General features: G+C 40.4%; 1 protein-coding gene and 1 long non-coding RNA gene across 5 annotated transcripts; one reads left to right on the plus strand and one right to left on the minus strand.

The window, feature by feature from the left end:
- Positions 1 to 10,328: 10,328 nt before the first annotated feature.
- On the minus strand, positions 10,329 to 40,374 carry GALNT15 (polypeptide N-acetylgalactosaminyltransferase 15). Of its 4 annotated transcripts, XM_086852541.1 has the most exons (12): positions 40,160 to 40,374; positions 38,676 to 39,221; positions 33,039 to 33,205; positions 32,113 to 32,317; positions 23,745 to 23,912; positions 23,008 to 23,125; positions 22,056 to 22,250; positions 17,246 to 17,377; positions 16,098 to 16,199; positions 15,158 to 15,298; positions 14,117 to 14,221; positions 10,329 to 13,178 (listed from the first exon to the last, which is right to left on the minus strand). In XM_086852541.1, the coding sequence occupies exons 1-12, from the start codon at positions 40,183 to 40,185 to the stop codon at positions 13,176 to 13,178; spliced, it is 1,908 nt and encodes a 635-aa protein (XP_086708667.1). In that variant the 5' UTR covers positions 40,186 to 40,374; the 3' UTR covers positions 10,329 to 13,175. The 4 variants fall into 4 exon arrangements, with proteins under 4 accessions (XP_086708667.1, XP_023774958.1, XP_023774957.1 ...); XM_023919190.2 differs by lacking the exon at positions 10,329 to 13,178 and having other exon boundaries at positions 13,602 to 14,221; positions 38,676 to 39,382; positions 40,160 to 40,368; XM_023919189.2 differs by lacking the exon at positions 10,329 to 13,178 and having other exon boundaries at positions 13,602 to 14,221; positions 40,160 to 40,306.
- A 4,676-nt stretch (positions 40,375 to 45,050) lies between these two features.
- Positions 45,051 to 104,408, plus strand: LOC111923447 (uncharacterized). Its single transcript, XR_015276942.1, has 5 exons — positions 45,051 to 45,154; positions 64,342 to 64,426; positions 80,945 to 81,056; positions 101,805 to 101,884; positions 102,566 to 104,408. It is a non-coding gene; the product is annotated as an uncharacterized LOC111923447 (long non-coding RNA).
- The last annotated feature ends 15,045 nt before the right edge of the window (positions 104,409 to 119,453 follow it).

The raw sequence follows: 119,453 nt of genomic DNA on the forward strand, positions 1-119,453 counted from the left end.
AGGGGTGGTCATATTTTATTTTTATGTCAAAACTGAGATCCTTATCTTGTTGTTTGAATGCTGAAGCTGTTGTTTTAGGGAAAGATCCAACTATCAAGACTAAGGGTAAAATCAACAGGAGCTGGCAATAAGTCACTTCTTTCGTGACCTATTCAGGCCCTTTCCTGCTCCATGGCAATTGGTTTTATTTTGGTCTCAGTTGTCCTTCTAGACAAGTCAGAGGACAACACATTGTGTTTTGTCGCATTCAGTACTTTAAATAAAAGATTTCCATTCACCGGAACACTAAATAGCTACACCACTTCTTAGAATGATCTTTGTGTATGTAGTCCTGTGGTGTTTACACAAAATACAAATTTCTGGTGTATTTTTAGTAACAATGACTATTTCACACAGCCTAGAAAAAAAATCACTATTTTCAAGGGAGGGCTTTTGCTTTTTTTTTTTCTCTTTTTTCAAGTATCTTGAAAAAGATACTGTTTAACAGTTTTTATTCATGTCTCTGATAGTAGGATTGTTGTTGATTCCATGAAAATTGTGTACCTTTGCAATGCAGTACCATCTTAAGGTATTTGGTTTTAGACAACAGCAAGACTACAGCATAAATTTATCATTTTTATCACTCTATAATGGATCGGAACTGATTTTGTAGCCTGTGATAGATTTTAAGATTAATGTTCCTTTAATCAAAAAAGAAAAGTAGATAAAATATGAACCCTTACTTATCCTACTTTTTCACTTACTAGGGTAGAATACATCTGACTTTTATATTATGAAGAGGCTTCTGTGGCCCCCAGTGCACTGCACAGGTGTTCCCATATTGATGGATTCTGGCATGAATCCCTTAGCTAGAACCAGACTTTGAATTTAGATATGTAAACAGTCCAAAGGCAAAGATCCAGATGAAACACCTGTCAGTCTCATAGTCTCTCTCTTGCAGAACAACTCAAGAGGGTAATTTCAGAGACAGTAAGGAAAGCTTTTGGCCTGGAGGCTGAGCTGGGCTGTGGCAGCAAAATATGTAAGTGCATCAGAGCAGGACTGACTGTCCCAGGGCAGACCAAGGAACTTCCTGTTCCATCCCCAGCATTGCCCAGCAGCTACTGAAGAGTCCATGAGCAGGACAAGCATTTGGGGATACTTCCCTACAACCCTCCCACACCATTTGAAAGTCGTGGACTTCTTGAGACTGATGCATTGTTGTTTAATGCCGTGAGCAATATATGCATTCCATGAATTTGTCTAATCACTTTTTGAATCCACATGACAACTTAAAATCCATTGCATCCCATGGAAAGGAATTGCCCAAGTTAAGTGTGCTCTATGAAGAGACATGTTTCTTTGTTTCTTTTGAACCCATTGCACTGGGGTTCATTTAAAGATACCTGTTGGATGGGAGCAGACAGTTTTCTGTTCTCAGCTCTCTAGCCTACTGAGGACTATTAAGATATTTTTTTTTTCTTATTTTTCTGCACCATTTTTGAAAGGGAAATAAGAACTGTGCACAATTCTAGACATGGGTGCATTATGTGTACACTTACATAGTGTACACATAATGCACCCATGTATATGTACATATACATTTGTTCTCTATTACCCAAAAATTCCTAACATGATGTTGTTTTTTGACACTTGGTGAGCACTGAGCTAACATTATCTTAGAACTTATGTTTAACTAAGGAAATAACTTTTTAGAATCTAAGCTTTAGAATAACCTTGTCTTTCTCCTCCTGTCTCTTGCTTATGGCCTAGGTGGTTTTTAGAAGATGAGGTGATCTAAGGTATTGTGGATTCAGGTAGTTTTTCTGCTAGTCCCTCCCACAACCTTCTAACAGCAGCCGATGCCCTTTGGTAGGACTGTCCAGACTGGTTTATCTCCACTCCTCCCATCATTTAGCTGGCTTTATTTGTTTATTTTTTTTAATGTGTTACTTCTCTTGCATGTTCATTTTTATTAGCCCTATTGCACTTCTTACATGACTTCATCTCTTCCTTCAAAGCTGGATCTATGTGCCTCTTGCATTTCCTTGTGTTTGCTACAGTGGCTTTCCTGAGGGGTATCTGGGTATTCTGGACTGTGAAGCCTTTTATTTGAGTTGATGCAGTTTTTCAGTGTGAGATTTCTTTTCGTTTTGAATACAATGTATTTACTTTCCTAAAAGAAGTGGGGATACTGCCCAAGATACACATATAAAATAATGTGCTTTTTGGAAGGGCAAAGAGTATTTTCTTTCATTCAAATCTACTATTTCTATTTCCTAGTATTGGCCCTAAGCAGGGAAGTCCTAAGCTGAATAAATCTTGAATGATAAATGTGATAGACTGAAGGATTCTTGCATTTCCTTGTGAAGAAGGGGTTAATTGTAACTCACAGTCTCTCTCCTCTTGCAGAACTACTCAAGATGAAGCTATTTCTTGGAAGAATACCCTTAGGAAGTTAGTGACCTAGAATGAGCTTGGCATAGAATTGCCTTTTAGCATTAACTGTGATATTTGCTGCTGCAATCTCCTAGACAAATGAGTTTTGACAGGCTTTTCAAACAGCCTGAGGTCAGAGCCTATGAGCTTTCCTTGGGCAAGTAAAAGCTGCAGAGTTGGGAGCTTAATACATTTCTTGAGACAAACATTAAAATTCCCGAACTTAGGGATGGTGCACAGTGGGGCAGTGACAGGCAACTGCAGTCCTCACAGGACTGTGAAAAGGACATGGCAAGCAGAGAAGCATGGTGCCTGCCAGTGATGGTTCACGAAGTTCAAGCTCTGCTTTGAACTGGAATGAAGATTGTATTTTTAATATCCCTTGACATAAGGCCCAGAAGAGAGCAGGTGATGGCACACCAAACTGGCACTCTGCCTTGGGCATCAAAATATGCTTCTGTGGCCCCAGCATCTCCATCACAAACTGCTTAGCTACCTAGAGGTGGGATTTTGCTGTGGATGCAAGGGTGAGCAGCAGAGAGGGCTGATGCCTAAGCTTTTGCTAGGTGGATTTCCACTATGCACACTGAACCAATGGTAGTGGGGCAGCCGGGGGGGATGCAATGATTCAGGACCCACTTCCTCCTACTTACAAGAGGAAGGATTTTCTTCCCACCCCAGCTGTTAGTGCCTGTCCAGGCACTAACCTCAGAATTTGTTTCTCAGTAAACCTCACAAGCATCCCAGTAGTTAGGACTGCTTGGTTGTCTCCTGTGCATACACAGGTAGGGGGTGATGTATAGAAGACGCACACTGGAAGAATTTAATCTGCCCCCTGAAAAACACTCTGATTCTTGCAGATCCTTAGATCAGTTTTTTTTCCCCCTCTTGTTATCTTTTTTTCAAGTTTGGGATTTTTGTGACTGAAGGAGAATTCAAATAAATCAGCAACCGGAGTAAATGCCAAACAACTACAGTTAAACTTTCCCAGTGTTTTAAACTAATGGATCCCCTTCTCAAGATATTGTGCCTAACAGGATTTGATTGCGCTTTCTCGGCCAGAGGATTTCTGTCAGTACCTCTGCCAAATGCACGGTCTCACAGAGGGAGGATTTGATAGAGATCCAGGTTAAGTCAGCCTCTTCATTCAGAGACAACGACTGCCAGCCCCACACAGGCTGCAGCGGGGCCACCCAAATGTCGAGTTTCCACTGAGGAAGGCCAAGTTCCCCATATTCTTTCTTATTTTTGCAACCGTAGCAGGGCTGTGTCCTTGGGTTCCTTCCATGCCAAATAAAGCGTCTGCACATTTTGTCTAGTTCACTTTTGTACGGCTGAGGCCTTTATAGCAGAGGCACCTGCAAAAATAGAAGTCTGAAGAAACAGATTCATTTCTTACAGGTTAACCAACCTGAGGAGTAAGAAATTATTGTGCTAGGTCTGTAAATACATTTGCAGCTTGCCTTGCAAGGGCAGCTTGTGAAAATTAAACTGGCTGGGAATATTCTGAGCCCTAGGCATAGCGCACCCTCTGAGACACAGCTAATATAAAATGCTCCGAGGTAGATCCTGCCATCCTGTACAGCCGTGTAAACTGGAGTAACACAGGCTGCTTCATGGATGTTACTTCAGATTCACTTCACCCAACAGAAGAGCAGAATTCAAATGAATTACCCATGAGGAGAGAATAAAGAACATGTGCAGTAAATAATACATTTCTGGGTTTTCTGCCCTTCATGACTCTCTCTCATAAATGTTGCAGCCTCAGTCTTACTGCTGCTTCACTGTGTCAGCCAAAAATCCAGACTGAGCAAGTGCATTTCAGTGTCATTCACATCTGAGGCTGTTAATGGCTCAGGGAGAGGCAGAAGCACAGACAAAACCCTGATTTCTAAGAGTGTGACATTGTCCTCACCAGAGCCATATTTGAAATGCCTCAAGACACATTCTGTGACTGCTCTTGGTCAGATACAGCTCCCGTTTTGTTTGTTTTTTATCTCTTGCAGAACTGAAAAATAGGTAGAAGAGAGGGGAAGCAATTTTATATTCGTAAAAATCAGTTTGGTCCCAGTGTGTTAAGTGAAGCATTTCAGCATTTATGAAATGATTAGTTTAATTCTGCAGAAGTCAATATAAAGTCTCACAGTATTTCTCACCCTGCACTATCTTGCCACCCAGGCTGGCACTTGACACCAACCTTGAGTAGTTTTGGTTCTTCAGAACTTAATTTTTCAGGTGATGTTACTCAGTGCATAATGAACCTTATTTTATCTTTTCTTTTTTACTTTACATTACAGTTGAATTATTTCTATTCATTTACTTAATTCAGCAGCTGTATAATCTCTATTACAATACCCTTCAGATGTAAGATACCTGGTTAGAATTAGCCTCTGTCACTATAAGGTGACCTTGCTTCTTGAGGTCAGCTGTGATGTGCACCACTGGGTGCACCTGAACACTCCCCTGCTGTGTTACACACGTTCTTGATGTTCCTGGGCAGTTGCCCAACACTGACTTGGGAGCAAAAGACCTTAGTGAGATTTGAGGAGCTAAATCCACACCTGGAGCTACATCCACACCTGAAATATCCTTTTCAGAAAGTCTGAAATGACTCCGTTTTTAGTCTACTTTCTTACTGAGCTGTCATATTTTAAAGTTCTCGAATGTGTTTTATCAAAATGAAATACTGTTTACTTTCTTTTCTCATTCTTTCCAGATCTTTACCGTGCAGATTCTTTCCAGCATTTTGCCCCAGATGTAGCATATTGTAATTCATTGCTCATGACTGCCAAGAAATGACAATTCCAAGACTGTCCATAGTAAATGAGATGAGCCTCTTAAACAGGGCAGGGACAAAACCTCAGTTACAGATTTGTACATTTTTCTGACATGTCCAGGCAGAAAAAGAGAAATCTTGGTCTCGGTGGAACAAATGACCACCTGCACATTCTCACTGTCTGAGAAATACCTCCACCATCTTGTCTCTTCTGCTGGTACTTGCTCTCCTGTGTTATCCATTAGGACTGTCTTTCTATTGCCAAAACCAAGAAAAAAGAAAGCATATGGCTGTCCTGTGTTCTTGATGGCTGTAGACTTTTTCCACATGTAGGGGGTTTACTAATTTTGCTATTTATTTTGCAGGTGTGTTTTAAACATTTTTAATAATAGAGTTGCACTGATGAGACAGTATAGGAGCGGGTATAAATTTGTCTTTCCCTTTTTGCAGCTTAATATGCTCTTTTGTTTAGAGATACAAATCCTAGATCCACAAAGGTGATGGGTTTTAACAGTACTGGCACAGCTGCAATGATCTGGCAAAGGGTTCAGACAAAACCCAACATTTTTTTGTTGTCAAGAGTGAAAATGGGAGTTATCTGGAGGGACAGGTTTTCATGGTGTGCAGTACATTTCCAATGTTTATCAGACTTCCTACTGAGAAGCAGAAAATTTGTGTTTTTACCTGTCATCCAGAGTCACCTTGAAACCCCATAATGAAATATCAGTAATTGAGGGTTTGCTAAAAAGATTACTGACATGCATGAAATAACAGTCACCGGTAGCTATGAATGTATTTTATGTCTTGGACATTTTCCTAGCCGACTTCAGTCTTCCATTGAGTTAGGCAGTAGGAGCCCTGTATTTGGACACTTGTGCACAGAAGAATAGTAGGATGTTTTTTGGGGTGCTGGAAGGGAGTGCTTTTTTTTAAAAATCAGCATACCATGATGTTCCTTGGTTAGCACAAAAGCATAATTTCCTTCACAAGGTATGTTTCAGTTTATTCTTTTTGCAATATGCTGTATATAAAGAGAAAGAAGGTGAGATAATTCTTTCTGGAGAAAATCCAGTATTTTAATTAAATGCCATTTTCACATTCAGTTCTTACTGGCTGGAGTTCATGACCATACTATTGCTTTCCAGATGATCTCTACAAAAGCCTTTTTTTTTTGCCACTAGAGGTCCTAAAAGCAATAAAGAATGGAGACAAAACATACCTATTAATTTGGGACTAGAAGATTTTCACAAGCTGGACCTGAGTGTGTGGTCCCTGAAGCCTTCATTGTGGAGGACAGCATGTATTTGTGTTAATGTTAATGAAGGAAAGGCATCAGAATTGGACCCAAAAGTTTAGAAGTCACATTTCTCTACCTTGGCATGCTGTCTTTAAATCCAGTGTGCTCAAAAATCACCAAGTTTCTGAAATTCATAAGGTCACTTTATGATCTGGAGTCTTTCAGGTAGTTATAGACATCTACATTGCTTTTTTTAGGTTTCTTGCCCTTTGAATCATGTTTTCGTGCTTTTCCCTCTAATACAGTAACTAATTCTAAGTAAAAACGAAGGATATTTGAAAATGGACATTTTTATGTAAGCTGTTTCTGCGAATAGCTGTGACTTTATTTAAATCAACACATCAACTGCAATGAATCTGACACTGCTACAGAGGCCTAGGACTGAGTTTTTTAAAAAAAATTACATCACAAACTTCAAAACCCTTTCTGCAATTAGTTGCTACTAAACACAGCAACATCTTCTGGTAAACAAAGTGGCCTAACTTTGAACTCCAATCAGAGATTGTCAATTGTTTATGTACTGGGTTCAGTTCTGCTGCTGAGGTTGACAGTCATTTCATGAGGCATCCTCATTCTCATTTTCATTGCTTCCACTTTAGGAAGCAAATATATTCAGTTCTACACATGAAAATGTAAAAAAGCCTTTCCCTGACAGGCATGTCATTAGGAACCAGTAGTTGCAACAGAAACCTGAGGCTTCTGTTATTGTAGTAGCCCAGTTGGGTTGTTCTGCAGTGCTCCAGTGCCATAGAAAGAAATTGATGGAGGTAGCTGGGAACTGAAATTAAATTCTCCTTTTCCCATCTGCCTCTTTATTCTTTCTCTCCATTAAAAATCAAATATTGATTTTCCTCATTTTGCTGAGTCTGCAGTCTTTGCTGGCATGTAATTGTTGTAGACATGTTCACAAGGGCTAGCAGCAAAAAAACAAACAATTTTTCATTGAAATTTTGCCAGCATATTGAAAGCAAGACAGCCCAGAGGAAAGGTTCTTTCTTACGATGGGTGACAAGGAAGCAGAGCCCAGCACCTTGCCATGGATAACCTGACTTGGGGACCTCTCTCATCTATTCCAGCTCTGTTCCAGAGAGCAAAGGAAATGGTGGGGGTCTTGTTCCACACTGAAACCAAATTCAGAAAGCTTGGAAACTCCTCAAAATGGAATCACCACTATCTGCCAAGTCTGAGCATCATGTTACATCTAATCTTGAATGAAACTGCCAAAATTGTATGTTTTATAGAAAAGACAGACATTGTGTAATTAGCAAATTATGGTCTCATTGTTCTTATTTTGCTTATCAAGTTCTTTTCCCGTGTCAAGACCTATTTTGTTTCACCCTTTCCTCTCATCACTGGTTTAAGAGTTGTTCTTGGCACTAGAGAATCTTAAGAGTTCTGTCACGGGCTGCACACAGAAGGTTGTTCCAACAGCAGGAGCTGGAGCCAAAACGCCAAACTCAAAGTTATTTCCTTAGCGTCAGCACCAGGCTCTGCTCCTGGGCTTGTGCGTGTGCGAATCTATGCAGACACCACAGACTGACCGCAGGTTGCTGCACTAGGAAATTAATGCTTCCTTTGCTTCTGCAAGTAAAGGAATCAACAGCAAACTGCCCTGAAGAAGTGGCTCTCACCATTGTCTGGGAGCTTGCTGTGGCAGCCAGGGATCCATCAGCAGGACTGCATGGGCTCAGGGAGCATCAGTGCTCAGCCAGACTAAGTAGTCTTCCTGGCTCTGTGGTTTTTTGACTGATTTGTAAGTGAAGACAGCTCTTGCCACCACAGATGGTAAGTTTTTGATGAGTATGACGCATACACAAACTAGGTAAGACAACAGAAAGCCAGGGGTTTATAAGACAACTTGTCCAATGTGAAATTTACTGCAAGACTTATTTTTTATTGACATGATAAATCCTACATGTCTGCCCACTTGAAATATTTTGATTATTAAACTCTGTTCACTGCTTGGCTCTTGATTTCTAAGCAGGCAAAGTGTGTGCTAACAGGAGGGAAAGCAAAAGAAGACGACACTAATACAATGACCTGTTGTCTCGGTGTGACATGTTTGCATCAAACATTTTGATTTGGCTATGGCTTTTGACCACTTTTGGTTTGTTCAGTAATCCCAAACTAGATGTATAAAGGGTGATTTACAGAAGCAGCCTCCCAAGGGCTTGTACTCAACATATCTGATGTTCTCCACCTTGAACTCCTGATACATCGAAGTACCAGTTGATTTTCTTTCAGACCTGCAGTTAATTTTTTTGTGTAATTATTACATTAAGCAATAAAAAAGAGATTGTAAAAAAACCAGTTTTCACCTAATAGCATAATAAAAAGTGAATAAAATGCTGTGAAGTAATCCTTTAAAACTCATTTATGCCTGTAACAATGTAAGTGACATTATTAGATTATTTGTTATCAGTCTGTAAGACTGAGGGACTAATAAATGCAGGAGCAATCTTTTGAGTAATTCCACAAAATAGATTAGATATTTAAAAATATATTTAGTATTTTTATAATATGCTAATTTTAGAAAAGTTAATTACTTTCACTTTTTTCTCAATTTATAACACAACATTACCATTGGTGTAAATAAATATCACGATAGTATTAGCAAAGGCCATAGACTCTAAGAAAGGTCATTGTGCAGCTACTTAGAAACTGAGTAGTGCATTCAGCCCTCAGACTGGTCTGTCTGTAACTTAGGTTCAAGCTTGCAAACAATCCTGGAACCTGTATCTGTATGTGTATATGTTGTGAAAATTCTGCTGCAGCTTTCCAGCCTAGTCAGCAGAAAGATACAGAAGATTTATTATTAATATTAGAGTTAACATCTTCAAAGTATTATAGAGACACTTCTGAAAATTTAAATTCTTACTCCTTTGGGACTAGATCATTCTTTAACAAAGCATCCTACACAGTGTGGTCTCTCAGTCTGGGAACAAAGAAGCTATCTTGGAAAAGTGTGCTGTTGGATTTAACTCATTTGAGGAAACTGCAGATGATAGCACGTTTGTTCTTGGCCTTCATCTCTGTGCCTAAAGCCAGACCCTGGGGGAATTGGAAGAGCTGGGCATTGAAGCTGGGCTCCTGGAAGGGATTTTAGCCTGGGTACCCTTTAGGATTATTTTCCTTCCACTTAACTCCAGTTTAAAATTTATACATGACATCTAAATTAATCAAGAACGCCTCTCTAATCAGTAGAGAAAGCAAGCTAGTGATTTACACATGTTGGTTAAATACTTGTCACTGGTTACATCTGGAAATGTTCTCTGCTCACCAGTAGGAGGAACTTAGACAACTACCTCAGTTGTGACTACTGTTCAGGTGGCCCCAGTTAACAGAGGTGAATCCTGTTCCATGTGTCTAAAGCATAATCATCCCCAAGAGTGATAGATAATTAAAAAAAAATAAAAAAATAATTAGCAGCAAGAAAGATAGCAAAACCACTATGGCTGCTATTCCAAGTCATGTAGCCAGACTGTTTTTCCAAAACATCCTTCCAAACCACCTGGTGAATAAGCAGCTGTGAGCTGCCTGAGGGGTGTGCTGGAATTCATGCTTCCCAGAGACTCTGCATTTGGAGTTCTTATTCTGACCATTCCAATGAAACCAGTGGAAATGATGGCAAAGGTCTGCAAAATCAAACCCCCTCTAAGATGCTGATAGGGGCAAGTCCTGTAATTTTCTGTAAGACTGTCTTATGATGTCTGATGGCTGAATGAGGGTATTGCCACTGGATGGTTTCTGATGGGTTTTTTGCAGACCAGCTGTGCTGCAGCATGAGAAAAATAAGGCATTAACAAATCATAACTCAATGAAGGAAATAAAAATATGTTTCTCTGTGCACCAATACACTTTATTCAGGGCAGACACGTGCAGTTTGCATAGCTTAAAAACATGAGCTTAAAAACATGTTACCTATTTGCAAAACACTCCTTTTTGTACTCTCTTCCAATATGTTTGCAGTTTGAATCAAACTGCTTGAGATAAAATGAGATACAAATTCAGAATCTAAAAGCTCTCACTCACATGTAACCTTCTAACTGTTATGGAAACCTAGGTTGTTACTGTTCCTGTCTAGGATGCCTGAACATAGCTCCATTCTTTCCTGGGGATATCAGAAATTGAAGCTATTGCATTTTAATCAGCAGACAGTATTACAGCTAAATGAACATCTTCAAGGCAGGACCTGGAAGCACTTACACATGGGCTGAGAGATACCCTCAACATTTCTGTGCTACAGGATTTAGCATGAAGGTTGATAAACCTTCCTTCCCTGTTTAGACTTCAAATTAACACATGGAGAGAAATGCTGCCGTTGTTTCTCTGTGCCAGTGGTGACACCTCACATATCAGGACAAACTCCAGCCTATGACCAACACCAACGGCATCAGCTGGGGCTCAGTTTAAAAGTACTTTGAATAATATTTCAAATCTTTATTTTCTTCCATTTACCATGAGCTGGGAGAGGAGTAAACTAGGCTTTTTAGTAAGCGCTGTCAACCAAAAGGTGACCTGTTCTTGAATCTGACATTTTAGCTCAGCTTCATGGGTGGGTTTGGCTCAAAGCACTCACTGTGCTTGGGTTGCGAAATTCAAAGAAACAGGTGGAGTTACACTATAAGATATTTATTTGTGTTATGCTGGAATTCCTTTGCTCTTGCCTGAAGCTCTGCTTTGGAGGCCTTCAAAGTTTAAACTGCTTCATTCTTACATGAAACATTTTGTCCTTATGTTTCTCTCCTGTCATGGGAATTAGTGGAATCTGAAATGTTGACCTTGTCTAAATAAAGAATTGAAAATAATTCCATGTTTTGTGGTGCTCAAAGTATCATTGTGTGCTAGTATTGCATGAAAGATGGGTAAAAATGAGAAAAACATACCAGCAAGCTTAGCTGGCACTCTTTTTTGCACCCAGTTCCATGAGGAGAAGAGTTTAGCTGATGGATGTAACCACAGGGGCAAAGTCTAAATGACCACAATGAGGAAACAGTATTGGTACAACCACCAATCTATTTAAAAGCCATATGGGAAGGAAAATAGGAAAACCAGGGATAGATGGTTTCCCTTCGGTTTTTTAATTTGTGTGTAGTAAGTTATGTTTATATTAGAGGGAAGCATGCTCCACAATCCGTGTCCCCTGGCTGCCTCGCTACAGAGACCTCCTAGACCACCTTGTAGCTCCCTTCTGGCCCATGCTCTGGAATTTAGTTCCCTTGGAAACCAAACACACAGTTACTCCATTACTAAGTGAAACAAGTGCATTAACAATTATTTTCTGAATGGTACTGTGCCATAGATTTTCATTTTATTTTTCAAAGAGTTATTAGGTAACATATTTTTCTATTGTACATGTATCTACAGAAAACCTTATTTTCTAGGTTTTTATCACTATATTAAGAAGTAGTATAAATGAAGATGTCCATGTCTCTGAAATTCCAAACATTTCCTCTCTAAACCAAAACTCTTTTCATTCTTCTTTGTGATAAATATCACCTGTGGTCAATTACTGTATTTTTATACACATTTTTTTAACATTTACCTAAATTCTGAAGGAATTATGGTCCCAGTGTAGTGTCCAAAATATAATAAATAATACATAATTTAAAATTCTGGCATACTCATAATTTAAAATAAAGGAATCACACGTCATTAAAACAGCATTTTACTCAGCTTTTATGCAATTCAAAAAATTCTCTTTTCTCACCCTAGATTTGGGCAGTGGTCAGAGATCACTTTGTGTTCTGGAAAAGGTTGCTAACATCATCTTAGCTGAAAATTAAAGCATATTCCAGAATGTCAAAGGAAATTTTAAGTGACACAGCAGAAATAGTAATAGATTCTGATGCTATCAAAGAAAGCATAAGTGGTAATCAAGATGATTGAAGTGATGCCTGAACACAGTGTGGAATCTGTAGCACTTAAAGTAGACAGAGGGTTAGAGACTGGAAAATGTTTTGGACAACACCACAGAGAATACTCTTCATGTCCTCTGTTGTAACCAATTTTATATGCTTGATACCAATTTTTATGATTTACTGAGAGCAGGTGACTGGAAGGCTCTGAGCAGAATAATCTGTTACTCCTTCCTTTTGAACAATGTGCTGTATATTTAAAAAAAACCCATAAATCTCTGTCTCTTGAAAAGAATTCAAAACCTAAGTGAGTTTCATTAATGGTGTCCCCCTCTTTAATGCATGCATAGGACTATGATTGATTTATACTATAAATCAGATGTGGTGTTGGTGTGGGAAGACTTCCAAATCTTTGTTCTTCTGTCTTAGCAGGCTCTTGGAAGATGTCAGCATTATTGACTTTATCTTCAAAAAGTAAAGTACCGTAATGAGATACTGAAGTGGAAGTTTGTTTGGCTAAGTTCATACTATGTGAGAGCATTCTTGTTACTGAACCTCATCTCTCATTGACTCCTTTGAAAGACAGCAAGTCAGCAGCAATGCAGGCTCTACAGAAGAAGCTTCTTCAGAAAATTTGGTCTTTTCAGGATAATTTTGGAGACCCAGGACAGCAAGAATCTGCAGAATCTTCTTGGCTAAAACTGACAGCTTGAAAGACTTAACTCAAGCTGCAAGCAAATGGAAGAAAACCAGTATTTTCTTCCTAGGTAGCCACAGTTGAAACTGGCTGTTTCTCTTCACTTGCTGTTTTCAGCCAGCACTTCTGTTACTGCAACAATAATAATAATAATAATACTAGTAATAATAATAAGAATAATAATAATAATAGTAAGCTCATCCCATGCCTTTACAAAAACAAATGGATGCTGCTGATTCTTTCTATTCCCAAATAAGCAGAGAAGTTGTTACCCTCCTTACTGCTACAAAAGTTTCCGGACAAGCTGTCCTTAAACATAATTAAAACAACAACAAAAATTTGTTAATATTTCAGTCTCATTCTCCCATCCAAATTAGACTGTGGACAAGGATTTAAGGAAGGGTGTGCCAAACGCCGAGGACTGTGAGTAGTCCAAGTCAATTAGAGCATTTAGTGCCTGATTAAGTGTTAATTTATGTTCTATGTAATCTCACAGAGAGTAGAAATTTGGCTCAGGCTAATTGGAAAACAAAATTTTTGCCATTACAAGTGGAAACATCTATTACTTTTATACATACAAAACCTACTTTGTTTTATATGAGTCAAGGGCACTGTAAAACAAGGCTAAACTCCTGTCCTGGTTTGGCTGGCTTCCTCTTACAGTTTCAAAAATCTCACATTTTTTCCTGTATCTTCAGAACTCACAGCATATACTGAAGACAAGCTGTCTGGCAGCCAATTTTCAATGTTTCCTTCAAAGGGCAAACTTAACTCTCTTCTGCAATAGCAGAGTTGAGAATTTATTGATTCTCACAATGTCTCTATTCCATGCTTCACAGAATAAATAGAAATTTTAGCTAGAGCTGGATTAACCAGGAGCCAGGCTTTTAAATAAGAGACATTCCTGACTTCACTGCATGCTACAGCAAACACAAACGTCTTTCTTGTCCTTGCAGGAAATGCATCTTAAATCCCAAGCAGAAGTAATGTTGAACTTCGGAGACTTGACCTCTGCAGAGACTTGTCAGTCACCTCTGACGTAGCCCATGGGAACGTTCAAATTGCCACACCTGATTTGCATTCTTGTTACATGCACCCAGAAACAAGTCCTTCTCATCTTCACTCTTTGGTGCCTCTATGCATTTGCCAGAAAGGACATGGACAATCATTCCATTCTGCAAGATGAGAGAAGAAGGGAAAGAAAGAACAAATTAAAAGTAAGGGATTCCTAGTAAAAGCTAGGCCATGATTCAGAAAATTTATATACAATATATCACCAGTAATAACTGGTTGTTAAAGGGGTTTTTTTAAGCAATTCTCCAAACACAGTGACTGGATTTAGCTTTGTGCCCAAAGCATGGTGAATATTCATAGTTCCTTTTGAAGCTAACATGAGTGGTAGGTGCAGAGTTCTTTCCCACCACTCTTTTTTCCTATGGCTACAGGTTCTGATCAGCACCAGCATCAGCACTATAGGCAACAACATTTCATAAGGACCAGTGCTTGCCTTAGGAATCAAACCAAATTATAGTAGGACTGTTCCAGAGGATTGATGCATCCCTACAACTACAGTAACTGCTATTTTCCCAGGCTGTCCCAGAGCATGACATTTTTCCGTCTTGTTGAGGAGTTCCTGCTCTGCTGTACAAAGTTCACTGAAAAACAGTGAATTCCTTTAACAGGAAGTTTGCTCTTCTCTTACAATGCAGGAGAAAATTTAATGTTTCCCATTAAAAGCTCCACAAAGGGCTCTCGTTTGGGAGGGGTCAGGATTTCCAAACCCTTCCTCAGTCTGAAAGAAATGAGAAAGGATTTGCCCTGCTCTTATTTTCACAACCACTGATTCTGATTCTATTCCTGTAAGGCCAGTAAGACAAACAGGTAAAACAAAGACATAGGATGTTAGGTAGGATTTCTGTAGTTTTTGTTTCTAAACCAACATAGACAGTGTTAGTGGGCAAGAAGCATCCTAATTTTTCTGTGTGAAAAAGGTACAGAAGTGAAATTTGCCCTTCAGGTACCTCATCCCTTCCTCACACACAAATCCTGAAATCACCCAGTGATCCCACAGTCACCATCAGCCTTTCTCCCATGGCAGAGCCACTACTGACCTCCTGGACATCCCAGTGCTGGTTGCTGTTGTCTGTCTCCTTTGTACAGTTTTGAGGGATAACTTTCCCGTGTCTGACGTCAAAGCAAAGCAGCGGAGCAGAACCAAGCCAGATTTCCTTCATGCTGTTATATTCAAAGTGCTGGGAAAGGGAGGATGTGTTTGAACAATGATGGATGAACACCCCAGTTCATTTTTAAATGCTAATTTTAAAGACAATTTCCTGTACATGTTTGTTAAGATGCAACCCAAACGTGAGTGACAGAGGTCCAACAGCCTTGACCCTTCAAAGCAGTCCCCCCTCCTAGCTAATCCTGGCATAACTATTTACCTAAGGAAAGGCTTTGTGAACTATGATTATATGTAACATAAACCCACCCTATCATAAAATTTTCCAGTTTAATAAATATTTGAACAGAAGGGTGTTTCTGACAGTGTCTTCACATGCTGCAGCTTGAAATGTGCCTGCAGCTCACCCTGAGCTAGACCAGTGCTAGCCAGGGAGTCTAAATGAATTTACCTCCTGCCTTAGACGGCTGTTTAGTGATTAATCTTAAGATTTAGTCACTAGTGGGGAAACACATCTCCCCCTGCCACCCGCCCCCCCCCCCCCCCCCAATATTCTGGAAATGTTATGTGTTTGTTACTCACCAGCTTTCTGGTCTCCAGACACTACCAAATATACTAAACAAATAAGCACTTAATAATGTCTTCTGGAGCAAAGAGTGGGTATCTGCCTCAATGACACATGGGACATTGGCATTTTTTGAGTGGCACTCAGCTGTGGAAGAGTGGGCATTGTTGCCTTTAGCACATGATAAGTTTGAACATGCCAGTGTTTCCACTAGTGTCAACCCAGCCACGTACATGTTGGAGTGTCTGTCTTCTGCATGGCTCCCAGATCTGACACAGTGCCTATATATACTCGAAGTATAAATTACCTGGGTTACACTGTCACTGCAAGGGGAGAGTTCAATAGAGCCTTCTGCAGTAGCTCTTCCAGGCCTGTAATCTGCACAGAAGCCAACACCGGTATTGTAAAGCTGTAAGTAAAGGTTTATACTGAAATAAATTGCAATTGGATACAAAATATCCTTCAGCTAACATTTTGTGATTGTATCCCTTTATAATATATGATTTTGTTCATAAATCAGGAACTATTTTTTTTCTTTCAGACTTGATCTTGCATATTGATCTTGCAAATCAATGTGATGTAAAAGGCAGAGTTTCTCCAAGGGTCATTGTTACCCAGTGAGTTTTGTTTAAATTAGAGAGATTCACTTCTGGGTTTAACTATTGTGATAATTAAAAGAAAGGTATCAAAATGTTTATACTAGTGGAAAATCACACTTCAACAGAACACTGTAGTCAGAAAAAACACAAGATATTCCAGAAGAAAAGAAATGTGACAGATCCACACTCAGTTCTTACACTTTTCTCAAGCTAACTTTGAAAATAAAGAGCACATAAAATAGTAAAAGGACACAGTAAAATCTGGCTAAAGATAGCTGAGTGTGAATTAATTAGTAGACCTTGTTGCCTTGTTGGGGGAAATTCCATTCCAGTAAGGCTGCTAGGAATAAATTAATATTTAATGAATTATAGTTATCAACTATTTGTTTAAAAAAAAAAACAAACCAGACATTAAGAATATTTTGTCCTGTACACAGTCAGCCAGGGAACTGCTATTGCTATCACTTCTGTCCTTTGGGAAGTGCAGGACTGAAGAAATGCTTTTTTTTTTCTCTTTGTGCACATGGGTCAGCACAGAGATATCTTTGCTGCTGTCACTTCTGCCATCTGCATGAGCAACACAGTTCTTTTCCTTTACTATTGGCACCTGAAGAACCTAAGGTTAGGATCCTCTGAGCTGTGACACTGAACTGAGTCAGACACTCTGGTTTCAGGTCCTGGCTGGTTTTCAACATTTATATGAGAATTTGGGCCAGCTCTTTGTCTCTTTTTCTTTCTCCTCCCACCCTGGTTGCACTGCCTGTTTGGACTGAGTGCTCAGGACATGGAAGTGACACTGGAGTCTTTGAACAATGCAAAAAAAAGAGATCATTCTTTATAGTGTGTTTTCTCTTACCTTGCCAGAGAACCTTGGTGTGTCTCCAGGTTGGGAGAGTTCAGGGTACACATTTGATATAAACCACTGGAAATCTTTACAGCCCAGTCTCTTCTGTAGCTGAAGGCGCTCACTGCAGTCTGGCTTCTCTGCCTTTATGGAGAAAGGGAGAAAGGGCAACAAGGTTCCTGGTGTATTTGTGTTAGAGATGCTAAGAGTGGAAATGAATTATTTCTACCACCTTTTCTATCCTGAATGTTACAGATACTGATATGTATCTCTTATGACATATGCAAAGAGGGAGATTCAGCTATAGCCTTCCTCAAACTTTGTACCAAAACAGCCACAGTCTGGCATTGTGACAGAAGTGTTTCAGAAGTAGCATTGTGAAAATGCTACTCTATAAAAGTTATTATTATACTGCAAGATAAGTCAGTCTTTGTCATATTTTTGTTTTAAAAAGTCCAGGATCAAGTTTGATAGTTGTTGCACTGAAATTCAGTGGGATTGTATTAGATTGCCATTTAATATAGAATTTTTCCTGCTGATAAAATCTCAGTTTCTTTGCCTGTAATGGCCCAAATTACCCAGTTACTGTCAGTCCTTTATGATCAGTGGGAATAAGTGATGACAGAATTTAGCCCAAAATGTAGTCTACCACCTATTGTCTGTTATCTTACAGTTACTAAATCTGATGAACAAAGGTGTTTTGCAGCTATAAATGCATAAAACCTTAACTATGATTTCTCTGTTTTCTTGAATTAAAAATACACAATATCAGCTCTCAACTTTCCTGGTAGCAACTCTATTATGAAAGAAGACAAATGCTTTCAACTCTTGGTGCAGCTGCAGACATCTGTTCTGCAAAGGACTGACAGTCTAAATATTTGAGGGTATTTAGCACTAAATATGACTAATAGGGTTCTCAAAACCTCTAAGCACTTATGTGTCTAATTCTTCGGTTTCAAAACCACACAAAACGCTTTTCTAAGTCTCTCAGTGCCCAAATATTAAAAACATCTAATGACCCTTAAAAGTCTCTCTCCTCTTTCTTGCCAGCAGTAGATCTCCCATCTTCATGTTTCTACTTTTAAAAATGCAGTTTGGGATGGGATTCCAGGAAACTGGTCTGGATTTCTTTGTCACAAATTAGAATTAGTAATGTAAGCAGAGAATTGCCTGTAAATAACTATTTCCCAGACCAGCTATTTTTCTGTATCCGTAAGAAAAAAAGAAAAGGACTTTGCAGCATGGAAAACACTAACAAATGAAGGCCTTGGAGATAAAAGGTGAGATTCAGTCTCTAAAGGCAGGGATCAATCATTCCATACCTCACTGTTTGCCAGCCCTTGGAAACTCTACAGGCAAAGCTTAACAGTTGCAGTATGTTAAAGAGAACCTCATACTTTAGTGTCAGTCTTAGATTCCATAAGCATAACAACAAAGTTTAGGAGTTCTGCATCACACAAACCTGTCCTCTAGAGGTTTTCCTGGAAAAGGGAAAGAGAGAAGTAAAATGCTTCCCCTAAAAAGACATGTTTCTTATGAGACTCTGCTTTGGCTGAGGAAGGCAATGGAAGTAAATCTTATTTTCTAGTTACAGTCTGCATTTGTGCATTTGCTGCAAATGGTGTAAATAATGTCAAGAAAGTCATTGTCCCTGTAAACCAATCTGAAAGGAAACTGTGCTTGTAAATTAAATATGCAAAGCACACAAGAAAAGGAGCAGAAGAGCTGGTGGCTGAAGTAGTAGAAAGCTGGAAAGAGCCTAATTCATCTGTTTAATGCTCACACCACAAGCATTCTGTGCAAGATGTGATTCTGACCATAAACCAAAATGGGTTATAAAGCCATCTCAATGGGGGTCACTGGTTGTTTTCTGCAATGAGAAGTGGTGGTGGTGAAGGCTCACAGAGAATTCTGTAGTGGCCCATAGGTGGCTCTGCTCACCCTCTCAGCACAATAAATCCCCTCAGGGCCCTTTGCAGCTGAATGGCAATAATGTCCTTGCTTGCTTGTGCCTTTTGAATAACATCCCACTGCACTGACAGGCTGAAAACATCGGCTGTGAAAGAAAGGAACACACAAAAAGGGCCATTTATGTTATGGTACACTGCACACAGAGATCATAAAATTGATAATTTGAGGGAGCATCATACTCAGAAGTAGTAAAAGTATTTTGGCTAGAATAAACTCAGGCAAAAGCTCATGCTTACAGCTAGGAAGCTGTATCATTGGTCAGTGTAGGTTTTAATAGGGAAAATTGCTTCTGAGCTGACAAAAAAAGCCTTCAGGGAATTATTAAATGATTTAAAGACCTCACTGCCCATTTGAAAAGGTTTGGTCTAGTGGCTATAACCCTTTGGGAGTCAATTGACTGACAAAGCTCCTGGCCAGTGGAGTTCAAACCTGCAACACAGACAAGGAGGGCGGATCTTTTAGAAATATGTGAAAATAAGAGTAAAAAGGAAAACATAATAGTTCCAGGCTCTACAATTAGTAGGCTGACTGGAGAGGCAGATCCACTGGTGGAACATAAAGAGGTCAGACTACGTGACAAGAGAGAAGTCATGCCAATACAGTCCTGTTCCTTTCCCCACTATGGAAAGATGCAGCTCCTGCTGGATCTGGCTGTCTTGGGTGATGGCCAGCCCTGAATGACTGAGGCATGCAGGACATGTATGACTGGAGCCAGTGGTGCTCACCAGTGCAGATGAGCTCATTAAAGCATCAGGATAGGTGGCAGCCTGGGGCTGTAGCAACCAAGCCTTTGTTGAGTTTGTGATCTCAAGGAGTGTGAGCCTGGTGAGGAGCAAAGTCAGGACCCTGAACTGTGCAAGAACAAACTTCCAGCTGTTTAAGGAGATCCCCTGGGAAACTGTCCTTAAGCTGGAAACTCTTTAAAGACACTTTTCCTACAGTGCAAGAGCTCTCTATCCCGGTGTGTAGGAAATTGAGCAAGGCAGACTAGAAACTGGCATGGCTGAGCAAGGATCTGCTCCTCAAACAGAGGAGTAAGAGAGAAATGCACAGACAGTGAAAGTGATGACAGGTGACCTGAGGAAAGTTCAGGGATATGGTTTGAATGTGTAGGGGTGGGGTCAGGAAAGCCAAGGCAAAGCTGGAACAGCACTTGGCAAGAGACACAAAGAATGACAAGAAGGGATTCTATAAATACATAGGTCAGAAAAGAAAGGACAAGGATAGTGTAACCCCCCTCCCTGCTTATAACCAAGAAGAGTGAACTGGCGGTGACTGATATGGAGAAGGCTGAGTTGTGTTTCTCAGTCTTTGCTGGCAGTCAGGCTCAAGATCCTGATCTTCTGATTGAGTGGAGAAGGGGAATGAAGTCCCCTCCCCCTGTAAGGGAAGGGCAAGTTTAGGATCAGTTGATGAAACTGAATAGAAGTAAAGGCTTCAGGGAGAATTTAGAGCAGCTTCCCAGTACCTAAACGGGACTTACAAAAAGAAGCAGTAGTTTTAAACTGAAAGAAAGCAGGTCTAGATTATTTATTGGGAAGAAATTCTTTACACAGAGGGTGGTGAGGCATTGTAACTGGTTGCCCAGAGAAGCTGTAGATGCCTCATCCCTGGAAGCTCAAGGCCAGGCTGGATGGGGCCCTGAGCAACCTGATCTAGTGGATGGCATCCTCATGCATGGCAGAAGAGTTCGAATGAGATGATCTTTAAGGTCCTTTCCAACCCAAACCATTTTCTGATTCTATGATTCTATGAAACACAGGAGCAAATATGAATAGGAAACCGCATAGCACCTACCCATGCTCTGCCTAAATGCTTTCAGGGAATCTTTTTCTCCTTAAACACATGGCATCGTTAAATGAACAGGAAGATAAATTATACATTTTCATTCAAAACTGCTCACAAGTTTGTCCACTGCCTTGTAGAAAGAATATGAGTACAAGAAAAGGTATCAGAGCCAGAGAATTTCTGAGAACTGCAGCAACATTAACAACATTAACTACACCAACAGCATTCCCCACAGCTGCAAGACTCCCAATAAACAAACATCTACTTGTTTGTAATTCAAGGGATATACAGTTCCTTGACCACCCCTGATCTGCCATGGAGACTGTACTTAAAAACCGGGTGTGGCCATTCTGTAGTTACTGGATTTTGTGTAACCTGCAGTTGGTTCAAGTGAAGCTGTGTGCCAGGGCTACACACACCTGCCTGCAAGCCTGTCCTGGCTTACAGGCTGCTGGGAATCCAAATTCCTGGAGGAATGTCTAGTCAGATGTCTGTGCCATGCTTCTAAGAAAATGTAACTTGTAAATAGTGGTGTGTTGATATCTCACTTTCTCAGTTCAGTTACTTCTGGTTCATCAGTTCAGGGAAAAAAACACACCTTTTTTGTCACTACACCACTCAGATATGTTGCCTTCCAGGATATATATGGCAGGACTATAACTTGCCACTCACCTGTGAATAATACTGAATATCCTCAGGAATCATATGAGGAAGACCTTCAATAGCCAAGAATGAACCCTCTAGGACAGTCCTTTGAGCACACAGTGCTGCAGGCTTCCACTTAAGATACATCACAACCCTTCATGTACTATCAGTGAAAAAACAAACCACAGCTTGTTGGGGAGTCATTTGAAGAGGTTATACTCCACAAAGTTTGATAGCTTCAGCACAAGGCTGAACTTAGGCACAAGTTTCTCTCTCTCCTTCCTGATCTTTCACCAGAAGTTTTAATAAAAAGATTATCTCCTGCATCTGACTGCGTACAGACAGCCCCATTCCTATTCCTCTCCCTTCACCTATCTCAACACAAACCTCTGAAACAAACCTCTGCAGATGTCTTTACCTTGCTGATTAAGAAAGCTACTGTGTCATGCTTGTAGAAGTTCTCTTTAAATGATCCCAGCCAGGTCTCCGCTATTCGGATTTTGTTCCTCACAATGGCCTCTTCATAGGAGAAAGCACGGGGGAAGTGATTTCGATAGACGTGCCCAACTCGGGAGCATGGGATAATTTCTACAGAGCCACCACAGAGCCAAGTCTGAAACACAAGTGAAAGCACAAAAAGTGATTACCTTATTTAGATTACTTTTATCTGAAATGGAGAAGCTTCTTTACTCTAGACTCTGCTTCAGGAAATCCTGGAAACAGCAAGAGCATTATTATATGCTTCTTCATACATTGCTCCACACAGACACAGAGAAAATACTGGGCATTCAAACCTCTGATTGACCCAGTATGGCTATTTACCTGTTTTTGTTTTTCTGTTCACAAACAGTGCAGAGTAGTGGAGAGATCTGGATGCACAACTTCCCTTGTCTGGTACAATAAAAACATTATGCCCTTTGTGCCTGCAACTTTCATTGGTTTTCAATATCAGTTACTCTTTGTATTTAGCAAAAATCAATGCAAAGGATTTAATATAAACAATTTGCTATTAAAACTACAGGCTGGCAAAGAAATAAACCTACTCTCCCTTTGGTGCATATTAACATGCCAGAATAGTAGAGGCAGCTTTCAGAGGGTGCCAAAAGCAGTGACTCAGGCCTCAGGCAGATAGTGATAGCAAGCAAAACTTCCTTCTCCTGACATAATGCTCCTAACTCACAGCAGCTGCATGTTCTTGTATAGTCCTGACAGGCTGTGGAGCGTGGGGATAGATTTCTGCAGGGAAGGTTGTAGTCTCCATAACACAACATGTTCTGCACTGTTCTTACAAATATCTTCTTGCTTTATCACTCAGGTTCCTTAAAATTGCAATAGTTATCACAGCTTGATGTTTTAATTAAGGTCCTTACCCTAATAGATAGTTCAAGGTTTTCTGCTCCCCACATGGTCATGTCAGAATCATAAGCTCCAGTATTTTGGAAGTAATGTCGATCCATGGCCACCACTGCACCAGCAACTGCAGGACTCCTGTGTGGAAAACAGTTTCGAAGTGAACACCTTGAATTATGGATGAGAATTACACAGAGGGTGAAAAATTCCACCATTTCCATAGAGAGAGTATTACAAAATGATTCAATAATTCCGTATAAGCTTGAATGAACTAATTTGATTATCTAGCCAAAATAAAGAACAGCTGGAGTGTAATTCAAGGTTTTGCTTGAGGAAGGGAGCTCAGAGCTGAATTATCAAGTAAGACTCAGAACAGTGGGGAACATTACACATACATGTACATTCAAAACAAGAGACAAACAGATCATGATTAAGACATCTCTTTTAACTGTGTATGATCACTCTTTTGCTTTCCCTACAAACCTCCACACCTTGTCTGGTCAGGCTGTACTCTAGTTGTGTCAATGTGTGGAAAGTATTTGTCACGTTGGAAGTGTGACTGCAATCTAATTAGAATGATTACTAAAGACCAAAAACAAACAGCACGAACAGAAAAACTATCCCTTCAGAGTTATTAACTGAGCATGTGCAAGTAACCACACCTTTCTCTCGTTAGCTGGAAGATGACCCAAGATGACCCAAACTGTACAGTTTTGCTGCTGAGCTGAGCAAGGCACATTGTCTGATGGACTGTTACCTGATAGGGCTGATGGGAGACTGTCGTACCTTCTCTTCATGCTCTGGCACTGGCTCCCAATGAAAATCTAATTTCCAATTAAAAACACCTCGATGCAGGCCCACAGAGTGATAGTACTGAAAGGTCTTCCAGTCTATGACATCTATGACAGGGGAGACGACACTGTTTCTGAAAAAGACAATACCATTTATTTCCAAAACCAAAGCATAAATTAAATTCATTACTCTATTAGTAAACATTAGTTTTTCTCTTTGACACTGTCAAGCACAAGCACTCCTCTAAATGCTGAGTGCCCTTAGTTTCCCTGCTGACAGAAGCTCTGGTGCTCAGTGCTTGAGAATATTGAGCATGCAGTGAAGAGTCTAAAGATCAATAATTTACTGATACCCTGTACCTTGCATTATCATTTAATACTGTCTAGGATTCTGTTATAAGTTAACCATCAGAATTCTCATAAAGCTATTTCACACAGAGGCCCCAGCCTCTGATGCTACAGGCTCTGCATGGATGCAATTTTAATAGCAGAAGATGATTTTGGCCTCTCATACTTTACCATCCTTTGATTTTCCTGTAGATGTTGCACACACTTCATGAGTCTGCCGCATCAGGCCAATAAAGAGTGCACTTATCCTTAGTTTTTTCTGCTGGTTGTTTTGAAAAAATATTTCTTACTGAGTTCATAAGCCAGTGTCTCTTTGTATTTTATCACAGTTGCAAATGCACTGTCACGGCGTGGAATCTACTTTTAAGTGCAAGAACAGAGACATTGCACTGTAAGTGACAATCCTTGAATTGATTTCTAACTTCAGTTAGATTTGGATCAGTCTGAGAAGCGGTAGTAGACATTTCCCTATGGCAAAGAAGTCACAGTATTTCACAGTGTACTTGCACATCATCTTTGAATTAACTGGTAGTTCAGAATTTTCTTCAGTGTTCCTTGTTTTCAGGTCACTGATATATCACATTTGGAATTTTTCAGAGTATGAATGAAATGGTATTAGGGACTGCAGGGAAAAAGTGTTGAAGAATAACATTATCCATTTTTTCTCAGTTATGCTTAAAAACATAGTCTCTGGTCTCAGTGCAAAGGCTTGTCTATAGACAGAAGTTCCTCTGGAGAAAAATCAGTAATATTTAAGAGGGATTAAAGTATACTGAAAGACATTATTATTGTTCTAGAGTGGGAATATCTGTGTGGGAAATTATTCCCTAGGAAATAACTTCCTGTTAAAACAGAGGGAGGGAAAAATGAAATGGTCAATTTGAGGGCAAAATGTAGGTGTTTTTACCTCCTCTTTTAAGATATATATGTTGGTCAGAAATCACAAGGAGAGAAATTTGCTTGAAACATAATATTGTCAGTGAAGAAACGACATCTCAGAAGTCTCCAGTGCACTGAGACATTTGTATTTTTCTGTGGCAGAGGCCAGAACCAGCTAAGGAAGATGGTAGCTCTGGGTGATGTCAATGTAATCTTGACATATCTTGCCTTCACAATCACTAGAACAATGTTTTTTCAGTATCAGAGTGGGGGAAAACTCCCAACTTTGTTTTTTCACAGTTGACATTTCCTGTAGAGGATTTTAGAAGCCCACAGAGAAACAGACTACTGCTTGCCAGTTGATAAAACAAAGATGAACCATGCAGAAGATTGCTTTAAAATGACTCAGTTTTGTCTCCTAGTAAGAGCAGACTGTCCTATGATGAGCTTAAGCCAGGAAGATTCAAAAAAAAAAAAAGATTTTATTTCTCTGCTCACGTGTAAAACCATCCTTTATAATATGCAGTAATAGGGACTCTTAGAAACAAGCATCTAGTTTATAAATAAGTGAGAAAATTTTATGGTCATATGCAGCATTTGCAGGCATATTCATCAAGGCAGTGAGTTTCTGTCATCCTTCTGCAGGACTCAAGAAGAAATGGAAAGAAGTGATATTAAAAATAATAAAGCTGATATCCTTCCCTGATTCTCCTAATGATGTCTCTGTGATAGAGTTTTGCATCCATGACAGGAGAAACCATCCAGCTCTCAAGCCAGCAAAGCCCTTTCTACTGAAAGCTTTACGCACTAACAGCATGCAAAGCAAACTACCTGCTTCTAAAAGTTACTAAAGGTAGTGTCCCACTGGACTCACGCAAACAGGCATTTCTTTTCTTTGTTATGCTGGGGGAAATCCATCTGACAAGTTAAGTGGATTTAAAATGACTAAATGTCAAAAAATAAAAAGTCATAACAGTAATTTCTACAGCCTGCTGCATTCTCCAGTGTACGAGCATCTCTGACAGCTGCCTGGTTGGGAGCGTAATGAGGCTATAGCTCCCACCTCAGTTTGCTGCTGCTTGCTAAAACCCACACTATCTATTGCAACTGGGGTATCCATTCTCATTCAGACAGGACTGAGGAATTAATGACCCCAGGGTAGTTTATCTTACAATTTCAGATTCAAGAGGGAAATATCAGGAAGGTGTACTTGAGTGGAAGCCAGAAGCAATGTGGACTAAACCACTCAAAAGACCTTGACCACGCAGGCTAGACCACATGAACTGATCCTGGATAGTTCAGATAGAGACAATGCAAATACAGACACACTCAGATATATTCTGGATTGGATGATCCAGACATTTCAGACTACCCTACATTTTCATATCATTGTAACTATTTAAAATTTGTCTTTTTTTTTTATCTACCTTGAATTTGTTGCTACTATAAAGCTCTAAACTCCAATGGTGCTTCTCGTATCAGTGCAATTGCTCACAAGAGTAGGCACCACAATAGTAGTTCTAGTAACTGGGCATCGATTCTTCAAGATTCCAATACAAGAAATATACCAATAAGGACATAGTGGATTCTGATAGTTTGGAGACCAAGCAATTATCCAAACTATCTGCAAATTATGACATGGAAAATTACAGTGTTTAAGCTGAAAATAATTCACAGGAATAGGTCATGTTCTATCCAGGCTAAATTCAACCATAAACCAGAACAAAATAAAATCTGATCTCCTTTCCCACAGAATTATGTAATTCCCAGTAAAAAATGATAAGTGTGTTTTAGAGCTACTACTTGTGTAGTTTTTTCAGAATGCCAAGAGTAACAATTTTCAAGAATATGTTTTTAAGAATAATTCTAGACCTTCACCTAGTGTAAGTATAGTATAATCCCAATGTAGCTCTGCTGAAACCAACAGAAACACACCTTCTTAAAACTAAATATTTGGGGTGTCTTTCTGATCTGAAACAGGAATGTAATAGCTTTATCTTGTGTGAAAATTGGTCAACATTCAAATTTAATCCTAATCAAGCAGTGCTTTACCCATTTTCTGGTTGGTATGATTTAAAAAATGTAAAATAGCAGTTTTCTGCATATTCAATGAGGGTTTGATATTTGTGTAGTTCTAAATGCAAATTTGCAGTAGATGGTAATTGGAAGATGTTCTTAGCTATTCTTGTTTTTAACTGGGTAACTGGCAGACAGCAGCTTCACAGCACTTTGAAATGAAGTACAAACTACTGCTAATTTTACTCTGTGGAATCCAAGGAAAGGGGAAAACAGGAAATTCAACTACAACTAGCAGCAATGCTTTGAACTGTTTGACTAATCTGTGAATATTTCAAATGCTTGGAACTCACACAAATTACAAAATGTCACAATTCCATGAAAAAGAGCAACCCAAACAAGAACAATTTCCTGGTTTGGGATTTCTTTACCAAATACAATTGCAAATGAAATGTCTTCCCATGACCCTTTACAGTCAACATGGACTTTATGTTCTTTTCTAATTTTAAATATGGGGAGAGGTAGTTTTAATTAATGTATCTGTTTTGAAGTTTTGGATACACTTTTTTTGAAAGTTCTTTTGTATTGATTTATACTTTATTTTGCTGGGAAGGGAATGGATTTTAATCTGTTTAAATCCTCCTTTAAAGATGGGGGAAAAAAACCCCAAACCAACCCAAAACCAAATATGAAAATTATGTATATTCCTTAACCTATTTCAAGGTGCATCATAGCTTTCAAAAATTAGATAGCTAAGAAATCCAGCCTATCCTGGCTCTCTCTTTCTGCACACAACCAAAACTTCAGTGAGTAACTGAGGACCCAAGCTGGTTCCACAAAATGCTGCATTTCCACTGAGAGCCCCTTGCTGGCTAACTGAAGTCTTAGAAATACAGACCACTTGAAATTAGGAAGGGTTAATAAGAAAATAAAATGCAGTGATAAGGAATGGCAAAGCTAAGTTATAAAGGATTACCTAAATTCTGCCTTACAGACCAACTCCAGACTAACTTAGGGCATAGGAACAGTCTATTTGAATGGGTGGACTATTAATATGCTAAGCACTAAGCAAATCTCTGCAAAGCAGAGTGCTAAGGGAATGCTTTGGAAATGCTTTATTAAAAAATAATAATTTTTGAACATGCCTTTTTTGCTAAAATATTAAAATTTCTATGTATAGTAACAGAATCTGTAGAGGTAACCAACACCTTTTAACACTGGTCAGTCGTGGCACTGAGCCATGAATTATGCCTAAATCTATATTGCTCCTGTGTTTAGCAGTAATATTTGCCTTTGGCTTTAGACTCCTGTCTTTATTTTCTTCACCTCAACTTCTTTAAAATAGGTCACCTACTGATCCTGATCAACTGTGAAAGATTGTGAAGCTTATCTTCCCATATCCTACCATGTAAATGCAGAACATTTACTGAATTTGAAATGAGTGCTATTGACAAACGGGGGATATAAAAGGAAGGAGCAAACACAGAAATCCCAGGAAGCAGGCTGTTACATGTGAAGTGTATGGAAGGCTTTCAAAACAGGGAGAGCAGCATGGAATTGCATGCTCAGATGCTGGGGTTGTGTGGGTTCTGAATGGATAACATCATGTTTCCCTAAGCCTGTGAGAAGTTAGAAAACAGATGGCTCATGTATTTAGTAGCTCAAAAAGCTGGGATATAGGCCACTGAAAAGTGGAGAATCAGAATAAAAGAGATGAAGAAGCTGTTCATCTCTAGTGCAAAATATTTCCCTTCTCTCTTGTGTATTATCATAAAATCAGGACCACACAGAAGATTTCTGGACAGCAGAACTCCTTCTATTCCTGGATCTACAGGAAGCAGAGCCTTCCATTTGTTCCTGATGGGAGCACACAGATGATGAAACACCTTTCCACTGCTATGTTAATTTCTTATTCTGTTTATCAGCATTTTCATTAAAGTGACCTAGAATCACAGTGCTGAGGCACTTTGAATTTTAGAAACCAGATAAGCTTTTTAAAATAATATAACAGGCTTCTCTTTCCTAATCTAATATTTGAGCTGTGGCATAGGCAGTGCTCCAGCACAGAAACAGCCCTTGCAATGAGGAGCAGGGGAAAGGTCCTAAGGTTCAGCTACTCCTTTGCAAACCACCCTTCTGTCCATAGTTATGGTACCCAGGCCCCTTTTAGAGGTGGAATTCCTTGTCAAGGATATAATCACGGTTCGTATTGCTTTCATGAAGTATTTTAAGGTAATATGTTTTGGATTTTTTTTTTTCATCATCCTGCTTCAGTACTGTGTTCTTAGATCAAAGGAACAACATTTTTAAGGCTTCATGGAACAGTTCATTATATGCTCCCTCTGCCTTTCCCTGCCTTTGGATGGAATACAAAATAGCAGCTCTGCAGTTTCCTGGAAAAGGCAAACCCTTCCAAAGATGACTGTAATAATAGCTCAGCTGCATTGTTATGCACCATGCTACTCACCTGGAATTAGCCTGGAACACAAACAGTTGTCAAATTAAATGATCTGTGGGATATCTCATGTAGTTTTCTAATATTGTCCAGGTACCTACAGTATTCATCCCTGAATAATCAAAATGTCAAGGAATGCTTTAGAAATCACTGAACCATTCTCTAGGCAATATAGTAAGCTGATGCACAGCTTCCCACTCAATTTATTAGATATGGTTCACAGAACTAGTCCCAAACAAGGTGCTCATAAGCGTATATCCAATGATTTTAGAATGACTTAATACATTTTTCAGAAAAATAAATTAGATTGGATTAATGAATAAAGCCATCATGTAGGGAGATGAAATGTCATTACCTAGAACAGGTCAAATATCTGCCAAGTGTTTCTGTATAAATGTTTCTATACCCGTAAAACTGGGATAGTTTTTCTTATATTTATCCTACAGTCTGCTAAGTACTGGGAGTATTTCTCTTGTTGTATGTTCAACTCACAGTGAGATCTCAGTCTGGGCAAGGATCTCTCAGCATCACTCTAAGACAGATCACAATAATACTGACACTTTGATCAGGAGTCTATAAAATTAGGTTTAATCACAATTTTCAAAGTTGAAACCACTCTACACCTCCCTTAAGCTCCTGGAAATGTTCAAGCTTTGAAAGGCTGCATTGGTCTTTGCCAGCAAACAACTGACTCACTCCAGGTGGTTTTTTGACCATCCTGTCCCTCCACTAAAAGTGCCTGAGTTACAGTTTGAAAGGTACATTAAGAAGAGGAAAAATGGATATTTCAGCAGTCATTTTCAACTTCCTGTGCTTTCCTCACTTGATTAGTCTCAGGGAGTGCACATGATTCAATCTAACAGCTCCTCAAGTGCTAAATGAGGCCAAGTTGACTATACTGATGCTTTACTTTTCCATGCAAGCATTACAAGCAATTAATAGCAAGTCATGAATTAACTTCCTTATCAGGTCAGTATTATTGTCATCATTCTTCAGTTGGAGAAAGAGGGACAGTAAGGGAAGGTGACTGCCGAGTGCCTTAGACCTTATCTTCCCACCTCAGCGGAGGATGTCACAGGTTCTCCTCACTAGGAGTGAGAAAGCTTCCAGGATCAGACTCAGTGACTAATACAGCACACAAAAAGGGATGGCTTAAACCATACCATTATTCAATCAGGTTTCCACCTTTGTTTCATTAATCCAATTACATATTAGTTTATTTACTGTTAAATTCTGCTCTCCTGGAGTAATGAATGAACATATGGGCCCTATAAAGGAAAATAATTCTTTTCTCACCCTCTGGTGACAGTGCTACAGAATCTCTGAATAATAGCATACTTGGAGGCTTTGCATTCCCTCAGGAGGGATAATTTTTGACAGTGAGTTTTTGACATTGTGGGGTTGTGGGGTCCTAATTTCTCTCTTGCTGTTGTAATTCTCCACTATAGCTCTCCTCTGAGACTGTTCGTAACTTTTAATTTTAGCAATTTTAAAGTACAGTCATAAAGACTGGCCAACTGATACACACTGTAGTTTTGCCTGAACGTTAAAAATAGACTATAGTTCAAGGCAGAAGAATCATGAAATATATTCACAGTAAATAATCTAATTAGTCAGCAAACAAAAATTTGCTTTTACAAGGAGGACCTTTCTGAAAAGAATATTCCTGACATTCTAGCACAGCATTATTCTTGCTTTCAGTATTCTTAATGTTTTCATTCAAATGATGTAATAATTTCAAAAAGTGCACATTAATTCTCTTATAAGCAAACATAATAAGCCATAAAAGCAGCTTCTTCCAGTGCTTGGGAACAGTCTTTGAAGGTGTTTAGCATGACTATTTAACAGTCTAGTAAGAGTTTAAAGGTTTTTTTTTATTTTACCCCCTCTAGCAATTATTTTTTTCCCAAATGACAAGTTAATGTACAAATTTTTTCTTTCCAAAAAGTCCCTTTAAAAAAAGATTTACTGACATGTAAGCCTAGACACATTTGCAGTGGTTTTAATCTTTTCAAAGGACTGCATAGATGAGCTTAGCTGTACACAGTAGAGAGCAGGCCCAAGAATCACCCTAAACATGAAACACTCAGAAATGTGAATCACTACCTTACTCTGTTGCTTTGGTGTCAGTGAAAGCACTGGTGATTAGCTGGACCTGTCTAGGCTGCCCAGGCTATCTGGGCTTTTTCTGTGGAAGAGAAATGGTGGCCAAAAGGTGATGTTGGTACACAGCCAAACTGGCTCAGGAGGACAAAGCATTTTATTCTTGGCTTCATCAGTGAGATGGCTAAAAAGTAAAAATAATGGAGTCTTGCAGTAGCTTTCTCTGGTGGATGTGTGCCGATTTACAAACATGTTGAGACTGAAACCTTTTTAATTCAGACCACCAGGGAGACTTCTTAAAGCTCTAACTGGATACAAATTTTGAAATTTACACTGGGTGTAAAGTGAGGGTTATCAGCTCTGAGACCTATCCTGCTTCCCACATATCAAAGTGATGCATATGGTGATAAGGTAGAAAATAAAAGGGATGTGACCAGAAGCAAGAAGGGAGCCAAGGGAGGATTACAAAAACTACCCAACAATTTCCAAACACATCCCTTTCAGCAGAAATGTGCATATCCAGGGATATTTACCGGTTGCTGGAGAGCCTGGCCAGGAGGGGTTCCAGCCAGCCCTTCTGACACTCGCAGTGTGAATCCATGAAGATGAGCACATCCCCGGTAGCCCGTGCAGCTCCTAGCATCCGACCTCTGATGACTCCAAGCCTCTTGTTGCTCCGAATGAGCTTCACACCATCCAGCTTAGAGATGTATTCGCTCAGAGCTGACTTCAGGGGCCCTGTCAGAAACAGAACAGTCACTGAAATGTTTTTGTTTTGATTCAAGCTGTTACAGAAAAGAAACGGGAAGCAGGAGATGCTACTTCTTGCTGGTAAAATGTTTCAGAGGTATTTGTTTTAAATGGCCAAGTAGGCCACATTTCAAATATTTCTACAGCAACATAATGTCAAAGGGAAGTAGAGACTAATGGAACCTGAGATTCACAAGGTAGGAAGCTATTCCTGTGGGAGTCTTAACAGCCTCTTCTCCTGTTTTTAGCAAAAGGTGGATGCTCTCATCATCTCATAAAATACACAGATGAGAGTGAGATACTACAGGTCTTTGCTTTCCCAAGCCAAGCTACTTTAGTTTGGACTACTTTAGCAATGTGAACTTTTCCACTCTATGCTTCAGCCAAAATCCAGGTCTGGAAATTATGACAGCAGATATGGTCCAGTGGGAATCCTAAGATTTGCATACTGTGATCTTATTTTAAAGTGAGAAAGTTCAGAGTGTTGTAAATGATGTGGGGGAAAAAAGAAACATATGTCAAAGCTGAAAGTCTACGCTGAATTCTAAGGATGGATTGTGAAACCAGGTAGCCAGCTCTGGGCGCTGCTTAGCTCATTTCCTGCAAGTCCTCTTTGCCTTCTCCTCTCCTCACACACTTCTTGGAGGAGGATGGTTTCTTCCCTGAAGTTTTGGAAAAAGGAACTCACATACAGAGAAATGGGAGTTACCTTGTTGGCTGAGATCATCAACTAGGATGATATCCTTGAGGAAGGCCTTTGGGGCTGTATCCATAATGCTGTGCACAGTTCTCAGCAGAGTAGACCAGGCTTCATCGTGGAAACAGATGATGACACTAGCAGTGGGCAGACTGGAGTCATATTTTTGCTGAAGACACCTACATGGGTGAAAATGAGGAAGACACTGGAAACACTGGAACAAATGGCTAAATTTTTTCTCAGAGCAAAGTTGTAAGCAGCACCTAAAGCTTTAGGGGTAGAGAGCAGTTTAAGATCTCAGCTCACTTCTAAGAAAAGGAAGCACTAAGGTGTTCAGAACTGGAATATGAAGTTAAAATATGGGAATGGCACTATCAAAATTATAATACAAAAAGAGGAAAATGTTCCTGTGTCCTGGGATAGGTTTTTTTCCTGCTCTGTCTGCTTCAAAAAACAGAGCTCAAACAGAAACGGCCCAGAACACAAAGAAAAAGTGAGGATTATTAGAGCAGAGTGAGGGATAAAGCAAGTCAGCCAGCCTCCACCAATTTCCATGTTTTCTCACATAAAAGAGAAAAGAGCAAACAATTGCAGTACCATTAAGACTAACAAAATAACTCATCTGCACAACAGATGAGTATATCTGTGGATTACCTGACCAAAATCCTAGTGAGTGAAGCTAGCATCTCAGTCCTTTATGGCAATGACATGGATCCTTACATGGGCCATGATTACAAATGTATGCACATTTAAGAAAAAAATGTATTTTCACTATGAAGTGTATACAGGTTGCTTTTCCAGTGAAAATGAATCACTGCTGAATGAGGCTCCCAGCCAGGAGTCAGTGTGCAATCGAACCAGCAGAGCAGTCTGGAAGTGGGTGGAGTGGTGCAGTATGGACAATCAAGTTTTGGGGGTTTGTTCTGTCATTGTTTTTCATTGTCTTGGGCTCGGGGAACACTGGCTGCAGGGAGAGTCTGCCATCTTGTCTTTGTCTCAGGGGGTCACATGGTGCTGTGTAAGGCGACTGCCCACCATCTTGTCTTGGTCTCAGGAATAACTCCTTAACACTGCCAAGCCACAGGAATATCCCCCTGCCATCTTGTCTTTGCCTTGGGAATAACCACTGTCATTGCTGAGTCACAGGAACATCCCCCTGATATCTCGTCTTTGTCTCAGTGGCCATGCAGAGCTAAGTCAAGGTGGTGAATGCCTTTTGTGTGTAAAGCACCTCTTTTTGTACACTTTTGTTATTAATATTGCTGCTGACATTGTTTCTTATGCCATTTCTGTTTGCTTTCAATAAATCAACTCACGAGTCTCTCCTTTGTCCCTCCCTCACCAGAGGGGAACAGGGGGAAGTTTAATTCCCAGCCAGTGTTAAACCACTACAATAATTCAAACATTTAAAGATGACAAATGCTTCCCATTCCTCCTCAGATAAACTGCATATGAAAACCATCTGCTCTGGTGTGAGGATGCATATTTTCCAGAAAAATGGGCCTTCAAATGCTCATTGTAGATATGCAAAGACTGTGTCTATATACTGCTTTGCTGACATTAGGAAGGACATTTAAAAAATCTTTTCATTTCCCAAATAACAGTCATTCAGTGTCCTAACTCATTTAATCTCCAGCAGCAAGAATTTCTTCAAGGAATTACACAATTGGCTGAATGTAGCCCATTGTTATTTCAGCATTTTTGTATTGCCAAGCAAATAATTATACAAATTTTACAGAGGTTGTTAAACAATTGGCTACTCAGCAGAAACTCATGGAAGGGATATAATTCTAGTATTTCTTTTTATTAGCATTTTACTTAGTGCTTCCGTTCATGAACTGAGGCACTATGCTGCTAGACACTATCCAGACTCAAAGCTGCTAATCAATTAAGAGAACCCATAGTCTGAGTGATTTATTTATGAATACACATAAATGGTTACTATAGATGCACTTCTGGGAAAATATATTTCAAATGAGCACAATCTTAATAATTTATTATATTATTCAATAGTTCACATTATTTTTTTTTTTTGTGCAAAAAGGCACATTTTCTTGATGATTTTACACTGTAATTAATCTATATTGTCCTTGGTTTACTAATTTTGTGTAATCAACAATACTGTTACAATTTCATATATGGTGATTGTTTCCATTTTCAGCAGAATCAGGAAAAGAATACTCTCATGACTTGGGAGTGAATATTTTCAAGCAGTAGAATTGAGAAGTAATTAAGAAAAGTGAAGATCTGATGCAGTCCTTTTACTACCAGGCAGCTTCTAAACAGAAACATTCTATAGCTACTAGCACGTAGTTGCTAGTACTGTGGTTATAGGTTATTTTATATAGAAAATAAGGCTGTTGTGAAATCTTAATTGGAAAAGAATTGAAAATAACTGTACTTGAACACATAACCTTGATGGCAAGTGCTTAGTTGCCATGGAGATTGGCAAAGACTTGCAATATAGATATCTAATCTTCACAAAAATGCACAAGGGTACTGGTTTACAAGAATACCTTCCCTGTAATTTGGAGCAGTTTCATAGACTGTCTATCATAAATTGGCATTTCAAAAAGTCAGAGCTGTGACTGATATGAGACATAGTGATTTAATCTAATTTGTGAAAAACAAGGAATTGCCACATGCAGCAAGGAACTGAAAGCAATTCTGACAAGGCAAAGGCAGAGCTGGCAGGGACTCCCACTCACCTTCAGGAAAATGTTTCATTGAGATTCAGCTCCAAACAGCACTCCAGAGGAAGCTATACTTTTCTAATGAAACTTTAAACTTTTGTAGATACCTTGTGAGTTTCTTTTGCCATTTGACACTCAAACCCAAGGGAGGAAAATAGACCTTTCTTTTGGGCAGAACCCCCATCATAAAAGTCACAATGGTAGGTTTGATTCAGGTGTCCCAGGAGAGTGTCAGTCCCAGCTGGAGCAACTGATAACAGCAGAAAGCACTTTGAGGGAGGAAGGTACCTCAGAGGACGGGCCACTTCTTATATGAAGTATTTGCCATCCAATTTCAAGGGAAACATGACATGAGGGAGACTAAGTCCATGGAGGTAACTCACTGAAACATCTCTAACTGGTTGGCTTCCCTCTAATTAAATAATAATAGACATTGTGAAGAACGACATGATGCGAACTGAATAGAAACTCAGACAATCTGATTCTGGTTTGCTCTCTTTTTACACTGCTGTAAAACTGGACTGACACAATTGCAAGCCAGGCCCCCAGAGTAAACTACACCTAAAAATTATCATTGTGGTTTGTGTGTTGTGCCATAAAGGACAGGTCTGGCTTAGACATATCCTGCTGCAAGTTTATGATCTGGATTTAGATCAGCCTGAGATGCTGAGATCTGAGGTTTCAGTCTGGGCTCAGTAAGCTGTGGTGTTGAGAGTTCTTTAGGCTGTAACTAGTCAGGCAGTAAAATTCATCCAAGAGCTCTGAGACCATGGCTTAAATTTTACCAAGATCAGTATTAACTAAAGCTGTCTCTTGTTGGATGGCCCTTCAGCTGCCAAAATAAAACTGTTTTTTGGCTTTCCACCACAGGCAGTAAACCAGGGTAGTCATTCCTCCTTTGAACATTACATAGTTCAAAGAGTTAGCAGTGAGGCATGCCAAAAAATAACTGAAATAATATCAGCATGTCATTATTTAATGGATTTAACCAAATTAACACTGAACCTAGTCAGTAAATACAGGAAATACTGTTTCATTTCTCTTTCTTTGTGACTGTGCCTTAAATTAGAGCAGCCAGCTGTCTTTAAACATGTGAAAATGAACACACGTGTGGTGGTTTGAAAAAAAAATAAAAATTCTGTGTCTTATTTAAAATGTTTTCTGCTATATCTTTCCACCGTGTCCTGGGAGAAAATTACAATTATTTTTGTTACAGGAGACAAGACACCACTCACATCTCTTGCCCTCCCCCTGGGAAGGGAAGCATATCACAGAATCAATTAGGCTGGAAAAGACCTCTGAGATCATCAAGTCCAGTCTTTGATTGATCATCACCTTTTCAATGAGACCACAGCACTAGGTGCCATGTCCAGTCTTTCCTTAAACACCTCCAGGTACAGTGACTCCACACCTCCCTGGACATTTCATTCCAATGTTTAATTGCCCTTTCTTTGAAGAAATTCCTCCCAATGTCCAACCTGAACTTTCCATCCTTGATAGTAGATACACCTCAGATCCTTTTTAAGAAGTGTGATGAGTAGCCCCTCCTGGGCTGCTGGGGCAACTGACTCTCAAGTCTCCAGACTTCAAATGTAACACCTGGGGCTTCAAATACATTTTTTGCAGTGGCCTTACAGCCTGGCTGCTGACAGGTATGGTAGTGTTGGCAGAGCTTGTCCAACACACCAATATCCACCTTCCTTCCTCCCAGGAGTTTCCTTTCAATACTTACCACAGAATCACAGGATATTCTGATTTGGAAGGACCCACAAGGATCACTGAGTCCAACTCCCAGCCCAGCCCAGGACACCCTAAGGATCAAACCATTTGCTTGAGAGCATTGTCCAAACTCTCCTTGAACTGTCAGGTTTAGTGCTGTGACCGCTTCCCTGGGGAGCTGTTCCAGTTCCCAGCCACCCTCTGGGTGAAGAATCTTTTACTAATATTCAGCCTAAAGCTCCCTTGACAGAACTTCAGGCCATTCCCGGGTCCTGTCACTGGTCAGCAGAGAGATCAGTGCCTACCCTCCTCCCCTTGTGAGGAACCTGTAGACAGCAATGAGGTTTCCCCTCAGTCTCCTCCAGGCTGAACAAACCAAGTGACCTCAGCCGCTCTTCACACAGCTTCTCCTACAGACCCATTGCCAATCTCTGACAATCACAGACAATCTCGGTTGTCCTCCCCTGGACACTCTTTAACAGCTTTGTATCTTTCTTACATTGCGGTGCTCAAAACTGCACACGGTATTTGAAGTGAGGCCACACCACTGCAGAGTCGGCTCCACTTTTATGAGTGACCACCGGGTCACTTTTGCTCTGGAATCCCTGGAAGCCCTAACTCTTGACTCATTCATCACTTTGCAAGCCCAGTGACCCCGTAGCTCTGGCAGGTGGGCTGAGACGGGGCCTGGCCGAGGAGGGACGCCGCCTCTCCTGCTCGCCAGCCCGCCGCGGGTTTCCTTCCCCTCCGCAGCCCAGCAGCCGGACAGACGGCCGGACAGACGGCCGGACAGAGAAGGGCGGGGCCCGGGGCGGCACCTGCCGTGAGGCGGTTGCCGGTAGGGGGCGCTGCCGCCCGCTCGGCCTCAGGGCGCGGCGGCGCCGGGCGGGCCGGGGGCGCGGGGGTGGCGGGGCCGCGCTCACACCGCCCCCGTCGGCGCTGGCCCCGCGCCTCTGCTCGCTCACCCAGCGAACCCCGGCCGCCCCTCCCGCACCGTGCCCCCCTCCGCCTTTGCCGCCCGCCCGCTCCTGAGGGCTTGAACCACCTCCCGAAGGAGGCTGGGAGCGTCCCTGGTCTGAGGAACGGAGCGCCCGACCCGGAGCGGGGAGTTCGATAGGAAAGACGCGAGGTCTAGAGAAGGAGAGGTGCGGGGTTTGCAGGAGAGGTTCGGGGGGGGCGCGGCGGCGGGGAAGGAGGCAGGTTTTCCCCCAGAAGTGAAATAGGGTGTTTTACTTACAACGGGTGTCGTACCTCAGGCAGGTCCCGGCGCAGCGCGATCCGCTCGCTGAGCGCCTCGTTAAAGCCGTGGGTTTCCAGGCCGAGCGGCCGCTCCCCCGCAGCAGCCCCTTGCCCATCTTGCAGGGGAAGGGACAGCGGCTGGGACTCGGGGCCCCCCTCTGCCTTCCCCTCCGGCCGCCTGCCCTGCTGCTTCACCACGCGATAGCCCTTCCTGGCCTTGCTGTGGTTCCTTTTGCCGGTGGGCGACACGACGGCCATGATCAACTCATCCTCCCGCAGGGAGATGAAAGGCGACAGACCATCCAAAGGGTAATACTGCTGGCTCTCCTCCTGGGTTTCCAGCATCTCTTGGGTCTCCACAGAGTCCATCTGATACCCTTCCCGGGCGTTGAACTCCACAGGCTGGAAAGTCCCTTCCTTGCTCTGGTTGCTGGGTGGTGGATTCAGCGTTGTAACCATCAGTAGCAAAAAACCCAGCATCAGAAACAACAAGAGAAACTGCAGCTTACGTGATCCATATCTGCACTTCTTCCTCAAGAACATACTGTTGGTGACAAAATGATACAGATGGTCATGTTAAATATCACTTGGATCTTCCTCAGATTTCAGTCTTCGGGTTGCACAAAAGCCCTGGTTTTCACTGTCTGCCAAGAGGATTTTTTTGCTCCCTTCACATTTCATTGATGCCATTTCATGCTTTCCTCTCTATTTACAGAAAAAAAGAATTATAACATTCCTATTAATATTGTACTTACTGTAGTTAAATGTAGCATGGATCCAGTGAGATAAATTAGATCCGTTATTATACGGAGTCCCAGCTTAGTTAGGAAAGTGCATGCTTTGCTGATTAAAAGAGTAACTAAAGCTTTGATTTCTTTTTCCCCCTTTTAAAATTCTAAGACGAAAGAAATCCCGTTTCTCATAGTTTCTTTCCAGGGTAGATCCTGCTTCTTCAAAGTTTCCAATTGCTTCCTGGACTGAAGCACAGTATCTCTGAAAGCAGATCTGACAGCTCTCCCCCGTTCAGAGGCTTCAAGTTAACTGTGATCAACAGATGAGAAGTAGTCGGTCCCTGACTTTGTTTCACACATAACTACGGCACTCAGTCAGGAAGCACTTTGCCAGACATAATACAGAGCAATGTGTGCGTCTTTCTCTTGGTCCTAATGCCCTCACTGTGCTTGTCCTATCAAATCAGAACTTTGCAAAAGCTGTAAGAGGTGAAATGCAAGAAGCAAAACGTTGCATTAGAAATCAAGGCATGCCACAGATTGCTGTACATTGGAACAGCTATATTAAGCTGAGAATGCACAGAGCAAGAATCAAGAGTTTTATAAACTGAATAAAAGATGGAGAGCACATGTTTTATTTAAGGTTAGATTTATTCATATGATAATGTGTTAGCTGGAATATATTTCATATCCAATAAATATTTACAGCTATACGGATTTTAACAATGACATAAGGGTGCCAAATTATCACCTGGCAGGCTGAAGTTGTCTCCTCATCCATAAATTCGGTATTGCAGGGCAAACAGCACTTCAAGTTTTCCTTAGTCCAGTAATAATATGTATAAAGCCTGAGCTGGAACAACAACCACTGACACTGAGAGAAAATAGCAACTTCTGTGATTAAAAGGAGAGCTCAGTCTCTGAGGTCTGTTTGCTAATACTGCTGGCATGGGTGCTACTGGGCATGGACTGAGGCATTTTTTGCTGTGAGATGAGTGCTTGTCCAATGGGAGAAGGGGTGAGACAATCCACATGCTTCAGCATCACATGCCTCTTGGTCTGGCAGAGATCAGGGATGGATGCAACTCAGGTGTTGCCAACCCTTTTGATGCTGGGGGCGTGAGATGTGCTGTTTTTCGTATCTTGCAATATTTGATGAGCAGAAAGCTCCTGCTTCAGGAGGCATGCTTACTGGAGAACTTCCACACTCAGAGATTTTAAAAAAGCCCTACATTTATAGACATTATAGCTAAAAGAATAGCCTGAAGACAGGCATGCAGTATACTCTAAAGGAAACCAAGGATCTGGGTTTTTTTACCTTCTTTGCTATTACTTCCCTCTAAGATGTTCTATAAGTTCAGACTATGGTTCCTGGTAGACAGCTTCCAAAAAAATTCAAAATGAGAGTACACCTACTTTTCAGATTAAAATGCGCCACAACCTTCAAAAGCAAGGGTGGTATAGAGCACCATAAGATTGCTGAAGGCACATAGTGTCTCACTTCTGTGTGCACTCCCCTAAGCAGCTTATACAGAATGCCTTGAGGGAGTGTGACTGGTCTGCTGTGTCTTGGCACCTTCCCTACATCAGCTGTTCTTTAAAATATACAGAACTGCTTTAATCATATCTTGGGCAGAAGGAAGAATGAGCCAATATTTTGATACTTCACCATTGTGTGTATCTCCCTTTTTAAGCTTAAATTCACAAAAAAGTAACATCCCAATTCACCATCAGCCCTGAGAATATTACTTTTTATTCTGCTTTTCATAGGGAAAAAGAAGTATTGATGATTTCAATTCAATAGGAAAGCAGCACACATTTGCATTAAAAAAATCTGAGCTCGAAAGCACTCATTTAAATTACAATGTTTCAGCCATAGAAAGACAAAATTAAATGGAAATGAAGAGACCTGTCCAAGATGTTCTCCAAAAAGCTTTCACAGGGACTTGCAAAAGGTTCAGTTCCACAAAGTCCCATTATCAGGCATATGGAATAAAATAAAATTAAATTAAAAGAAGAAACTTAAGAGTGGGTGGAATAAATGGGAGAAAGCATTACTTTCTCTTCCCCCTTTTTAACTTTTCTGGGCTATGTGAGTAGTATGATTTAATTTAATTAATATTTTTTCCCTGGCTAGAATATTTTAACAAGATGCTATAACAAGTCTGATCAAGATAATTCTAGCCTGCAGTAGAAATTGCTGTATAGATTCTGTCCTGGTATATTCTGTATTGCTGAGCAAATCCACCTGGGTCACTTGTGCAGCTGAATTTCAGCTACAGATGAAAAGACACCCAATTAACAAATTTACAGCAATCTTAGACACTTTTGGGACAGAGCTGATAGGTAATATTATCACTGAAGCACATGCATATGTAATCCAGCTTTTTAATATATCCTGACCATTTTAACAAAGAAGAAATGAACAATTACAGAAGCTATTTGTTCAGTCTAGTCAATTAAATGTGCAAGTTTAAAACACTGGGTGGCACACTTCCAACAGCCTCTATTACCTCTTTTGCACAACAAGCCTTCCAAAACCATTTCCCATCAAACAGTCTGTTTTTCAATCTTGTCTCTTAAAACAGTGGGTTTCCACTGCCATCATACAAAAGAGATAGTGCCTTTTCAATGGCTGAGCCTCCCTTTCGTATCTGACAGGACATGTCTTGTTTCCTTCAATGCATTTGAAGGACAGCATCACTGTTATGATCTCCCCACATGGCAGTCAAGAATACAACATCCATTGTATTTTTCAATTCACTTCTCAGTAAAGTTCTTGGTTACTCAAAGATGTGCTACAAAGTAGGCCCTTCATTGGGACACAGGTTACTCCTCCTGACTAGCTGTTGAGGATTCCCTTTCCTAGGATGCTTTCCTGCGCATCCTTTGATGGAAGAGGAAGGAGCATTACATGGCCCAGGCTTTCCTGTCAGACACAGAGCCATTGCCTTCATCCTGAGGTCCAGTCTTTTAAGTGCTGCTTCATGCAAGTAGCCCACAAAGAGGCTGCCCACAAAAGGTATTATTGTCTTTGGACTGCTGTTCTACAGCAAGCCCTTGAGCTCCTCAATCCATGGGAAAGGAACGTTGTGCCCAATACACCAGCAATTGTAAAATCACAAAAAGGGCCAGTTTGCAGTGTCAGTATTGGCCAGTGCCAACTTTCCTGCTGGTCAACCCATGCAAGAGCTGATCCTACCAGGCCTGCTCAGGTAGGCCCAATGGTATGAATACCTTCAGCAAATGCAAAGTCAGTTATTGACTTCCTTAAGAAAATACTCACAATCCTTCAATATTGCTAATTTTGCTCATTAATTGCCAAGAGCTGGAACATGGAATCAAATCTAGGGCTTGTTAATTCAAAAGGTATCAGGAAACATGGTTGCCTTTTGCAGAGTCAACCTTTCAGTCATTTTCTGTAGCTGTTTGTACTTACCCTTTCCTCCCCACTTCATTTTGGCTCACATTTTTGTCCAAACCATTCTGCATCACATACTTGTTCAATATTACGTGACATGTTATGTTATCTGTACGTGAAGAAACACCACATACTTTCAGTGTGCAGAGCCCATGCTTGAGTGCCAGGAAAATAACAAAGCAAGAACAAACCCAAGGCTGGATGGAAGAAAGAGCGTGTGGACAGGTCGTTACTGACTCTTTAATAAACATCTTGGATTGATTTACACTCCTATGCCAAAAGCAGATGTGCCACTTGCATTTAAAGACTCAACACATACAGCACTCATGGTTTCATAGCTGCGTGTATTGTATGCCACGGCTCTTTGTGCTTGTAACAATGGCTTTATTTGCACAGATGTGAAGAAAGTGCATGAAAGGAGACTGTTTACACGGTGCACAAGATTTGTGGTGTTTTTGTTACCAAGTAACTTCCCCCTTCTTCCAAGAATATAATAAGAAATATGTATTTTTACATCAGAAGAAGGTATAATTTATTTGCAGGTATTGCAGATGGTTTGTGTGCATGGCATTGTAGCAAATATTGCTCATTCAATGATACTTTCTAAGAGCAAGTGAATAATAAATTAGAACAAGATTCTGTGGAACTTGCTTTTGAAAGCTATAAAAAGCTTGATAAAATCTGTTGATCACTAGCAGGGATTTTGGAACTTGCATCGTGATTTATAAGATGTTTGCCAACCTGTCAGTGAAGGAAATGCATCTGAAATTCCATTTTTACAAGATTTCTACTCGTAAATCATGTCCCATATAAAATGGAGCAAGGAAGCCATGGACTTTTGCACTGCTTTTCAAAAGCAGTTCTGTGTGCATGAAGGTCAGGCACACTGGATGGAAAGTAAAGGTAATATATATCACAGCAGGGACAGCTTCTGAGTTTACTGCACCACAGCCTATGGCTAACTCAGAAATGGTAGTTCTCAGGACGTTAAGGGCAATACTGTGTACTCCATGCCTAAGATCTAGCCTCTAACACAGCCCTAGACAGCTACCAGCTATTTGTGAGGGATGATGACTGTTTATCATCATTAACTCCCATAGGAAAGATACATCCGAAGTGCTGTGGGTAATACACAGGCTATCACTACCTCCTGCCTCTCAATCATCCACTATTAATATCCTCGGGCTGGAGAGGGTTCTGAACCACCCTAAGGTAATCTGAATCCAGTTTTGAACTGGTTGTGACTATTTTAGTGTCAACATTATTCATTAGAATATCATTCTGCATTGACCATAAAATCTAACCCACTGTTAGGGATAGGTGGCTCTAAATTGCAGGTGGAAATAGAAATAAGGTGGTTTACTCTTTCAGAGTGGCTGACCTGGCCTCCTTGGCTTTAAAAAATGAAACAAATGCCATAAAGGAAATTGATCCTTCATGTGGTATTAACACCAGTTGTGTTACAACAAAGATAAATTCAGCCCTATGGATGGAAGGTCATAAGAAGGAATTCTTCATGATGGGTACTCCCCTAGGGATCTCTGCCTGTCAAGTTTCATTTATGGTTGGAAATTTACTTCCATGGAACAAGCCATGAAACCATTTGCAATCAGAAATCTCAAAAAACCTGAATGATACTAAAGGTACCCACAGCAAAACCTTTTTTCCCCACCAAGGACTCTTTAGCTGGTGGGCAGCTTTAACTTCATGTCTGTTCCGTTTCTTTCTGGACATACAAGTGGTACATAAATAGCATGTGTCTCTCAGAGACTCTTAATACAGACAGCATTTAAAACTCCAATATTCATATGCAAAGCCTGTCCCCATAGTAAGTATTTTTAGTTAAAATGGTGTCTAGTAAAGAGAAAAATCTTTAAATGGTTCTGGCATCTCTTCACACATTTAAGCGCTTAGTCATATGCGGTTACGTACAGATTGTTCCTGTTTCAAGGCAGTGGTCATCCACATCACCTAAACTGGAAATTACCATTTTTTATTCCTCCTAAATAGTTACATATTTGTGTGTAGCTGGTATAATAAATGTGCTTCAGTTACCTGCTGAGTATTACATGTTGGATTTATCAGTGAATTTGGCACAGAGTATCATGAGGAGAAGACAACATTTAATGAGGGTGTGAAGAGTGAATGATTTCACTCTTGCTGGGGGCAGTTCAGAGCTGAGGAAAGCACGAGTTAAGTCACTGCAGGTGTGCAGCTTAATGACCTGTAGCTGGGTAGCAAGTGTGCATGAACTGAGAGCACAGAGGGCATGTTTGGGAATGCTATTACAGTGGAGGAGCTGAAGTAAATGGATGGATATGTGAGGTAAGGCTACAGTGTATATTATTTTTTTGTGCTTTCATTTTTAATATGAGGAAAACACAGAGCAAATGAAAGTAAGCTGTATTAATGTAACAGGTGTGTGAGTGGGACCTATGACTTCTCTTTATATTTCTCAAACAAGACTTATATTCTTTAGCTGTTTGGGAGAGGAAAGTGGAAAACAGTCACTTTTGTGAGCCTGTTTCCTTTATTAGTTCTTTTTGTTTCTAAAATACCAATTTTAAAAACACAGTACATTCACAAGAGTTAACACTAAAGTTACGATGCAGTTCAGCTGTGTGTATGTAAAAGTTTACGTTCAAGAATAAAGGCCTAGACTCCTACCCCCTGTTGAAGTTTAGCTCATGGTGGGATGGATATTCTGTAAAATATGGGACCATATGTATTGATGTAGATCTTGAAAATGGTTGTTAGGAATCCAAAACAAACCCTGTGCTTTTCTTTAAATTTGTTTAGAATCATCAGTATTCACATAGAGTAAATAAAGGTTAAATATAAAATAGTATTAAAAAGGAAGCTGAGCTTCATGCCTAAGATGTTCTAAATAAAGTAGTTTTAGCCCAGAGATGGGCATGTGCACTGTCACTGGTATCTGTGGGAGCTGTGTGTGGGCTATGCATTTAAAAGCAGGATTGAATTTAGGGCAAAAGATGGAAAGGAAATACCTGTGTATGTATGTGTATAGAACTTCAGTCTGCGTATATACTATGTGTGTGTGTGTGTGTGTACATATAATAATATAAATATATAAAATAAAATCAACCCCGTCTACTCTCATATATTTCCATGTGTTTTATCCTGCCATCCTGTCCTATGTACTCTGGTTGATTTGTGAGGGTTACTAAAGATAGGAGTAAACCAACTGCTGAAGATACTTCCTTTTTTGCCTTTCCCCCCCCCCTGCAGTAGATAAAACCTCCTATTTTCGTTCCTTTAGCAGTACAGAACTGAATATTAAGTATATGACTTTAATATGTTAATATACTTTTAAAACTTGCTACCTATATATGTTTCTGGTTAACAGTGACACTCTGGGAAGCTGCTCAGTAATGCCTGAAACTTAGCCGTGTTTCCATTTTGTGACCATCACTCTGGATCCGGGTTTGTTTTGGATCAGCTGTTTTCTTGGCCTTAAAATAGGATACCAAACTACCTTGATTAAGGAAACCTGCTAAGGGACATGAGGCCCCTTTGTTTACTGTCTCATGAAAATATCTTCACGTTGGCAAGCCATTAAAAGAATAACAGAGTGGAAGGAAGACGCAAGACAGCTGAGATATCTGGTAATTTACTGCATTCCCTGTGCAAGTCTGTGTTTCCAAAGGAACTGCTCTGGTAGAAAGGAAAGGAGTGTCCTTTCCAAACATAGACTTGGCAGGAGGTGAGGTACAGAGCTACAAAGAACACTCACTACAAGAAAAGTCTCCTCCTGCCTTACAGTTTTCAAGAGTTTTCTGTGTGATTTTTCTGAGCTTTCTTCTTGACAGAAACTTAGGCAAGAAACAGGGATTTTGGAAGCCAAGTTATAAGAACTAGGATTGTTATAGCAACAGGTTAAATCCTTGAAACTTCTGACTTCTTAGCAGCCTAGAAAATGGACAGATGTGATAGAAGATGGAGGCTGTGGTCACCTCTGACTGCCAAGTAAGAGGCAATAGGAGCAATCATGAACAGTTTTATTACTCTGACCACAAGCAAGACAGGTTGTTAATAGTAGTGAGTTAATATTTTAGAAGATATATCTGCAAAAATATCATCCAGGTTGCAAAGGTAATCAAGGCAGGAATTTGTGACTGTCAAGTGCCAGGAAAGCTGCTGTCATTCACCAGACTCTGGACATGCTTTGAGCTGCTCAAGAACATAAACTGTGATATGTTGCAGATTATTCCAGTTTATTTTTTTCTGTGTTTGTGACTGAAGTAAAGGTTTATTTTTCTTCTCTTACTTAATTGCTGCATATGGTACTAGAAAACTGATATGATTAGTGATAGATAACCGAGTGATTAGTGATAGCTAATCATTATAGTGATTTTTCCCTGACTCCTTACTTCTTCATGTTAAGTCTTGAACTGTGGTTTCATTTTGTTTTGGCTTAAAAAAAGCTATTATTGCTGTTATTTTTTTTCTGTTTAGGGAAAAGGCTCTCTAGGCATAGGTAGGGATACTTGGTTTGTGAAAGTGGTTAGCCAATGCAGTCTGAGAAGCCATCTGGGAAGTTAGGGCTCACAGAAATTGAAACAACTAACAGAGCTGTTAAATGAGGAGAAAAGGAGGCAGGCCTACTGTTAGTAATTTGAACAAAGTCTTTGTCCGAGGGTATTGAATGCTTCTCAGAAATCACACTCCTGGCATCTGTACAGTGAGAGACTGAAAATGTGAAGAAGACAATTTTGGTAGGGGAAAGTCCTATTTTTTAAGGGGATACCTGGGGATAGCATCCTTTTCTGAAGACCCCTGTGACTGTAGATTTATGTTATGATAGGTGAACTAGGAACTTGGGCTGTTCTTTTACTAGCACTAACATTTTTGTCATCAGCCTCCATGAATATGTCCATGTGAGTTTTGGGATACTGTTTTGGGATACAGTGATTCAGAGATTCTGCACCAAAAGGAAAATAGAGGGAAGAAATTTTTCAGTAGATGTTAATAAATGGTCCTGTGGATTTCTCAAGACTTTTCCTATGTAAGGAAAGGCAAGATGCAGGGAAAAAGATCATCACTACAATCATCATGGGAGACTTTTAATTGGGGTCAAAGATGGTGAAAATTTGCACTGACACATATGAAACCAAACCCACCAGTTCATGGCCTAGATAAGAGTCAAGACCAGTATCTGGCTGTGAACCTGGTCTGCTGGATCATTTCAATCTATTAAGACTATCACTTCTACCTTACAGTAAATCTGTATCCTCGCCCAGCTTTCTGGGTTATAGAAAGGCTGATCTATAGTCCTGAAGAAGTTGTACACCAAAAGCTGGGAAAGTGGCTTACATTTTAAGAGGAATTCTCCAAACCAGAAGGTAAAGTGAGTGTGTGTGTTCAAGGGGTGCTGTTAGACTTCTGGAAACCATCACTCAGCAGGTATATGAGCAAAAATAACACATCTTTATAGTGGTTTTAATAAAGTGCACTTTATAGCACCTTTCATCTTCAAAGAATGAAACAAATTTATTGTTAGTATAAATCCACAGGGACCAATGAAGATGAAGAAGGGAGTGCAGTTACCCCTTTACTAATCAGGGTCATGATTCCACAGGAGTATTATTTTGTACCATGTCAGTAACTATTACAAAATCTAGGAGGCTGCAGTACGAATTTAGCTGCAAAAGGCAGACTGAATCTTGTGACTGCAGACTTAATGGCCATCATTAAGTATAATATATATGCATAGCTGCAGTACACTTTTCCAAGACTCTGGAAAGATCAGCTGAGTAACTGACTACAGGAGTGTAAAATTTATACCTCATCTCACTAATGACTACTTTTATTCCTACTGCATGCAGTAGGAAATTCTGTAGATCATATTACACACAGAACTGTACCTCATTCTCTTTCTCACCCTCTTCCACAGCATCACTTTCAGTGCATTCATTGACAGTATGGAAGCTGTCAAAGTTCAAATTAAGGAAGTGAAACACTGGACATCATACAGGCATCCAAAAAGAAGCAATACATTTATGCCTGTTAGTAAAGCAGAGGATTTTGGAAATGAGAATACAAGCAATGTGACGTTTCAGCAGGGAATGGAGAACATCTCTTCCATGTTGCCGTAGTAATTTTATGGTGTGGAAAGGGCACAAGGCCAATATGTGAGGCTAGGTCTCTGTTTTCCCCTTGGCTCTACATACTGAGAGTGCAAGCTAATGCATTTTGCTTGGCTCCTGCAAAGAACTTCAAGGATCCCCTCTTTATCTAAGCAAGCTTTGGCAAAATCTGCCTGCATTTTACTTTTATAGTGGGAACTTTACACAGAATTCAGATTACTAATGGCTGGCAAATGAATATGCTGGAATGTCTCAGATATGACTAATCTCTGTTTCACCTCTTTTTATGTTTTATTAAGAGGGGAAAGGGAAAAAAATCTCTCAGAAACACTACCAAAGCAAAGAATAAACTTTACATTAGGTAGTGGCTTACAATACACAGCCCCAAAACCTAATAAGGTGGGTATGAAACTGTCTCATTGCTACCAGTATTTTAATAGTTTGTGGATGGGATTCTTTAAGCAAGACCTCCTTAAATTTGACTAGTATGAATTATTGGTGGAAGAGCTGTTGTCCATGTAAAAGTAGCTGGTTAGTGTGGGACTTCTTGCAAATACTTCACAAAGTTTTTTCTTAATTATAGAATCATGCAGGAAGGGCAGATTTCAGCCTTATCTTTCTGATTACCTTCTTAGAGTTTAATTTTAAAAATGAATGGATGGGCATTCCTAACATGGAAGAAATTATATACCTACATATAAGTAACCCCCTCTACATATTTCTTAAATACTTAAAATGCTTTGAGAATTTAACCTGTTCTGGTAATGTAATGCACCAAGTTTTTTATTGTATGGAAATTAGTCTCTGCAGTCATTTAGGCTCTTTGGTTTCTGTGAAATGATCGTCTGTTCTTGGTGTATAAACATTGCAAGGAGTGGTAGCCAGGAAACACATATTGGTATTAATGGTAACCGCAGAGTAAGCGACCAAGAATTCCTTTGGAAGCTGTACAGACTGCTCTGTTACTTGTTACTCTGTAAACAACACTGGAGCATATGCCTTGTGGTATGCTCTGTACATGGAGGAAGGTAGAGAATTAGCAAACTCCTTAAAAGTTTCTTCAGAAAGATCTAGTGAATGGTGACAGTGCCCTGGAAACCACACAAAAGTGGGATATGAGGAGATGGGGACTCTTCCCTACTCCTCCCATTTAGTCTTTGCTGGTGGATCACTTACTTGTGCATCTCCTACATTTCTGTCTGTTTAGATTTCTACCTTCTGCAGACAGGACCTGTGTTATGTCAGATGTTCACACAGCATCCCTGCAATGCCAATCTTACCTTAGCAGTGGTTGTGTAAAGGCTGGAATTACTGTGGACAGGAGATGCTTATGTTTAGGGGTAGGTGCTTCCTGCTTGGATCTGGATATCATACCTTGAGTCTCCAGTTGTAGCGTAGCATCAGATATCGTAACAGCCAGAATTAGGCCTTTTTGCAAGGCTGTACAAGAAAGTGACCTAACAGCCAGATGTAGATGGAACTGCCTGATGTGAACTTCCTGTAGCTGGGAATGACAAATTCCTCAAAAAGAAAAATTTACTTGTGGAATAGATTTGCAGCCAGAAGATGTTTTCTGCAAAGAGGCTCAAAATGGCTAGGATGTCTCAACATAGTAGGGATTTGTTTACTAATCCTCCACTGGTTCTTCCAATGTAGATCTTGAACCAGGACTTTCAGAGTGCTGTGGAAAGAGCTTGTGATACGCTGTTACAGCTCAGTGTGGCTGTAACATCTCCGAAATCTTACTTGTTCTTCTGCAATATGTAATTATTTCCTTGCTGTTCACTGTAATTTTTTAAGCCTTTACATGGATGAAAGTGATGTTCACAAGTTTAAATCTTTCAAACTTGCTGATGAACTTGTTCACCTCTTAAAACAGCAGTCTATACTGCTGCTTAAAACGTTTCCTTCTAACAGTACAGTACTAGATAATATATGATGAAATCACATAATATATACAGAGATTGTAATAAAAATTCCTAGGTCTATATTGTCACAAGCATTATTCCTGCAAATGATCAGAGGTCTGTGCAGTTTGTTCCTCTCCCTTGCAGATGGTAATCACTACCACAGGACTCTGTCATCTCCTCTATTTCCTGACACACTTTTTATATAAAGTGTGCTAAAATGGATTGTGCCTGGCTGTATTCTGTTTCCACTGAGCTTAAAGCAAATCCACAGATTCTCAGGCTACCTCAGCTGCTCTACTCCTGCGGCATGGTGTAGAGTGGTGAGGAGCCTGTGGTATGTGAGGATCTTGCCATTGCTTCCCAATACTCAATGTTTTGTTTTTGGAAAAAATGCCCGCAGTGGCTAAGAGGGCACCCTTGAAACCGGAAGGGTATTGATGCGTGTTAGTAAATAATGCTGGATACTTTGTATTTCTTGATGCAGGGGCTATCTGCAAGTCAGAAAGGCAGCTGTTCATAGACTGAGGAACTGCAGCCGAGGCTTGCAGAGATTTGCAGCCATGATAAATCTGTCTCCGTGATTTGTGCTCTTTGTTGAACCTGTGGCAGTGGAAATATGAGATGCATGTGCTATTGCTCAATCACTGCTTCATGCCAAGAAAGGACTGAGGCAGAAGAACGAGTTACAAACAAAGGAAAAAGCAGCAGTAAACTTATTTGGACCTGTTGCCTCAGTTGATGTGAGGGGTGTGTTTAGTGACCGGGTGCCAGGCTATGTGTCTGAAGCCTACAGCTGTGGTAAACAGAAAATATTGTTTGTTTTTGTGATGGCAACTCTTTAGGCTCACAGAGGGAGATTTGTGATTCTGTTTGGAATTGGGCAATGTATAAAGTAAGGGGCAAACTGGTTGAATTCTATTGAGAGCTGTTGCTCCCAATGCTCAATCACACATTATTCTTACTATCCGTGCAAGTGCTGGGTGGCAGTGTGGCAACCTAGGCAGCAGCTGGTGTGAAACATCAGCATGTATGTGACAGTGGCACTGGCTTATCAGTTGGACAGCTGAAGAAATGACATCTTGTCCCATGATGGGGCATGGCTGGTTGTAGTTGAAATCTGAAAGCTAAAGGGTCAAGTGTTGCCTGCACAGCTGAATATCCCCAGTCTTGTGTAGAGCCAGGTTTCCCTCTTCCTGGTTTGCAAAATATGGAAAGAGGGTGTTGAAACTGCTGGGATGGCCTCTCCTAGTGCTGTTGAAGGTGTGGCTTGGTGTGCTAGGCAGCAACAGTGTTTGGTCTGGTATTTTTTTTCCTCTGACCCAGTAGTGTCCAGGCTTGTTGTGTTCAAAGCAAGTGCATGCATGAGTGCTTGTAGCAGTGTGGACGGAGGGTGGTCTGCAAGGGGTGGCTTCTCTGAAACCTGGATGGAGCTGTGTTACTGTCAGATGAAGGCTAATTTACAGGTCAGAGGTGGTGAGATGGCAATTTGGAGGGTGCTTCCCTTCTGGTGCCAAAGGGTTTCTGCTGTGGGTATAATGGACACATTTTGGGCACTTGATATGTTTCCACATGTCTCCAGACAGATGTTTAGTACAGCAGTGCTGATGGAGGATCCTGGGCCAAGAGGTTCTTTTAATGTAGGTTTAACAACCTTTCATATATTTCTGCTCAAAAGATCATGTTGCAACAGTATCTAAGTTGTGTATGAGTAAGTTATTCTCTTCCAAGTTGTTAATGTATTAATTTCATGTGGTCAGTTTAGTCAAATGTATTTTGAAGTTTTCCTGCTTGGCAAAGACTCATCAAAGTGTGAGCTCCTGGATTTTCTAAGTCTGGAGAAAACAGCAAAGACTCAGACAAACACAACTAAACTGTACCCAATCTACAAAACTAATGAGACGTTCAGATTTATTCAGGCAATTACTCTTTGAAATAGTGCTTTACTACAAGCAGTGCAACTGCTTGTCACTGATTTTGAAAAGAGTAAAGGGTGGTGAGGAAAACACTTCTGAAGCTTTCATCTAGGGATGAGCAACTACCTACAGGAACAAATGTTTCATGGTATATATTCTGTTTGCACAGAGATGTACTGTAGTGCCTTTAAAGTTAATCTAATGGCTCATTAAATCAAAATAAAATTATAATGGTGAAGAAAAATACTTTCCTGCAACAGGAATTTCTTTTAGGGAACCTTCCCTTGTTGCAAACCAATACTATCTACCAACTTGTTCCCCATTTGTGTTGGTTAAGGATTCGGTCTGTATCTCACCTACTTTTATGTCTGGAAGTCTTTCCATAGTTTTCAGTGGATGTGAGATTGGGTTTCCAACTGGAAACGCCAAGGTTCCAGCCAAATCATTACATTACCTTGGGCTACTCTCTACTTATGCCAGGAAAAATATACTTTCATTTCTTGACTAAGCTCATCTCAGTGTTACACTGGGTGTGGTTTTTTGGTTTCTGTTTTGGCTTTTCCATTTCTTTTTATTTGTTGGGTTTTTGTTTGGTTTTGTGTTTGTTTTTTCTGGAATAGAAACCTCTATTGCCCTGATGCTTTTCCTAAGGTAGGAGACCACTGACATGTCTCCAAGTTGCTTTTTGACTGCTCTGTGAATGAATTTATCCTAGCAATACAAAGCAACTGATTTCTTATATTCTGTTGTAATTGCTGTTGTACAGAGTTTGTCAAAAATTAATACTGCAGAATGTCCCTGTGTGCTTTGCCATGTGGAAATGGATAATTGTCTCCCATCACTTACTGCTCAGTGAGACTCTCCCTCAAGGCAGAGCAGGGGCTCTGGTACAGCTTGAAAATGACTCCTGTCTGTCATTTGCTGGGGCTATACCCTGCATCTCAGTCCCAGATAATAAACACTGCCCAATGGGAGATCGGTTCCTGCCAGGTCATTTTCCTAAGACTGAAAATTTACTTACATGCTGCTTAAAACAAACATATAAATGATAGTAATGTAATATCCACATTGATGTGATGCTGAATTCCAGACATGTAGGAACAACCTAAGGGCCTGTTATGCTCAGGCTCTGGGGTATGTTCTGCTGTTTGTTGTGTCATCTTCTGGTCTCCCTAAGAACATTTGCCATCTTGCTGCTGGGTCAAGTAAGTCCATTTGTGCCCTGCCCTGCCATGCCAGAGTGGATAGCTGACATGGCCTGGCACCTTATTGCCCATCATGTAGAATGAATGGTCTTGTACCTAATTATCTCACACTTTTCCTGGAACAAGAAGTTTTTGACACATCAAGTTCAGTTGCAGTGGATTTTTTATGTTTTATATATATATATATATATATATATATATATCTTGTGAAAAAACAGATATTTGAGTCTTATGAGTCATATGCACAAAATCATTCCCAGGACACTCAGAGTCTTGGGGTTCCTAGTCAGATGCAGGGTTTCATCTTGCCTGTTTACAGCTCTCTAAATCCTCACCAACTCAAACATAAATTTGTAACAGTGCAGATACTCTTGCTTTCAGCATTCTAACAAACAAAGTTGCATTAGGCAACCAGCAATTCTCTGGTGTCTTTTAATTTAAGACTGTTAAATATGGATCACAGTCTCATTCTATAGCTTTCACAGTAGGTATTTTATTTTAACACTTTTTCTTCAAGTCCTTAATTTGGGCTAATGGTAATTGCTTGTTACATATCTACTTTTCTTGCAAATGATTTAGACCCACAATTGCTAAGTTGTAGCCTACTGTCAGACATAATCTCAGTATGACTCTGTATGACATTTCTAATGAAAATTATATTTAGGCTCACTGCTACAGTGTGGTCATTTTGTTAATGTTTTGCACAAAAGTGTAAGTCAAATACATAATTTTTTTCAATCCTAATGCAAAAAAACCTTTTGTCTTGTTGCCTTTGAATCAAAGATGAGCTTGCTCACCTGAGCAGCATTTTGTGTTTTTGGAAGAAGTCTTGCTAGATTCCCTCTGTGTCTCTTTAAGTCCAAAATTAGTCTGTTTCTCACGGTCTGGGCTCTGGCTGATTAACTCTGTAATAAGAGAGTGGATACCGTACATCGACTGGTTCTAACAGTACGATTTTTTACACTTATTTTGCTAGTGCCTCACCAAAGCTTAGGGACATCCATGCTATTTCTACTTTTTTTAGATGAAACAATCTGCCTCATTTGTCTCCTCATTTAAGAGAGATGCTTGCTCTTTGGACTGTATTTCTTTGCCTTGCTGCTTCTTCAAGCTTCAGGAGTGGAGCTGAGAAAAATAAAATCTGGCTCCTCTGCACCCTTACATGTCATGCCAGTGAGCTTCCTAGCTCATAGGTTAGAGGTTCAAGCCAGAGGGCCTGAAGATCTACTGCCAAGTATGTAGTGAGGGAGGTTTATAAAGATGACTGTAGTTCAGGTTGAAGTGTTTAAGTTCTGTTCTCTGTATGTTCAAGACAAATACTCTGTACAAAATTATCATTTGAGCACCCATCGTCTATCATCTCACAAGGCTGCAAGTCACAATCATGGGACCTCATTTGTTGTCTCTTGTTATCCTGTGGAAGATGCCATCCTTGCAATCCATTCAAGGCATCATCTCAGCAGCTGCACTCTCTTCTCATATAGCTATAGGTGGTGGCTTTCTCTAGCAAAAAGTGCTGTGCTTAAGCAAACCATCATCTCTAACCACTATTTCTATTGTCAGTTCCTTAAAGACATTCATAAAGAAAATCTTTCACTCAGGAGTCAAAGACCCAAATTTAGGAGCATAAATCTTAAGATGCAGGGTTCATGTCAGTATTTTTATGTAGGGCTGCCATTTAACAGGTTTTGCATATTGACTTTTAGTCTCAGTTGGGGTCTTTTGTTTGTTTTTAATCTTGGCAAAAATCTTCCTTATATTTTGTTGCCTTGGGGAATATGACAGAGATGCTTATTTTAGATGCACATCTTAACTGGATGGTTCTGACCTGTGGGAGGCAATCAGTGGAAATAACCCTGCAATGAATCTTTAGATTGTAGTAAAAATCATCATAGGAAAATGTTACTCCCATCTGGAGGTTTCCCTATTATGTCATAGGAGTGACAGACTGGAAGAGGGAAGGCTGTTGAAAGGCTGGGATATAACCTGCTTGACTCTATTTATGTAAGACATCATAGTTAGCTGCATCTAATCTTTGTTGCTTCTATTCTAAATGGCACAGTGCTTTATTCCATTCTGAAAGTCTGCTTTTGCTCAAATGTAGTGTGCCAACATCTTATTCCAAGGGCAATTTTGTAGAAATTGGGAGTGCTGTGTATCAGCCTGATTGAATATATTCTTTTTTTTTTTTTAATCATCCAAAAATTCAAAATGCCTCAATAACACTGAGCTCATGGGATCTGTTTCTATCATTTTATGTGCCATTGCTGTAACAGAGGCCGCTCCTTCAAAGCCAGTATGGCTTTAAATTATGACTTTTCTCCATTTTAATGTAGCCACTATGCCATTTTTCAGAACTGACTCCTCTGTGGATACAGCCATATCTGGTTTTCATACTTAATTTTACTAACCATTTCTTCCTAAATTAAGTGATGCTTGGAGGCATTCAACTGTGTAATGATCTTGTCTACTGAGCTGTATAAATTGCAGATGTTTAAGTTGTGTAAACCCACTAAAGTTTGCACAGCTATTGGAAGGCGCAACATGAGATGCCAGGGTCAGTACAGCTGCAGTATAACTGTTGTGATACTTCAGCAGAACAACAAGCTGTCGTAAGTTAGGTTTATTTTACCATTTCAAAGTGTTTATGGACACTGTAATCTAAAAAAGGAAAGGCTTAGAGTTAATGGTTGATATGGATATAACAAAAAGAAGTAGAACTTTGCAGTGCTACATTAACAGAGTTACAGTTGGCAATTACATTTCATATGGAAAATTATATTTCAGAATTTGATCTACTCTATAAAGTAAGAATAGGAAAATAAGTGTTTCACATGATGTTACAGGATCCTTAGCAGGAGAGGCAGCTGAGGCAGTGCAGTATGGCTTGCCTGGTGCTTAAGTCTGTTTAAATTGCATGTCTGTGCTTGCTGTTAACATTCAGAGAAGATATATACTGAACTCTAAAGATACTTGCTGTCTCTGTATTTGGCAATTGAGAGATCCTTGGCATATCCATTGATGTGCTTTATCTGTGCTCTTATTAATATGTGTATATCTCTTTTTGGTCCGTTTAAGACTGGATTACTTCATCCAGATCCATCATAAATATATAGCATTATTGCAACAACAATCATCTAGGGCATAAGAAGAAAAAGCCTAACCTCCTTGTATAAATTGAAGCTTTCTTGTACAATTGTTAAATGGCTTGATTTTTCTCCCATCAGATTTTTAAAATTATTTTGACAGCTGAAAGAGATTATTCAGAAAAATACAATATCAAACTATTTCTGATTGTTTTAAGAGGCTGCTTTCTTGCACATAAATGAAATCCCATCACAGCAGCTGTAGTTCTTCTTAAAATGCTAGCTACATAGCAACATACTCAATGTTTAATTAGCTTTGCCATGTTATTAACATCTCTTTAATTTTCACTCAGAAATACTTAGCTATTAAAATGTAGAAAAGCTAATGGGTACATATAGCTTATTTATATGCATAAATTAGTATAAACATGAAAAATACAAATGGAAAATGTAGGCTAAAAGCCCAGACAATCATTTTGACAGCCAGCTTTGCCAGACTGTGGAATCAAGCCTCCTTGCAAGCAGCCTTGAACATCAGAAGATACCCTATGGCATGCAAAGGACAAGTGATGTGGTTTTGCCAAGCTCTGGGCTGAATGAGCTGACATTGTTAGATTGCTACTGTAGTGGCCTCTCAGCTGAAGGCAGTGCTCAGGTGCTTGCCTTGTGAAAGGGTTGAGACTTGCAGCTTCAGGTGAGAGGGTGATTTATGCTTTGTTTGATGGCCTCTGTCTTCTGAGTTCAGGGTTGAGAAGAGGATCTGACAAGGGACAGCCAGCAGATGCTTTGGGTAGTGAGTGACAGACTATCTGTGCAAGAGAACAGAAGTGGAAGCAGTGACCCTGGGAGGTCCTGATGCTGTCCCAGGTATGCTACAGAACACACCACACTTGGTGTGGGGGTGCCAGAACTCATGCCAGATGCTTTGCCTTGGGTGTAATTGTGTCCTCTGAAAATCTGGACAAAGTGCTGCTTGGAAATAAAGCCTCACCCCAAAGTATTTTTCTGGACAGGAGCACTCATGGCTTCTTCTCATTATAGGGCAGACCTTTTGCAAGATCTGAGCTCTAATTCATATCAGAAGTGATGCTTTGTAATGAAAAGATTTACTGACTTACAGCTGTGACTTTTCCAGCCAAGGTTTTTTCTCTGGAATATATGAACCACTTTCAAATGAACCATAGATGACAACTTTTTTTAAAAAAGTGTCTGAATATTCCCTGGATTTTTTTTTCTTTTTGTAGGATATAGGACAAAAGGGGATAAAATCCCCCACCCTTCCCTACAATTACCTGTTGAACTGCCAGCATTACCTTGCCAAGAATGCCATGGAGCATATTTTTCCTGATTCCTTTGAGGATTAATTCTGTTGCATCACTCACTAATACAAACTGTTCTCATCTGTTGCCTGTTTAGTGGCTACCTACTATAAAATCTTTTAGATGTTTTGAAATTCATTTTCGTGTCTTCTTGTGAGTGTCACAGAAGTGAGTCCTCATACAAAATTTTTGCCCTCATACAAAATTTTGTCTCCTGTTCAACTTGAGTTTGCCAAAGTTCTTGTCAACTCAGTGAACAACTGTTGTTTGCAATGTGCTTTTACCTCATTTGCTTTCCTTGGATCAATTAGGGAACAAAAGGAAGGAGAGCAACTAATGTTAGAGGTGTGTTGTGTGCATTACATGAGTGATACTTAAATATAGCTGTAAGTAGAGATCTCTGGAGAATCAATGGAGAGAAACACTTCCCCCAAAGATTGTTGTACAGTGTATTAGCAATAAATAAGCAGTGAAATGGGAGAAGGAAATGGTTGGGCTTTACATCACAATTCCTAAATCTTTGACAGAGAAAACCTATCTGATGTTTCAGACACAGTCAATATTCCTGCTTCAGCTGTTCGTGATACACTTCTTAATGTCATCATCTTCTCTCCCATAGAGTGCTTGAAACTGGAGGAGGGGAGTGAAATGGAAATAGTGATCCTTCTTTCCTAGCATTTTAAAGTCATGAGGACATGCTTGAAACATTCACATTTTTTTCCACCTTCTGCTATTCTTCTCATATTCTTTCTCCCCTTCCTCTTCTTCCCTCTAAAAGAGACTGCAGGGGAAGAAGGATGGGAAAATTAATGTGCTTTCTTCCCCAAACTAAAATTAAAGGACATAGGAACCAAAAAAGAGCTCCCTTTGTTTCTCACTGCATAAATAGCCAAAACATGTTGGCAGCCAGTCAGAATGGCGGGAAAGGTACTCACAGGCAGATGACTGTAAAGCTATCAGATTTATAGGGCAGCTTGACGTAAATGTAAATTATGCACCATTCATATTGGGCGGGCGCTAATTGAATCCATACATCTGTTTAAATTGTATTCCAAGAAGAAAGCTTCTTCCAGTTGGACGCTGGCAGGGTGACAAGCTCCTTGCCTAATTTTGTAACTTTTGCTTTGTCCATGTTTATAACTGCCTAATTCGAACAGAAGATAAGATGTCAGTGTTGGGTCCTTACCTCTTACTCAGCTGCTGTGATTCATGTGAGGCACATTACAATATGTTGAAGAGTTGTATTATTGAACAAAAAGTTCAAAGATCCTCTTTTGAGCAGAAGACAAAGGTTTGCTCAGCAAAGTGCAAGGCTACTTGATGTCCATTTAGAGAAAAAAGAACAATAAATATTATAATTCTGTGACTTGTGTAACCTTGGAATCTGTCTGACAATTGCATGCCATAATTTGTTTCCTTCATTCTCAAGGCAAAACCTTGCAAATATTCCCACACTATGTCTGATCAGGAGTAACTGTGGCACTCGAAAGGCAGAGGTACAAACTGTTATCCTTGCAGGCTCAAGCTGTATTAAAGCCAAGGCTTGCTGCCATCTCACTGATATATTAAATGCCAAGCAGTAGAGACGAAGAAACTGTTACTTCATCCATCTTCGTTGACTGAATGCCCTTACTTCCCTTACAGCTTGTTTATTCATGAGTATTTAGAGACATTCCTCACTGTGGGCTGTGTAGCTGCAGTTTTGTCTCCTTGGAGTTTGTCTTCTTGTTCACTTACTTCATTAAACACTGTTTTTGCATTTATGGCAATGCTGTTTGTTACTAAGTTCATGGCAGCCTGTTTAGGGAAAAGTATAGAAACCATAATTAAAAGAACAAATGCAAAATAGTAGGTATGCGATAGGCAAGGGGGAGAAACATGGCAAGGAATTGAAATGTACTCAAGGAATCAATTGGGCAGGGAAAAGAACAAATTTTGCTGGCAAGGAGGGCAGGGGAATAAAGCCAAACCCAGCTTCCTAAAATAGGAAGATAGAGATGATGGGGAAAAAACCGAATTCCTTTATTAGTGTGTAACATATTTGTAGGGCAGTTTCATTCTTGGGTGGCAGGACATGGCTGATTACCAGTTAGAGAGAATAAAAGGGGAATGGGCTGTGATTGCTTAAAATTGAGGAACAAAGGCATTTGGTTCCCTTTATGGTCAGCCCTATAATAACAAAGAGATTTCTCTGGTTTTTCTTCCCTACTAGTTCCCCAATCAGAGTAATCAGAGTGGCCCCAGCTGATCAAGCATGGAGAGGCTGAATAAGCTTTGTTTTGCTTCAAACTGGGATGATTCCCTCTAGAATTGTTACCAAATCTTACAGTTCACGATTCTGAACTCACTGTCTCGCATCTAGGATTAATTTAATTCTTATTTCAGCAATTTTGGAAAGCCTATGAAGTAGTATAAGTAGCACAAGCAGTTTCCAGCTTAGTGGAGTCCTAAGGGCTCAGCACTGGAAAATTATAGAAGGAGTTCTAGAGTGTCAGGCCCCCATTTGGTCCTCATTTCTGATACATGATGTGAGGTGAATTGGCCTTCTGACTGGGATAAAGGACAAGAGTTTCAAAAGTAACCTCAAAGTATGCAGTGAGGCAAGGGAAGATGTGCACACCAGCAGCACGTTTTCAAGGCACAGTGAGGAGCAGATGATACCTGCAGGTTTAAATGCTTTGTGCCATAGCTGGAAATGCAAGTGCTGGTGCATCACATAAAGTTAGGTTCCACTAAAGAAAGTAGAACAGAGCTCTTGGGTAATGTAGAACATCAAGGATGCAAAAATCAGTTGAGATGGCTCCAGTTCTCATTGTCCCATAAAAACTGACAGATTCTTCACAGTATGGGTGTAGGCTGGGCTGTTTACCATGAGGACACCTTTCTTCATTGTCTTTATTGCTGTCACTTTTCACACTTGCCCACAGGATTTTGAGTAGCAGGACTTGTCAAAGAGGTGTAAGAAATGGCCTCAAGCTTTCGCTGGCTGAACATCACCCTGATCTGTGTGTTGGCACTTGGGAAGAGTGAGTGGAGGGTTGGAACAGGTCAGGCTGTGGCCTCTGTCATGCCTCAACTGTGTGGGCTGCTTTGAGAATTGCTGCCTGCAATTGTGGAGGAGGTTTTTAGGACAACGGCACTGTCAATCCCTGTGCCTGCATGTACATTCCAGGCTGTGGAGGGAGGAAAATTCCCAGGAAGGGAATTTGGTCTTACTGAATGTGCCCAGCCACATATGGGGGCTGACCTTCCAACCACACGCTTGGTGTGACAGATCTCACTGCTTGTATACGTCAAGCCCCACCAAAGCAGCACAAAGTGGAAAGTCTTAACTTACTTACACGTTCTTTCCCACAACATTTTAGCATGTAATGTGTTATAACAATGCTGTCACACTGAATGGTATTGGGGTATTTTTGTGTTCCTTTCCTGAATTAAGTGGCTGGGCTAGATTGTGATCGTGGTTACAAGAAGCTGTTCTAGATTTAGGTAGTGTATATGGAAAGTAAAATCCAGCTGAGAGACAGGATGAATATTATGCTTAACTGAAAAGAGTGTGCTTAACTGTACCCATAACAAAGCCACAACTTCTTAGCTCTGGAGTCATGATAAATTGGGCTGATTAGTGCCAGGAAAGCAGTATGGGGTTTTTTTGTTGTTGTTATTACCAAAAATATGAAAGCAAAAGCTGCCATGAAAACAGGAACCACATATTCTAGTGTAGATAAAAACAATGCCAAATCAACATCAGAAAGTAGGGGGGCAAAAAAAAGAAAAAAAAAGAGAAATGCATATTTAGAAATAATAGAAATGAAAGTTTATGTAACCGATAAAAAGTGTGACTCCTCTGTACTTTTCCCACCCCAACTGCAGATCAGTGTTCCAAAAATCTTTCCCAGAATTGGTATGTAGATAGCATTTATAAGTTCATGTCTGTTCATAAGTTAAAAACTCAAGAGCAGGCAGCTAGTGCAGAGAGGGTTTTATTCTTTCATCCTACTCATGTGTAGGCCATTAAAAGGATGGCCACTCAGACCAAATAGTCTATGAATGGTGCATGAAGATTTCTGCCTGTAAACTGAACGAAGCCATTCTCTCTTTCCAATGGCATTAGGTTCACTGTTGTGTATGGGGTTAATGGCTGTGCAGGGTATTTGAGGACTGATTGCACTGCCCACCACCAGAGTAGGCCACAAATCCTGCCAGACTGGGGAGGATTGGGCATTGGTGGACTACAGTGTGCTCAGCAGTATTTCCATCTTCTTCCCACTGCTGGGAAGTTGCTGTATTCGTGGTTTTGTGCAGCCCTTAGTAGTGATGTATTGATTGTTCATAGCTGTCTTTTGTTTTGCTGATGCTTCCATTTCCTAAATCAAAGAACTATTGTGAATCTGCTCCCTCAGCTCCTCATAACTGCAGGTCACTATATAAAAACCTTTTCAGGGTTTATTTCAAAAACATTGTTAGAAATATTTATTTAGTATTATTTAGCATCATTATGCAATTCAATTCATCAAAAAGTACTGCTTAAGCCCTTAGCTAGTGGAAGTTCTTCATTCTAATATGAAGTAGGCAAACCAAATGATCACTTTTTAAGTACAAAACTATTTTCAATTGGTGAAGTGTCTAGTGTTTCCCCTTTCTTGAAGGAGCAAAAGCAATACATCAGCATAATGGAATGAAAACTGCACAATTGGTTCCCTTTGGGAGAAGTGATAGGCAGAGATGAAACTTGGGTCTGGCAAAACTCATTTGTGTCACCATCTCATGGTCTCCTTATACATACATTAGTTTTTTTATTCATTTAACATTGGCATTCCTACTAAGAGAAGCATTTGTTACATTAAATGATTTAATTTTGTGTGCATTTTAAGAGCTGGCTTGTTTCTTTCAGTGCAAAGAGGAAGAAAACTTTTCTTCTTTTCTACTTTGATGTGTGCTCTTTACTGTCTCAGTAATCCCCTCTAAAACCTTTAGTATAATGGATTAGGTATACTCATGCCATCTGGCTCTGATCAGATCAGGATTTGTGATCTGTGAATATCTGGAGGGGTAAAATCAGTAAAAGTGAAAGCTTTGAACATACTTCATTGACTTTAGTTTCTTAATTTCCTTGTTGTTTAAGAAGTTACATGGCTTGAAAGAGTGAAACATTATGAAATCAGAGCCAAAATAAATAGTCTAACTGAGGTAAGATTTGGTAGGTAATGCAACCACGCTGCAGGTGTATTATATCTGAACCTCATGAATATTTTATATAGTCCTTTGTAGAATAACTGCATACTCTCAAAAAAAGCAAACCAACAAATCAATGCCCATGAATCATTTACATAAAGTAGATAACGCAGAATAGGGAAGGAACTGGCTTAACAATTTCACATACAGAACACAGCAGGCACAGTACAGATTTATTGAAAAGTGACTTTCTCTGTTGGGGTAAAATACTACTTCTACCATAAACAAGATTCAACTAGTGCTCAGCAAGCACCAAAATGGCAACAAAGCCAAAGGAGCTACACCAAGTGTCGCTTCTAAAGGTCTTTTTCTTACATGTTCTCACACTTTGTCTGCAGTTAAAGGGGATTTTTCCCTTCTTAAATCTGTAATCCCAAAGGCATTTCCACCATTCCTGATGAGCTTGGTCTTCACCAGTGGTGGATCCACCTTGCAGTCAGCTTCCCTGGAATCCATCAGACATAGGGAAACCTTCTGGCAGCTTCTCACAGAAGCTACCCCTGTACCCCCTTCTGCTACCAAAACCTTTCTGTGCACAAACTCAATGCAATAGGTAGCCAGAACCTTCCCTTTGAATGTCAAAGTTGCCCTGGGGAGGAAGAACAAGCTCAAAGAAAACAAACAAAAGTACTGCAGTCCTGGTTTGTTTCCTTGGAAGCTGTCAAAGGCTGAAGGAAGAGCAATAGGGTATCTGAGGTATGATTCACAGTCACCAACAACTTTCCTTCTCTCCTTAGGACAGCAAGAGGCCAATTTCAAAGGTTCCCAGCTCTTTGGCTCTGCATCCCACTTGTGCCAGCTTTTTCTTTCATTTTCCCTAAGGTAGGAACAGTTCAACTTCCAGTACAAATTCCTTATTCCAGGAGGCAAAATCCAGTTTTTCCTATCTTGCTGAGGAGTCCTGAGATTTCCCTGCTTCTAGCCATGATTTTATGGGGTAGAGACAATTTTCTGAACATAACTGGTTTTCTCTGTGGGTTCTCTGTGGTTTTGATCCTAATTTGACAATAAAAGCTCAATATTTCCTTGTAGCTGAAGTTAAACCTGGACCTTGCCCCTGAATATCTTCATGGGCTGTGCTAATCACCTCTAAACACTTTTTCTCATAGGGGTTCCTTTCAAGATGTTTCTTGGGTATAAATGACCAAGTTTGCAGAAGACCTTGTAATTGGAAAGGAAGTGAACAGAATCAGACTTTATGGAGCCTTTGTATAAAAGAAAAGAACAGAGTTTTGAGACTGCAAGTTAAAAGAGTAATTATTTGAAATCTTACTCCTGGGGAGAAAAAGTAGTAAACACTGTTAGATAAATGAGGGTAGGAATATAGGCAGTGACTGCACTGTTACAGCCTGGAGTTGTTTTTCACTTCTTGTGTTTTTATTGAAGCAGTTCTGTTCAGACTTTTAGTGCTGCTTGTCCAGGGAAGTGTAACCCAATAACTTCTGGTCCTTTGCTGCATACAGTCAGTGATCACTTTGTATGCGTTATTTCTTTAAATAAATATCCAACTGCAGAGCACAGGTTGTGTAAAAACAAACCAAAATAGTGGAGGCCTTTCCCATAATCACATTTGTGTCACAACTGACCTTATCTGTCTAGTCTGCCATAATACGGCATCTACTGCATTTGAGTTGCAGTCTCATTTCATGTTGCTGGTAAGTTTTTTCTAGATTGCAGCAGGGGGAAATAATTTCCTGGGGAAATAATTTCCTGGGGAAAGTGAGGTGCTTTCATAGGAAAATAGGTAGCAAGCCTGAAACTCTGGCATGAGCAGGGGACTGTAACCAAGACATTTGCTGTGAATTTTTCTTCCCCATCTTGCTGCTCTGGAGCAGAGCACAAGGCTTGTGCTCAAAGACAGCACTGTCATTCCTTTGCTTTAACTTTCCTTGTCCTGTTTTTCTTTCTTCCTTTTCTCTCCCGTTTACCTAGAATGGAGCTCCTTTGACCTAAGGACAGTGTTGATGCAAAATCTAGCCCACAGGTCTCAGAATTTTTAGGTGTCTCTAAAGGCTGACTGTAATGATAATTTTCATTATCTAAACAATTGCATTTCCTTTAAATTTTTCTCAGTGTCATTTGCAAAGACCTGAAAGAATCTTGTTCAGATCAGCATGCCCATAAGTTTAACTCAGAAACCTTTTTAAAGTGTAGAATCATTAATGTGTTCAGTGATGCTGCAAAGCCTGTGCAAGGTACAGTATATTCAACTTGTGTCACTTCACAACCTTATCAGACCTGTATTGATCTTAAAACCTATAGTTCATGGCATGTAGACTTATTTTCTACCAAATGAAGCACATTTCAAAAAATATTTAAAAGATCCTCAGTCTCTTTGGAACTGAGTTGTTTGGAACTCTGAAAATAGAAGTTCACTATTGGGATCCAACTGGAACATTGAGTGATGTTCCACATTGACTTCCCATCCAGAAAAATATTAGTGAAAGCTCCAAGGAACATAAATTTAAATGAAGGTTCTATTTCCCTGGATTGGAAGCAAATAATACTGTTTTGGTTCATATTAAAAGAATTCCTTGGTTGATGCTCATGCAACATATTTTGTGGTAAGCTGGGAATATGAACAATCACCAAAGGCTGCAGGGCAGACAAAATAAATGATAGAAACAGCTAAATAGAAAAAGGTTGTGCCACTGAAAACCAGTAAGTTTGGTATGTTTGTTAACATCTGGATGCTGTTTGTTAGATGGAATGATGGCTGATGGGAGCTTGGAAGGAAAAAAACCCTAGAAGAGTATTGAATTTCCTATGCCTGTTTTCATGCATGCTGAAGCAGCAGTTGACTGAACTGGTGCATTTTACAACATCTGAAGCAGCAACAGAACAACTGTAAAAACACACAGTGATGAAACAAGGTGAGATGGTTTTACACTACTTTTCTCTTAAAGTGAGACAGAGCATGTTACTTGGCTAAAGAATGTGCTCCAGATTATGTAGTCTGCTTTATGGAAGGAAAACACCCATCCCTTTCAGAGATTTCTTTACACTTCAGGCATTTATCGAAGCCTGTGCATCGATACTTTGTTCTGCTTCATAACTGCCAGGAAAAAAGCAGTTAAAATAAAAAAGAGGTGAGGTTCTGAGAAGCAGAACTATTGCTGATACTCCTTCTTGCCAAAGCTCAGGTGCAAGGTGGAATACCAGCAGAGATGCATGGACATCACTACTTGAGGACAAAATATGGAGGAGGAGAAAGCTTAGGCAGATAAAATCATTAGGGAGCATCTCATGTCTCTTACTGTCTGCTTCTCTACAAAATCAAATAAAAAAATGTTTGACAGCTCTAGGATTGTTGGACATTTCGCTAATCAGCAACAGATTATAAACATTACAGGAGAAGAAGAGATCACAAAGGTCCAGCTCTAATAGAATCTAATTCTGCACATGTACACAGTTACAGAAGCAGAGCTCATAAAGCTTGACTTTGTAAATGTGTTTAATGTGCCTTCACTGCAAACACCTCCAACAGCAAAACTATATGAATATGAAAATTCTTTTTGTCTAAGCACTGTTTGATGTTAGCTAATAAGATTTTGTGCTGGCTGCCTCATCTTACAATTTAGAAATACCTTCAGCTCATGGCTGAACCCTGTCTCTATTGAGCTCAATGATAGACTCCTGTGCATTTCAGAAGGAACAGGATTTCACTCTGTATACTTTTGCAATGAAGATTAAACTGTGATGCTGTCCATATAATAGCCTTTTTGTTCCTTGAATCAGACAGAACTTTTTTTTTTGGCTAGGAATCATCACCAGATCAATTTAAAAATGGTGTATGTGTAAAGCAAATAGTAAGGAAAACCATAAATTTTAAAAACAAAATCCAGAAGTTTTCTATATGTTGATTGTCCAGTATCATTGTCATGTTTTTATTTATGGCTGTAGTTTAGCTAAGCTTTTAACTGTTTCATTTCTTAAACTACAACTACAGTCTCTACTGATGGAGTAGGTCCTTTACCATACCTAGCACAGTGAACAGGGTATAACAGAGTCACCTTGACACCATCAGTGTACAATGCCAGGGTTGCAAAGCTCTGTTGCCCTGTTTTGATAGATAAGACCTGGAGGAAATGGAGATTGTTTTTTCCAGCTCAGACCATAGTGTCTTTTTATCTATGTAACATGATGCCCTGGTTCTGTTTTTCAAAAATGCAGGTTTCTCCCAAAAATGACAATTTAAAGGGCAGCACTGAAAGGAGTTATCACTTTCTAGATGCATAAGTGCCTACAATCAATGGCTTTGTTCACAAAAAATATTTGCAGGCTTTGCTTTCTATTATGAGCAGCTCAAGATATCACTGGCATATTGCTGAGAAGGAAACATTTCCTTCAGCAGACTTTTAACTCAATAAACTGCATGGCATTGTGTGGGAGAAGGAGGAAAGAGGTGCTCTTTCTGAAAGGGAGGTGCTTTAACTCTAAAGGTTTGTTTTGCTTTAAGAGAAGCCATCCTTTCCCTTTTTCAGTATTTCCTCTTCCCAGGCTTAAGACAATTCTGATCTCTTCTAAACAGCCTCTGCTCTAATTGTTCATCATTTTCCTTCAATTCCTAGTCAACAGTCCTTACAGGATACAAATAAAATGTATAACAGGCAGAAGGGAACTACCAGGGGTTGAAAATAACAATCTCATTGCCCAAGATGTGATACCAAATCATTAGGCTGTTACTTGCCCTTGACCATTTCTCTCTCCTTTAGGGTTTCAGTTATGTAGAGAGCTTGTATTGAACATTTAACCGTGCAGTGTGTGCAGCTTGTTTATTTTGATTCAGAGCTTATGAGCCTATGAGGTTTTGGTGCATGTCTTGTGCATGCAGCTATATGAATTATGTTCCTGTAGGAATGTTGTCTATTAATAGCTCTGCAAAGTAGACACTGACTCTCTGGGAGGCTGCTGTGATAAAAAGCCTTATCACAGAAAGGTCATGTGCTATTTCTATTAACTCCTTTGATGCGATTGAGAAAAGGCTGATGAGACTGGAGCTGGGGCTTCCTAATCCTGTCCATAAGAGTAGTACTTCCAATAGCCTTGCAAAGATACAAAGGGCCAGATCTTGTACCTAGATCCCACCAAACTCAGACTAAATTAAATCAGGAAATATTTAGTTACCTAAAAACTTTTGTGTATCTGGCCCTCGGAGCTTTTATCTACTTGTTGAGTAGGACATATAAAACTCTTAGTAGCACTGTGGGAATCAATCTGTATATAGGGTGTGGTTGTTATTTATGCAAATATCTTAAAGAGAAAGCTACTTTCAATGCCAGACTTTTGTGTTAAGGTATAATTCCCCTGTCATATTTACTAAAATTCTCTACAAAACCTTGCTTTAAAAAAATCATTATTTAATCTGTTAGGAGGTAATGAAGTGCAAGCATACATAATTCAGAAATGCACAGAAAATGGTGGGCCTCTGGACTCCAGTGTTGATTTCTCTGACTCAGGCTGATATATGCCAAGTTTACTTTAGATCTTTTATTTATATATGTGTCTGTGCTACAGTTATATGGAATTCTGCACAACGATTTAGAAACTCTGCAATTGAATGTTACAGAACACACATCACTTTCACAGCAGTTTGTGGCAGGAATCCCATGAGAAATGGTTGAGACAGCATAACTTTGTTGCCAAATAATAATGTTTAGTGACTCAGAAACTGCCATCTGTTATATAGACTCAGAGCTTGAGCTCTGCATATTGAAATAGACCTTGAAACATCTGCAGGTTTCCTCATAATGTTTAGGCTTAGACATCCACCTAGATGGAATCTCCCACCTCATCCTCAGCCCTTCCCCAAGAGATACTCACTTATCATGGCTGTTTGGGATTTTTAACCTTCCATAGCATACTATCAACCCTATCCACTTTCAAAAATATCTCTTATTTCATGCTCTTCAACTAATGCTTCATTTCAGCCACTATAACCTGATATCTCTATGGTGTTCTATCTTACAGAGTTTTGAGAGAGAGATTCTGAGGGGGTAATGAGAGTTGTACCACCAAACTGATGGGGCATCAAATGCTCCTGTCCAGATTATTTTTTGTCAAATGGGCTGTTCCTGTTGGGCACCTGGATTCACCACAGCAGCCCCAAGCACATGTCACACTGGGGAAGCAGCTGTGCAGCCCTCTCTGGAGCTGCTGTCCACTCACTTGGCATTGCCCATGTGCTCTAGACCTTGCTCTCTTGGTGCACCTTGGAAGACTGTGTGTGTCCCTGAAAATGTGCTACAGGAGCAGAATAAGACACAAATGGTCTCTGGTAAACTTGCAGATGTTTGTCAGTCTGACTCTGAAGTCTTCTGAGTGTTGTAATCTTAAAAAATTCTGTCTGGTCTCTTCCCACCCTCCCTTCTGCTTGCCGCTTCTCATAGCACAGAAGTAACCCCAGTCCCAGTGAGAAATGCTGAAGGAGGAAAGTAGGTCATTGCATTAAATGATGGGGTGTTTTGTTACCATTCTCTCTCACACTGTTGTGATCTGCTGTGCAGAATCCAAACTAATCCCTGTGCACAGGGATCTTCCAGGCAGAGGTGAGCCACAGAAGCCTACTGAATAGTCAGCATGGCTGGACTTTCATCTTATATTTTCCTTCTGTTGGGGAAGGAGAAAAAGGCAAGGAACAAAGGCTAGAAGCTGAAAATAGCATTAAACCTAATAGAAATTTGTGCAACACAGCTATGAAATACAGATATGAATGTATTGATGCAGGGTGCCTGTGAAGGCACATTACATGCTCTGTTCCATTCCTATTATGTTAGAGTTAGAAATAGAATGTTAGAGGAAGTGACAGGCGTATGGTTTTGATGCTTGGGTTTGTTTTTATACACTGAAAATGAAGGTCAAGGAATTGAGAGAGAGCTCCAAATCACCGGTCAGCCACAGGCAATGCTTTTCTATTTGTTTATTCTGTAGTTGTTCCAGTATTTATAAAGATGTTGTAGTCCAGGAAAATGTCCTAATACATTTATATGATATGATATGATATTGGCAAAGGATAGGAATAATCTACAGCAACACATTAGGTTTAGCCAGAAACTGACCTTGTCTAAATATTACCACAAGATTGAAGTATCTTACCAGAAGAGTGGCTATGAATAAATCTTTTCCGATCTACAGAAGAAAGAGATTTTGCCTCTGATGTTAAAGAGAAACAAGATCTCTATAAAGGAGTACATTACATCTGGAGATAGATTCCCTCATGGACAAAAGCAATGATTCCTTTAAAACAGAATAAGTAAAGTTTCATTTCTTACATATGATTATTTTTTTATTTTTTTTTTACTGCTCATTACACAAAAGAAGACATTGTCTAATTAATTCCAACAGTTATTCACATTTTGAATTTACAGGAAGGTTTGAACTCTTAATGATGATGATGACTCATGAATTAAACATCCCTGAGAAGCGTTCACCTCTGTCTCACCAGTGAAAATCAAGATATATGATCCATACCACACTGCCTTTCCCCTGTTTACTGATGGTATATATCCAGTGTGGGCACAGTGGCAGATTTGAGCACTGGGGCTGGTTTCCTTTGAAACCAGGGAAAGGGAAAGATGCAGGAAGAGGACTCAAACTGGGGGCAGGCCACAGAGCTGCAGAGACCTGAGATATTGCTGTAGCCCTTGGGACAGCCATGGCAAAGTATTAAAACAAAGTCCAGCCTACACTACAGAAGTTTTCCTGGCATAGAAATGTCATGAGGAGTGAAAACCTTTTCCTTATGTGGCAATAGCAGTATAGCCCCAGAGCAAAGACTATCCAAAAAATCTCTCTGCTGCAATAGCATGTTCTGCTTAAGGACTAGATACAAGCCATGGGAGCAAAAGAACTTAATTTTTGGCCAGCTCCTGATTGTGCTTACCTTAGGAGGAATAGCTGGTATGGCTGTAGCTTTTAAATGCAAAAGGGCAGAAAGGAAGTAGAAGCACATCTCTCATTTTTGTCTGCATCTGATTATGGCATGTGGGTGGGTTACAGACTAATTAATGATTTAGTTTTTGCTAAGACAGCACTCAGATTAGTGCAGCATCTTTGCACCAACATTTAGAGGAGAAGTAGAATTGTTTCAGTTTATATACAGCACATAAATCTGTCTTGGTACCACATGATTAAAAGGTGGCAAGTGTGACTTCAGTATATGAAACAGATTTTTGGGAGGGTTTGGGAATTAGCGACCAATAAATCTGTATCAGGAACACTGTAGGAAATGTGATTAAAAGTAGACACACAAGGAAGCACATGAACAAATAAGGTATGATACAGACTTATCATTACTTTTCCAGAGGGATCTCCATTCTGTGGAAATTCATTAGAGATTTCTACAGAGAAGTTACTAGCATGTGTGAAAAGTCAATATAGGAGGTCTGAATTTCCAGAACAGCTGTTGCTAAACACTTGAATACGAACAAAACTACTAGGCAATGTGATTGTTCTTATATGAGTCTGCAATTCATTAAAAAACAGGAAACAAAGAGTTGGATTCCGTGGCCTAAAAATAAGCACTTTGCATCACCTGGGATGCTCCATGATATCCAAGACATCTTCACAAATCTCTCAGACAACACCTGGGATTTAAGGGAAATGTGTTTGTTAGCACTGTACAAGCTATGCAATACACAAAAATACATACGATGTTTTTCTTTATACACTGGGTGTCACTTGAGCTGTAGGTTCAATGGGTTTTTACAGGGAAGGAGAACACTGCAGTCTTGTGGACATCAATGCTAGAGCCAGTGCTGCCCAGGTTGCTCATGAGTGACCTGATAAAGGGGGATAGACAATGATGAAAGGAAGTTTCAAGGGAGAAACAGAGCTTGCCACAAAATGGTGCAAAAAGATCACATTTCATAACTAGGTGATAAAGTGCCATCTGACACTCACTGTTGATAAAAGCAATGTAGTGCACTTTGGAGAACAACCCCAATTTCACATATACAGTGATAGGCTGTGAAGTAGCTATTGGCAATCTCAGAAGACCTTGGAATAATTTTGGACAGTTCTGTCAAAATGTCTGTTGAGTGCTCACTGGGGATCAAAGAGGGAAAAAATATATTAGGTAGTGTTAAGGATGGAATAGAGCAGAAAAATAGGAGAGATAGTGGTGCTGCTGTAAGAGTCAATTGTGTGCCCACCTCATGAATCCTCCATTCCTAAAAGGGATGAGTAAAGAGAAAGGATACAAAAAAGGAAGGCACTAGTGATCAGAGATAACACAGTGGCTTCTTTCCAAGGCATGACTTAATAGGTTACAGGTCTTCATAATGAAAAAGAAATTACTAGGAGCAAAGAATATGACAGAGAGGTATCAATTAAAGAGTAGCAGAGAAGGTAGTCGGGGAAAAGTAATTCACCTTTTTCTCCACTGCTGTTACATGCTGCCAAGTGAAAAAACAGGTTGAAAAGTTCAGAATAGGCAGGGGAATTTTCTTTGGCGATCCCTAGCTAAGGTCTGGCAGCCTTTGCCACAGGGTGTTGTGGGGACCAAAACTCTACCCAGGTTCAGAAGCAACCAGAGGAACTCATAGAAGCAAAGTCCATTCGCACTTAGGACACATGGGCATATGCTTCTCCTTTGGGAAGTCCTGAAGCTGTTGGCTGCTAGGAGTGCATTCTGGCAAAGCTTCACTGTGTGCTTAACCTATTTTGATAGTCTGAGTTCAGCATCTCTTAACTGGTCTCTGGCAAGAAAGGATAATGAGCTGGAGGATGCAGCAATCTGGCCTAGTATAGCTGTTCTTACTTTTCTAGTGTGTCTTTTTTCCCTCTGAGAGAAGTGCCTACTTGATTCAACAGCTCCCCTGAGATACAGGTGATAAAAACAATAACTTACATTTGGAAGTGAATTAAGCCTCAACCAGTGTCCCAGTTTTCCATTCTGCAAACCTTTGAGACTGCAAGCAATACAAGCAGTACAGGATATTAATGAAATTTCTTATCTACTAATACCTTTCACCTTTTTTGAATGCCGCATTTATCTAAAAAGCTTCAGTCTATGCATCCTTTAGTGATCTCTTGAGCTACTTGTGTTTTAGCTTGGTGTGAAAGTGAGCTCTTCATCCAGAAGTGAAGGAAATTGAAGAATACCTTTTAGACATTATTTGGAGCTCTGTTAACCCAGCTGAGGGAAATACTCCCTGATTATATGGATTTTACAAAAGCTGGGGGAGGGGTATGGTGGATAGAATCAGCACCTCTTTTTTTTGCATTTCTCAATGTGAGCTTCATAATCTTCATGTTAACCTTGCTATCAGCTCTTAACTTCAGCTAGTATATTTTGAAATTAAATTTCTATCCATTTCTGATTTCTGACCCTCCAATTCTTCAGTTTATGATGCCTTTGTGGGTTAGCACAAAACTTCCAATTTCTGACTTGCTACAAAACAAAGATGGAAATTATCAATCCACTTCTGATTAAAATTCCATCTTACATGGGTTTGTATAGTTACCCTAATTTCTTTCAAACAGCAAATGTATCATAGAGTCCAAAAGCCAAAGGAAGATATAACTGATAAGTTTTCAATAAGATACTATCAAGAAACTAATGTGGGTTTATTTTCATATAGGCTTTGCTTGGACTAGTCAACGGGAGATGTTCTTGGGAAAAATTGTTAACCAAATGCTCTCTAGTGTTGTTTGATTCCCTTTCTCTGCCCTAAGCAGACAAGGTGCAAAGCAATCAATTAGGATTGCCCTATGTCCACCAAATATTCATTGGCATAAATGACAGCAAGCCCACCCTCTCCTCCCTGTTTTTTCTGGTTTGGGGTTGGGATCTTTGGATAGTTTTTTGGGTCTGGGTTGTTTTTTTGAGTGTGGGTAATTTTATTGAGTTAGAAATGTTTTCTCAGAGGAACTTAAAATCCATATTAAAGTAGGTTGCCACATAGGCCACGCATAAGTACAAAACCAAGTTAAAATACTTTTTTATCACAGTTCTTCAGTATTTTTGTTGGACAGTGCTGGTGGAAATGTGGTAGGGCAGAGATTTAATGGCAGAATGAAGTCAGTGATCATTGCTTACCTGAGATCAGAGCTAAACAGATTCATTCAGTCCCTGGGACTATGAGGCTCAGCACCTGTCATTATGAGTTTGTTTTGGGGGAACCTCATGTCTTTCTTCTATTTCTATTAATGTGCTTAAAGGAGTAGAGAGGTGAACTCTCACTGGATTTGCTTCTTTGAAAATCAGCAATCTTCTTGTCTTTTGTCACTGCTTAAGGATATTGAGATCTTGGAGGAAGACAAACATGCCTAAAAGCTATGAATATATTTGGATGAAAAGAAACCATTGAGTAGGAGTATTCACTCTCAAGTCAGTCATCTTAGGAAGAACAACTGATGATTTGGGAACAGAATTGCATTATTGTTATCAGAAATTCATAGATGATACAACAAATGAAATTGTTCATTTGATACTTTTTCACTTTTCAGAGTAACAGAGAAAGTTTCTTTAGAATCTAGATAATGAGCTTTGCAATGAGGTGGCCTCAGAAAACGTGTAAGTTAACTGTCCGCTATGTCTGTCATGGGTGAGCGAAGAGTGGTTGGAAAATTTAATGGAAATAAAATACCTGCTCTGCTGAATAGGGAAAATATAAGCATGGACAATCAAACATTTGCTACTTGAATGCTGTGGTTACATGGCACTGCTCACTTAGGAAAGTATAAATTGAATAGTTTCACAGTGCAAGAGCACTAATTATGCAGGAAGTGTCTTGGAGCAGAAGAAAATTCTGCAAACACCCTTGCTATACCATCACCCTTTACCAAAGGTGAAACCAAAAATCATTCCTGTTTCTCAATGACACATCAAATAAGGTCCTGTTATGTTAGGATGTACTGCATTTCAACCTGAATGTGGTTAAAATGCTAGAGAAAGTCCAAGTATTTGTTGCTAGAGGTAGCCAGCAAATTGACAGATCATACTGTGCTGGCACAGCCATCAGTAAATCTCAGTATTGAGTTTTTGGACATGACAGTTTTTCATTAACTTTATTATTTCCCAGAAAGTTCACACAGGAGGACTCAAACCTATTTTCTTCTGTCCCAAAAGCTCCCCGTAGCCTGTGAATCGGGCCTTAGTCTTGTTTTCTCCTGTTTTTCTCCTGTTTATCCCTGCTCCAGTTTGGACAGTGAAAGTTATTGTTTTACAGTGCTTTTATAGCATATTATTATTTTTGTGATTCTATAGCAACTAAAATCCTTGAAGAGGATGTGGGAATTTTCTGTCCTTTTTTTTTTTTTTTTTTTTTGACAAATATCTGTCACTTGGTTTGCCTACTCATTCCTTGTTACTGCCTACATAGCCTTCAGTTCTGCCCTGGAAAGATGGAAAACTCACAGAGGCAGGAGAAAACCTACTCATTAGTGCTGACATTTAGAAGATGGGGGTGTATTACAAAATTCAGCTGCCTTGTGGGGAGCAGTTTATGACATTTCTGCTTCCCTCTGCCCCTCACTCCCATCACCTTCCTGCTGATCCCTGATCAAAATTCATGCAGTGACTGCACATAACAAGGGACAGAATGCTCTCAAATGAGGAGGTGATGGGTGAAATGTCCAGTTAAGCTGGCTGGACAGTCACTGCATGCTGACTGCGTGCCACCCAGTACCTAAATGCCCATGCAGTGATGTTGATGGTGTTTTCCTAGAGGTGTAAGCATTAGTTGAAGCCAGAAAAGACATTAGTGATATCTCAAGGATTTCAAAAGGAAATGACACACGGTGAGAATGCTATCTGTCGCTCCAGGCATAGGTGTTATGTGTTATGTGGGTGTTATTCTGTATGCATGTTCTGAGGCTGAGGATGTTATTGGTAACTGTATGGCACCAGCAATGGAGATATTTATTTTTGCCTGCATCTGAGTAAGTCTTTCTGATGAAGTCCTCTGTCTGGTGACATATGGTGTCAATGTTTGGCAGATTGTAGAGCTCACCAATCTGGCTTAGGAAAACATAAAATCTGATACTGAAACAAGTGAAAACTGTGTTGGATTGCTTGGGTAGCCTTACATAGAAAAATGTCATTTTGTGTCTGTGAGGCCATCTCCTTCTGTGGTCACAGCTGAAGATGGGCATGCTGTTTTTAGTAGACCTGCTTTACCGCTGCCTAGGTGTCAGAAAGCCATCAGCCTCAGCAGCTCACTGCTCTGCCCCTGGCTGAGCTTTTTGGCTCAGAGGGTCTTGCTAGACTTCTTTCTCATTCCTGGGAGAGTTTGAGTATCTCTTGACTACAGTTGTCCACTGAAGTTTGGTGTTAGGTTATACAAACTGCATGAGCAAGGATGAATATTACCATGGTAGAGCAGAGTGTAGCTACAGGGTTTTCTTTGGGTTGACTTGAAGGTTGAATTCATGGAGATGGCTTGAGCAGTTACTGCCCTTTATTCACACCACCAATTTTTTTATAGAGGTCTTTATCAGTGCCAAGCAGAAATAAATGTGACTGTGAGCTGCAGCTTGTAAACAATGCATAAATTCAAAGTCAGTAATTTTATTTCACGTTAATGTGTCAGACTGTAAACTGACAGCGAGATACTCTATCTGACAAGCTCTTCTGCAGGAGTGGCAATATTTGAAACAGGGTAAAGAGAACAACTGAGGGTCAGCAAAACATGCTTCATGTTATGAATCATAAGCTTTTTTTTTGTGGGAGAGATGGATGAAAAGGTCTTGATGTGGCTCAGGTTTTAATCTCACATAAAGGGGGTCGTCTTTTTCCAGAGAAGCTGACATTTAACTTGATGTAATTTTCCAGTAAGATACTGAAAACTAAGGTCTTTGACCTAGTAAACTGATGGCCTGTTGGAGTATCTCATGGGAGTCAGTGTTCTAGTAAACAGAGCTTACAAGTTCAGGCAACAGTTGTGAGTTTCAGTACTTTTATCAAGACTGCTTTTTGAGCTTTTTATAATTTATGGGCAATTCCAGTCCTGGGCTAAGTTATGCAGCTTCATACCCTTTTATCTGTTGGCATTTTAAGAGTGCCCTGTACTTGGTGATGGGTCACACTCCCAGAGTGCTGAGGAGACTCATCAGGATGGTGCTGCCACAGGCTATGGAGGTCCAATCAGGATCTCTCTGTTATGCCCATTTGGTTTGATTTGATAGGCTATAGGAAGGTTACACACTCATCTATGAGATTCTTTCTGGCTCTGTTGAAAAAGTTTTCATAAGATATTTACAGCCAGGTTTTGCTTTGAAATCTGCTGCTGAGCACTGGCTTTCACAGGTTTATTCTGCTTTGGGTTGTTTGCATTTAAACACCACATCCAGTGCAATGCTGTAAACAAGGAGCAAACAGCTACATAACTATGATTCCCAGGAGAGAATGATCTGTTAAAAGGGAAAAGTGCTTGTTTTGTCACAGCTGAATTACTAATATTCCTATAAATTGCTTCTCTGGGGTTGTGTAACGTGTTTGGCAATGTGGCAATAAGAGATGTTGAAATGGGGAACAGACTTAGAGGAGTAGAAATGGAAGGAAGCCAAGCCAAAATACACAGTGAGCCTTTTCCAAAGGCAGGTCAGCAATGATCCAAGTGTATTCCCACAAAATGGAAGTTCAGAAGGGAACTGTAAGCAGTGGAAAATATTGCATGCTCAACTTACGTTACGAACTTCGGTCACTCTGAGTTCACTGAAGAAAAAAATGTTTCTAGAGCTTAAAGCCTTTCTTATTGATTTCTTTTTCCTTTTTCTTCTCCTATATTTAAATATTTTTATGTTAGGTAAACTAAACTAGGAGAAAAAAAATGAACTGTTTTTCTAACACAGGAAACTTTAACAATAAAATTACTACAGAATGTTTCACGATAATATTTGTCAGGATAATACCTCCATTTTTCTTTAGGAGGAAGGCGGCTTAAAGGAGAAGTTTTATGAATTGTTTCCACTTGGCTTTTATTTTAGGCTTGAAAATTACTCGCTGCCTTGCTGATTTCTACCTTTGATGCCCTGTGCATGCACACCCCTCTGTTTTCTGCCAGTAGGCCCCCATGAAGACTTTGTCATGCTTATTAATATTTAGCTTGTCTTTATTTGTAAAACTACTGTTTGCAGTGTGCATATCTGGTACCAGTGTGTTGATGTCTAATCACAAACTAGATGCAACCTGTGCTTTTCTTTTGTTTGAAAGCAGACAGAAACCATTAGTAAAGATCAGAGCTGCTCTACAGCTCTGACACTACAAAGAGAAAACCTGGTAGTACTAACAGCATCAAACTTCTGGCACTGATTATAGTCCTAAGTCAAGCATTATTAATGGAGACAGAGATGCTTCCTTTATTTAGAAGGGGATTTATAGCAGGAGTGTAATTTAGATAAACTGGCTGATCCTTAGGAGGTGCATCTGAGTCTCACTATTACCTACAGAGAACCTGAAAGACTTATTGTAGGCATCAGCAATTAGGTCATGTGAATATCTACCTCTGCCTCACTTTCCCAGTAAATACGGAAATACTGTATCACACTAATTCATGGAGTTTTATTACTCTCTTCAGAAGGCCGAGAGACATTTTTATGGGTTGTGCCTGCTCACATTCTTACCAAAAAAAAAAATAAAAAATAGGTTAGTAACCTTTCTCCCCTTTCTGACAGCTGTAGCTGGTCAGGCTGCCCATCTCTGTTTTCTTGTTCCTGTGTTCAATTTTTCTGTTGTCCCAGACAGTCCTTTACATGTTATACACTCAAAGTGTCTTCAGGCTGGAAGGTTCTGCATTTACTTTATATTGAAATTGAAGTAAAGGAGGGGAAGAAACATTTTTCTGACCTGAACAGTCCTGGACATTCCACTGATTTGAAACTTGAGACAGGGAAATTCCTTCTGCAGGCCAGTCATATCAAGGTGGTCAGCCCTGCTAGTGCTCTGGTCCCTGTGCTGCTGCCATGGGAGATCTGAGGTCAAACTCAAGTCTTTTGGTTCATAAAGGCCTAAATAACTGGGGATGTAACAACTGCCAATTTTGTCCTGCCAGAGCATTAAGAGAGCTCTTTCCCACTCTGCCCTTTAGTGGTTATTGTGCATCTCTGTGGGCTTTTTCCGTGTGGAATTAGGTGTGTGATGCCCTATCACTTGGGTGGCTGCTTAGCCATGTTCAGGGTGTGGGAAATGTGATTCCTTGCAGTGTCATGTTTTTCCAGATGCTGCCACAAGGAACTTGTTTTTAGCCTTGGTAGAAAGCACCCCTTCTCAGTCATGGGAATTCAACCTTTTACTGATGCAGCTGGTTTACAGTTACAGATTTCTATATCTCTTGGCTCTGCTTTTTTTTTTTATCTGTCCCTTTAAAATATGCTTTTAAATGACATGTTGCTAGTGTTCACTGTGTGATGTAACTGGAGATTAGAGGTGTATTTTTCTCAAAGACGTGTATTAAGAAAAGCTCGTTATTTACCTTTTCAAATTACACGCACTGGGGGTCTCCAGCTGCTCTGGAGAGCAGCTTCCTAACTGGAATGCTGAGTCCATCATCCTACCACCTCTGCCAAGGAGAAAGAAATGAGCTGGCCTTCTTAGAGCTCATGGAGAACTAGCTGCCTGTTGGAAAACCCAGATTATTTCAACAGCAAAATGTCCAGTTAGGGTGAAAAGCATTATTTCACAGAATGGCGAGTGAAATAAAGCATTACATCAGATTGATTTTATGCTGCTGATCAAAATATTTTGGAACAGTTTATTGTACAGAGTAGGAATATTTCGTCCTAGCTCAGGGCAGAATGAGCCTATATCCCCTCTCCTCTGGCAGAGCCTCATGATATTTACAGTTTGACAGTCTCATGCTTCAGTTCTGTACAGCATTGCTCCTCAGATGACCTGCATTTCTTGTGCTAACCTATAATCAAAATTCCCATAAAAAGTAGCATTGATCTGACCACAGTTTTTGATGAAATGCTTTGGGATAAAATGGGAACTAGTGCTTCAAATTGCAGCTCCCCAAGCTCCAAAGCCAGAAAGAGCAAACAGTTTAATTCAAAAACTCAGAGATGTATTCTTTAATTCGTCTTACCTGTTGTGGTTTTTTTTTCTCAAAAATAAAAGTGAAAAAGAAAGAAGCTGACTCTGGGTTGTTTTTTTTGGGTTTTTTTGTGGTCTTAGGAAGAACTTCAAAAAGTAGCAGCTTCCTGAAACCTTTTTTATATACTTTATAACAAAAATAACAATACAAACTTCAGAATAGAAAAAAAAAATCCAACCCATAGGTGTGCATGAGTATGTATAATATGGAAAAAGAATACATATGCTCTCTGAGGTCATGTTAAAAGCAGAAGTGAATAAAAACTACTTAAATATGGGTTCACCCTTGGTTTTTTTTTCTGCAGATCCCACCTGTGGCAACACATACAGCTCATGGAGTACAAATTATGTGTAGTAGGCGTTCATGTGGAAAATCTGTATGGCCAAAGCATTCTGGCAAACCACAGTTCCTGCTGGGTGAGTTAAGAGTCTGTCTTTAAGGAATGAGGGATTCAAAACTCCCCATGCAGGTGAGTGTAAATCTCTTCCTCCTTTCATGGTTTTAGCTTTGCTGGTGGTTTGAATTCCCAATTACAGGCATTCATTGGAATGAAATGAGAGTCTCAAGGTGCTGCTGCACGGTTCATTAACCCCAGAGTTTTTGATGGAGTCCTTCTTTGCTGTGGTTTTCATGGTTAGCTCTGTTCTCTGGAGTGATCTGCAACCTGCTGCCAGTCTCACCTTCACCACCATAAAGGGAAGGTGCAGCCCGTGTCAGTTTGCAGAGGGAGCAATATCTCATGGCTTCTGAGTCATGCCTTAAAGCCCAAAGGGGCTTTTCTTACATCACTGTTTTCTGTACTAAGCAATTTTCCAAAGCAAGAACTCTGAGCACATTAAACTTGAGCTTTTTATTTGCTTTTTCAGTATAATAATGAGTTGAAAGTGTTTCTGCATTATGTAATTATATAATTCTGTGTTGGTGTTTTTTAAAGGTAGAAAATAGAACCCTGACTGCTGTGGTGAATTTATCCCCTAAAAATTAGTGCAGCCCAGAAGGAAGAGATGGGAGGATGATGATGATTTGTTAAAATTAGTCTACCCCATGGCTTCTGGCAAAGGATTGCAAAGTGTAATTTATGCAGCAGGCTTCAATAATGCAGTAAAAATATATTCGTAATGTAGATACACATGGCTGAGGTTAAATCCCTCTTTTAAATTTTCCAAAGGAAAAAATTATCCTTTTTTCTTCAGCAAGCTATGAAGGTCATCTTAAGAACGAAGCCCAAAGCAGGTAATTCAGCTTGAGCAACCAGTCCTTTGGGAAAAAGCTTTTGTCTTCAAGAGCCAACAGAAAACTGCCACAAGCACCTTGAATGTCTACTGAAGGCAAAACCTAAACCTGGTCTGGGATGCTGAGGTGTTGCCCACAGTCAGCTGGAGTCATGTCTTTACTATTGTAGGCTGTAAAGCACAAGCATCTGGCCTGCCTAGGTAGGCATGGAGCAGCTCTGCTGCCAGGGCTGCTCTACAGTTTGTGGGGTCGTGCATGACCTAGTGAGGAGGTGTGGGCACCAGGTACCATCAAAACCAGCAGACTTCAACCCATGTGAGGCCTCTAACAATTCACAAAAGTGGCTTCGTGTCTTGCCCTGTATGGTTGAAATTGTGTCAGTGCACTTTAACTCTCTCAAGGCATGAATTCCCTGGCAGTGGGTGCCAGGTTGCACTGCCAGGTCCCACAGCTGGTAGAGGGAGGGACGCTCAGCACTCCCTGGGCTTCCCTTAGGACAGTCTTGCAGGCTGAGCTGCTCCTTGGTTTGCTCACCTGTGGCAAGTCCCTGTGGCTGCCCAGAGCCCACCTGCATGAAAATGTGGTAGGCACTGCCAGGGAAGCTTGTCCATGTCACTGCAGGCTCGGGGCCATCTGAGGATGGGGTAGCACAGCTCTCCACAAAGCTCTTCTCATGGGGCAGGGATGCCATATGTGGTTGCTAGCAACCACTTCACATGCCAAATAAAATTCCTCAGCAACAGAAGACAGAAGTTATGACAGCAGGCCAGCTATATATCCAGATACACAGGAATATATCCTTTGACAGCCTCATGTAGGGGCTATTGGAGAGAAGTTTTGGAATTGTGAGGTTTTCTTTTAGCTGAAACAAGAGGCAAACTTCTAGTCTGTGAAAGGCATCTATTTTTGGAGGGCAATCATTCATTTAATTTAAAAATATTTAGTTTAGTCCCATTTTTTGCACTCTGGAAAAGGCTCAGCAATCTGAGCATTATTCACGCAAACCTCCACAGAAGTTAAACTTGCTAACTATGAAGTTTTGAGGCTTTGCTCTGCACAGGATAAGTTGTGTTTGTGCTACTGAAGTCAGTAACACTATACATTTGCACATCTGCTGAGCATCTTGTCCACAAGTATCTGCAATAAGCTGGCAGTGATATTTATTTCATAGAATGAGGTTGGATTTTTTTTATTATTCTTCTTTGTATCATCCAAGATACACACATCAAGAACTGGTTCTCATCCTCTGTGTCTGAATCTGTTCTCACATGAGAGCTGTGAATGTGACCAGAGAATTGGGCCTCTGGCCAATAAAGCTAATATTTTGCAAAAGGACATATCAGGCAATGTAAACTGCCCTCACAAGGAAAGTTTACATATCTGAAATGTCTAATGCTTTTTTAAACTTCTGCCTCTCTATTCACTGACAGCTTTCTCCAAGAGAATCATGCTTCCTAAGACATCCTTTCCGATTGTAAATTATTCTCGCATATCTAGCCAGAAGACAGACTACGTAGTTGCTGGCCTGTCTCAAATGGATATGGCAGGTAATTATTAGTCTCATTAGTAAACAATTCACAATCAGCTACAAATTTTTGGTTTAATTGTATTCATGACAAAAGAATATATTAAACTTTAATCTGCAGTTTCGTTAAACAAGTGAATACATTAAACTCTCTTCTGCCATTCCATAAGCAGCAGAGGAGCTAACATTCAATACCCTATGAGTTATTCTAAATCTTCTAATCCTGGGGTTAGTGAAGAACTCAATTTTACTTTATTTCCTGTATCCTGCTCTTTTGAGACCTGAACAAAACATCACACTCCAAAGATGATCATGATTGTGCTCTATTGGGAAGCAGTACTAAAAGAGTGTACTAGATTTTCTTAGTTCCACCTACATTCACTGCCATTCTCATATAAGATTTTTCTCCTCCTTTGGCTTGCTCTGCCTCTCCACTGAGGATTGTAGAGTTCCTTTAGAAATTAGCCCATGCTGCAATTGCCAGAGAAATGCTCTTTCTCTCTAGATTCATGGTTTGCTATTTTTTTCAGCGTGTAATAATATGTGCACGCCTGGGGACTCACAAAAACCTGAAGCCTCTCATTATATGTTCCCCTGCTCCTGTCACAGGTGCACAGAATTTAAATGCTGGCTACATGTTTTTAACTCTTAGGCAGCCTTCAATACCACACTGACTTTCACCTCAATCTCATCTGGTTTAGGTGTGGGTTTTTTCTTCAACACTTCTTCATCTCAAGTCATTGTTTTGCTTGCTCTGAAAAGCTGCTCCAATTCCCACACTACTTTTGGAAGCTAAAACCCAGTGCCATGCAGGAGTTAAAACAGAGAGGCCTGTGTTATATCCAGGACCAGAACAGGCAACTGACAGAAGCAGCTCCGTAAGATACAAAGGCCTCTAGGATGAGGACTATGTTTTTGATACTATATATGTGCATAGACCTGTGCCTGTATTGCTTTCCTTTGTCTCACTTTTTCTCATTGTGTTTGCAAGAATTTCCAATACTCTTATTTTTAGCAATAGTGGCCTATTTATAAGACTTTCATTACACTGGATTTCAACAGGTGATAGTCTCAGGTGTGTTGTCTTGCAGGTTAATACTCCCTACCTATGCAAACTTAGCTTGTCAGGTTTTTAAAATATTATTTGAACAATATTGACACTGTTTTTCATAAGACAGCTTAATTATAATTCCCTGCTTATGAAGTAATATAATTCAAATCACAGCTGTCACAAAACACAACAATCAAATTGCAATCCAGTATGTGACATTAAGATGAGCTGGTTTGTCATAGGTATTAAATATAGAATTTATGTATCACATATTATTTAGGAGATCTGGATAGTGACAAGAGTAATGCAGAACCACTACCCAGGGTCAATATCACCACGAAGTCTCAGGCCAGACTTGTACCATGGATTTAACATTTGTTTGCACATACCAGTGTGTGTCATTTCAGACTGTTTTCACTATGTTTCTTCTATTTTAAACAGTTTTCAACAATGGATTTATTTAAAGAAGTTTTCTAACACTAAAAGCAGACAGTAATGGAGTGTCTATGATAATTCTTTACTTGCTGGCAATTTCTCATCCTTTGGTGTCCTTCTACTTATACCTGGTTTTACATTGTGCAGAACTTGGTTCAGCTGTTGACTGCCACCAGAAGATGTGGCTCTTCTCCCCCCCATTCCCTGTTGTGCACAATCTCGTTACAGTAAACAGCTGCTAAATATCTGGTCAAGGCAGGAACTGGTTCAGTGAAGAATTCAACATCACACTAAGCCCCCACAACAGCAAGTAGTTCTGTTGGAGGTGAGCAAGCCAAACTGATGGAGCTGGACTGATGCATGGGAGGACAGCAGATGCTGCAGCTCCAAAGGAAGATGGGAAAGGATGGCCTTCTCCTCCTCCTCCCATTATTACAGCACATCAGCTTTAATCCACAGCTGTGCTCCATTTTCTTCCTACCACAGAAATGGTTCCTGTCCTCAAGGTTTTCTCACCCTCTGCACTATAAGGTCTTTAAGTGAAATATGCACTTTGATATGTTTTCAACACAAGAACAGATACTCCATTTCCATAGGCAATTGCAAACTTTTCTGTTTCTCAAGGCTTTATTTCCCCTTACAGGGAGTCTAGTCTGCCTGAAGTTTCACCCATCTGTATTCCACATGAGTCAATTTTCTCTGCAAAATCTTTATTTTAGATTCAGATGTCACATTAATCAATGTAGTCATGTCCTGTTTGTAATAATCATCTCATCTAAATCCAACATAATATTCCAATCAGTGGAAGTATCTAGCTCTTGAATTCTGATATTTTTTCCTTTCCTTAGCTGAAATTTCCTTTATTTGGAATATATACGCTTTGGACTAGTTTAGAGTATAGTTCTTTCTTTTTCACAGACTGGTGTAAAAATGTCTGGTTTTCCTGCAGACGGATAAGTTTTTCCCAGCACTTGGACACTGCATTGCTCCCACGTGTGCTCCTTACCTCCTGCAAGGTTTGTAGGACTTTGTAGAATAAGCACACTCAGTTGCCTGTGCTACTTGCTGTCTGATAGTCTTCCCACCAAGATCTTATAGGTACAATCTGTACATCTAATTAATCTTTGTTTCTTCCAAGCTTAAATTCAGCAAGTTTTAAAAAGTTTTGGTTTCTGATCCCCCTTAAAACACTGATGTGACTAAAAGACTGTAAGCAGTCCAGAAGAAAGTGTTTGACTGCACAGCTGACATACTTTGATTCTCTGGAAAGTTATAGCTACTAAAAGTCTCTCTAATGCTTAAGAGTCAGAAAAAAAAAAATACAAAAACTATGGCTGCTTTATGCTTTTTTGTGTGGTTGTGAGGTGTTTTGTTTGGCAGTGGGATTTTTTTTGGAACTTTGTACCTTGTCACAAAAAGACTATGTAACTACACAAAAGACATTGAGGCCCTAGAGTACATTCAGAAGACAACAAAGTTGGTGAAGAATCATATGGGAAGTGACTGAAGGAGCTGGGAATTAGCCTGGAGAAAAGGAGGCTGGGGTTGGGGGTTTTATCAGTCTCTGCAACTACCTGAAAGGAGGTTGTAGTGAGTTGGGGTTTGGTCTCTTCTCCCGGGTAACAAGCAACAGGACAAGGGGAATAAGCCCCAAGTTGTACCAAGGAATGTTTAGACTGGATATTGGGAAAAATTTCTTCATTGAAAGAGTTGTCAAGTTCTGGAACAGGCTGTCCAGGAAATGGTGGAGTCACCACCCCTGGTGGTATTTAAAAGGCTTGTAGATTTGGCACTTAAAGACACGGTTTAGTCACGAATTTGGCAGTTTTAGGTTTACGGATGAATTTCATGATCACAGAATCACAGGATGGATTAGGTTGGAAGGGACTACAGTGGGTCATCTGGTACAACCTCCCTGCTCTAGCAGAGTCATCCTAGAGCACATGGCACAGGATTACATCCAGATGGTTCTGGAATGTCTCCAGTGAGGGAGAATCCACAGCCTCTCTGGCCATCCTGTTCCAGTGCTTGGTCACTCACATAGTACAGAAATTCTTCCTTATATTCAGGTGTAACTTCCTATGCATCAGTCTCTTCCCCTTTCCTCTAGTCCTATTTCTTGGTCTTTTCCAACCTAAATGATTCTATAATTGAATTTGTTACATTCCTGGAAAGTTCAGAGTAGTCCATGTTTCTTGAATTATGGGTTTTTATTTTGTTTGTTTGTTTTTATTTCTCTATTTTTGTCTTTTTTCTATTCTTACCCTAACTCTCCTAACTAGGCAGCAAGGTTAGGTGCCAGCTAACCGGAAGTAACCACCAGAACTTATGACTTAGAGGGGTTGTTGATATAACTAGAAGCGTTAGAAGAAAGTGTCTGAAATGGAAAGAAAGCAGAGCATGTCTGGCTTTGAAAGCTCCAAGTCAAATCTCTGTATGACTAAACTCCTTCTAGACTCCTATATTTCAGCCCAAGCCTTAAAGGCTAGATAGCCTTACAGATAAAATGATTTGGTAGCTCTGCTATTGATTTGTGGATGCAAAAAGCCAGAAATTTGCTTATGTTTGCCTCTAAACTTGCAGCCATGTGATTATCTTTCTAGGAATGGCGGTCACAGCTTTTCTAAGAACCAAATAAAAATGGAGCAAAGATTTCATTGTTCAGCTCTCTGTACCAGCATTCACATGGCTGATGCCCATGTCTATTAATACACATTATGACATCAAAAAGTGACTTGAAACTAATAAAAATAGGGATAGTTTCCATAAAGTAGTGCTCTCTTTCTTTTCCACCGAACAGACCCAAAATACTTTGGCTCATGTTAGATAACACGATGAAAGAGAAAATGCTTTTTCTTTGATCCGTAAAGTTTGGACTGCAATGTAAACCAGATGGAAAAATCCCAGCAGAGAATTTTCCTTTCTTTTGACCATTGAGGGCCATCACTCACATCACATGAGGTCAGAGAACGCTTGAACAGCTCTAGCATATTTACAAAATGAGTTGGACTGAGAATTTTATTGTTCATACACAGTGGCTGAATGGAAATAATTCAATTATATACCTATCATATTGTCTAAGGAAAAACTGAATTGTGTAAAAGACCTTTCACTCTAGCATGCATCTGAGGCAGAGTGACTGGTGCCAGGAAATCAGGAAATTTGTGGAATTTGCAATTTGACATGCTTTATTTTTAGTTGCCCTAAACACTATAGGCAGCTCAGTGCTTCAGTGTCTGCTGTACTTCATAATTTTGTCTTACCCTACTGTAAACAATTTTAATAAAATGTGTGTTAAATTAATCCCAGGTTTACCAAAACAGTTTCAAAAGAACATAAAACAAATCGTAAACTGAAGCGGAACAATCCTGAAATACAATAAGTTTGTAACAGGCTATTTATCAGACACACATGTTCCACCTTTAGGCTTTATATGCTGAATATATTTCACACAGATACTTATTTGCTGCAGAAAAAATACTGTTATGAAAGCAAAAATGTACTGATGTAAAAAGGCTATGTCAATACTTTAATTACGTAATTCTTTAAAGTGTCTCTTTTTAAGACTGATGTACACTGGCATTTACTTTACACTTTTTTAGCACTTTGGTTATTTGGTTGCAGTTTTACTACACTGATGCTAAAATCTGTAGCAGTATTCTCATGGTCGGTTCCCAATCAACAATGAAAAGCAAAGTCTCAGATTGCTTTGATTGTGTCCAGGATCTTCCCCTTCCACCTCATCAGACATCACCATCCTAAAAAAAGGCCCTGGTGAAGTATTAACACAGAATGCCCCATCACAAGACTCACGAGTAAATTTAAGAAAGATAATTCTATGGAAAACTTTTATATAAAGGGGTACAAAGCTGTTGGTGCCTGGTCTGTCTCTGCTGTAGCTGTCTTATGCACACCTGTAATTTTCTGACTGAAAATTCAGCAGTAATGGCACTGGCTCCATTTCTCTAGCATGTATGGGTTTATGCTGGTTTCAGTAGTGACCAGCACAGGGAGGCGATCTCTGTTTTAACAGATGACTCCACCAAAGGCAGGGAGACTCTAGGCTGATGTTGCTGGAGCTCCACTATTTTTAATGGATTCATTGCAATACTGGCGTTAACTAGAGCTGGGAGAAGATTCAGGGCCAGACACAACCCTGTGTAGCAAAAATACTTCAATCAAACTTCTTCTGTGGTGAGGCTGTTTGTTGGCAGCACATAGTCTTCAGATCCTGGAGTGGTGATCACAGGCAGGCAGATGTATTGCATTACAGAAACTGTCGTACTTGGCGCGTCAGGGTGGTGTCTATTGTCTTTGCAGGAATTAAAAAACCTGTGCTTTGATAAAGCTTTCTGATTCCAATTGTGCAGAAAGCTTGTTCACCTGGATTGACTGCTGCACACTCGGGTGTTAAACTTGGCAGTGCAGGGAGAGCTGCATTCCCACATACAAGCAGCCTTTAAAGTGGTCATGGCATTTATTTTGGAGACTCATTTGATCATGTGAATACAGGTGTTCTTAATGCTGCTCTGTTCTTAGCTCTTCAAAATTCTTGTTAGTGTGTGGATTTCAGAGTTTGACCTTTTCCATCAAGAAATGAAAATTGTCCTGCCTAGATCCTAACAGATATTTAAGAAATTAGACTGCATCCCAATAGAGCCTGTTCTGTTTAAGTAGATGCAAATGACCCTCTAGCAGGTGGCTTAGCAATCCAGTATAGCCAACATTTGCATACCTATTTTGGGCTAAGTTACTGCATCGTGACTGCTCTTGTCCTTGTGAGAGAGCTGGAGTTTTAAAGATGCTGCAAATAAATGCAAGACTTTGTTCTTAAATTGTGCCAGCCAACTGGTTTATTAGCTTGAACAAACACTTCAGCAACTTAGTCAGTTCTTTGGAACCCAAAAATGTGAGACTGAAATGGAGAATTCTTCCAGAGAAAGCCACGGATAACGCTTAAAGCTTCAAAATGAACTTTAGGCCCATGTTTGTTATTAAATTGCCCAAGCCACTGGAGGAGAAGGCAACTGCATTGTGCCTAGTTTTATAAAAGATATGTGTTCTTACATCTGCTTGGTAAGACAAAGTTAGTTTTGAACAATAAGAAAGCATTCAGAATAACAATCATTTGAATTTCAATCACTGTTTCTGCAATTGTTACCATAAGGCTGAATTAAAATTTTGGAACTGCTTTTCCCAGGTGCTTAAGTGAAAAAAATGTTAAGACTTCCAATATTTTTTCCATTCTGGGATTATACAGGATCTCAGTTTGTTGGTTTATTTTTCTCTTACAAAATTGAGATATTGCCGGGTTTGCTGTGAAGAAAATAAAGTAGCAATTCAACTGGACCAAAAGAACAACTTCAAGCCTTGCAACTGGACTGCCAAAGGGGGCAAAGTGAGGAGGCAAGTGGCAGTGTGAGAAAAATATGTACATTTTCTCATATTCTCTCACTTCTTTTTTTCTAAAAATGTTTCATCCTGTTGTTTCCTCATTCTGACTGCTCAGATCTGTGTGATTTAAACACTGCTGCAGACGAGGTTTGGTACTAAACAGAGTTATGTAAGTCATGGTCAGACAGGAGTTTTGAGGTTTGTCAAAAAGGTTTTGGTGACTTTTCAGGTTTATAAAGCTGTGGTCCATGACAATTCATTGGAGACTGAGATTTTTGCCAGATTATATTGCAACTCAACACAAGGAGGCTTGAGATCAGTCTCCACACTTTCCTACTTTCTATCAACACAAAGTCCCTAAACTGCAGGGCAGTTCTTACTCTTCCCATTGCTGCCATTTCTGGGTTCCAAATTAAATGGATGATTATGAGGGAACAGGATAATGAGGAGTGGAAGCTGCTCTCCATGGCATTTGAGTTTGTCCACTTGTTCAGGCAAGGATGAAGGCATTAGAGTACTGCAAAGACACGTGGATTCTACTTCCATCTGGCAACAAACTGTCACACAGTTTTGGGAAAATCACTCTGCTCTCTGCCTTGCCCTCTTATTGCTTATGGAGTGGGACTGCTGCGCTCCATTTTCATATGGGGGTGCATTGAAAACCACTGACTTTGTTTTCTGTACAAGTATCCTGAATGAACAGATTTTCTGCTTTGCCTTGTGTAATTGTTTAATGTGATGAGCTTAAAGAGTTCTGCTGACTAAGGAAAAAATGAAAATAAGGAAGAAAGGTAGAAGGAGATCTTCCTTCACAGCAGCTTTCTCCACTGAAGTGTCTGCCCTTCAAGGTCCATCTCCAGCACAATACAACTACCCCAAAAAAGGATCCTGTTGGTGTAATTTGAAAATCTTAATTTGAAACAACTGTAATATACGATGTTAATATGTGGGTAGCCCTAACCAGTCTCAGAATATTTTTATACTCTTGAAGTGGGTGTGCTTTTGGCTAGTTATAATGTACTTATATGAAGGATTTGTCATCCAGGGTGATTTGTTTGTGAAATGAGTATCTTTCAAGTCATTATTGAAATTTTTGCCATAAAGAATTTCTGTTGTCTCTTTCCTCCCTGGCCCATCCCCTGCTGAAACTTGAGTTTGACCTATTCAACACTGAGATGATCTGGAAGACTCGTGTAAAGGAGAGAATATGCAAGTGGTTTAAGTACTTTATAAAGCAGATCAATTCTTTTGCAATTTCTAATAAAGTAGTTCAGGAAAAAACAGTGTGTAGAATAATTTTAGCAAACATGAAGATAGTGAAGTTCAAAGTTAGGTTTCCAAAAGTGGTGGGATCGTGGGTTAGCCTATGGTTCTGTTAAAGAATTTTTCCTTTTATTAAAGTCTTAGAAGAAATAGAAGTGGATTTGGGGAATCTCTTGTTCTCTTTTTTGTGTTTTGCCTCAGCTTAAACAGGGAGGAAATGCTTATGCCACTAATACTTTGAAGACATTGATCATAGTGGTAAATAGTAACATATTTTTCATATTTTATATTTCACCAGGTGAAGTACTTCATGGCCTTTTTTTATTCTTTAAGCAACCACGAATAGAGTGCTTTTATATTTGTCACAGTCTTTGGTTATCAGATTCCCATGTAAGTTTGTCAAGCATTCAAAAAAACCAATTCACTGCTTAGGTATTCTTTGTATTTGATACCTGCTTCAGTTTATCTCGGTCTTTTCTCCTTTCACAGGTTTGAAGTCAGTTCTTTCCCCCCACTGCTCCATTTTCTTTCTTTCTTTCTTTTTTTTTTTTCTTTTCTTTTTTTCAACCATAATGCACATTTTATGGCCTTGTCCTTTCTTTTTGGCAAGTTACCAGTAGGTGGATTTTGAGACACTCTTGCTTGAGCGTTAATTGTCCTCTACAAATTAGCCAAAGTCCCTGGCTTTTGAATCAATGCAAACTGCAGAAACAAGGACAGAGCCAGCAGTAAAATTAAAAGCAAAATATTCTCTTGGCATGATAATTGGATGAGAGCACAACTACACAAGCAGGTGTAGTATTTGGAGTCTAAGTCAGTGGTGTGGCCTGTTAGATATTGATTCAAATGGAGGCTTAAAATGTATAAAGATTTGAATTTTCCTTGAAGAAATCACACTTTTCTTTGTTGTTCAAATACCTGCATCTGAAGCATATCCTAGTTTATCTTATTGCTTGTCTGTAGCATAGCTGCAAGATAAAGGCAAAATCTTTAATCAATCTTTAACAAGATTAACAAGATCTGCTTACCTGGGTGTTAAACAGCACACTTTTCTCAGCAGATCTCTCCCCCATAGAAAGTGTCCTTGTTTTGAAAACAATTTTTTTTTGAATAACATTTAATTTTATCATAGTATTTTTTTAATGTGTTTGGATTATATTAGAAAATAGTGGAAATTGCAGGTTTTTTCTATGTATAGTAAGAGTAAAATTTTGAGGTGTGAGTAAACAGGAGAATTTATCCTAAGAAAGTTAGAAAAGGCTGAAGAAAAGGAAATTCTAAATCAATGTCTTTGCTCAGTCCCAGACACAAACAGAAACAGACACAAACAGTCCCAAACACAAACAGAGAAAGCAGTGTGCAAAAGCTACTATAAAATTCAATTAAATGAAATACATGTGAATATATGTGTTCATTAAGTGGATATTTATACGCATTTATGATGTTATTGTTGTACACTCTTTAGTGATTCAAGCATGTAACTGAAAGCTGTACTTGAGACTTTCAAAGATCTAAGTGACTTAGATCATGTTTTCAGCAATAATATTGGCACTCATAAGCATTTATTTCCTTGAAAGTTAGCAGAGCCATGTAGTCCCAGGTCTTTGGAGCTTTGACATTTACAATGGGAATTCTTATTTGTGCTTGTTTATACACAATTTAAAAACTAAGAAGGTATAAAAATTAATATACGTGAAGAAGCAACACTAAGAACGTCTTTCATCCAAGCATTTTTTTCTGCCTTGCTGCCTCCTCCAGGTATCAGTGGCGCAAAGCACTCTGAATACAGCAGAGATCAGGAGGGTTCATCTCTAGGGTCCATCCCTTAGGCTGGAGATGGATTAGATGCCAGCAGGCACAGATCTGGAATCTGGTGGAAGAGCTGTAATTGTGTGCTGGTGATACCTCTGCTGGCAAACTTTGTCCTTCATCAGGTCAAAGTGATTCAGTCAGTTTTCTGGAGGGGATAAGAGCCAGAGATGGTTTGTTTCTGCTCCTGTAGCTTTGCTGAGAGCTCCTTAAAGAACAAGTTTGTGGAAGAGGGATGACTGATGCTTTCTATTTCTTTTCCAAACTGTACTATACCCTGCTTGTATTTTCCATTTACCTCCAGTGAATTATTAAAGGTATATCCCATGCTTGACTTTCGTGAGAAATGTTAGATGCAAGGTTTAGAAAGTATGGGTACTGAGTCCCTTAATCAATCATCCACTAATTACCAAGCTCATTTGGGAAAAAGAGCATGGAAACCCTGCTCAGGAATATCTAATACTGCATAACTTGCTCTGCAAAGTGCACCCAGACAGTGGTGATACGCTTTTTGCAGAAGGGGAGCCAGGCCTGGAAGGCCATGATAAAGGCTGGTCCTCTGGAGGAGCCAGTCACAAATATTCCCACCGTGTGAAAGGTCTGTGGCCCTGCAATGCACCAGGGCAGACCAGGGCTGGATTGGCATAAATGCAGTTTAAAATACCAGCATGTTGTGCCCATGCCACAGCTGAGAAGATTACTGATGTGTGCCTCCTTCCCAGCTCTGCAGCCAGGGTCGTGGCAGTGACACTGATGGGATGGTTCAGCCACACGTCTGCCTGGCTTGGGAGTACAGGGCTGCTCTGCTACTGCAGCACTGATCATGACATTAGTCTAAATGAGATTTTGAGGCAGTTCATGCCACATTCTCTCTCTCCTGTAAGGCAAAGGAAGCCCACATGGTCCCTTCTGAACAGTACCAGGCTTGCCAGCGTGGCATGTTCAGCAGGAGCTTGATCTCCAGCCAGCTACACTCTGCTTTAGCCACAGTGTAACAGAGAGCTGATCAAAACTTGTGCATGCAGGAGGGACAGGCCTTGCTACCTTGCTCACCAACTCCACTTCAATTTATTAAAAAATAATTATCTGCAAGGTGGTGTCACACAGCCTTCTAACTTCGCTGTTGTCTTTTGGCCAAATTTCAACTTCCTGCACTGAACCTTCACAATCATCTCAAGAGTTGGTGGGGAAACCTGCGTTTGTCACTAATTTTTGTTAAAGAAAGCATCTGAACATGGATGTTTCCTGATTGTCTTCAGCCAAAGAGCATTGAAGATTTTAGATCTTGAAAGCTGAAGGTCTGATAAAGTTACCAGCAACTGGAAAGAGTGGATATGATGGAAAATATTAGCCTGGGGTAACAATGGATGGAGCAGTAGCAATACCTATAATTATGACTGTAAGTAACGAAACAGAAAGGAAAACTACATTCCAAGGGATTTAAGAGGGTTTTGGGGTTTTTTTTTTAACCTGGGCTAGATTGTCCCCTTCCATGTTAAAACCCACAGAAGGGGATTTTAGGAAACTTCTACACGCCAATCTGCAGACTTGTCCCAGACTCATCCCTGAGGCAGAATCTCTTTTTCTGTTCTCCAAAGGGGGCAGATTTGCTATTCCAAGTAGGCACACAGATGCCTGAGCTATCTTATTTCAGGTCCTTCCCTAATGATCTTTCTTATTCCTCACCTTACCCAAAGTTATCCTATTTTCTTTGGAAGCAACCTTTTAGCTGTCTTGGTTTTTTTGGGAGCAGTCTCTGGAATGGAAAAGGGAGAGATGGAAACTGCAGCCTTTGACCCCTGGCTGCACAGGTTGTATAGAGAGGTAAAGGAACAGCAGAGATGGGGAAAAATCAGATTTGGCTGGAAGGAAAGGATCTGCCCAGAATGAAGAATGCTAGTACCGGGCTGCTGGCTTGCTGTTTTCTTCAAATATTATAACTGCCCTTCTGAGTTTGCTGAAAAACATAAATAAAACAGCACTGTGTTATATTAACATTTTTTATAGTATAGTATTTTTAATATAACTTTTGGCAGCATGTGCTGAGAAGCAGAGATTTTCTCTGAAGTGTGGTACCTCAGAAGAAAGGCTGTTTGTCCCAAAGTGGCATGTTGTTTCTTGACCTTTCACAGATGTTTCATGAATTTGTCATCCTGAGCTACAGAATTGCTTTTGTTAGGATGTAGAAATAGCTCTGTACTTGCAGAGCTGTTGGTGACATGACTCATGGTCCCACTGAATAGACTTGGACTAGTGCAATAGCTGGATAGAGGGAGGGATTTTTTTTTCAGTCTGTTGTAGTAACAAAGGAGAGAAATTGCTCTACCTTTTGCTTTCTCCTCCTCCAACCAGTGGTAAAAGTCCTAAATAAATTCATAAGAAAAATGAGTGATGATGTGTAGTAAGGATTTATTACTTTACCAGTTACTTGAATTTCTCCCTTAAGGTTGCACAAAGGGCAATTGGAGGTGTTTTCTTCATTCATAGAGCAGGGTGTAGGCAAAACCAGGTAATGAAGAGCAAAGCTCAAAACAAATTACGACACTGTGAAAGAATCTGCCTTCAGTCACAGGGGAGTCCTTATAAAATCATCCAGTTTATCAAGAAAGCATAGTCTGGGATTTATTATCTAACAAATGTTTATTGTTTTTAATATCCAGTGAGTGTTTTTCAGATTCATGTCCTAGAAAATGAGGCAAACATTCCTTCAAGCACTTGCTGGAACTGTCTGTGGACATTATGGAGCCATGTCCTCTTAGCCTCTCCTGAATGACAGCAGGCACCTTTAAGACAGCCAGCTGAGATACTTCGTGCCTCTCTTGGCTGCCCAGGTTGCAGGACACAAACAAAGAGCAGATCAAGCCCTTTTTCTGGACTGCAGAAACCCAGCTGAGGACAGAGGGTTGATTACAAGACTGGAGGGTGGAGGTTCATCTTTGGACCAAAATGAACACTCTTCCTGGAGGCCACTGCAGATGCAGTGGCAGTACCGCAAGGCAAAGACAAGGTTCCCCCTAGAGAAGTTACCCCATCCTTGCTGTGACAGGCACAACTATCATCCTACCTGGGGTCAAGGTGGCTCTGATGCTGGCAGTTCTCACCACCTTCCCAGCTGCATCCCTTTATATCACCTCTGCCTCTTTTCTCTCAGCCTGCATTTTGGTGTTTGCGCCCCCACGATGAGCAACAGGCCTACAGCAACAGGCCAAGAAATCTTCCTGTAGTTGCCCTGCATTTTGTCAGTTTGAGGTAGGAAGGTGTTTGAATTAGATGATGGGCCCAAAAAAGAAGAAACAAGTCCTCTTGTGCATATTACTGAGAGAAGTGAATTATCCTGGAGTTGATTGACTCTAAGGGAGGGCAACACTTTCCCTGAAGACCCATGCAGCAGTGATGTCTATGGCAGGAAGTGGTTGGCTTGGCCCTCACCATTTTGGTCAAGTTTGCAAGATTGTTGTCAGAAGTTGTGCCTGATGCCAGGATAGGCAACCTCAGGTGCAGACTGCACAAGTCCTCAGGGGGACTCATAGATTCCTGCTCCATGGTGTCTTTTTCAGAGAGATGGTTCTTAGGGCTTCTCTGCTCTTGGTTCCTGGGAGGACAGAAGGAGAAGCAGTATGACAGTGGTGTGAAATCAAATTACATGAGATATGATGTTGGTAATTATGAGGGTAAAATGTATAAAAGTTTGAATTACAACATATAAATCCTGTCACTTATATCCTTCTTTTGTATTGATGCAACTTTTAAGTTGATTCTTAAAAATTCAATACCCAATAAACAATCAGTGCAGTGGAGCAGGAACTGAGCTTCAAAACAACAAGCATGTTGTAAATATTCCACTACTCCCAGGAGCAGGAGTGAGGGGAAGAGGCTGTTCCACAAGGAGAGTGGCAGTGACCACAGCATAGCTATGAGGGTTGAAGGTCTGCTCTGGGTTGTTCCAGAACACATCCTCTCCATGGAGAGGCACCTTGGAGATGTACCAGGTGTTGCTCTTGATATTTGCTTGCAAATACCAGAGAGAAAGGCTGCCCTGTGTGTTTTCCTCACTCGCCCCATTGTTCAGGGTCAGGATTAGACCAGGAACCACTTCCTCCCATCTCTGTGGGTCACAGAGAAGGGGTAGCGGGATGACACAGGTATGCAAGACAAGTGGTGTCACTGCAGGAACTCACTGAAGGGGTCACTGGCCCTTCCCAGGAAATTCGTGCCTGGATACCTGTTCGAGGATGGCCAACACCAATTCACAGGGATGTTAAATTCTTCACCAGTACTGCCATGTACTGCCCCAGGCACTAACTCAGCTCCTCACTGCCAGAACTAAGGGTGGCCTACAAAGCTGTCTGACTCCACAGCCACTAATAGTGATCCACCAATTTTCAGCAGCCCAAAATTTATGTGGTATGGATGGTGGCCTGTTGGTTGTCTTTGGTAGCAAAGCACATTGTGTATTTTACAGTTCATTTATAGTCTCTGAGGTAGCTAATGCTGATTTATGTCCTTCCCCTGTGAAATCCTAGTCTTCTGGTGTCAGAATGGCAGGCCTGCTCCCAGCATGCTAATAGGACCAGACATAAGCACAGTCAACTTGCCACAATGCACGTCTCTCACTTGCCTTTAAAATATCCCTACAGGGTAAGAAATAAAGCCTATTCATAGGCTGTCCCTAAAACCTTTTGAATCCTCCCTAACAGAGACAGTGTAGCAAGAAAAGCAATGGTTGTAGGAACAGCATCAATAGCCGTTGGACTGAGTTGTAGAGTCAAACTTCTCCAATATCACTAGTCAGCAGAAATAAGATGTGTCAAGCCCAGTGGCCTTTATGGGACAGAGGCCTCTTGAGGGTATTCACCTATTCAGCCCTGCTGCCCATAAGAACTCTTCACTTAGTCCTTGGAGCCACTTGTGAAGACCACACCAAGATAACTGAGGCTCCCAGTCTGGGGAACTTCGGGGTGTGTGTCTCTGGGACCATTTCTAGTTGCTTTGCTGTGGTCCTTACCCAATCTAGCACAGCCATGAGCCTTCGGGCAGCATTGTGCTTGTGGGAATTTTTAATCCAGCCCAGCTAATATAAATCTCTGGGCTTTCCCCCTTGGGAGTATTGCTGTGTGAACAGAAGGTTAAGAAAACAACAACAACAAAAAACATCAAACAAGCCATAGGAACTGTCATGGCAGGTCAGACAAAAGTCTTTCCATTATAAGCAAAGCAAAGATACTGAGAGGCATTTCTTGAGTATGTGCTCCCAGCTTCCTGGCCACCAGCTGCTGCTCAGGGACATTCTGTTCTGTCATACTCCAGTCTGCACCTCCTGGCGCTGCTTTGGTTGCACATAACATTGTCATTACAGTGACTCCCGGGACTGCAAGAATGGATGGACACTTTGCTGTGTTTATCAGCAGAAAGACAGTCAAAGGCAGTTCTGTTTGTGAGCTTGGCATGCAGGTTTTATTCTCTGCAACAGGGAAAAGATGGGAACAGTCAGAGTTTAGCAGAAAAATAGAATAGTCATGGGGAAAGAAACAGAAAAAAATGTATCTGATTAATTTTGCATCTGTTCTTACTTATGGACTATGCTCTTGTGTTGACTGGTTACATCAGATTCAACATTCAAATGTAATGCGTGAATTATTTTTAACTCCAGCCTGGTAAATATCAACTATCTGCTGCTTAGACTGCCTTAGCAGATAAGTTGCCAGGCTGAACTGAATTCATTAACCAGCAACAGTAAAAACATTTACAGGACAGGAATCATCATCAGAGGAGGGAATTAAGATATCCCAAAGTGCAAGCAAACACACCCTGACATTTCCCCAATAGAAAAATTAGTCAACAGGACTATGAACTCCCAAACTGATCTGTGTCCCCTCAGCTTGGCCTCCCTGATTGTAAGCTGGAAGAAGCCTCCACCCAAGCAGGCTGAAAACATCTGCTGCACAACAGAAATTTTTCCTTGCACATCCACCCACCTCCATTTTCCCAATTGCTGGACTCATATGAAAGAGTTGTCAGTGCAGCAGCTCCCTCTCAGGTGGTCTCTACCCATCGATGTGGCTTTATTGACAAAGTATCTGTGTATCCTATGTGCTCAGACATTTTGGTGAAGGTCACATGGCAAGTGCAGCTCTAAGTCACTGAGTCTTCTGCCTGAGTACATTCTTCATGCTCAAGTGCATCTCAGAAGTCAAAACAGAGTCCTAGAGACAGACTTTTTCATAGCCTAAATGTTCTGTAACATGCTTTTTTAATTAGATGGTAAAGAAAACCAAGTGATCCCTTTCTTCTTGCTCGAATGATTCTTAGAGCCACCTTTTTTCTACTATCCTACTCCTTCTCCTCTTACTCTAAAACGAAGAAACTTCCATCATTTTGCCCTCAGCACCATTCCCAGGAGTACTGCCTGCTTCTAGAAAGCAGCACTGCCCCTCTATTCTTGTATTTCAGACTTGCGAGATGGAATAGCTTGGTGGGACCTTTATAACAGATTTTTTTTGCCAGTACAAATAGCAGCTTGAGCTGTTCTTGTACGTGCTGCTGCCAGTGGGCTTTACAAGGCCCCCAAGAGGTGGGACAGCAGATTGGGGCACCTCAAGGAGACAGTGGTTTAATTTCATCTTGCTACAAGTGCAATGGTACCAATTCTGAGTCACCTCCTTTGACCACCCTGCCATCTCAGCTATGCCTCACAGGCGCATTATTGGGATTTCTTCTGCCATCTACACCAAGAGTTGCCTTCATTTGGTTCTGTTGGGGCAGAAGTACTGCTGAAGACCCTAGGAGAGAAATATGTTTCCTAATTATCTCAGGTGGGCCCAATGGTCCAGGGTAGGCTTCTCAGCTGATGTTTTTCTGAAAATGAGATTTGTTTAAAAATGAATGGTTTAAGTTCAGTTACCTAAAACCTCTGGGTGAATCTTTTCCTGCAATCAATGAGAAAGCTGGGCCAGAATTAAAAAATAGGAATGGGACTGTGCATGTAAATGTAAGAAAAGGAGGGACAGGTGGGAAAACAATGTATAAACACCTCTTGCTAAAAGACAGAATTTCTCTTTCCCTGAGAAAACCCTGAGAGTGGGGAGAGATATGCTTGGATTCAGCCTTAGATACAGCTGGGAGCAGGGCAGGATGGCAGCATTGTCCTTGCACTTCTGCAAGGATGCTGCTCTGTACAGCTGGGTAGGAGGAAAATCTCACCAAATGATGAGTTACAGGCCTTGGTCTGGCCAGAGGTGCCACTCCTGGCTTGGTTACTTGGATCTGGAGGCTTATGATCCAAAAGCAGACTGAAAGATGTTCAGATCTGTGAGCTGAGTGGTTCAGGGCTTCGTGTGGGTAAGAAATGAGGTATTGAAAATGTTTTTACATAGAGGCAGGCAGTTGCTCTGATGAAGTCTGAGTCCACCTCCAGTTCTTCTGGTTTGAAGAGACAAGATTCTGAATTTCCTCTGGTCAGATCAAAAGGGATAAATCCAGTCATGCTGTTGCAGCTGAGGGTTGAGTCATGTGAAGACAGGAGGGAGCAGCAGAGTCAGAGCTCTTTTTTTTTTCTTCACTATCTTGAAATACATTATTAGAGACTTGGATGATGATGTAGACTCTCTCATGTATAACTTCAGAAACTGCTATAATCTGCCATACACTGCTATAACCTGTGCACATCTTCCCAGTGCTCTTCTTTAAACAGAAATGTTCCTCACTGCTGGATTTTTGGACAGGTTTTCACTGCTAATAGGTCAGAAGTTAAGGGAACTTGGTTAAGTGCATGTACTTCACATAGAAGGTCTGTTCCTATGAAAAAAATACTTGATTTGTACCTAATAAAATATATGTGAAAAAATAGGGATTATGATGGTGCAAGGAAATTCTTTGAACCAGGAAAATAAATTAGCCATTCAATTTTCAAGGAATCTATATGAAGATACAGATCCAGCCTTTTCTGGAGGCAAAGTGGTAATGTGGAGGGTTCATTCAAAATGAAAGCAGCTAGCTTGCCAAAAGGTTTTGATTAAACAAAATTTTATGCTTGGAAATTTACATCATTTCTTAATCCTGTTCCATAAAAATATACTGCCATACCTAAGTGTTTAACTTCACATTTGTAGGAATTTGATCCAGTTTAACACATAGTAAATTAGTTATGTGAATGTTGCTTGCTTTATGCTACTTTGTCTGTTCCTAATACTCCGCCTGTCTGACATTCCACTCTGCCCACATGTTCCATCCCTGACATATAAAAATATAAATTCAAGATGAGAAGATTAGGACCACCCTGGAATTTCTGCTTTCTTTTATTTTTTTGAAACAAAACCCCTGTATTTTGGCTTACATATAAGTTAAGAAAAAATAGAAGATGATAAGAATTCATTTGCAGATGATATGGAATATATGGATTTGCAGCGTACATCTCTATGTTTGTGTAGAGTTACAAGGCTCATGTCATGTTTTCAGGATCAGGTCAAAGAGAAGAGCAATGAGTTTGTTTTCTACATAGAAATCTTATCAGTGAGAAGAAGAGAAAAGTTTCCCAGGTGATCAAAGTACATTTTAAACCAGCTGACTTTGGGAGCTAATATTAATTTGGGGGGGGGTGGGATTTGGGTCAGATATGAAAGGATTTAATCCCCACATAGTTAATCTTCTCAGGAGCTAATTTAAATGGAGACTGATCTGTCAATTACAGCATTGCTTCACTACGCAGTAGAACTTCTGAATTACTGAGGTTTAATTTAGCTTGAAAATTTGTTAAAGTACTCTGTTACTAGTACAAATAAAATGAAAGCAAATGACTGAATTGAGAAGGAAGTCTGGGTTTTTTCTCCCATCTTGAGGATGGATTCTTTTGACTTAAATTGTATTTGGGAAGGTTGTTCAAGGATGGATCTTGGTGATATTTTTGTATATTTTAGTGAAAAATGTAGATTCAAAGCAAAGAAAATTATCTTTGAACTTTTCAATTTATAGAAGCAGGTTTTTAAAGTGGCAGAAAAATAAATCCAAATGTTAGTATCAGTATTTTCTCCTGAAATCCATTCGTTCTTTTGAAACAAAATTTAGCTTTTATACCTGAAGAATGTTTTGAAGAGCCTACTATTTCCTGTACTCCCAGAATGAAACGTATCATGTCACGCTGACCAAAACCGTCTGTTTGACTGACAACAACACCTTTGACTATTAATTTCTGTGTCAAAATTTGATGTGTTTCATTTCAGGTTGCTCTAGAACAGCACCTTTGACTTGAAGGTTCATATATCAGCCACCAGTCTCTGTTATTTGTGCAACTCTTTTCTGGGAGTCTGGCCTCTGAGAAGACACCAGGGTAAGGGCTGGCCTATGGAACTGGCCTGACCAATTGGAGAAAACATTCCATTCTCAAAAATGTCCTCCTTACATCTAAATTTAGTTAAAATTCATGTCTTTTGAATCTTGTTCCACACAACAAATGTTTTGCCAGGCTCCATAGTGATAATACAGCAGTGTTTTAATAGCGTTAGAGAAGACAATGACATAGGCAGCTGCCTTAAATTGCCAGAAGTTTTGCACTCTCTAACAAATACAACTCAGTGTTGGCTGATTAAATGTGGAAGTAATTTATCCAAATGAAATACGAGGCCTTGTGCCAAGATTTTTATGTGTGTGTGTATGCTGGATTGGTCAAGAGTATAAGGCATACTAATATGGGAATCTTTGCTAGGTTTCGGATAATGTTTCTTGTTTCTGACTACTGCTTGTCCCTCCAGATTGCTGCCACTTAGCATTGGGACATTTTAGAAGATAAGAGCTGGGTGCATGGTTGTTTCTTAAATCCATTGGTGTATTTGGTCTTCCGAGTCCTTACTGTCTGCTGCTTCTGCACCACACTTTGTAGAATGCATTTTTACTGAAAAAACCCTGGCTGCCACACTTCATTTCTCCTTGGTCAGCTTCCCATTGGGTATTTATCAAATTCCCCTTCAAAGCAGTGTTAAGGTTCCTGTTGATTTCAGTAAGCACTGGAACAGATTTTTGTGCTGTATTATCCTGTTTGTTTTGTGGTGGCAAGTTAGTCTGGGGCCTTGAACTTTTCTGTCTCTGAAGAATTTTGAAAGATGCCTGCCCCTCTCTTGGTGCCTGTTCTGCCTGTTTCTCCTTGGGCCCCTTTAGCATGGAAAGGTCTCAAAAATGTACCTGAACCATTGCTTAGGGATGGGGACATTTGCTCCCCTGCTGTTCTGGATGTGTAGCAGAGAAGAAACCAGAGTGCACAAAGGCCACTGAGCTCTGGGGAGAAATTGCTGGAGGCACCAGGAAATTTTTTGCTTGCCTATATGAAACCACATCTTGGCATGACAGGCCAGCAGAGCAGTGAGCTACCTTAGGATGCCAGTGAGTAAGATATTAAGGAAAGCTAATAAAATTTTATCTCCAACCTGGGTTAGCTGCTCTCCACTAAATTGATCAGAGCTTGGCTATGGCATGAGGGCACAGCATCTCTTCTCTGCCAAACTGGGGTAAACCCAGTCACTGTTCATCACCTCACAAGACATTACTTACACTGGGACACAACATGCCTCTCCTTCCTTGGGACTATCAGTTTGACAGGAAGAGCAGGCATTACTCAAATATCTTCTTTGTGTTGCGTCCCTCAGCTGAATACACCCTTCTAGCCAAGTGTGCAAGAACTTGAAATTTATTGTGTCAGTCCTTCTCTTTCTCCTCTGCATTTATTTGTCTTTTCTGAAGTTTAATGCACTGTAGCGGGTTTAACAACATATGACAGTAAAGATTCAGGCTTGCATATGTTACAATTCATTGTTATTACTTAGCACTAAAAACTTCCTGTGGCTGCTAGACAGATAAAGGACGGAGATTCTCCAGAGCCAAAGATGCTCTTCTGTATTATTCAGTTGTTTTTTAACCTTTTTTTTGCTACGAATGATTGCTGAAAATAGCCCTGCTGGTAAAAGAAAAAAAAATAAATTAAAAAGCCCTAAACGTTTACATCAACATAAAACACCTCTAGTAAGGTACTTTGTTATACAGGAATAAATAAAGTTGATTTTCTTTATTTTGTTCCTCTTTCTGCAAGAGCTTTTATATAATTTAGGGACGGAGGTTAAGAAAAGCTTGGAACATTACTTTCCCTTTAATCCTTAGATCTCTCAACTAACTCTACATTTTGTTTTCATGCTGCAAGGGAAAAAATATTTTCCTGGCAGGTTGAGAATGATTTTTCCATTAATCTTTCCTTTTGGAGCCAAGATACATTTTTTCACAGAGATCTGATGTGACATAATACTGTACCTGGAATTTCACACTAAGGAGAGTAGAAAAACATTCTCAATTCTCACCACAGCAAGCACTCACAACTGGGCTCCAAACCCTCAAGCAAATCCAAGAAACCAAAAGAGCAATTTAAAAATGGGACAGGAAGGGAATATGGGGCATAGTCATTTCCCATGGGGAATGAAATGTCGTGCTACTTATTAAGACCTTTCAAAGATATGCTGATAGAATATGGTATGTAGCAGCACAGGCCAACAATTACCTTGCTTGAAAGTTATCTCAGCAATTTGAAATCCTATTAATTAAAAAAAAAAAGGCACATCAGGGCAGAATCTCAAAGTGTAAATGTGAGGAGCAATAGAAATGTTTCAGATTAATGCAATTCAAAGCAGAAGAGAAACCATCTCTGCAATTAAATATATATATATATATATGCATGATCTTATGAAAGTTGATAGAATCCACCCATCTGCCTATTTTTGGCTTATCAGTGTTTTGTTTTAACATTTAAAGTGTTTTCTTCAAAGCTAAGAGCTGGAGCATTTCCAGGCAGTTTAATTGTCCAGATGTGGAGTGGATTTCTGAAGTATTTGCAGTATAGGGAAGACATGAAGGGTTTTTTTCTTGGAAGCCAATGAAAAGAAGAGAAATCCTATCAACTTCTGACTTGGTACTTGGTTTTTAAAAAAGGACTTGCTGAAATTAATCTTCAAAAATTCACAGGCCTCAAAAGACAAGCAAAACTGTCTTCATATATGTCTCACCATAGTTCTGCACTAAATTTCCCTCTGGGTCCCCATGCATTCACAAGACACAGCCATTCTGAATTGGTTTTGTACCCATGGTAAGGCCCATTAACTATTCAAGGACTTTGATAAGAGTACTAGATGGCTGTGCTTCTCATTAAACCTGCCAGAGGTCTCTATTGTGTTTCTTGGTACTAAATATCCCCAAACAATACTGAAGTACAGAGGACAGATTCAATAAAAAAGGTTCTTCTATCAAATATTTTTCCAGCATGAGGAGGTTTCTTGGTTGCAGTGCTTACCTGAAGTGCAGTTGTCCAAGCTCTCCTGTGTTCTCCACTGCAGTCAAGTTTGTTGTCCCCCAAAAGCAAGATGCAGTGAATTTCCTGCTCTCATGGCACACTGTGACTGCAGTATCCCTGCGGTGTCACAGCCATCTAGGAAGGGCCCAGGAAAGGCAGGCATTTCTTATCTTTTTGACAGTGGTCTGGTGGCTTCCATCCTACTAGCAAGACTTAATTTGTGGGGAACAATATTGACTGAAATGACATTCCAAAAATCCTCTAATCACGGGATCTGATTTTTTTGGCTGGTTTGAATTTTCAACTTTACATGGTTCAGCTACCACGGAAAGACTAGACAGTCTTAAAATTCAATCTCTTCTATTTAGCCGTGACACATGAATAGTATCTGTTCAATCTGCCATCATGCATTGCTTCATTTAATGCTTCATTTAGGTTTCAGGCCCCAGGGCAAAACTGGCCTTCATGTAGAGTGAGCACCATCCCCTAGACCTCTATTTCTGCCTGCATATAGCGTACCTGAGCTTGGCCTGACATTTCTAGTGACTGTAGCCCATTTCCAGGGGTTTAGTCCACTGAGCCAGCCAGGAGGGTGCTGGTAAATTCCCTGCTTGTGATGGCACGCTGTTTACACAGGGCTGGCATGAGATTACTTAGTCATGTCACTGACAGCTACCAAAGGAGGAGCCTGGAAGAGTGGTTATGTAGGAGATTATCCTAACGCATTTTTTTTAGGTAGTCAGCCTTGACTGTGCTGTGGAAGTACAGAGGTTATTGGTTTGTGCTCTACTGCGACCTGCACAGGCAGCATTTTATAGGGAATGCTGTAGAGGAAAAGCCATGAGCCATAACATCTGCTCTTTCAAAATCCCCACTGCTAGCTGAGGGGTTTCACTGCAAGCAGCCATGGCTGTTGTGTGCTGTGCCTTTGCATGAAGATAGCCCACAGAGAATATGAACTGAGTCATATTCTTCATCTTATGCTGAAGTCCTACATGCTGCTTCCTTCTGAGTAACTCATGCTCACAACGGGGAAACTGCTGGAAATTCTCCATCTGTATCACCTAAGTCAGAGCCCCACTCAGCATCCCCACCCACCCCAGCTGAGAGAAGCAGCCATTTCCCACATATGAGTAATGAAAATGTTTTTCTTACATCACAAATTCTAACAAATCTCGGCCCCTTTACTATATGTTCTGGGCTCCATGTAGGCTTGCTGCTTTATTTGTACAACATTCTGCTGAGCTGTTTCTGAGAATTGGAAGTGTAAAAACAAAGAGAAAACTTATATTTGAAAGAAAACCTATTGCTGTGTTTGGTATCAGTTCCCAAATCTGTGGCTGGCTAAGCCTCACCTCAGATGTTATTGTGTGGTTATGGATATTGGATGTTCTCTTTGCTGGTATGAGTGTTGCCAAAATGCACCCAAGATCTGCTAAGGGAAAAAACAACTGTGTATCACTGCTGAATGCAAAATTCAAAACAGAGAGCCTCTTTTTGACTAAATTCCTCAGGTTCCATCACTGTAATCAGTGTTACAGCAGGTAGAAAAAGGCTGGGAAAGCTGTATAATAGTGCATCCTAAAATAGGGCCATTAACACATAGAAATAGTAGAAAGTGAGACAAATATACCTCAGCAGTCATTTTTCTCTCCCCTTCTGTCTGTCCTTTCTCCTTAAACCTCACAATTTTCCTTTTTCCTTTTAGCTTTTTATCTCTTTCAGGCTAATTTTATTTTCTGTCTGGGAGAAAGGCAAGTGATTTTGCTTGGTTCAGTGAAGGAGTTGAGGCTCTGCTGGGAGTGATTAGGGAGCAAGCTGACAACATGCATTCCTCTCTAGGTGTTGTTATGAAGTTAATTATGAGCTCTTTGGTTTCATAAGGATTTTTTAGCTAAGCTATAAAGCAAGAGTGTGTGTCTATTTAGGGTCCTTAAAAGTCGTCTGTCATGATCCAAATGTCCCCTTGATCAAATGTCAATGCTTATTTTCCAGGATCTCATTTTAAATTATTACATACATCTAATATGAGAGTGTTACAAGCTGCTTTTGACTTTAGAAATGCTATCATTGCAGTGGCAGGTAAAAAATACTCAGTACGTCAAATATTTCTGTTTAAAAAACAGTTCTATGCCACCCTTGTCTGCATTAGCAACCCTCCAGCAAACGTAGCTGTGTGGTAGGAAGATGTAGTGGCTAGCAACAGGCATATAGGAAGGGAAGGACTTTTCCTCCCATTTGCATTTCTTTATCAGCTCAGCTTCATAAAGGAGCTTTGGGACCATTCACTGCCTTTACTACCTGCCTTCTTTTCAGTAGTGTGTCTGCTTCTTGATCCTCCTTTTATCCATTCATGTTGACTGGTACCTGTGCCCTGCCCTACAAGTCTGTGAATTCCCTGTGACAATAAGCTAGGTTTATCCAGCTGTGACAAACTGATTTCATCCTCAGGATCTGAGCGGCATCTCCTCACACCCCTGCATGCAGGTACTGGGTGCTGCAGACTTCTTCCCTCTCCCTCTGCAGGACTAACAGGCTGAAACACCTCTTCAGTTGTCTTGGTCTGTGCTGTCCCTGGGCTGAGGGACACCCATCAGAATCCTTACACAAGGATTCTGCATTTTCTTACTTTCTCTTGCAGCAGAGACATATGCTTTAGGACCATTTCCATGACTGAATCCCTCCCTTGTTGCAGCTGTAGTTGTAAGTGCTTTTGAAACAACATCTTTCTGCCTGGTGTGCACGGCCACCAGTTTGGCCATCAGTGTTTCCTCTTCTTCCTTCTCTCTTCCTAGATCTAACAATGTCACTTGGCAGCTCCTATACATTTATCCTTATGACATGAATTAATTCTGATAATTACTGCGGGGGAAAATAGGCAGTGAACTATTAATTTCACTAATTAACAGTGCATAATTTCTTTGCTCTGTTCAATTTATCTAGTTGATGCAAACTGCTTTGGCCCTGCCTATCCACAATAAAAGCAACAGTCTTGGTGCTCAGGTGGCTTGCACTGCCCTTATTTCATAGCTACTGTTACTAGCAGGTCTGGTTCTTTTAGTGTTTGCTGGCATGCAAGACTGCAGGGGAAATATGGGAAGTCTTGTATGAATGAAATCAGGCTGGAATTTTGGTGTAGGGACCTCAGTCATATAAAGTATCTCACAGTTTGGTAAGACAATGAAGACCAGTGCAATTGATCTGTTGCTTGTTTGTTTGGGTTTTTTATCTATTTTTTTTTTAAATTAAAATGTTGTTCCTTTGTTGCTAGAATGGCATATTTGAAAGAGTTGAAGTACTAAAGGGTTATTTTGGTGTCTTGGTTTGAAAGACAGGTGTTTGCTAAGGAAAACAGGAACTTCCCTTGAAATGGAAAATGTAAACCTCCTCCCTTCCAGTTATTAAAATTTTGAAATTAAGGGGCTCTCAGGCAAAAATATGGGAATAGAAATGCCAGTTCTTTACTACAAAAATTAAAATAAAAATGCAGTAATAAAAAAACACAGAGTCAGAATATAACACTGTGTTGGTCAGGGTGTTGGTAGCAGTCCGATTAAGTGGTCCAGTCTTCTTGGAGTGACAGATGTGGTTCTGTTGAAGCAGTGATCCTGTAGAAGGGTGCAGTTTTCCTCTGAAGGTCCAGTGGTGGTGTAGATGGGTCTGGTTTTTATTTGGGAATTTAGTAGAGAAAAGCTGACTGTGTGTTCTAAGTCTCCAGTTATATCCAGGTAGGAATGCTTGGCTCCTCCCCCTGGGTGGAACATCTCCCAGTGGGGTGATGTAATTTTATCAGTCATGCAGTGAGACTCAATGGCCCATTAACAGCAGATATTCCCCAGAGTTATGAGGAATGGGTCATGGAAGACATAAAGAGCGTTGCCCCAGCTGTTTTTAACAGATGGTAATAGAATACATACTTCTGGTTACATCTTGCATTGCGACCTAAGACATTTGGGTGAGACGATCCTCCAAGTAACTTCTGCATTTGAATTCACAGACTCACCACAGAGATGAGAACTTCTACAGTTTCTTACCCCAAAGACTTCTCAAACTTTGAGGCTGGTCATTATTTCAGCTCCTGGTTGAGCTAGATACACAACATATACATGTGTGGAGATGCATACATACATTCAAGCGTGCAACAGTAGTTTGGAATATGTGATCCAATGCCTGTGACTTGGCCCTCACATCTCCTTGTGTATCTCTAGAATCAGTTCAGCTAATGGCGTGTGCCTTGCTGTAAAACTCAAAACAGCCTTTTCATCTCCTGTCATCCAACAAGTTCCCTTAGACCTCCAAATTTTCCATGCCTTCAGTAACATGATTTAACTTCAGAAGGACAACTTTGAGATCCTGGGTTTCTTTGTTGTTCCAGGAAAATCCATTCATCAGAGTCCCTTTTCTTTCAGTTCTGCCTAAAATTACGCTCTCGGTTTAGGGGCTTCTACAATTGCATATCTGCTATTACATCTGCAGCATCTTTGACTGTTTTCCCAGACAAACTTCAGCAGAGATGGCTTCATCCTTCAATGCACTACCTGTACCTCTGCTCAATACTTGTGTCTGAAGGAGCCCACTTCTTTGATGTCCAGGACAGTGCTGGCACTGTGTTCTCTGTGTTCATGATGCCCCAAACCTCCAGGCACGTGCTATATTGCAAATCAAGGTGTACCACAATGGGCAGTGGATGTGATCATGTGGCAAACTCTGCATTTGCTATAGTGAGCCCCACTCCTGAGGTAACCTGCAAGGCTATTACACTTTCCAGACTATCTCCTTACAAGTCATACATAGCTTGGTATCATGCCAAGGCTATTCAGCAGGTAGCTAAAAGAGCTTTGTGCTGGTCCATGTGAAGAGCAGGTGAATTTCAAGGCAACCTTTTTTCTAGGCTTTGCATATAACCCAGGAGGAGGCTGATATTTGCCTCCTCATCCTTTGTTTCACGAATTTAAGCCCTTGTCATGAGTTTTTTCCAGGCTGAGTGCTTCCTCATACACTGCATACCTTGCCCCCAGCCCCAATATGAGCCAGTTCCAATGGCTTCTGCTCTCTTTTGTGGGTCAGCTCCCACATTTCCTATACAAAATTACAACAATACTGTATATTTTTCTCAATCTGAATTTATTTCCAGGGTCTCTTATATGCCAGCTTGGATTTCATTGAATGTAGTTGGCTGTGTCATTTGCTCATACATATTTATCCTAGGAAAATACCAGCTCATGCATTTTCTAAGGGCTGTGGACACCACTCCAAAATAGTGAGAGTTAGGTACTAGACGTCTCTGCAGGTCTGGACCATTAAGGGTGTAATACAGAGTTAAGAGTGGGAAAAACATAGAGCCACTTCTTGAAGACATGGGCTCTATTGCCAAAGAGGTTCATTTGCCTCACAGCCATTTAGGAGACATATTTAATGCTAAATTTTAATGCATGGGAAGATTTAGGGTCTACCCAGTACTGGGGAGCCAGTGGTACTGGAGCCATCCCCGATGCTGGTCCTGGCAGCTCCTGTGCAGCCGGACAGACGCCGTTCTGCTGCTCCCCTCTGCTGTTCAGCACGGAAACAACACGCTTCCAGCCAGGCATTCTCCCCCAGACTCCAGAATATTTTCCTTTTAGCTGTTCTTCTTCTTTCTTTGGCCAGGTGTGGGAGGGGTGTGGAGGGGAATGGAGCCAAGCTGCCATTGGATGTGTTTATTGTGCTTGGCAGCTGGCTGCAAATGCAAAATGAAGTAATGCTGATTTCCTACACACTGTAATTCTCCTTTCTGACCTTTTTTATAGACAGGGAAAAAGAAAGATAATTTACTGGAAAAGCAAAATAAATGGGACACAGAACCAGAACTTGTGCCAGGAGAGATAATGGCTAAATGTGTGGCGCATGGCAATGGGCTGAGGCAAAGGAGTTTTAAATATTTTGAGTCAAAGTCAAATGAAGGCTGTTGTTCAAGTTCAGATTTAAAATATTAACATTAACACATCTTGCTTTCTCAGGATGTCAGTTCCTTTTAAATGGGAATCTCAGAGTAGGGCCTTTATGGGTTTGATTGAACTGCAAATAAAAAAAACAAACAGATGCATCTCTTCTTCCCTTTCCCCCTAAAAATTCCTTTCGAATGCTTTAGCTTTGAAATTTCAGATTCCAGTTTAATTCAAGTAGCAAGCAGAGTAAAGGAAAAGGCACTGCAACATTAGATTATTATAAATGATAAATTGACACCCTCAGAATTTTGAAGCCTGCCAGTTTAAGTAATCATTGCTTATAATAGAATTAATCATCTAGATTGTATTGACTTGGATTTCTTTCTTCAAATCAAACTCTGCTGCCAAGTCATCCTCTAAGTGTAAAAATGAAAGAAACAAGCAAAACCTCTTTTTTTCTCAGTGATCCTCATACGAGTAAACAAAACACACAGCTTGGACAGAATACAGACATTGCTAGATATCTTCTGTTTTTTCTCTCTTTTTGCTGGATCAGCTGTAACTTACTGCCTTTTTCTTAAGCCTGATTAACTTTTGCAAGTTCTGCACAATGGGCCAGGATTTCTGCAATTACTGGCTTCCTTTCACTTTGTCCTGTTTTGTCAGGGGTGATGCCAATAAACTCGAGGGGACTCATATGTAAAAGGTTGAGACATCCTCTGGGTTAAACCCATTCAGGATGACTGTAAAAGATGTGATGGCATTTGGACTCTGCCCACCTGTAAAAGTTGCAAAAGGCCTGGGCAGCCTGACATTCCCTCATGAAATGCAGGACGTTCCAGACGTCAACAAATAAAAACTGTGAACTGAAAGGTCTCCTCCTCTGGCTGCTGAGTCAGAGAGCGATGTGCAGGCAGGCAAGATGTCAGTTTTCTGTGTTCGAGTGCTGTGCCTTTTGTGGCTACCTGGTCCATTCACTATTTTTTCCAGAATGGAGGGGAAAAAAGATGCACTGAAATTGCAGGAAGAGCTGTGGAAGAACATGGATATCTGTGTGTGAATCATTACACTGAGGACCATGCTTCAGAGAGAGAGGAAGAAGCTGATTTGAGCCTGCTCTAATCCCATTCTAAATTAAGTGGCTGCACTGTGACTCTATTTAAATATTTCAAAAGAAAGTGAACTTGGTCATATGGAACTAGTTTAGATGGGAGCATCCCTATGTGAGTTTAATGTGGTTAGACATTAACCACATTTATGTGTAGATGTGGCATGTAGAGACATGGGTTTGTGGTGGACTTGGCAGTGCTGGGTTAACAACTGGACTTGGCCATGATCCTAAAGGTCTTTTCCAACCTAAAAAAATCTATAATTCTATAAATTAATCCTCCATAATTTCACATCTTTGATAGATTTGGATGGATTTTCCCATATAGTCTGACATCCAAAAACTCCTGCTGTGGCAGATCTAGGGGACCTTTTGCTTTTTGAGGGCCCAGAAGGACTCTCCAATATATTCAGTAGAGGTTTGACACGAACAATCAGTAAAAGCAAAGAATTTTTAACAATATAGCCACAGGCTGTAAGAAATGGAGCCATATATTTTATACTCCCAGGTTGTAGGTGTTCCCAGATTTCCTACTCAGAGCAAAGATCAGGGTCAGATCTGCTGTTTGAAAATACAGATTGCTGGAAGCCCTTGAGTAGAGATTGCCACACCTCTCTTAATTAACATAGGCTGCATCTTGTCTTCATGACAAGTTGCAGTCAGCATGTCAAAAACTGTGCCTGCTGACTGCATGTACTGAAAACAGGGGTGCAGCTTCCCCTTCCCTCTCAAATTATAACACTGCCTGAAACTGAATGTAGCAGGGGTTGCTTCCATTTGTTTTTAAGTTTCTGGGTTTCCTATGTTCAAGCTTTTCCAAATGGCAGATCAAAAGAGAGATGTTTTCAGTAAAATCTTTGCAATCCCATGTTTTCAAGAGCAGAAGCTTTAAGTAAATACCAATATTTTCATGTGAAAATAGCAGTTCTGTAGCTGCCTTCATTCCAAACAAGCCTGCCTAAAGGATTTCATTTAGATAGGTTATCATTCCTTATTATCTATCTAGCACTCACAGTGGCTGTAAAATCCCTAGGAATGATGGCATTTCCATTTATTTCCATGTTCAGCTCACAGAACACACTCATGACATGAAAATACCATAGAAATGCAAGGTAATTATCATCATTATGTAACTCCTTGGCATCCAGGAGCAGAATTAACAGCCTGAATGGTGCCTATAAGAAAAACAGAATACATTTCAGTAAGCAAGCCTGTCATTTTTTATCTCTTAAGTAACCTTAAATAAAATTGAACTGGCTTAGTCAGTGTGAAAAAAAAAGGAAAAAAAGCAATTTCTTATAATCTTCACTGTGATGATAATACATGTATTTCTTCATTTAAATAAAATCTCTGAACAGCACCTGGAGTTTTACAGAGAAATCCTGCACTGGGGATTTGTATGCAGCACGTTTGCATATGAAATGTCAGAATTGCATGGACAAGGACAGCAGTGAAATTTAAAAGGTGATGGATAAGACAGATGGCTGAGCAGAAGTGGTCTGCATTGCCATGGAGAAAAGCCTGGTGCTATCCTCAGCAATCACTGCTCGAGTTTGCAAGAGTCTGGCTGCTATGGAAGCATCTGAGCCAACCCTGGGTGTTGCAATATGCCAGTTTTCCAAGAAACAGATTGGTATACAGTGTGTATATTTTTTATTTTCTTGGGGGAGGAGGGGAGAATCTGTGGATTTGAGGCTGTCATTTGGCTTTGAATTTCATCATATCAGTGCATTTCTTGGTGCCTAGGAAGACCTCTTTGAAATGGAGATGATATGTGAATACTGACATAACCACCTTGGAAATTACTCCCCCTCCCATCTTGTGAGAGCAGAAAATCACTGTACAGAGTCTACTAATTTCTACTCACTGTTCTGTATTTAATCTGTGTGAAAGGTCCCATGTTCCTTCCTTGAGACTGATAACAGTGTTGATCTCTGCTTTTCAAGGAGTTTTTTTGTGAGCTTGCCTTTGTGAGGGGATGGCACTCCCAAGAGGTCTGTGCAAGAGTCAGTCAGAGCTGGATCCGAAATATTGAAGAGATTCTCCTTGGGCCAGGCTTGAGGCTGCATCTGATTATAACCAGGACTGGGAGGGAAACAGTCCAGGAGCTCAGAATTCAGGGTTTGGAGTAATTGCTGAGCAATACAGGGAACCAGGATTAAAAGAAAGTGAGAATATTCCCTGAAAGGAAGCATGAAAGCTTTCTGCCTTCCAGGGCTAAAATTCTCTGGGATATAAAGATCTACTGGAGACAGTTTTAACAGTTTGAACTTAATTCTCTAACTGCAAGCAACAGGTTTCAAAATAAAGACAGTTAAGTCAAACTAGTCTAATTTCTGATCATTTTTTTCTCTAAAGTATTTGATGATTGTGAAAATTTCCACTTAATTTAAGAGAATGCAGCTAGGTATGAAACTGTATTACGGGCATTTGAGTGTCAGTGGCAGCCCATGGAATGTGAGCAATATATTTGTAAGTGGCAAACCAAAAGGATGGCAAGAGCACAGACAAGAAAGTGATTGGCCCAATGAGCTGACATAGTTGTTTTGGTTTGGTTTTTTTTTTCAACATAGGAAAATGTTGAACTCTTGTTCAACAAGAGGTTGAGTTTGTACAGCAAAACGCTCTGTAAAGGCTAAACCCTTGACAAGATTATCAAAACATAGCCTGAGAGGAAAGTCCCCAGCTGTGGTGAAGCTCACAGAAGCAGTCAGTTCTCTGAGACCTGGAAGCAGACCCGAGGCAGAAAGTGATGTGAATCTCTGACAGACTATATAAAAAACATGAGCTTCACAGACTGAGCAAACTCCCACCCCCAGCTAACACTGTGCATTTGGGGACCAGTACTGATGTGGCTTGTGGTCCCTTGGAAGAGACAACAAGCCCAAGGGGATGATAGCAGTGCCTTGAGTGACAAAGGAGTCTCAGCACAACAGTGTGTGGAACAAATGCCAGCAGATGGGATGTGGATTCATTTTCAGTTGGATGGGAGCATGCAAATTTGTGTGGTTTCAGAAGCAAAGATCTTACAGTATTGGATAAGTAGCCATAGGTGGGAAAAGATAAATAGTACAGTGACAGGAAAGGCCCCTCTGAGAGTCTAATATACCCAGTATCAGTTCTGATAGCAAATAGGAGAGGAAAAGGCCATATGCTAGAGAGATGGGGGTGGAAATCACATAAACAGCAGCTCAGCAGTACTCCCTTATGTTGCTTGGGTCTAGACCACTATAGCTGAGGTCACTCCAGTTAAATTTCTGGTCTGCCAGATGTTGAATCTTTCCCCAACCCTGAATCTTAGCCCTTCTCCAGGAAGCAGATTCTGCAAAGGTAGGACACTGGGTTGGAGAATATCCTTCTCCCCTTTGATAGAGAAGACAAGACTTTGCCTAGGAACAGCCCCTAGTCTTGGCTGGGGATCCTGTCTTTAGGAGACCCTTATTTCAAAGAGAAGTGAGGAGAAGGGTGTCCTCTTTCCTTTTCAGCCTGCTCCCTCCTGAAGTAGGACCCCAGACAGATCCAGTGCAGGGGCTGGAAAAAAGACAGAAGAGACTGGAGAAGGTGATGTCTCCTTTGGAGGAGAGGAGGATGCTGGCACACAAAGCCCTTCAGGGCCCAAATCTGGCCAGCAGCTACGATTCTCCCATTGGGACCTCTAGAAAACATGCAGCTTCAACAGGGGAATTAATGCTCCAGATTAAAAGTGTGGAAAAGAGAGCTGAGAGAAAAATTAATTACAAATGGAATACAATTGTGCAATAGTAAAACTTCAGTGACATTTAATTTCTGTATAAACAGAGCTTGGTTTTGTTCTCATGGTTCGCAGGGGATGGATTCAGGAAGCTGTATTAAATGCTTGGCACTGTTTCTGATTCACTTAGTGGTCTTCAGGAAATGACTTAATTGCGAGGTCTTGCAAGTGCTGAGCACACACTGAGGAGCATTTTTTTTCCTCTAAAGGCAAAGGGAGCTTTCTGGAGCAGGACAAGAGCTCTTAATCTCAGAGGATGAGGGTGCATTGATTGGAAAAACACATTCCACTTATCTTTGCAGCTTCCATAAAAATTGAGTTCAAGAATCCAGGGTGCTGGTACCCTCATCATCTGCAAAGCAAAGAGGATGGTTTGCTGGGGATCTTTGAGGAAGCCAGTTATAAAGGGCTGTAATTGAATTAAAGGATGGACCGGCTTTGTTGAAAGAAAGGGGAACAGAACCACTCAGGCATGTGGGCTCACATTGTGAAACAAATTACAGGCTGACACATGCACTAATAATCTGTGCTTTGGTGCAATAGACAGGAATAACTCAAAACCTCTGTGGCTGGCAAAGGGGAACCAAGAGTAATAGGGGAAGCTTGTTTCCAATGAATCCCATCCCACACCCGCTGAACCAGGTCATCTGATTGTCTGCTTGGGCTGGGTGGAGGAGGACAGGGTAAGGCTGGCCCACAAGGTGAACCACCTTTTTAACTAGACATGTGAGTGGAGAGAATAAGGGTTTTTTTGGCTGGAGATGAGGCAGATGTTGACAGCACTGGCAGGACTGAACTAAGATACCTGCCTGAGTCTGGTAAACTGTGTGTGAAATCCAGCACACACGGAATATTGCCTGGACAGAAATGAATTCTCCCCAGAAACAGTTTCTCCAAACAGCTTCATTCCACTGAAAATGGAGAAATTTTCTTCTGGTCAGGATAGTTAATCCTTCCCACCGTGCTGCAGGGACATGCAGTTCTCACCAGCACTGCTTTGATGTGGTCCTGTGAGCCCCCATAACTATGAGCCACCATCCACGCCATGATGTTTGCCATCCTGCAATATGTGAGAGCTTTCCATCCTGGAAGGCTCAAGGCTGCTCCAATGGATATCATGGGGCATTTCCTGTACTTTCACTAGCTACTTTTTTCAGTAATTCTGGTTTACACCCCAGGAAACTATTTACCATATGTGCCTAGATAAATCCCTTCTGAAGGGTGTGGGTCAGTGTTACACACTCTGAGAGCCCTGTCTGGCAGACCTTGGCTGCACTGCAGCCGTGTGATGTACATGTGGGCATGAAGTATGTGTTTTTTCAGGCCAGAACAGTAGATGGCCACAATCAAGCAGATTTCCCCAGCTTTCCTCTGCCAAGCCTCTAAAATCCATTGTGTTCTTCCCCTAAACCCATGCTTTTGATTTCTTCAGATACCCAGTCCTTAGAAACAGACAAGCCTGGAACAGCCAACAGCAAACATGAACAGAATGCATCTGTTCAGCTGTGTGCAGGTTGTGCTCAGGAGATCAGCCACATCAACATTGATAGAATAAATAGATTTGTTTCATGACATAGTCACCAAGCAGTATTTATATTAAAATCCCAGTTACATTTTTAAGATGTGGTACTAATTTCCCATATATATTTATACACCTACGTACACATACACACATTGGTAGAAATTGTGTGTTCATATTAAAGAGCTAAAAAAACTGCTCTCTATATAAAAATAGAACATATATTCAAGTTGAGTAAGAAGTCTTCCTTGTCTACACTCTGTGATATTTCTGCTTCTGTTTGGTGGCTTCATTATTTTTTCCTGGTGCTCTTCTGTGCACTACCATTACCCTCTGAATTATTTACTGTATTTCCCTGGCTTTTGATATTATCCCATCTTCAAAGAGTGCTGGTGATAACATGTTTTAAGTGACAACACTATATACTTCCTAAATAATCTCATTTTACTGGTTGTTTAACCAAAGATTTTTGAAAGTGTTCCTTTGCTTTTTTTGCTGTTGAGCTGTGATGTTCCAGGAGCTCCAAAAAGAGATGTCTCTTACAACTGTGCTAGGAACTGCTGTCATTTAAATAAATTGACTTATGCTGATGCAAATGAGAGCAAAATTTGGCCCCATCTGCTCTACATAATCTAGTTCCTAAATCAGAAAAAACAGTCACTAAGAAATGACAGCCAGTATTTTATTTTTGTGGGAATTTGGTTTTATCACTTCTGAAAACTGCTGAAGCTAATAATGCAGACTAGCATGCTAAACATGTTGGTTTCTTCCAGGATCATTCTGGAGACTTTTGTTTTTTAGTTTCTTGGGTAAGAATGTATCTAACATATTTAAATAGATGTTAGATTTACTTATTAGCAAAAAGGCGTAGCCTTCAATGCTGTAGTTTTTAGGGAGGATAATTAAAAGTGAGGAAAGAAGATACAACAGATGTAGTGCTTAAGCACTGAAGAACACCACAGTGTCTTAAACGAAGGAAGAGCAATGTCTTTTACTGAGTAAACTACCTGGATAGTCTCAAATTTACTGGTTTTCCTTCCCAGTGCCTGAAAGTGTTCCTTGTTGGGGTCTGTGCTACTTGCCAGACCTCTCTGCTTTGTGGTGAACAGGCTTCATGTGGTTGTGACATGCAGCTCATGTCACTCCCTTCACTTTGGAGGGGTGCTAGAACTGCCATCAATAAGTTTGCAAAAAGACTATGGGACAGAATTGTCCATACATGTGAAATTGCTGTGGAAACCAAGGGACACACCAGTGTATTGCACTACAGCAGTGGACAAGCAAGTGCTGCTATGGGCAGTGTTTCAAACACCATGTCCTGGGAAGAGGGAGTCTTCTTAAAAATAACAGACCATCTGTAGTTCAAAAAGCCCCACAGATGGCATTAAGATGGCTCACTGAGGGTAGTGGAATGCAGGTGTTTCCTCCTGTGGTTGTTCTTGCACAAATGTGTGTCAGTTTGTGCAATGGCCTCTCCCTTACAGC

Source organism: Cyanistes caeruleus, chromosome 1 (assembly GCF_971803275.1).
Source record: "Cyanistes caeruleus chromosome 1, bCyaCae1.hap1.1, whole genome shotgun sequence".
In the NCBI taxonomy this organism is placed as follows: Eukaryota; Metazoa; Chordata; class Aves; order Passeriformes; family Paridae; genus Cyanistes; species Cyanistes caeruleus.

What these genes read in the sequence shown, in the direction of transcription:
- GALNT15 (XM_023919189.2), bottom strand. Translation starts at nt 40,185, where the DNA reads ATGAGGAGACAACTTCAGCCTGCCAG. An exon ending in TAGCTTTCTTAATCAGCAAG is followed by an intron (nt 17,378 to 22,055) that starts GTAAAGACATCT and finishes TTCTCCATAAAG; the next exon opens with GCAGAGAAGCCAGACTGCAG. An exon ending in CACCAAGGTTCTCTGGCAAG is followed by an intron (nt 16,200 to 17,245) that starts GTAAGAGAAAAC and finishes CTTTACTTACAG; the next exon opens with CTTTACAATACCGGTGTTGG.